The following is a 144179-nucleotide window of genomic DNA, read 5'->3' as shown; positions in this document are numbered from 1 at the left end:
CAGCCCCCTTTCCTCCTGCCCTGCATGGCTGATGAAACTCTATCTAATCCCTTTACACAGGGCTAATTTATGACTCTGCTGGTTTCTTCTCAATGGCAAATTGCATTGTCTTCATTCAAAATCCTCGGACTACACCCCTCCCACACGCACACAAACAGCTACCCCCTTCTGTTAAAGCCTTAAGTAATTTTTTTAGATGTGCATTTGCCCTCGCTTCATGAGGTCACTGACACCCACAGAGCTTTACTAAAAAGCACCCCCACAGCCTGCTTTGCAATGCAAAGAGACATCACAAGGTGTGAATGTGTGTGAATTTGATATGAGATGATTAGCAGTCGTAAATAATAGACTTTTGTTAGTGCTTCCTTCCCATTTGTCTTAATACTGTTAAATCTGAGTCGTGGATTAGACAATGTGTGAAATTACTAGCCTATATATTTATAGAATCGGTCATTAAAATTCAATATATGCTATATTTATCAGCCATTTTGTCAGAATGAAGTGATGTCATTGGTGGTGAGGTAATGAAGTTAGATAAGCCTGTCAAGGGTTCATTACTTTATAATGATGCCTATTTAGATGCTTATTGGTTTACGTTTTGTATTTCAATAGATGTTAATTGTTGGCCTTTACTTTTCTGTTGTATAGACCTGATCAGAATATTCCATTAACATTTTAAATGTTTTGCATTAAATAAGCCAATTTGAATTGGCCAACTTTTAACTTTGTTTTATTTATTATATTTTTATGTAATAAAGGCAGCATGACAAGAATAGTCTTAGTTTATACTACATTAAAAGCACTTAGACTTGATTGATGTTGGCAAAAACAGACCTTGGAACTTAGTTTGGAATGTTGCTTTTTATTACTGATGGAATTAAAGCCTCACTTTGTCCAGATGTAGAGGGAATGTGTGTGTTGTTACAAGTGCCTGGAGCACAACTGGCATTTATGAATAGAACATAATAAACTGACCCTTTATTTAAAGTCCAGAACTGAAATAATTGGAGCAAGGGTATATATACATATTCTAAATGTATATAGTGTATAAAAATGTTTTTCTCAATAGTGAGGGACAGTTCTTGTGATATTTTACCGCCCTGTTTCTGAGAAGTCTTTGTTTTATTTTAATAGTTTATGTATTTTAAAGCTTTATCGTATATCACGATTTTAATCTTTTATGTATTTCATAAGCTTCTTTTTATACAGTAGTGGCCAAAGGTGATATTTGGGGAATACAATATTTGCTTTCAGTGCTCCCTCAGATTAGATTAAATAATCAAAATATGACATGTATGGTATAAAACATTTAAGGAAAGAATAATTTGGCTTAAGGCAAACAACAGTGTATTTGGGTTTCATTTGAAAAAGCATATTTTTTTGGTCTATAAGCCGCGTTTTTTTTCCATATCTTTGCTGGTGCTGCGTCTTATAGTCAGGTGCGCCTTGTAAGTCAGTATGAATTAATTTTGTCATTTAAGAGGCAAGAGACAACATTACCGTCTACAGCCACAAGAGTCCGTCATGTACTGCTTCTGTATTTATGTAATTCAATGGATTCAGTAATGTGCAATGACGAGTATGCGAACTTCACGCTAGTTGGCTTGTTCGGTTAATTTAGCCTATTCAACCTTCCAGGTAAGTTCTGTATGCTATCGTTTATCGTTTAAATAACTGATAATATTACTTTAACGTAAAGACTATTCAGCCTGCTGTTCTGTCTGCTATTGTTTAGTTGAATAACTTGCCTTTCCAGATTAAATGTCTGTTCTTCAGATCGGATTTTGTGAAATAATTTTCTAAATAAACGCAACGTATACTCCACTGTGACTTATATATGTTATTTCGTCTTAATGGCGCATTTTTGAATTTACACTCCGGTACGGCTTATAGTTCAGAAAGTACAGTATACAAAAATGCATAGACAAATAAAAAGCTCACAGTAGTGCTGGGTGATAGTTCGGTAACAATAATTTTTCCAATATTATTTCCCCTCGATAAAACAATAATGGCAGTTCGATAAGTTATCGATAATGTTTGCATAATGCTGCGCGGGCATTTTGCAGACTGCACTTCTGGATGTTGCATGTGGTCTTTGTTTAAATCACAGTGTTACCCAGTTAGACTTGGGAGTGTGTGGAGTAAGAAAAATGAGCAACAGGAGCTGGGTTTCCATCCGAATGTAAGGTGAATCTTTTCAAAATTTGCAAAAAAAATAAAATAAACGAATGCGAATTAGGTGCGTATTGGTAACCTAGTAACCAACAGTAAACGAAACAAGGCACGCTTGGAAAATAGAGACAGGTCTGCATGTAGTCACAATGGGGCAAGTTATTCATTTATTAGCAGTGTAGCTTGTAATTGCCCAACTAAATGCTGTGCACAGAAGAAGGAATGCAGCATTTTTGATGCAGGCACTAGCAGCAAGGGCATTAAGACGATGTTGTGATATTGATTTTACTAGTAATATTCTAATCTGTATTCTGCCTCAATTGATCACTTGTTTGGAAAGTATTTGTTATCTTCTGAATAAAAAGTATTTTAAAACCATAATTAACGGTCTGGTATTTACAACTTTCATTCAGGAGCAATCATTTTCCTTTAAAGGGGACATATCATGAAAATCTGACTTTTCCTTGTTTAAGTGCTATATTTGGGTCCCCAGTGCTTCTATCAACCTAGAAAATGTGAAAAAGAACAAACCAGTAATTCTCTGCAAACATGTGAAAAATTAAGGCCATTGAAATTTGTCTCCCCTTGTGATGTCAGAAGGGGATTATACCGCCCCTTAATCTGCACTATCCAACCACGACACTGCCATTTAGTGCAGAGATCAACTTTCTTCCATTTAAACTGCACAATTTTGCTTAATTTTAATATGCTATAATTGACTACTGTCGTTAATATTTGTTGATCCTCATTGTGGTAATATTTTGTAGTGATGGTCATGGGCTATGTCTCTATAAATTTGTTGATTGCCTTCTCAAAGTTAAGCTTGAGTTTATACAAACACACCAAACATACAAAATTTGTATTGCATCTTTAATAAAATATTTGAATAGAGGGAAGATGTCAGTTGGACATCACTTTTGGCCACTACTGTAAATCTATACTGTCTCTATTAATATGCATTATCTGTTAAGCTGTGTTGCAATATTGAAAAATTGTATAAAAATATATTTTAGAATTAAGTTTTGTCAACTACAGTCAACTACGCTTATTATGATTCAGTTTACTGTAGTATTGGTTTGCTTTTGGCAGTGTATTTATGCTATCTCTCTCTTTTCTTTTCAGCATCTCTGCAGTGTAAGATCCTCAAATGTAACTCCGAGTTCTGGGCCTCCACCTCCAGTTCTGGCCCAGAAGAGGAGTTCTGCATTGCTCTGCGAGCATATAACAACTGTGTCCGTCGCACTGCCCGTACTTGCCGGGGCGACCTGACCTACCATTCAGCCCAACATGGCATAGAGGATCTAATGAGCCAACACAACTGTTCCAAAGAAGGACCTACTAGCCATCCTCGTACACACCCTCCCCCAGTTCAACCACCACCCCAAAAAGACATCAACGTTCCCTCGGATGGGCCAGAGGTGTGCCACTACGAGCGGAGTCTACCACGGCACTCCCCACCACCTAATTACACTCACTGCGGTTTTTTCGGAGACCCACACCTCCGTACGTTCAACGACGACTTTCAGACCTGTAGAGTTGAGGGAGCCTGGCCATTGATTCACAATAAGTACCTGTCTGTGCAGGTTACGAACACTCCCGTTGTCCCTGGGTCTTCCGCTACAGCTACTAGCAAGCTAACAACTATTTTTGGCTCACATAATATCAATGTATCAACATAACAAGTCTTAACAAGTAATATCAACATAAATGTGTGCAGCTATTCAAGCATAGTTTAAGTCAAGAGTTGTTTTCAGCAAGGAACTAGTTAATAGTGAAAGTGAGGTTTTACCAGTGGGTAGGGAAAGCAGAACTTGCGACTATGTACTCTAGTTAACATTTGGATCAGTTCCACATCAGATAAAGATGATAAGCGGAACAATTGATGAAAATCTGATAAAAAAAAGTTTTTTTAAGGGAATGCCAGAAGTTAAAGAGAGTTAATTACTCCTTCGTTTTTTTCAAGCCAAGACTAATGTTGCTATATCTGTGGCAGTCCTCGCCATTGTTTGCTTGCGATTTAAATGCCTTGTTGTTTTAACTAAGTGCCCGGTCCTTACAGGAAACTGCAGATATTTTCTCTGCATTAGTTGCCCTCATACCTCGTAAATGATCATTGTTTTGCTTTACGGTACATTGGACAAACCAGGGAGCTGCCTAAGAATTAGCCTAAGGTGAAAGCACAGGACTGTGAGTTTATGTTTCTGCTTGTAAAATCCTAATTTTGCTCTTTTGAATTTTACGTCTAACGCCATCTTGGATGCCGTAATTGTGACCGGACTTGACTTTCTTCTTATGGCCGCCCCTGTTGTAAAGCAGTGAGGAAAAACACTGCATGTACTCAGTCACATTAAAAAACAGACCAATTTTCCATCATCAGAAACCATTCACCATTAAGTAGGTTTTTTTCTCGTTGAAGGTAAAGGGATAATTATATTTTTCTTAAGTTGGCTAGTTTTAAATAAATGATAGTGGCTCAGAGGTTACTCGGCTCGGACAAAAGCGAAAACAAGTCTGCAAGCAGATGGCACCTGTGCAAACAAGACGTCTCTTGTTTATTGATAGGCCCTTCGCTTTAGACAAGCTCTCCCTGTACTGTGAAGAACTAGCCTTGGGTGGGTGGGGGCAGATCACGGCACCATTAGTGATTATAGGGTGGTTTGGTTTAAATGACTCTCCGCTCGAATCGGACACAGACACACAAACACTGAGATCAGAGCAGCCTGGACATCCCGAGGTCACATATGTGTCAGCAGTCCATTGGCCTCCTAATGGCAGCTTGCTGGAAGAGTCGGAGGTACGAGCAGCTTCTCTAATGAGCCCATGTGCAGGCTGTGCTCTCTAGCTGGCATGAGTCCACTCCCTGGAGCTGAATCCGTGGTTCACAGGCCGGCTCTGAGCAGCATGAATGGATTGTCTTTGTGTCTGCATACTGAGGCCTGCTGTAACATAGACTGGACCTGTGTTTCTCCTGAGTGCGTTTACATTGGCCCCCTGTATCTTGAGCTGCTGTTGAAATGTGACATTACGAAAGCTGCTGGGTTTGGAGGGTCTCCGCTACACAGTCCTCTGGTTTTAAAAAGACAAGGCTCAGTTATGTTGTATGTGGTACTTAGCCACCGTCTTTTGGCAGATGCAGTGGTGCACAAAAAACTTTGTGTCTTTGGCTTGGGTTTTGTGGGCTTGTTTGCTTTAACAAATGTGGCATATTGCACAAGTTGAAAACATTGTACGCTGTATTTGTTACGTAGCTTAGAAAGCCTGATGTTAACTAGGAAAGATGAAATTTCACATTTTTGTTGTCATATTTTAACGTATTATGTCTAAAATCCCGCCTGTTTAAAATATTGTATTTAAATATTCACAACAATACTGACTTGTTTTCAACCCATGGTTGGATCAAATTTAAACAAATCCAACTGTTGGGTTTAAATAAACCTATGCGGGGTTGTTTTAATCACTTAAACTCTGTGAACTGCCGGCAGGTCCAAAACTGCATCATCAATTTATTTATTAAAACATAAGTTAAGGGACACACAGACCAGTGATGCGCGGGTTAATGTATAAACAACCCGCACCCGACCGACGTTTTCAACTAACCCGCCCACAACTCGGACCACAAAAAAATTAATTGTACCCGAAACGGTTCCTGGCCTGCATTTTTTAAAAGTAGTTATTGTTTAAAATAGTTAATTGGCACCTTTTTTTTAAACGAGCCGACCGACCGGGACCCGAATATCATTAAAAATATTTTTGAATGACTCGTAATCGCAGGTAACCGTGGGTGACACAGACCAAAGTGTTTACGCTGGCTGATGGCGTAGTAGGTGTTCTATTGTTTCCAATAAAAGTGTCGCGCTTTTCAAAAAAAAATATTTTTACAGCAGAGATTAAGTAGTTTTTAACTCATAGTTGAGTAAAATGTTTTTTTTTGTTTAATTTAAATCAAAGCTTGGATTTGTCTATATTTTACCCAAGCATGGGTTAAAAAAACCTGCCATTTTTTTGGGATATTGTAAAAGTTTTGTTCTGACTTCTTTTTTTCTCTTTATCACAGCTAACCATCATCTTCAAGAACTTTCAGGAATGTGTTGACCAGAAGATGTACCATGCAGAGACCGATGAGCTTCCAGCTGCTTTCGCTGATGGTTCAAAGAACGGCGGTGACCGGCATGGGGCCAACACTCTTCGTGTTGTAGAAAAGGTGCCTGGACAACACGTGGAGATTCAAGCCCGCTACATCGGCACCACTATCGTAGTTCGGCAGGTTGGCCGCTACCTCACCTTTGCGGTGCGTATGCCGGAAGAGGTAGTAAATTCGGTGGAGGACCAGGACAACCAGGACCTTTATCTCTGCCTGCATGGTTGCCCTGCCAATCAACGAATTGACTTTAGGAACTTTAAAGCACGGGCTTCGGAAAGCCACGGCTTAGGCCGGGGGCGACCGGGAACTCCCACTCATGGCTTCACATACCAGTCAGCCATGGCCAAATGCAAAGAACGTCTACCTGTTGAGGATTTATACTTCCAGTCCTGTGTTTTCGATCTGCTCTCTTCTGGGGACATCAACTTCACCCTGGCTGCCTACTATGCCTTTGAGGATGTTAAAATGCTCCACTCCAACAAAGAAAAGTACCACATCTTTGAAAAGGACGCGATGTTTAACTCCGCCTCCAGACAATTAGGTTTTAGCTTCTTTGCCCTTTTCAGCCTAGTTACTGCATGTTTGTGGACTGACTTGTGTTCAAGTTGTCTGTAGTCTCCTCGTTGTTGAAGATGATTGTAAGAAGCTGTATGCATGTGAAATGCTGCTCTCGCCATGTTGCATCCCATTTACCAGAGGCTGGGCTTCTCAGTTGAGATTTCACTCTGGTGTGTCTTGTGTCACCCCCATCTCAGCCATGGACTCATCTCTCACATGTCATCATGTATGTTCGTTCATCAAAACCAGAGTAGGAGCGTTCCTGCAGATCCACCGGTCTCTACGGTCATGCTGCTGATCCTATAACTGCTCCGTGATGGAGAATGCAGTGATGAGAGGCTCAGATTGTTCCCATCGGGGTGACACGCCACCGACAGGAGTGAAAGGGGGTGATCCTTTGCAGAAAGAGAAGTTTGGAGATCTTCAGCGAGACGGGAAGTATGTCTCCCGGAGTAGGGCTGGAGGACACGTCGGGAGCTTTTATTCATGTCTCCTAAGTATTGAGGGCCGCCAGGAGTTTTCTCTTTGAAGAAGCTCCAGCTCTGGAAAAGCACTAGCTTTCTAGAGAAATCCTCCTGGCCAAGGCCATGTCAAACTAGTAAGTCATGTTGTCTGCTGTGGAGATTAATAGGCTATAACATCAGGCCTTTTGTATAGTTTGTCTGTGTGTGTGTGTGTGTGTGTGTGTGTGTGAGTAAATGAGAAAGGCAGTGTGTAAGTACGCAAATCATGTGTAATTGTGTGTATGCGTGATCATATGAATGCTGGTTTGTGTCTGTGTGAAGTGTTTTCGTAATAGCTGTATATTGCACCCAGGGTCCTAATGTAGCTCTGGTGTGGTGGTTTATTGGTCAGTAAGAAATTGTACTGCCTGCCAAGAGCTCTTCTTTACACTTTTTAAAGTGTTCAGTGTGTCACATACAGTGTAAAATAGATTTTAAAATACACCCCAACTGCTTAGGTGTATAATATTGAAAATATTTATTGTTGAGTGTTTGAATTCAGTCCAAACTAATTTTCAGGCACACAGTCCAATTCACTTTGTTCAAGCAATGCCATAGCTGAATCACAAAACAGATAATCCAAGCCATACAATGGTATGGTCCGACCCTGAGACTTGACACCATGCTTGCTTTAGAAAAATAATCCTGTCAGATTGCAGTAAATAAACCTTACAATTAGCCTACATCAAAGAGAGCCACGTTTCTCATTCAACTTAAGCAGTTTGAGATGAGACCCACATGCCCTATAGGCAGATGCATCATTCATCCTTAAGACTTCTTAAATAGTAACGCCTTTTCAAAAGGGTGTCGACGTGGCTGTGCTGTAGGCCTTGTTTGACTCGCAACTCTGTAGATCTGTGAATTTATGGCAAAGGCTTTTTGCCAAAGCACAAACCCTGGTGCCAACAATTTCCCAAACAGCTGAATTTTCTCTCTCTTTCTCGCTATCCCATGGGGCCTTTGTGGTTTACTTTAAAGTATTTGGGCTCAAACCAGATGTCCTGATTGTGTATAATATTGGAAGGTGCTGCTAACTACATCGTGGTGCATGGACTTCAATGCAGGGAGTTATTGAGGACATCTGCCATGCGTTGATAAATTAAAATAGGGCATTTTCTTTTCAGCCATTAGCCGGCTCAAGAGTATCGGCACTCAGTATTGTCCACGGCAGTAGCAGTATTGTGACTAAAAACACACACAGAGATAGATAGTGCCATTATTTTTAAGGGTGGGAGACGTTAAATAGTGATATTGGATTGGTTTAGGTGGAAGCTCCTACCTTAACCCAACATCACACTTGGAAGTATCATAATTTTATAGGCTTTATCTAGTCTTTGGCAGACGAAGCTCCATGTGACCATCATGTCAAATTTCTTTATGTGTCACACTTGTCACACAGTGTTTGTTTTCGATTAGTAGGCTAAGTTTTAACTATGAAATTCTGGTTTAGATGTAATTATACACGAGACAGAATTGCTTCATGGTAATTTATTGTTACACTGTAAAGTTTTGCAAGCCTTACTACTGCTAAAAAGTGTGTTGGTTCAGTTCATAGCTTCAAAGAGAAATTTGAAAGTATACAAAATGATTGTAATGTTTTAAGTGTGCTTGTGTTGTCAGTGCTTTTCGGATTTAAATGTGTAATGTGACAAGTATCATGTGCAAATTGGCAAAATATATTTTGTGTTAATTTTTTTAGAGGGTGAATATTACCTTTGAATTTAAATGTTCACAAACACCACAATAACAATAAGATTAAGGACCTAATTTGGTACAAGAATATAAAGGCATTATCATGTCCTCAAGTAAATAATAACCTATGTTTGTAGGAAATGTGTGACTTGCGGAGTTTATGTGTTGTTTATTACAAAAGCACTTTATGTTTCTAAACTCTTTAACTTAGCTCTTACTTGCTTTTAACGTGATGGTGAAAGAGATTATGAGATTTGTAACTAAAGAAAGAGTTAAGTGATAACATTTTCAAATGTATTACCGCTGAATGGGAGATGCCAGACAGCTTAGTCTGTTTTTGTATGTAGGACTTAAGCGGTGCCACACACACCACCTGTATATACTGTAAATTATTTATTTGAAGATGAATAAAGTGTCACGTTAAATTGTCTTTGATGTGTTTATTTTTGTATATTCAACTACCTTTTGTTTGGTTTTATATTTTACAATGACGGTGGTCCAATGGCTTCAATGTGAAATTTAGTCTTTCAATGCAAATGCTGTTGGTTTGGTTAAGACTGCCATCTGATGGTACAATCGCTAAACTCTACCAATGCTGATGGGATGATGAAGATGAAATTATGATAGAAGTCGCCCTAGGAAAACAAAAAGGGTTTTATTCGTGAAAGTGTGCCAACCATGTTTTTATTTGCAGAAAAACTTTGTTTTATTTTTGTAACTGGATGGGATGTGCGATAACAGCCGACTATGTACATAGACTACTACTCATTACATGACTATTTACCACATGAGTAAATAATTGGACAGAAAATAATCACGTAAAGTAATTTATTAGCTCATTTTTAACATTAAATCCTGAAACGAGAAAAGACATCAGAGTAATATAATGTTAAGTACAGGTCAGTTTGAGTTCCAGGACCCGGATAAGCGGTGTGTTATCAGTTTTAGTGGTTGCCATGGAGATAATAGCCTTTGGACGTCACCTTCGGCGAAAGTGACTGGGGTTACGCCCACTGAGTGGCAAAAGACAGAGCGGCATAATTTGTGTACATTGTGAAATCAGCGAAAACACGACGAAAACGCCTCTAAATGTGGAAAGTATGATAGACTGTAACAGATTTAACAAGACCTCGGAGCTATCGTTTTACAGACTGCCAAGAAACACCGAAAGGAGAAGTGAATTGATCGTTCATGCCAACGTCCACAGACCACAGGTGGGTTGACAAGTTGCTAGGGTCACTATTAAGCAGGTGGACACTACTTTATATTTTACTTTCTACTTAAAACATACACTCCAAAGCATATTGTCATAAGTTTTACTCTACATTTCATAAATACAAGTTTTTGTTTTACATTTAATATTTAAGTACATTAACGTAGCCTACTTACTGAGGTAAAAGTACACAATTGAAATGTAATTAGGTATTAATAAATACATTTTAATATGAATTACAAAGGAATATACACTATGATTCTATGCTTTAGAATGTAGTGAAGTCAAATTTTCCCCAAGACAAACACCCTAATAAAGCACAGATGCTTGGAAAATGTAACTAATGTATGTAACTAAGTATTGTCCACCTCTGCTATCAAGTCCAACTAAATGCAATTTAAGCTGATAATAGTCAGTTTTAGTGCCATTTTTGCAGCAGCCGCTATGAATTTTTTCATTTTGTCACTGAATGTGTATTGTAACTGTTAGTTGTGTATAAGTTAATTGATGGCTGCCCTCAATTTAGGAAAATATAAATATCAACATCATACAGTCACTGGGGAACATGGTTTAAATATGCTGAATATGCCAACAAGTGATTTTCTGAAGACCAGTAAACAGTTTAACGATTCAAGAAACCTTTAAACAACCATCACAAAAACAAAGAAACTGTCATTGATTGTCCAGGTAACACAATGCAGTATAGCCATTAAGAATTAGGTATACGTTTCTGTAACATTTCTCATTTGAAATAACTTGTTCAGGGCAGGACTAAAAACAAACCATAATATTAAAAAGTTATCTTTTTCCAAAATTGTAAGCATTTTTTTAGATTAAGCAAGAGGTGTATTTCGCGCCGTCCCTGCAGTTGAGAGCACGCGCCGGAATCAAGCGCGCGGCACTTAAAACGTGAAAGCGTTAACGTTACACAATACATAAAAACAAAATGATTTATTCTGGATACATTCTCTAAGTAACTGTGGTTTTTAGATGACCAGTTTGCATTACTGAATAACAAAGAGACACACATTGTCCATGATGTAGGAAAGTTTAATACACATAGGTCTATAAACATTATGTACAGTACAGTTAATCTGAACAGTGGCTTTTCACAAATATAAATTACTTTAAATTGGCTTATCTCAAAGCTTACACGTGTGGAGTGTGAGTAGGACCTTGAGTGGGAAGTATTACAGAGCAGAAGTGCCCACATTTCACCAAATTGTTCCACACCCACCAGAGCTGACTCAACATGCATTTAGTTACTCCATCCTGGCAAGTGTTTGAAATTGTACACAACAACAACAATACTGCATCATCTCAGACCCCTAAACGTTCTTATACCAAACCGGTGTTTGAATCTACACAAGAATAAGGCACAGATGGAGAAACACAACGAATAAACAATCAATAAATGGTATTTATCAACATGCCAGTCAGAGAATGTTTTGGCACAAAATCTGGTTCACTGAAAATAGCTTGTGACTCGCTCACACATCTGTCCATTCATACATTTCCACACGAAGGTCAACTGTATCAGCATTTTGAACTGGGAAAATTAACTTAACAGAACAGCAAAAATTAAATTCAGGTAATGTTTATCATTACTACATTGAAAGTAAGTTGTGAGTACTGTCCTTTTAGTGCAATAAAAAGATGCAACAGTACAGATCATACAAGCACTGACCATAAAGTCGACATACACTGTGCCACGTGTTACCACTTGTAAGAAAATAAGACGAAGAAGATAGCTTACATGTAATGATTATCTAGTGTTCTGACAAACAGGTCTTCGTAGACCCTGAATACTGTTCAGCCTTTTCACTTAAATAAGGTTATTGTCCTCTGAAAGGGTGTTTGTGCATTACAACAATTACAAACAGAGGATCTGCGATAGCAAAGTTACATATTAATTCAATAATTTGAGCAAAATCTGATGCAGGATTTCGGGATTATCACAAATAATTGTGACCCCAACATAACAGATAACATTGAACACATTGATTTTCCTCAAAATGATGCAAGACTACAAAGATTTGAGTATTTGTAAAAAACAAAACCTGCATCAGTTTCAGATAGCTCGACAGAAGAATGAATTAACATTTGAAGGTGCAATTAAAATAATTTTTTTCCTACAAAAGACCTCTTTCATGAAATTATCTTTTTTTTGCACAAATCAACACAAAAGACACGAAAATCAAAGTAAAGCTTGATTTCTGGGATACACCCTTTCTGCTAATGACTCTCAAAAAAGATCAAATACATGAGGCACTTTCCAACTTAGGCATACTTCAATACTTTAAGTTCAATTTCATCATAGTCCATAGGACTAACCATACTGTTCATTATTCACAGACCTAACCTGGTCGCTGAAACTTAGAAGAAAGTGAAGAGAGTGGAGGACACAGTAGAGCTCCAGATTTTGGACCTTCACTTGTGGTGACGAGGAGTTTGTAGGTGGCCGGTTACGTCTCCTCTATTCGCTGCCTGTGTGGCACAGACAGTGGCCTTTCTGCCAAGTCTTATGGCAGTACGGGCGGTTTCTGCTCTGACTTCATGTTTACTTCACGTTTTCCTGCTGTTCCAATTGAAGTCTGTCCCAGGTTTCTGCTCTGCAGTTCTTTCTGCAGGTGAGATCGCCTCCAGAGGGGATTTCTGGGCTTGAGGGGAACGGGGATCAATGAGGGGTGGGGGTTTGTCTGGGTGGAAGGGGCGGTAGTGATCGGGCCCTGCGGGGCCATGATTTCCAAGCGGTCCCCTGTGATCAGGCATCCTTCGGAAGTCCTGTGGATGCCCTCCTCCACCCTGATGGTAATTCGGAGAACGGTATTCATCCGAACGCCTTCTCTTGGGGTCTGGATGTCTGGAAGCAAGCATGCTACATCTTAGTACTGATGTTGTTTCAGCGATTTACAGGACAATGAAATGAAAATGGTCTAAAGGACATTACCTGTCATAATAGTCTCTATGGCCTCGATGATCTCTATCATTACCGTACTGGTCATAGGGACGCTTGCGAGGTGAGCCGCTGTTACGGTATCCTCCTGAGCCACGGTAGTCATTGTGAGGCCGGCGATCGTTATAGTGATGGTCCTTGTACCTGTGACCTTCATATGGGTGATGCCGTTCCCCCTGCCAGGGTTGATTGCTGTTACCTGGGTAGCTATATTTACGGTCCCTTTGCCAATCTCCCCTATCTGAAAAAAAGATGATCGTATGAGACACAGAACTGTAATATGAAACTGCAAGTATGGTTGTTAAAAAGCAAAAGAATTTAAAGGTGCAGTGTGCAAATTTTAGCACCATCCAGTGGTGAGGTTGTGAATTGCAACCAATGGCTCAGTCCACTGCTCACCCCAGGCTTTTGAAACGCATAGAGAAGCTATGGTAGCCGCCACCGGATAAACATGTAATTGACGGAGACAACTTAGTAGCAAAAATGTGTCCGTTAAGGGCTTCTGTAGAAACATGGCGGCACAAAAGGCCGACTTCCACGTAAGGGGACCCTCTGTGTATGTAGATAAAAATGTCTCATTCTAAGGTAATAAAAACATAACAGTTCATTATAAAAAGGTCTTTATACACCCCTGATAATATAGCTTTATTATTTTGCATTTCTGTCAAGAGATCCTTCTAAAAAATTAAACATTGCACCTTTAAAATAATTAAAGTCGAATAGTCTCACCCTCATTGGGGAAGTGCCTTTTATTAGATTGGTTGTATTGGTCTCTGTGATGAATATGAGGGGGATGCCCAGGTGGGTGGGGCTTGGTCAAGGACTGGGTGCTTGTTGAATCCCGACTTGACCCTGACGGCTCGGGTCTGAATGGCTTCTTCCTGGGTGGATCGTCCTTTTTCTTTTGATCTTTCTGCAGGAAACATGAGGAGTAAGCTGAGTAAATAGTACATGAGAAGAATTGTATCTTCAAGCTCAGCAGCATTAAGCTAAGCTTACCTCTTCCTCCTGCGAGCGTTTCTTTTGAGCCATCTTATACAGCTTATGTAGCTTCCTAGCCCCAAACTCGGTAAATTTGGACACGAATATCCAAAGGTTTCTGAAAGGTAAAACAAAAATGTTGTTTGATTATAACATTATTCTCTTTAGTGTTATTAACAGCAGCATAAATAACAGATAATATCATCAATATGAAGCAAGTTAATACTTGTGAACAGAGGATAAAGTTAGATGTTTAGTGTGCATGTACGATACCTGCGCCAGGTCTTGACATGCTCAGGGTCACTGTAGGATTTAAGGCATTCGGTGATGCGGTCTCCGATTTTCAGCAGGCAGGTACGAGTGTGCTGCAGCTGTTCCTGTACTGACAGACCTTCATCTGGCTTGTCTAACTGCTTTAGAGCCTTCTTTACCGGCCTCATCCTCTCCTTACACTGAACCATACAAAAATATTTTTTACATTATTGAACATAGCGCATAAGTATACGCATTATATAGAATAAAAATATGGGACAAAAATGAAAAATAAAATAAAATCACTCACAATGCTGAATGTTTCCTGATCCAGCTCGTCGTCTTCTTCACCGATTGGTATCGGCTCACTTCCAGCAGTGATGTGCACCGGGCCCTGGGCCTTCTTCCCTTTGCCTGCTGGTTTAGCCTGAAAATTTAAGAAGTTGAGCTGATGAGGAACAGCCCTAATTTTACATTATATTGTGATATTCTGCCCTTTTATTCTAGCATTGCAGTTTACCCAAATTGGATTTAAATAATCCTAAGGCTATTATGTACTTTATGTTTTTTCTGTCTGCCATTGTGTCTCAGTCTAGCATTTTATCCTTTCCAAGTACAGTAGTGTGCAAAAGTAGTGTGTACTTCATTTAGCATAAGTTTGGATGGACACTTTGATGCATGCACACTGCAACCTAGTGGTCCCCTCTATAAATGCATTTGATCATATAAATATTTAATGTCCAAAAAAGAAGTCGAATAAGATAACAAACTATACCTAAAGATTTGATATTTGAATATCTGAATGAGGAAACAAACAGAAGCTATTATATTCTTAATGTAAGGCATTTAAATCTAATACTAGTATAATTTGTTAGTTTCTCAAATCACGACCAATAAGGAATATGATGTAGTGAAACACAACCCTAAAGTCCAGGTTTCTAAAGGAAACACTTTCATAGTGAAACGTAATACTGAAGACTCAGATGGCAGCATCTGTAATACCTTCTCTTTTTTGGACTTTGAGCGCTTTTTGTCTTTGTCCCCCTCCTTTTCTTTTTTAGGAGTTCCTGTTTTTTCTTTGTTCTCTTTGTTATCCTTTTTCTGTTTCTTCTTTGTGGGTGATTTTTCGGCTCCATCGTCCTGGAAAAAATGAGAGAATTGTAAAAATGCAGCCTAGCTGGTTGGTGCTGTGTATTTATATCTCCATATAAGAAAAGGTGCATCAAAAGTAGCACACCTTCACTTCCCCCTCCTCTGACGGATTGTCGGAGAGACGAGGAGAGGAAATCTCATTGGTCAGCTCGTTGTTAGGTGCCTTGTTTTTTATTCTAGGTTTCCTCTTTTTGGTTTTGGTCTGGGAGATAAGACGACACAGAAGCTGAAAGTTAGTCATTTACAAAAATGAAGCAGAATAAATTAGGTTTATGCATTTATCTTATAAGCCTTGATTTAACACGAGTTTAATCTTAAATTCAAAATATGAGTCTGAAAGGCAAACAAAGCATTGCAATTTCAGGCCAGAAACATGTGAAGAGTTCAGATGCAAAAGCTGCTAAATGCCACCTTTGTCAAAACTGAGATAATGATATTAACCTAATGCTCCGAATGTATTATACGTAAAAAAATTCAGCTTCAAATTAGGGATGGGCACGAATATTCGAACAGCAATAATAATTCGAATTTAAAAAATGCTATTCGAATGTTTGTTTTTAATGTGCCACCGAAGGGTTACGACTTATTTAATGCTTTTTCACTTCATCTATACTGTCTTTTACAGACTTTAATGTAAAATATACATGTACATTTATTTGTATGTATTTCTGATTGTTTGGCAATTCAGATTGCAGACGAATTTAAGTATTTAGTTTTAACTCCGGGTTGTCCGTTTTGGCCACCGGCTCACGTGTTATTTAGACGTGCTTCTCCGCCGCCCGCATCAGGGCATCATGAGAGGTTTGTAAGCTTCCTGCTATAAAGTCTACTTTATTTTGTAAATAACGAGACAGACACAGAGAACGAAATGAAACGGAGAACATTTTTATATGTGGTGCTCTTTCGAAAATGAAACGGATAACTGCACATGGCTGTTTAAAAGCAGACAATAATAGCCCGTCGTTGTTAAAGTAAGCTCGTAACTTTGCACAGTCAGCAATAAGGTATCGAGCTAGCTTACGTTATTTGTAAAATAATGTTAAATTCAGATATTCTTGTTAGATCCGTCTGTTGTTTTTACCGGATAACCATCTTGGAGCAGAGTTTTGCTACCCGCGGGTTTTAACACCATTTTTCTGTGAGCTATTATTTTAAGAAGAACTATAAAAATATATTTTTTAACAATGTTTTCAACTTAAAAATACATATACATATATACAGAATATAAGCTTAGCTTGTTGTGGATATTTCCTAATTATAAGCCTTCTGTAAAATTGTGACAAAATGAAAAATACAAAACACGTATGTCTAAATGAACGTAATTTAAATAAACAAATATTCGAATATTTGTTCTTTATGAGCTTAAATATTCAAATATTAAATTACTGTTAAATGCCCATCCCTACTTCAAATCCACCTAATCCTGGCCTCAGGTCATTTTAAAATACATAGATTTTTCACTTGTGAGTACTTGGAACTGAATATAACCTGAATGTGGCAGCCACATGCATCACAGCACTCCCTAATGTGTGGTTCAGTTTCTTAATTTTTAGCTTTTAAATTCTTACTTTCATTATTTGCAACATTTTTAGTTGCATCTTGAGTGGGTTTTGCAATGAAATAGTCAAATACTACAGTATGGTTCTGAATACAAATAATATTGATGAAAAGTAGTAGTTCATGGATGGTTTATGATCACCTCAGCTCCTGCTTTAGATCCATCTTGTTTTTCGTGTTCTTTCTTCAGCATCTTCAGCAAGTAGTCTGTTCGCATCTGCAACTGCTTTCCCTGAGGTTTCTTGTTAGGGTCATCTGGTAGAATCTACAAATACAGACAACAACAAAGCACTTGACGTCAATTACAAAGCAAACTTGCACATTGCTGACCTCTCTTTTAACTCTCAAGAATTCTGGATTCATTCATTGCCGATTCTGTACCTTCTCAGAGAGTTTGAGATCAGGATCGGCCTTAATCAGATCCCAGTTGCTGTAGCCGTGCTCATAGACGCCCAGTAACAGCTGAGTGTCATCACTGATATCCCAGTCCACGTCAAAGTGGGGAGTTTTCACTCGACAGGTCAGCTGGAATCTGGCCATTAAAAATGAAAAAGTCATTAATACTTTCAGTCTCATTACACATCTTTGATGAACTCAGAAATTGGATAAAAGTTAACCCATCCAATCAAATTCAAGAGGGTTGAAACTCTACCCAGAGATGACAATGAGCATTGCAGTGCAAACAAAGTGTGTTTATATCATGTGTGCAGAGTCAAGTACTGCAATACATAAACATCAAAATACATTTTTTTTGATTTGGACTTACTTGTTCCTTTCCGCAGGATTTGAAGGCACAGCTTTATGTAGCGGTTCAAACTCTTCCTCATGCTGAATAATGGACTTAGCATTGACCTGAACCCCTGAGATCTTGATGTTGATGCCTCGTCTTTTCCCAGGGCCTTTAGCTTCAATACAGGTAGTACACACATTATGAAACTGATAAAACAATATATTCCGCCATTTTACTCTACATCGCTGTGGTAGCTTTCACAGACCTTCAACAGGGTTCTCCTTCATATGTTCCTCGTGCTCTTGTACTGCAGTCACACAGCTGTTGTGTAGCAGTTCTCCTAGTCGCTTTAGATCTGCAACCGATTTATCTACCAGCTCAGAGTCACGGGCAATCGCCTCCAACCTGCAGAAAACCAGCCACGACTGGTTTAGTATGACTTTAAATGGACAACATAAAGTGAAAATAAGGATACATCGTAAAGCGAATGGGTCAAACACAAGCGAATTAATTAAATGAATAAGACCACGTTGCAAGTTTTATAAAGTAATAAAATAGCTATGTGTGACTTACAGCCCTATAATGCAAGTTCTTATTCCCTGTAAATCCTGGTAAATAAGTATAAAACAGAAGAGCAAGAAGAAAAACCTTTTAAAATAAAACAAAAATGGGTCTGAGGGGGTATTGGGGCCCTGGAGAAGTCTTTTTCAGTTGCTTAAAACATATTAATGACTAATATCACATGTACACTGTATTCAGCACAAACTGTGCTACAATAATATGCGAGTAACATGTATGTATTTTTAAATAAATTATGCTTATGCATGGTTAGTAAAAAAATATATATTTTAGAAGTTCCTGATAGATCACCAAAAAGTGGTGCATTTCTTACCTCTCAAGCGGAGCTCCAAATTTCTTGTATGCCTTTATGAACCTGATGTAAACAGACAATTCGGTGATTAAATGCAATAAATCATAAACAACAGTGTCCTCATTTAGTGACTGGACATTCTGTTTTATTACCTGCGAATCTCAGCGTCATTAAATCCCTCTACGTTGTTTTTGCGAGCTCTCGGCCTGCCTCTCCGCTTGGGTCGCTTGTCATCCTCGCTGTCGTCCGTTTCGCTGTCAGAGCCAGAGGTTCTTTGCTTTAGTTTCGATCCCACATCACTGTCGCTGTCATTGGCTTGTGGCTAAAAATATCATAATAACTGTTTTTACAAACATATATTCATCAACATTTTAATGTAGCCTAGCATACTGCAGTGTACTTATATATGAAGAGTTTGGTTCCAAAACGCGATAAACGCCATTTTTGAAAAAAATTAGTTACTGCCAAAATCAGTATTAAATCAGGTCAGTAGTTAAAAGTAAATTCTTAATTTTAAGCAAAATCCAATATCCACATTGTTATTCTGTCATCTTTTGGGAAAAAATGGAGAAAATGCGACAAACGCCACTCCTCCTTTTTTACAGAACGCAATAAATCCATTCCTGAAATTACAGCCCACCATTCATGCAATGTAAACAAACATGGCAGCGCGCTGAGTACACAGAGTCCTAGTTTTCCTCATCTACTTTGTACTGCGTGATCAACAAACAAAACAAAATAATACTTTAATTGCTTTGCTAAACCTGTGATGGTTTTCTGTGACGGGAAAGAAACGTAAGCCATCAACATCTAATATTTTCGCGAGAGGCACTCGGTTGCTTGTTCTCCCGACAGCATCAAGCTTCTCATGCTAAAACATTGACCCCAGAGGATCTTATGAAAACTTTACATTATTTTACTCAAAGTCAACGAAAATCGAGCGGGACCAAAAACATTTTAGAGCTGATCGCTGTGAAAATGTAAAGAGACGACGTCAAGTATAACCGCAGCAATGACAGTGATCTTAATATGACAAAGTAAGTGTTTTGGTTAATGCCATTCATGTTTATTTTTTAATCATTGTATACCACTAGTCAACTAAATAAATATAAAATGGTAAAGATGAATGCACATTTATACATTGATTTAATAGATTTATAGCATTTTGAAATAAAAAACTGTCATGGATTTATTGCATTTTGTGAAAAAAATAATTCGTTGTTATAATAAATCTTTGAAAATCAAGTTATGGATTTAAATTTTTATGTTTTTATAACCTAAAGATGCTATGTGAAACTTTGTAACAGAAAATAGTGGTTTTCATCTTGTCACTTTCTTGGTATAGAAAACACATTTTTACCGAAATTTGTCAAAATGGATTTATTGCGTTTTGGAACCAAACTCTTCATATGTATCCGTTGGTTTCATGCCTGTGTTTACAAAAGCAGTTTTACGGATATCAAAATGGCGTTTTTTACTGTTCTGCTCTGGAGTAAATCATCTCAATAAAGCAAAAGTAATGAGCATGTGGCTACAAATACACACAAGGTCTTATCGCCAAGGAGTCCACCGCGCTGTAAAAGTTAATGACTCGTTTTCGAAAGCTACAATGCCGCATATTTGCACATGTGCTGCTATCAAGGGGGAAACGCAGCGTGTGGCCATAAAATCTAATGAGTTATTGCAGTCCGTGTAACGTATCACAGATCAAGCTTGTGAGAGAAGATGAAAGTGTTGAAATGACCTCACAATGCGGTCTTATGTCCATATATGCACAGTATTTATGGTGATGCTGATCATCCTAGAAACACATTCGCACCTTCTTGTTGGAGCTTCTGCTTCTAGGTAGCATATAGATGTCCTCCATCTCCTTCTGTTTCTGCTCCTCCTCCACCTTCTTCCGCTGCTCCTCTGGAATGATCTCCTCCCAGTCTCTCACATGCTTTTCCTCAAGATCTGGTGTGCTTTCATCCATAGTGAAGTTAGCCACCTGACAAAAAACACATATAGCTTACATTTAAGAGAATTTGAATGTTTGATGGCACACATGAAATAAAACCATCTAATAGAAACAATTCTGGACTGAGACCAGTTTTCAATATTTTAAGTAGAGCAGTCAAAATTTTGTTAATCTTAAATGATCTTAACCCTTTCACTGAAAGACTCAAACCTACTTTTACAGTCTCTGTACCATTGTTTTTTGTTACATTTAAAGGGATACTCCACTTTTTTGAAAATATGCTCATTTTCCAGCTCCCCTAGAGTTAAACATTAGATTTTTACAGATTTGGAATCCATTCAAACTGATCTCCGGGTCTGGCGCTAGCACTCCCAGCATAGCTTTTGAATTTGATTAGACCATTAGCAACGCGCTAAAAATAACCAAAGAGTTTTGATATCTTTCCTATTTAAAACTTGACTCTTCTGTAGTTTCATAATGTACTAAGACTGACAGAAAATTAAAAGTTGTGATTTTCTAGGCAGATATGGTTAGTAACTATACTCTCATTCTGGCGTAATAATCAAGGACTTTGCTGCCGTAACATGGCTGCAGGAGGCTCAATGATATTACACAGTGCCCGAAAATAGTCCCCTGTTATTGAAAGTTATCAAGGGGACTATTTTCAGGCGCTGCGCAATATCATAGCGAGTCCTTGATTATTACGCCAGAATGAGAACACAGTCCCCATCCATATCTGCCTAGAAAAACGCAACTTTCAATTTTCTGTCGGTCTTAGTACACAATGTAACTACAGAAGAGTCATGTTTTAAATAGGAAAAATATCCAAACTCTTTGTTTATTTTTTTGCGCGATGCTAATGGTCTAATCAGATTCAATGGATTGTGCTAAGCTATACTAAAAGTGGTACCACCAGACCCGGAGATCAGCTGAATGAATTCCAAAAATTGTAAAAATCAAATGTTTGACTCTAGTGGAGCTGGAAAATTAGTGTCCCTTTAAGTTAGACCAAATAGTAACGAAAATACAGCAAACTTGACTTTTCTGAAGTTAAACCGTCCTGCGTTTAAGCATTTGCTATACACAGACTCATGACTACCTTAAACTGTGACAGAAGCTCATCGGTGGCACTCGACCCCTGATCACTCTCTCTCGTTTCAGCAAGCCGCAAGATCTCGTCGATGTCCATTTCCTAAAAAAAAAAGAACGAGAGAGCAACCTCTGTCTTAATATACAACATACAAAATTCCCCTATAATACTGTCTGTGATAAATGTGAAATTCAACCGCCATGTTTTAATAGCAATAAATACCTGTGGTTCTGATTCCTCTCCCTCAGGTTCCTTGAACAGTTCCTCTGCTCCAAACTTTAAGATAGCTGTCAGTTCTTCTTTATTAAAAGGGTTTGAACTGAAAAAGGCCAACATGAAAGTATGCATGTTATTTTTCCCTAATCTAAGTACAAATGCAAATAATATTTGGCAGTCAAAAGTTTCCTAATTTAATTTCTCACTTTGAATTTGCAGAGTTGTTATCAAGTACGGTTCGCCCAGTGGTGTCCATTCTCTGAATGACAAGATGGTCTAGAACCATCTTCTTTTTCGCCCGTTCAATAATGTCCTCCTCCACTGTGCCTTTGGTGACCAGACGATAGATATTCACCTACGCAAGAAACCAAATAGACTTTTATTTATATTCTTTCTATGCAAGCGTGCCATACTGCTACTTGACTCTACAAGTAAGGCTCACCCAGCAGAAAGCTAGTTTAAGCTGTACGTACTTGCTTTTTCTGGCCAATCCTGTGAGCTCTAGCCTGGGCCTGAAGATCATTTTGTGGGTTCCAGTCCGAGTCAAAGATGACCACTGTGTCGGCAGAGGCCAGGTTAATTCCAAGCCCTCCGGCACGTGTGGACAACAGAAAACAAAAGTCCTGAGGAAAACAAAGAATGACAGTGAGAACAAGTTCGATCTTTAATCACCCTTATCAACTGTTCTAGGTTCCCAAGTCGCCAATATTTTACATGCATGTATTTTTCTTATTTCTTTTCTTTTAAACACCCTGCCAGCTTTTTAAGGCTATATTCATGGCAAAATACAGACTAATTGTATAAAGTAAGACTAGAAAATATGTTTAAAAGTAATTCCATCTAAAAACATAGATAAATGTTTGGATTAACGTAATTAAAAACTTTTTCGAAAGTATCAACAGGGACAAAGGTAATACAATCTAGTAGAATATGTTTAATGGACAATGAATTCTGACAAGATGGACATTTTGGAGGATTTTCTCCTGAGAACTTGTGTGATTTTTTAAAATGTGCTATTCTGCATCTTGCATAGATGACTTGATTGATTACAACGAGTTTCAGAGTATTTTTATGAGTTTACATTCATGTAGCAATGCAAAAAACATCATTTTGATTCCCTATGTATGACAAAATCCCCTCCTGTAATTGCTCCAGGCCTGCATTTCCCATGGATCACACACTCCCGGCAATATGCTTTGTTGCAGACTGTTGACGTTATATCACAACCATAACAAACATCTCAGGACAGTGAAGTTCTGCCCAGAAAAACAAAGAGTCATGACACACTTTGGTTCTTACCTCAGAGCCTTCAGCATTAAAGTGGTCCAATGCTTGTTTTCGGAGCTCTCCCTTGATGGAGCCGTCTAAACGCTAAACGTTAGAAAACAAACACGGATACGGTTAGTGCATATCAAGCCCAGCACCACGACCAAACTAGGGCACCTCAAGCTACGTAGAAAAGCTTTCTCAAAATCCCAAAACCGTCTTGAAACCTTAGTAAGGCTTTCCTGTATCGAGACTGAAAATATTTAGCCCAAGCAAAACAACATTGAGAAGCTCGCTGTGCTGATGCTCAAAGCAGCAGCGAAAAATAACTGATGGATAAAAATAGGCTTGGGATACATGATTCCCTAAATCATATGAGCAAAATGCCAGCCGGCTCCACACATGCTACACCTCAGAAAGTCTCCACAGATTAAGGCCTATGAATCTTTCTAAATCATTTGTATGTATTTGACTTGATGGACTACTACTACTACTTATTCCATACCTGGAATTGGTATCGTTTAAAAGACAGGTAATCGGCAAGAATGTCCAACATGCGGACCATCTGGGAGAAGATGAGAACCCGGTTGCCTCTCTCCTTCAGTCGTGTGAGGAGCTTATCTAGGAGAACCAGTTTCCCACTGCCACGTACCAGTGCCTAAAAAAACACCAACATCCTTAAAAACGTTTTGAAGTGAACAATCTCCGATTATACCAATTATCTCGTACTGTTATACCTGTAGATGCTCTAGTGAGTTTTCATTCTCATTATCCTCTGGCTGTTTGATGAGGAAACCATGGTTGCAGCACTTCTTCAGCTCCATGACGATATTAAGAAAGCCGGAGGAGCTCCCTCTGTTGCCTTTGGACAAGGCTTTGTAGTTTCTTGTTAGTATCCACCTTAACAATGTCAAATGAGCTATGATGAGATTGCATGCGGCCTCAGAATACGAAATCTAGATTTGGCTCATTCAAGAGTTAGCCCAACATTTAAAAGAGCTACGTCAACAGATAAAACTACACTTACTTGTAAAACTGTTTTTGCTGGGCAGACATGTCGACTCTGAGGATTTGCTCTACTTTAGCAGGCAGGGATTTCTCCACGTCTTTCTTGACACGACGCAGCAGGAACGGCTCCAGAACTTTGTGTAGGCTCTGATAGCCATTATCACTGCCTTTACCATGCACATCCTCAAAATCCTCCCAGGACTCAAACCTGATGGGAAAGAGAATCAAAAGCATCAATGCCCGTTCTTTAAAGGGACACTCCACTTTTTTTTGAAAATATGCTAATTTTCCAGCTCCCCTAGAGTGAAACATTCGATTTTTAACAGGCATGCATTCAGCTGATCTCCCGGTCTGACAGTACCGCTTTTAGCATAGCTTAGCATAATCCATTGAATCTGATTAGACCATTAGCATTGCGCTAAAAAAATAAAACGAGTTTCGATATTTTTCCTATTTAAAACTTGACTCTTGTGTAGTTACATCGTGTAATAAGACCGAACATGGCTGCAGAAGACGCAATGATATTGCGCAGCGCATGAAAATAGTCCCCATGGTAACTTTCAATAGCAGAGGACTATTTTCGGGCACTGTGTAATATCATTGTGCCTCCTGCAGCCATGTTACGGCAGCAAAGTCCTTGATTATTACACCAGAATGAGAGTATAGTTCATAGCCATATCGGCCTAGAAAATCGCAACTTTTGGTTTTCCGTCGGTCTTAGTGCACGATGTGACAACAGAGGAGTCAAGTTTTAAATAGGAAAATATCAAAGCTCTTATTTTTTGGCGCAATGCAAATGGTCTAATCAGATTCAATGGATTATGCTAAGCTATGCTAAAAGTGGTACCGCCAGACCTGGAGATCAGCTGAATGGATTCCAAAACTGTAAAAATCAAATGTTTAACTCTAGGGGAGCTGGAAAATTATCATATTTTCAAAAAAAGTGGAGTGTCCCTTTAATGGCAACATAGTCATGATCTTGTTCCACTAGTTACTGATACATAACCATTGACTGTGTCCACCTACTTGTCAGGCATTAGAAAGTGCAAAAGGGACCACAGCTCCTTCAGTGAGTTTTGCAACGGGGTCCCTGTGATGAGCAGCCTGTGATTGGATCTAAAGTCCATCAGAGATTTGTACAGCAGCGAGTCATCATTCTTAAGCCGATGAGCTTCATCAACGCCCAGAAAGGCCCAGTTTATATTGCCCAACACTCCCTTCACACACAACAAGCTTTGCTTTAGTAAGTGAGCCTTTATTTTTACCAAAAGGGTAAAAATCCCTCATACCTTATCTTTTAGCAGAATTTCATATGTGGTCAAAAGTGCATTGAACTTGATTCTTTTTGTCTGCTGGTGGATCCATTCATAGTCACGGATCTAATCAAAAACAAAACAATCCGATCAAAACAATCTTCAAACGACACACTAAACTTATTGTTTTTGAGGTCGGATTATCTCAGCTTACTGTCTTTCTACTTATGAGATCTCCCAGGTAGACCACTACATTCATATCAGGGGCCCAGGTATCAAACTCCCTCTGCCAGGACGTAAGGGTTGACAGGGGTACCACAAGCAGGAAGGGCCCATAAAGCTGGTGCTGATGGAAAAGGTATGACAAGAAGGAGATCGTCTGAATGGTTTTCCCCAGACCCATTTCATCAGCCAAGATAACACTGTTACACCTACAAAACAAAGAACAAAAAGCATTGACATGGTTAATTCGCTGTCCATGCATCAAATGAAAATGTAGGTCGAGGACCATTCTTGTGACAGCATTATATTTACATATATTACATGTGAACATACCTGCACCAGGAGTGAGCTAGCCAGTTCAGTCCATCTAACTGGTAATCTCGGAGCTCCAGGTTCTCATTTCCGATGTACGAAGGCTGTTTCTTCAGAGGTACAAATCTTGGCCTCTGTTTTAACACCTTACATTGGAAAGAAAAAGACAACAGGGTTCATATAAAATGATATAGTGCCGCCACTGGAACTGCTGTTATTATTGAAAAAAAGTCTGTAGATTCCCTCTATGCTCCTATCTCCAAAACATAACACAACTAATAAATCACATTACCATCAGTAAATACATTTTAAGGCTCAAACTATAAGTCTCTCTTGCTCACCTTACAGTCTTTGGAAGGGACCGTCTTGCAAGCATTCCTGATTTGGAAACTTTCAACGCAGGACAGGAATTTCTTTTTAATTAAACCTCCCTCCTCCCAGGTGCACTCAGCATAGGGCAGCCCCATCCACTTACACAAGTACTCAGGCTCACTGGAAGTGTTTTTTTCGGCTGTTGTGACACATTAGACAATTATTAGTCAATGTACTTAACATGCACTAGACTGGGTACTTAAAAAATGTCAAAAGCATAAACTTACAGGGAGAATCTGAAGGTGCTTGTGATTTTCCTGCTCTTGTTGCTGATAAATGAGAGACAAATCAATATCATAACCTTATAAGGAAAAACTGTATGCTTAACATCTAATGACATGCCTGTGGTATGTATTAAAGCTAAGGCTAATTCATTAAAGGAGTAATTCACCCAAATATTAAAATTTACTCACTCATATGCCATCACAGAATAATGTATATTAAAATGACAAAATGTTATCTTCTTACATGTCAAAGCTCCGAAAAGCATATACACCCATCATGAAAGTAATCTAACACATACAATTTTGCCTTTGAAGATGTCTAATAGGCGTCCAAACACAACCAAGAACTAGGCTAGGCTTAAACAAGGTAAAATTTTGGCAGAAATAAGCCCCAACAGTTTGATCAGGTCTTGTATTACATTGAAGGGGCTTAATTCACGATAACAAGCCTATTACATGTCTATTTACCCTAATAAGTAAGATAAGAAACATTAAACATTGATTTAAATATTTTATGAGCTAATTTTCAATGAATGCAGACCTTTCTGCAAGAAAAAACAGTTTATTTTCTGTTTTAAGATGAGAAAGACGTTCAAATACACACTATTTGGTTTAATCATTTGTAAACATAATGTCATATATGTTATTAATTCTTCCCCCACTATTGACGAGTTAACTTAAAAGCAACACTAAAGAGTTTTTGCTCTTTGCTCCCCCTACAGGTTGGAAGTGGAATTGTCCATTACCACTGTCATAAATAATTTAGCCTACCGCAGCAAAGCTGGCTCTGATTGGATTGTAGGTCTGCCGTAAAGCAGGTTTTTGTAGTTTTACTCGAACTACAGGACTGCGACCCGACGGTTGGAAACTTCTTTAGTGCGGTTTTGGCCTATAGAGGGCTGCAAAGCGAATGTGAAAGTGCCGTTCACCCTGTTTCTAGTGGATAAACGACTGAAACTTTTTTGGAAACGTTATTTTAAGGTAAAAAAACTCTTTGGTGTTGCTTTAAGAAGAAACGCCTCCCTGCCAATGACAAGTTTTTCCGGCAATACGTATTTCCGCTTTTGCCCAACTTATAAAACCCGGAAGCAACCCCTTAGGGCAAACAGTAAGAACTCAGTGTATGTTTTGATCATCGCTCTGAATCTGATCTCATTCAAAAGTCCTTCACAAAATGACAAAAAGTCACATGGATTATGTGTAATGATGGATGGATGGATGGATGTGCTTTTTGGAGCATTACCAAGTGTTCAGCTGCAGAAAGGAAGTCATATACATCTGAGATAGCATGAGGGTGAATAAATATTTTTTTGCTTTAAATAATGTTTACACTCACCAATCACTCTTTCTAGGATCTGGAATTGCTTGCTCAGGTCATTGGTTAATTCTTGCTGGCAGTTATAATACTCTAGATCCTCAGGTGATGCTCTCTTCAACCTGTCAAACAAACAGTGTAATTTGCATACGCTTACTGACACTTTCTCATGTGCAAAGTTGCCTGAACACTTCTAGAGGTCATATAGAAATCCATGTAGTGACCCCTCACCAAGCATTGAGCTCATCATTTTTCTTCTTGAAGTTATCCAGCTTCTTTATCCCTTTGACTTTCTGCTGAGTGAGGGAGTCCAAACTCTCCCAGGTGTTGTGGATGTAGGACCAGCCTTTCCACTTGATAAGGAACTGAGTTTCCCCCTCCTCTTTCTCAGGGTCAAAGTCTGCCCCAGGGTCTCCGTTTTCCTCAATAGCATAGAGGGTTGTGGACGGCCCAGTGGCTGTTAATAAAAAGAAACACTCTTAATTAAATAAATCATTTTTGATATGAAAAGATAAAAAAGTTAAGCTTGAGAGAAATTCTCACAACGTTATTAACTATCGAGGTCTTACCTCCTTTCTTCCCAATCCTGGTCTCAAGAACCCTCTCAATGGTCTCGCTGTCATCATCCTGTTGCTCCTCAGCACCTTCCATTTCGATAAGGTCATCAGAGTCCGTCTCAAAATCATTCTGGTCCTCCTTGTAACTGCAGACAAAAGCTTCATGATTTCTATTTCACATATAAATATAGACTCACAATCACAGGTTGAGCGAGAACAATCCCTACCTAACTTTAGTCGCTGCTCTGCGCCTCGTTTGTCTTTTTGGGGTATCCTCATCATCATCGTCATCATCGTCGTCGTCATCATCATCTTCGTCAGAAGACTCTTGTTTCCTCTGTTTCCTTCCCTTTTGGGACTGCTGCTTGCCTGCAGATGATTTGGTCTGTGGTCTGGGAAGAAAGCGCACACACTCAAGCATTATACACTCATTCAACATGCACGGCTACTTGCCTTTTAGTCCCGCATCCCTGATCTATTTGCTAGCGTAGCGATTCATTTTCACGCCTATCAGCCTGACTCATGAGCCAGTGGCCTTGAGACAGCTTTCAGACATACAAAGCGGTTCAAGTCATGTCCATTAATGAAAATATAAATAATATTGATATGTGTTAAGAAAATACGATACATGCTTTATAAATTTATGATAGAGCAAAATCACACCACCAATTTCATTGCAAGCATAGCATTGAAAAATATCATTGCATGTTATGGCTCCATCATCACTTAAATTTCTGAATACAGCAGTTAAAACATTAATTCATGATGTGCTGTCTTAAGGCCAGGCTTCGCTACACTCTTACCTTCTAGCAGGAAGTCGTCTGGATCTAACTTTTTTCTCTTCCTGCTCACTCTCTGAACTGCTGGCCTCTTCCTCATCATCTTCATCGTCATTTGAGTCATCATCTTTCCAGGTATTTTCTTTTAACACAGAAATACCAAAGATTCACCTATGGGGCCTCTGATAGCTTTAAACTGCTAACCCGTTGTAATGCTGCGATCTAGTCAGATTCCATTACCCATAACACTAAAATGAGACTAAAAGTAAATGTATTGTAGGCACTGTGTTCAACACACAGCTTGTGCAACTGGCTGTATTGACCTAACCTTATCTAGTTTTTAAAAGGGACATTTCACAAGATTTTTTTAAGATGTCGAATAAATCTTTGATGTCCCCAAAATATGTATGTAAAGTTTTAGTTCAAAATACCATATAGATAATTTATTATAGCATGTTAAAATTGCCACTTTGTAGGTGCGAGCAAAAATGTGCCGTTTTGGGTGTGTCCTTTAAAATGCAAATGAGCTTACGAAATGCAAACACACAATGATCACAATGATGGTTGTTTGTTGAAATTTAAACTAAATTGTACTGTCAATTATTTTTTCTCTCGCTCTTTAACTGCACTAAATGGCAGTGCTATGGTTAGATAGAGGAGATTAAGGGGTGGTATTATCCCCTTCTGACATCACAGGGGGAGCCAAATTTCAATGATCTACTTTTTTACGTGCTTGCAGAGAATGGTTTACCAAAGTTGCTGGGTTGATCTTTTTCACATTTTCTAGGTTGATAGAAGCACTGCGGACCCAATTATAGCACTTAAACATGATTTTCATGGTATGTCCCCTTTAAATAAAGCGGCAAGAGCAAATTAACTTCAATAAACTGTTAGCATTTGAAACAAAACATTATTTCTATGCTTCACATTTTACAATACAACATTTAAAAAAAACATTAGAATTATGAAAAACTTAAAGGTGCAGTGTGTACATTTTAGTGGCATCTAGTGGTGAGGTTGCGAATTGCAACCAATGGCTCAGTGCACTGCTCACCCATCGCTTTTGAAACGCATAGAGAAGCTACGATAGCCACCACTGGAAAACTGTCATCATCGTAGACAACTCAGTAAAAAAAGTTTGTCCGTTAAGGGCTTCTGTAGAAACATGGCGGAACAAAATGGCGACTTCCACGTAAGGGGACCCTCACTGTATGTAGATAAAAACATCTCATTCTAAGGTAATAAAAACATAACGGTTCATTATAAATAGGTCTTTATACACCCCTAAAAATATTGTTTTGTATATTATTTTGCATTTCTGTCAAGAGATCATTTTAAAAATGACACACTGCACCTTTAAATGGAAGTATAGGAATTGAAAATTTATATAAGAAATATATACATTTATATTTTTTAATTTATTTAAGAAATATACTAGCAGGTCAGATTCATCTACAAACTAATTTAAATGTTTTTAAAACATTGGTGACAACTTGTACTAATTTTATCAAGTCAAACCAAACAAACTTTTTTGCATATGAAAATGTAACTGACACTTAGCTTGACATTTTTCGTAATGTAACTGGCTCAAGTGTACATATATATTTAGGGCTAGTACATATGTATAAGTGTGCAGTTTGTGTAAAAAAATGTATGTTACATAAACAATGAGGGTGTACAAAGCAAACATAAATCATGCATAACATTTCACATGCAGAGACATATATGGAAAAACAAATCATATTTTAAAGTAAATGATGAAAACAGCTATTTTAATAATTTTGGTACACTTACTCTTTCTTTTTCTGCCGTGAACTTTTTCTTTTGGGACTTTCACTCTCTGAATCACTGCTGCCCTAAAAATCCACGAAAACCCATATTAAAACTTAATGTGTGCGAAAATGTCATGTTTCACATTCATCAATGCGAGAAAGATTTAACCACAGGGGAATGTTTGCACCACTTTGGCTTCCAAGCCCTTGATTTCCGTGTCTAAGGCAGTAGTTCTCAAACGTATAGTTCTCAAAACCCAGTGGTTCTCTCAAACTGGGGTCTGTGGCCATCCAGAGGCCCCAGTTTTATGACATTTTATAAAATACATTAATTCATGTAAAGATGCACCAGACACAGAAAAAGATTGAGAACCACTGGTTTAGCTGAGAATGCAAACATCCACTAGAGGTCAGTGTTGTCAAAGAAACGTCTGGACAGCCATCTTACCTCAGCTCCAATGTTTAGTCGGGCAGGCTCTTGTCTGCTGCGACTGGATCTTCTAACACCATAAATGTCTGGATGTTCTTCCCACATCTATGATCATTAGGGGTAAAATTAATTTATTGTAATTACCAGCTGAATTGCAGATCCAGGTTTAATCCAATGGTAAAATTTCAGGACCTGAACAATTTCAATAGATTCTTTAACAATTCAACCTAATGTTGAATGAGCACCCTGGCCTATTTCTGAGCCATTACCTTCTTCACATCTGCCAGGTTGTCTTTTTTCTTGACGGGTTTGTCTTTGGCCTGCGCTGAGGTCTGACGAGACTTGGACCCAGTGGATTCACTCCCAGACTCAGAGTGGCTCTCAGAATCAGAGGTGCTGTTGTCAGAATGTCGGGAACGAGCCCGATCGCTTCCTTGCTCACTCTCCGACTGACTCCCAGACTCTGACCCAGACCGGTTAGACTCTTCTGATGCAGAGTTGCTACAAGATTAAAATGTGAATGTTCATAAAGAGTAAAAATATCTGTGGTTTGTGTTCCTACAGAATGTGATTGATGTCCATTAATAAATGATTAAGAATTTTCTGTGGATTCAAATGCCACTTAAACACGTGTTTGTCTTATATGATTATCGTTGTATAATATAATGCTAACGATTCAGGTTTCAGCATGACTGTTATACGTCCACCAACAAGGCTTAAGTCTAATCCAAGACTAAAATGCATGTTGAGCTTTGTTAAATGAAAACAATTTGCCCTGACACATCAGGCCTAATTATGGCTTATGCTTAGATTTGTCTGTGAAACCATGCATGAAAATGCATTGTCTTCTTATAAATAGAAGGGATGCAGGAGCATGACAATCATCACTATTAATCTATAGCAGAATAAAAAAAATGATTACATATATGTGTGTGAACTGTGTATAATATGTATATATATGTGTATATGTATATATATATATATATATATATATATATATATATATATATATATATATATATATATATATATATATATATATATATATATGTATGTGTGTGTATATGTATATATGTGTATATATGTATATATATGTATGTGTATATATGTATATGTATGTATATGTGTGTATATGTGTGTATGTATGTATGTATGTGTGTATGTATGTATGTGTGTGTGTGTGTGTGTGTATGTATGTATGTATGTATGAATATGTGTATATATTATTAATATAAATTATACATAAATAAACAAATGTATATACACATGTAAACATTTCTTAAATATATACATGCATCTGTGTGCATTTATCTATACAAGGTTATTGTACACAGTTCACACACATATGATGTAAACAAAAACTTAGATTCTGCTATAGATTAATCACGGTTAATTGTTATGCATCCCTTAAATAGATGATCATTTGATAACTGATATCAATCAGATAAGATTACTCTTATTTGTAATGCAGTAACATGCATTTTCTGGAAAGCCATTTTAAATTATGTGAAAACTGCTATATATAAATTGAACATCACTAATGCAAAAATTATGCAAATGCAAACAAATTTGATGACAAATGATCTGTGTGATTTATAATTGACAGTCTTTTATACAATTAAGAAAAGGCATTTAAATACAATCAAGCTTATTCATTTCTTGTCAGACAACTTTGTTGCCTCTTCCATTCAAAAGAGGTACATTTCAAATACGCTAATCCAAATAATTTGAAAACTATTAACAAACTGCGAATTTCTTTGTGTGTGTGTTAAAGTTGACCTTCCCAGAAACATCTAGGCTAAAGCTAAAGTTCAGCTCATCTTGAGCCTGACCCTATCATTTGCTCTTCTTTGCCCTTTGAGTCTAAAATAGATTCTGCCTAAAACAAGGCACCCCTTCCCCCTGACTATAAATGAATCTGACTTTTAAAATAGAAAATGCATGTCCTCCTTACATGGTTAAAAACTGAGCAAAGCAACTACCGTATGAAACATTACTCTAAACTATCATATGATTAATGGCTTAAAAATGATATAGCAAAAAATGCTTCCTTGCCCCTTGAAGAATGTTTTTTCCTTAAGAATTTGGTTTTTTTTTCTAAAATGCTTATGAAATGATCAAATAAATCATTTAATTTGATAAAACACTGAATAGTTTAGCATCATATCTGGCACATGGTGGTGTGATGAAACACAGACACAACCGCCTCTATCATTTGCTAAGGGAAGCGTAAGGCCTGCTGACAAAGCAGTCGCATGAGCCAGACTGTCCTTATATGGTTGATGATGTCAGTTGTGGGTGGGCCTAACCTCTGAACTGAATTCTTATTGGCTGTTTGTTGCTAGGCACAGAAATGCCCAATCAAACTGCAGTATGAAGTCATATGACCTCCAACTTACTTCCTGCTCTGCTTCCTGTAGTTCCTAGAGGCTTTTATATAATGCAGCAACTAATACAAGCTATGCAGCACAAAGCAAGAGCCATTTTGTGACTTTGAGGACTTTCAGCCATTTAATGAAAGCAGTCTCATACAGTGAAGACACAGAGCAGTGCCTTTTGTGTGACATTTAAGCCATGTAAACACAATCAAAGAGAGTTTGTCGGCTTTAGCATAAACATATGATGATACTAAACATCTTTATCAGCCATAGGGCTATCAGTAATGTTTAGAAAATGGCTGCCTGGGCAGCTGAACTGATTTTGTCGTCTTACAAACATCCTCAGGTTGAAGGAATCATTTGTATTCATCCTGTGAAGCTTAGGCAGTATGACAATTTTAGAAAATCGAAACACTGTGACACAAGTGCCATTACTATTTGAAAAAATACATTAACATGATACATAAATTACAGATTTTAACAAAGTTTATAAATAAAGAAAACAACTTTAAAGCTGTGTCATAATTCACAATTAAAAGTCATGACAAAAAAATAAAATCAGCACTACACAGACTAGTAACTTTTAAACATTTGTCCACTTTGGAGATATATTGAACAATGTTATAACATTTAAAAGTCCCATGTTTTTGCTACCGTAACATAAAAAATATTGAAGTTGTGTTAAGGTGCATAAAAGAAGTCTAGTAATGGCAGTCAATTATTTTCAGGATCTTATTCTTAAAACAAATCTTGTTTTTGTTTTTTGTGAGAAACTTTGCAGAAAACCAACCGAAATCAATGTAATTTATTTAGTTAACCTCTTCAAACTATTGTGCAGTTGTATATTAACTAAGATTAATGCATTAATTGCATTACCCTTATTTTGTAATTTTTAAAAGATTTACTAGACTACTAAACTAACAATGAATATGTAAGGAATATCTATTAGTGATACTATATGATTAGTTAGTCCTACTGCTATAATGAACCAAATGGCAACACTAAAACAGTCCAGTTCTTATATGGAAATGAGAAGAGACCATAATATTTTGCTTCACCGCATACTCCACCATGGTTGTGACATCCTTGTATGTTTTATTTAGTTTGGAAGCAAAGGGAGATAACAGTTATACACAATAGATAACTTACAGGTACATATAAAAACTACTAGACTTTTAAAAGTTTTACACCAAAAATTGTGAAAAGTATCATTAGGACTGCTAAAATAAACCATTGTCCACAAAAAGCTTTACTTCTATGGTAAATTATGTTTTAGATTTTATAGGGTGTAAGGGTTTGAAATACAAGATAAACTGCTTGAGCATTTAATGCATTAATATATGGATGTGAGGTAACATAAGACATCCCACTTGGGAATTCTTCATAAACTTGTTATACCTTAAAACCTAAAGATATTTTATATGCAGCATGTTTTGGAAAAAAAAAAAGTGACACCAAATTCGTTTTTTTTTTTTTTAAATATAATGTTAAACACAAAATGAATTACCATTTGCTGTAAATGTAAAAAAAAGTTTAATTCCAATTAGTAGAGTTAACTGTACAGTAAACAATAAAATTGTGTCATTTGCTTAGTAACAAAAAAATTAAAAGCTAATAAAAAGGATAGGAATAATAAATGTGTGCATAATAAATTGATTTTAATAAAATGCAATATTTAAAACATTTTGTATATTAGATTTCATTACAAATTTAATAAAACCACAAATCCATTGACACTGTGCTTGAGAATAAACCAACAGCATGTAAAAAGGACTGCACTGATATATACAGCTATCAGATACTAAACTGTCTTTCAAAACCTGTAATGTTAAAGTAAAACTGTTTAAAATACCATTATCCTCACATAGTGGTGCAATGCAGCACAAACAAATTTAGACAAGGTCAATTCACAGTCACATTTAAACCGTAAATATTATAAATATCACCAACACAGAGATGCCTATAAAATAATCAGCATCATATGTATACATTAGTGTAAAGTCGATCAGTAAGGCCCATGGGCCTTGTATTTAGTTTTGGAAATGCTAACAAAATCAGGGTGTGGCTATACATATATCCCAAGGTCAATGATATGAAACCCATATATTTCACAAACACTGTGGTTTTAAACTTCTTCACAGGTGATCGACCAAGCTTGTAAAGGTAAACAATCAAGACAGATGTTAAAAAGACAGAAATATTGAAAGTCGTACCTGGAAGCATTGCTTTGAGTCGAGCCTTCGTCTTCCTGCTTTTTATTCTTATTCTTCATCATGATTTTGTCTTGAGGTTTTTGTTAATGATGGTCGTTTGTCCAGGTATTAACTGTCAAAAGTTTAAAGTGGGGTGAGTCGGTCCGCTTTAGGAGAGCAAAAGTCTTGCCGTTGCGACATAATGAAAAAACAACTTAAGACTCGGAAAACTGAAAATAATTACGTGTTTACAGTATTTTAAAAGTTATAAAGCATCGGAATTAAAATGACACCTGCTCGACTCTATTCGATGTCAAATAAGCCATGTGTCGATAGCATTTGATTCACATAGCCACATGCATAAATTCCTACTGCGTCATCAGACAAAGGACGATTAAAACAGCACGATGAAACGAAATAATATCGATAATAGAAATGAATCCATGTAAACATACCTATTGCATTGACAGGAGGAGGATTGAAGCACTACATTCACATCTGACAAAAAAACTCGATTTGTTACTTTGGCCCATACAACAAAAAACAAAAATAGTCCATGATTCAGATGAAAATGAGAATCGGAAAAATATTCGAAAATAAAAATAATAGCTGTAATCCAAGGATGGCTATTTGAATAGAGAGAGTGAGTGTGTGTGTGAGAAGAGCCCAGCAGAGCGCACTAAAAATGGAGGACAGCCATGGCTGCCAGTACACGGCAGGGAAAACAACGACTGGCCACTCTACGCACACAGCACAACGTTTTCGACGCAACAAAGTCACAAAATCTACGCATTAACGTCTCTATATACCGAAACCGGAAAAAAGAAACGATTTCGCGCGATTATTGTGTCCCAAGCTGGACTCAAAGTTCACTAAAGTTGAGATACAAGTGCTATCGAGAGCCCTGCGAGGCTCAACGCTCTCCCCTTCCCAAGGTTCATCCGCCATCTAAAGCTCCTTCCCAGCTCTGAGAGCTTAGCCTTTGATTGACGTTCTCTCCATTTACCCAGGACTCAGGTGATGCACCAAAGACCCTCCCCTTTTGTTTTAAATTAAAACTAGTTGTTTTAGGTTTACATTAGTTGGTCAAGTTATTACAACCATACGTTTATAGTATTGGAACGAATTATTAGTTGGTATCAAGAGAGGACTTTTTGTTTTTTTTGGCTCTATGATAAAATTATTTCTGTGAGCCTTCACTTCCTGCACAGACAGGAAATGAGACAACAGAAGCCATTTTGCAGTTTTGGACTACACTGGACACCATTTTAAACCATTTAGTTTTAACCCTATACAACTGCTCTGTATATGAAAATGAATTTTATGTTAACAGGATTTTTTTTTAAAGGGCAGCTGGATGAACCAAAGATTTTCAAGTTTTCTTCTCATCCCCAAACGCATATTTTTATTAAAAAAAATAATAATAATTTAGGTTGTATCCATGATAAGAAGAGATTCCGCACCATCTAGACAAAATTTGCAAAACCTTGAATTATTGTAGGGATATAACACAACGTTGTTAATTTGGATAACAATAAATAAAATATACACCACCTAGCCCTCTTTAAATTTCAATATATTGGCTAGCTATGGCTAGCTTTCTTAAATATTAACAATTCGAAATACCAAAACAAAGCAACTTTGCATAGTAGAAGTAAAACAAAACTTGGAAAGTTCTTTTAGTTTTGCTGCATTTATCTAAAGATGTAAATATCGTGAAAAACGTTACGTCTTTTCCCATCCAATAAGAGCGAGTCGAAAATGTTCAATCACAAAATTTTTATTTTTCTCTTAAAATGACAAAATAGCACACTTAAATTCTGAAATACATGCATCATTGCAATAAAACAAAAACAAGGTAGTAAAATATGATGGTGAGGTACATGAAAAAGAAAAAAATACAAAGGTTGAGCACATGAGCGAATTCGTTCGCAAGTCACATCTGATCACAAAATAAAACTTTTCACAAATTTCTTTTCAAATCCCAAAGCAAAATCTGAGCGGCCATCTTCCTCATTAAGCAGTAGTCTCCACTTGACTGTCCAGAATTGGTTCTTTATGAAATCAAAAAAAGAAGGGAAAGCATGTAAACCCCACATGTTTTCAAGATGCGATAGCTTTTTTTTTTTAACTAACGCATAGCTATGGCACAGCTAGGTACGAAACAATTCCAAGAAAAAACAACTAAAAATAAATCGGAGCTACTGTACGATCCCTTTTTTATACAGTACTCCAGCTAGTGCTTTAAATTCGGGGAAGTTTAAGACAATGCCTAATCTCCCAAAGTAGCTTCATGTGGTCAACTCTGATTGGCAATGTCAACATTAAATAACATGCACAACTCCACAATGTAATGGCATTATAATCGACAATTTCAGCTTAATGCGTAATTATCCATATATGCATGCTGAAAACTGCTAGCAGCGGCATGCTATCCGCAGATTACCGCAGATGCTTTTACGCAATTGTTACATTCACCTATAAAATTTAATACAATTCACACGCATTATCATAACACACTAAAAAAACCTTTAAACTAAGAAAACTTCCAGAAAATCTCTAATACTTGGATTTGAAGCAAATTTCAGACGATTCCATCATGTATTGCAAGAACAACATAAGCATCATCAACTTTTTTATGCTACCACATATGTCTGTCATTGGCTAAAATGTTCTGTAGAAATTATTCTCACATTGTATAGGTTTTTGTTGTGGTCATTATTGTTGATGGTACAAGAACAAAGTTGGATTTAAGTTGTCAAGATAGGTCTACGAAGTTGAAAAGCTTTGAATGACAAGTGTATAAAGTGTTTAAAACAGCTGTCACTGGAACAAATATGAAAAAGCTGAATAAATGACGCGAGAATTCAATTATAAAAAATAAAAAATCTTTACTATGTAATTACACCCTTATTACACAAGGTGTAACAAGATAGAATTTTCAAGAATTGTATGAAAGGAAATTGTCAACAAATTTGGTCATTTGGTCTTCTGAAAGTCCTTATATCTGAAAGTCTTCATATATCTAAAAGTTTCCACAAATCGGTTGCATGTCCAGGTCACCAATTGGGGACATTTAACAAGAAAGAGACTTGAGTTTATGTGTGGTGTTTTAAAAGCCAGATCTCTGAAAAGCTTCAGTCTCAGTGACCGTGTCTTTTGCTCACTGTATGGAAAAGTCAGATGCCTATTTCTCACAATTTAATAATAGCTGAAAGATAAACCGGATTCAAGATTAGTTGCCTTTAAAATTGTCAAGATGTCATGGCTTTTAATCTCTTTTCGTGATAAAATCTCACTAAAACAATTAGGCGGAAGCTCAAATTAGAAAGCCCCAATATGAACAACATGGGCTCTTGCACTGGTAAGGCACACTATTTACTGTACGATAGTAATAAATGTATCCGTTTCTGTACTTATTTGATCCTACAGTATAAAATTCTTAGTCCACACACCCATCCAAAAAATCAAAAGCAAAAAGTTGATAAATCATCAATGGGGTGCATAGAATACAAAGAAAATGTACCTGTGTACTCATGTAAATGTGGCAAAAGTGGAAGTGAAAGAAAAACATCAAATGCATAAAGTATGGACATATGCCGAAGAGGAGGCCAACTGTGGCACACAATCCAGGAAGATGTGTAAAACAAGTTACACAAAAGCAGAAGTGGCTCCATGGGAAAAGATGATGTTGTCGTATTTCAATGGAAAACAAAAGGATCCAGGCCTACTCAAGAACAAGTAAAGCAAATGTGTGGACAATCCGAAGTGAAACATAAATCCTTTCAGAGCTGGAACAGGAAGCCTTTTCCGAATGAACATCAGCACTGTTTGAAATTCATTTCAAATATCATTTTGCAAATATCAGAGAGGACTGCAAGCGAATGTTTTCACAAAATGTCCATTCAAGTTGTTTAAAATGCTTAGAACTACTCCAGGTCAAATGAATAATTTCTGGGGGTAGATACTTTATCAAAGAAGTATAAAGAAGCTACATTGACAGACATATGAGGTAGCACCTTTATAATACAAACATCACTGTGAGGACTTACAGAGCAGTCTTCTCTTGCCCGGACCTTTGCTGAGGTGTCTCCCCAGGCAAACTTGCCCTGCAGGGAAAAATACAATAATTAAAATCAGAGGTATAAAACACAACAGACAGAGATGACAGGTGTGAGAATATCTATATTATATTTTAATTAAAAAAATGAAATACAGATGAATTTCAGATTGTGTCACTGCAAAGATGTTCTGTGAGGTCTTGTGTCTGCATTTTGGGGGGGTGGTCCTGGGCACTGTCAAGTTTTTGTAATATATCTGTATTTATCCCAGCGAGATGCAGGTAAAGACAACCTCGTCTATATCAGTATCTCTGCCAGTAATACAAAATGAGGTTAAACACAAACTTTCAAATCAGGTCACATGTTGTCTAGCTGTCTTTACATTTTTTGTTGTTTTAATAAAGGTGATTGTAACATCTCACATGAGGCTTTAACTTGCATGCAAATATTCATTCCATTTTGAGTTTATCATCGTATATCGACATTCATCCCGAAATTCAAGAGATATGAATTTTGTTCAGTATCGCCTAGCCCTATGCATATATATGTCTAGATGTATAGCGCTTATACTACACATGTGTTTTTGACTCCATATTTGGGTTTTGTAATCTGAACAGTTAGCAATTTTAAAACTTGACTACTTAATAATTGAATCACTTGAAACCATTGATAGACCGATCTCTCGCCATGGCTGTTAGATCGAAGATATCTATAATTTTTTATTATCGGTTCAAGCTGATCAATCTTTCCGCATGTAATGACGCTTTTCCATTGCAAAGTACCCCACGGTTTGGTTTAGTTTGGGTCAGCTTACTTTTGGGAGCTTTTCCATTGGGTGCAGTACCCGATACTTTTTTCGTACCACCTCGGTTGGGGTTCCAAGCGACCCGAGCTGATACCAAATGTGACGCGAAAACACTGTAGATCACTGATTGGTCTGAGAGAATCGTCATCAGCGTCATCGGTATAATGTAAAAGATTAGCTTTAGCTTACTGCTAGCTTGCGCTGTCTCGAACAAACATGTTGTTATCTGTGCTCTGCTATAAGTTTCCAAACACCCTTTTAGCGATGAAAAACATCCACAGGTTGAGAATCCGGGACACCATAACAGTTTTTTCCAGACTTGCAGTTTGTGGCGGCACATTCGCGACGTGCACGTCCGCATTATATATGCTTAAATGCAACTTCAATGAGGCTCAGCGGAGCGCTGTCGACTGACGCCACGGGTCGGGTGTTTGAACAAAAACTGTCATGTGAGACAGAGGTAGTTATAAACGCGATGTGCAAACATCTATTTGTTGTGGCCAGTTTTAATTTTGTGGCAGACTGAGAAATAAATAACTGTATGGGAATGAACAACAACGCTCTCACTTGTATGATGTCACAGCAGTAGGCAGCGCAAATCGACACGCCTATAATCCCTCCCACTGCGAAGTGATACTAAACTCGATGGAAAAGCTAACCACGCCAAAGTGAGGTGAGCTGACCCGACCCAAACTAAACCAAACCGTGGGGTACTATGCAATGGAAAAGCGCCATAAAACTCCACACCAGTTGACCACTACTGGAAACGTATTATTCCAGGTGTAAACAAGATTCACAGTCTCTTGTATTAGGTTGTGTTGGTTAAAGGGTTTCGAAGGGTGCACACATTATCCCAACCAAACCCTGGTCAAGGGTGTCTGACCCCAAAGCCTGGTTAGTTCAACTAGCACCATGGCTGGATGTGGTTCACTTGGGCGGGGAATGCACACTGTGAGCGCGAATGACGCCAAAGTGCGGATCAAAATTGGGAAACGTCAGTTGCGCGACAGTCATTTAATATTATCTGCCTATGTTAAAATCTTATGATGTGCATAGTTTCATGTAAATGTCTAAGTGGCTTAAGGGATAGATCAAGTAATCACCGTGTTGTGAGGCATGTGAGAGGGCTGTGTGTCACAGACTCTAATAATAAAAAAAATGACTCAACATTATGATGGGCTCCATTGTTATAAGAGAGCGCTTCTTGTTTTCTACAAAACAATCGCATCCTCATGACAAAAGCGTGCTTGGATCACACAAAATACAGTGTGAGTGTAAGCTTGTGGGGGAGGGGACAATCCCACTCAGGCATGGTTCAAGGCAACCATGCCAAATGATTCCAGCTAAGGCTCCAGCTTCTCAATGGTTTGCTCCTCCCATTTACTGTTGCTGCCATTTTATTGGTTAATTTTATTGTGGCCTTCTTGCTTTTCAGAATGATGCACACTTGATGAATGATTGGTCAACCATCAAACAGATTTAAATTGGTCATGAAACACTATGACCACTAGGGGGAGCTTCATTGACATGCTACAATGTCAACTTTACGCAAACAAGTTGCTAACTTAAAATATTAACGTGATATTAAAGCTTGAACCGTAGTCTGAACTTAATCTGAGAAACACAATTTCTAATACAAATCTAGATTAAGTCGCAAACAGACAAACTAACAAATTTTTTGTAAGTAGCTGAATGTAGTTGAAGTTTAAATTGCATTGTTACTATTGGCACTGAGGAGGCTGACATGTTAACGTAAACTAAGTAAAATATTTTTTATTAATTATTTTTCGAATCGTCAAGTTCAATGTTTGACTAATAGTAGATACGCAAAACAATTTAAACTATTTTGCTTTTAGATACATACTATATGTGATAACGATTCATCTTTTCATTAAATCTAATTTATAAAGACGTAAAGAATATAAATCGAAACTATAAACTGTGTGTGATCATTAATATGCGTAGTGTGAAAAAATTCAAGTTTTTCTTGCCTAACAAACAAAACCGTAGAAAAGTTTTGACTTGAATGTTTAGATTTCACCAAAATGAATAAATGTAATTCTTCTTAATTTCATAATTATACAATTTAAGATTTACTCAATTCCACGTGGAGCGAAGTTTGTAACATGCTAAACATTATCGTTACCTAAAAAAAATCATTAAAGCACATTAAGAGATTCCCTTTGAATGGTTATCATAGTCTTATTATAAGTACAAAATTTTGCACCAAATTAAATATAGCTTTAGCTACTTGTGTGGTATATATTAACTAAAACAAAAAACTAAAAGGTTTTTTTTCACAACGCTGTAAAAAAACTTTAAATAACACTTTTTAAGTGCAATACTTACGGTGGAAAACCTCTTCTTCATCTTTCCTTGACATTATCAAGATCAACATTTAAGGCAAAAGAATTTTACATTAGATTTAACATTTAACCTACGATTACATTTAGAGCACAACCTAGTGGTAGCCTATGTTAACAAGGTAGCTAAAGAGCTCAGGACTGCGACAAAATCGAAAAAGCTCAGTACGCAAATGTTAAAAGTGCGTTTATAATACTTACATTTACATGGCATGCCACTGCAAGAAACTCCCATCATCTTTTGTCTAGTTGATCTGATGCCTGTACATAAAACATTTTCGAGAATTAATTTTGTTTTAGCTACTTCAATCATTCACACTTAAAGAAACATATTTTATTCTAGCAATTTCTATGTGTGACGTACAAATATCTTCAACTTTTATTAAAATAAATTGATAGTACGGTTCTTGATTTTTTCCAGAATACTTAAAAATGTGGGAGTGCTTCAATACACTCACAAATGTGCGCAAGTCAGAAATATTATAAATGTAGAATCATAAGTGAAAAAGGTATTTTCATCAGTTCATACATGTAACAATACTAAAATCTGGTTGAATGGTTTCTAAACAATACTATACAGTTGATTTTATACACATTTATTGTCTTCATTATTTGAGGTTAAGATTTTACATTTTTAAGAAAGACAAACTAAAACTATATTACTTGTTAGTTAATACAACATGTATACTACATAGATTTTGATAACATAAATTTGGTTGAAAAATATCCACATTTAGTATGATTTTTTTGTGACATTTATCCATATTTTTTGCAAATTTTAGGACATTTAGTACCTAAAGCAGTATTAATAAGGTAGAAATTTATTTAACATGAATCTGTGACCAAAATGTGTAAACATAAAGAAAGACACAGGTTTCTGAATTTTTGTGAAAAATACAAAGTACAATTGGATGGCAAAGGGTTAAAAGCCAACACCCTATTATTTTACATCGAAAAACAGAGCATAAAATGTTCTTCAAAACAATAAATACAAGTGCATAAATATATCCAAGTTCATTGTCTAGAGGAAAAGAAACATTAAATCAATAAACCTTTATACAATAAATTTAATACAAATGGCAATGAAATCTTAAAATAAAGTAAAACATCAAAAATATGTACAAAATCCTATGTGGAGTTGACATATTCACAATGTTCTTTGTATAACTTCCAAAATAAAGGACATCCGAAGAAAAATAAAGTTTTTATAGTTATTAACACACAATAAATGCATTAAAATATTCAATAAAATTGTTTATTCAAATAGAGCATTTAAAATCAACATGAAGATGCTGTAAATGTTAGGACTGGACATAGCACTTTAAAAGTAGCATTTTTACAATCACATTTCTATTAAATATATTTTTTCCGCTTTCTGATGTTACAAGGACATTTTGTCCTCTCAAGGACAAAGCGAATTTTAAATGCGTAGACACTTAAATCCTCGTTTCCCTTCGTTGTTGTCATCTGAAATGTTCGCAGTTTTCCAGTAACACAACCTTGCATTGTTTTTCAAAGAAAATTACAACGTTTTGACATGAAAATCGTCGATTAAATCGACGAAATGCCTTTTTCCAGTACTTGGCAATGGCCCCATCATGGCCATTTTACACCACCTCGTCGAGTCCTCTCCTTTTCCACCATATTGGTGCGTCAGTTCCACTAACTCCAACACGTTTACAAGTTACAATTTTTAACAAAATCTTACCCTGATCCAATGGTTGCAATCTGCTCTTTCGTCTGAACACGTCGACGCCATTCTTTTCGCTGGTAATCTTCGTTTTAATGAAGTTTTCTCGTTCAGATGTCGCCACATCACTGCTTTCGACCGCCGCTGCTGTGTCTTCTCTCCAGTGAGCTCGTCGTCCTCCCCGCCTGTTCTGTTATACTGATCGAGTGAGCGAATGGACAGCCCTGCGTTTTTGCGTAAGCGCACACAACTTCCTCTCACTGCGGCATTATGGGTAGAAGAAACAAACAGCCTCCATTACTGTATCATTAAATCGAGCTTTTACTGCACAGACCGTAATTTAATCCCAAAGACTTAAACTATGATTCATTTTTTATTTTAATAAAAGAAAAACAGTAAAGCTTATAATAAAGCCATCTATATTTTGGAAAATGTTAAGTTAAGTTATCTGAATGCTGTGCATTGCTGAATATTCACATACTGTACAAGCTATATTAGACTGGTTTTTAGCTGATTTGCTTGTTTTAGCTGGTCCTCCCAGCTGGTTTAACTCTTAACCCCCTCATTCATTTTTTTACAGTAAGATATCCAACTTCTTAGTCTTATCATCAATTTAACAAGAGAAAAAATATATAAATGTAAAATAGTATCTGTTTTATATTTAATAATTTTTATATAATTATAATTTTATATTTTTTATAATTAGGGTCACTACAGACCTAAGGTATGTAATAGTGTGCAGGGAGAATTTCTAAATATTGTTTGAATGTTGTCCCTGTGTTCCCGGAGTGACCCGGAGTCACTTAAAGGTATTTGTTCCAAAAACATTTTTAATTATGCTGGTTAAAAGTATCCTCACATCCTGATAGCAATCACTATGTTAAGTTGTTTAAATGTATTTGTAGAAATTTATGAAATCTGTGAAAGGCGTAGGACCAGAAAATGTTCAACCAATCATAGATCTCAGTCTGAACGGACGTTGCCTTTTTTGTCCCTCGTCCATAAGCGTAATTTGAATGCCACCGAGCAGCCTGTTCACGCAGACACCATACGTCATCGGCGCATTCACGTGCCTTCACCTCCCGTCTGTAAACAGAGAGAGAATGGCAAACTTTCCTGCTGAATTGACAACCTGCACAGGAGCCACAAAACGAAAGACATCTTTTATAACAACAATAGCAAAAACTGCCTGGATCAGCAAAGAGCAAAAACCCAAATTAACATCGGTAACTTTACTGCTTTACCACCATGAGATGCAAACAGCTGCAGGAGGCAAAGGGTCTGAAAGAGTCGTTGCACTGTTTATTTTGGTAAGATAGGTACGCGATATGTTTGTATTGAGATGGATTCAGAAATTCTACTTTGATAAAACATTGTGTTGCTTATGAAATTTGTGTTAGTTTACGAATTAGCATAACGATATAGTTACTACATCTACACAACTGAAAGTGTGCTTTAACTAATTCTGATGTAAACCAGTTGTTTATGTTGGTTATTTTGGTAATGTTATTCACTTTGTACTGCAAAGCTTTCTCACTGGTGAATGAGACATGAGATGTGGACGTCTGATCTGTGCATGTTCATGTGTTTTGAAAGAGGCGTGACTTTGGATAGGGATTTGAATGGAGGGTGGGATCGTGATTTCATTGCTAGTCGGCTACCGTTAGCATTTTTCAAAATGTGATACCCTACCTTTAATTTTGTGTATCTATGAATGTGTGTGTTTCTGTAAGTGCCCTGCAATGGACTGACCATCTACACAGAGTGTACCTTGCCTGTGGCCCAAGATGCTGGGATTGGCAAAATCTCTCCCCTGACCTTGTATAAGATTGGAAAATTGCATGAAGACTGACATGATTTGATACAAATGTTGAATCTGTTTGATGACAACTAAAATTATAAAAAGTAAACACAAACATGCTTTCAGTTATCCTTCTGTAATTATTAATGAAATATAAGGACAGTTTTGTATTATTTGGAAAGTTTAGAGATACAACCGTGTGAGATAAACATCCCGAGTCGGAGTCGCCCTGAATATGTAATAATGTTTGGGGAAACACTCATGCATTTAAGGGTTAAGGTGGTAGGTCAGCTCAGTCCAGTCTGTCCAGCTAAGACCAGATAAGTAAGGTCTGCTAAGCCGGCTTAAACTAAAACCAGACTGGTTTTAGCTATTCCTTACACAAAGTTTATTGAATTATATCAGCAGTATATATATTGACCATAACAAAGTGAAAACAACTTTTAAATCTGCAAACATTAAAAGCACTGGATCTTATTTTGTGCTTTTTTGAAACCACTTTTACCGCAATATTAGTATTATTTGTGAATAATTATTATAAACTTTAGGCATACACTTTTGAAAAATGTATATTCTGTGCAAATGGCATAAATATGTTCAGTTAAAAAATTATCCAAGATAACAAAGTGGGTCACTGTATATGTCTGAAATGAACCATGGTATCAGCCCCGATGTTATACAGTAATCAACCTTCATGCCATTTTCTTTCTATAATGGCTGAATCTAGTGTAATAAAGCAATAATGTATTTGTGCAATACAATAATCATTAACAGCTATCCAAAACACTCAGCTAATGACATTTAAAATGAACAACAAAACCTAGAACTCATCTGGTAGTCAACAAACTCAAACGCATACGGGCACTAGGGATCTTTTCCAGGGCAAATTTTCATCTCCAAAAGCTAGTCTACATACCACATTTGGTTACTTAGCAACTGTAACTGGATCAGCCCTGAGCTCCCTCCTACTTTTTAAAAACCCTGCCACGTAGGCACTGGTGAATGGACCAGGTGTCTTTTTTTATTGAAGGTAAGGCTTTCATACCACTACAGTGTTTTTGGTACAAAACAAGATGCATTTTTAAAGAGCTACCTATTATTATTAAAAACAGTGGTGTCCAAGACCAGATGCATTGTGTTTGTATTGTTTTCTGTCTTCTAGTATAAACGAAACCACATAAAAATTACACATGTTGTATATCGTTCAAAACATATGTAAATATTCACAGAATATATTTATTCTGTACAATTGTCTCCTATATTTTTGTATTTTATTCCATTTTAATGAGTCTTGTTGTTGTATTGTAGCTTTCAGGTACCAAATAAAATGCCTTGTATTGCAAGCAGCCAAGCACACTTTGCAATAAAGCTCCTTACTTATTCTAAACATTGGAAAGATTTAGGTTGACGTGAAAATATCCTACTATTAAATCTAGGAGCCCTCTTGTGGCCGTTTCTATAAAATGTTTTTGTATAATTATTTGTGTTTTGGATATAATCCGTTTGCAGTTGTTTTACCCCAATTGAATCTTGTTTACTTATGTTACTTCTTATCCTTATTAAAATGTTATCATAGAAATGAGGGAATAGCTCATCGAGCTAGTTATATTAATATAGGCTACAGTTGAATTAGTCAAATAAATAAATAAAACATAGTATATGATCACCAATTCACAACAAGAATATTTAAAAAAAAAAATGTTTTTCGTTGATAGCATATTTGAATTTCTACTATTTAAATTGCAGTAGGCTGTTTTATATAAGTAGGAATGTCTTATCTGTGTAAACTGCGCCATCATGTGGCAAAACAATATACCACTATAATTACGCATCTAACATTTTGACCCATTTGTACCAAGAACCCAGGACATAACCAAGAAAGCATATTCAACAATCGCCCAGTTTTGTTGTTGTTCAGTTTGGGTTCATACTTATATCCATAAATGACAGATGATCAGTGTATTATTTTACGTATTTTTGCCATATCTCAAACCATTACAGGCTATAAACAGACTTATAATAGATTTTATTCTTATTCTTACATACCTTTATTTTTTAACATACTTATTTGTAAAATATACTGTATATTTAATGTTTTTTTTGTGCTTTGGAAATCGACCATTTATAGTGCCAGTAAAGTATTATGAATCTTAAATCTCATTTCATTTAACATATGCAATGCATATACTAGGCCTACAACACAATGAATGCACTATACAGTATGCGCATCACATTGTAACATAATTCATCCTCAAATATGTGGAATTTACAATAATCCCCCCACATCTAACATTAGCACACGTTGGTTTCTCATGTGGTTCACCCTGAGCTCTTCCGGATGTGGATAACCCACATTTCCTCCTGCCGACAAGCATTCCTGAGAAAACATCCTGGATAACGCGCTGAGCTGCGTATTAGCGGAAAACTACGAGCGAGAAAAGACCACACTAAACCCCGCGCTAAAACCGAGCAGATACTGGCAACATACAGGAGATTGTTCATGAGCGACTGTGGGAACGGTTGGATATGTGAGATGTCAGGGAAAATGCATATGCCTGTGATTTTCCAGCATCATCATTCGTTAGCCAGCTGTTACTCACAATTCGAGTTATAGAGCACGAATATTCCTATATTGACTCTTTCGATCACAAGACAACGAAAACCTGTCGCATTTTAAACAGTATGTGGTCGTATTGTTTTGCCATAGCTCTTATTGTTATTTCACAGGAGGTTAGCGGAGAGCCACATACGCTTCCATCCCCAGCAACACCATCGCGACTGAATTCAACATCATCGCCTCCAGAGGACTTTTCATCATATAACGCTACAGATACAACTATTGGATCTCGCATTTCTACAATTTTAAGGGATCTTCCTACCATCAAAGCAGTATCGATTTTCATCTGCGTATCAACAGTATTGCTTATCACGTGCCTTGTCGTGAAAATATGCAGGTAACCTATTATTTGACATAGCGTAATGTTTAGTCTCTGTTGTGGAGTTTGTTTTTGATTATAATAATCGTAAAATGCTTAATTATTGCTTATTGTAAATTAGTGGGATTTGTTTAGCTAGAATGTTCACATTGTCACTGTGTTTAATGGAAACATCCAGGATTTACAGTAAACTTTACGTCGTTATTCCCCGTTTAATCCTCTTAACAGTTGAGGAAGGCAGAGCATAAATGCTCTTCAACTCTATAAACATACAGATCATTATATAATTTCACTCATCTGTTGTCTTCTCTCTGTGGCCGCTTTTATTTAGATCTGGAAAGAAGATGAGAAAAACGCGAAAATATGACATCATCACAACGCCTGCCGAGCGCGTGGAAATGGCGCCTTTAAATGAAGAAAACGATGAGGATGACGACTCAACCCTGTTTGACGTCAAATACAGGTGATTGATTTGCATTCAGTTAATTTCTCTTTTTTTAATTAACAGTTTAAATCGGATTGAAATTAAAATATAAGTGTTTCTTCTTTGACAAACTAATATGCTACATTGTCCTATCTTTAAATAAGGCCAATAACGTTTATCAGATGCTTAACTGAATGCACTTGTGGGTGACCTCATAGGTCACAATGGAAATGGTTGTGTGTTATTTTGGAGGGGTTCCTGAGCCTCGAGAGCCGACTTCTCCCTTCCGTCCTTTCAATTGTTCTTTGACTGAAAACCTGCTTCCTTTTCACATAGCTCCTTGTTTTTCAGCTTTTTATTGGCAATGAGACTTGATAGTGATGCAAACCAGTTTTGGCCAGCTATTCAACCTTTTTGGAAATTGATATGTAGCCTATTGTTCTTCAGTTAATCCACTTAGTTAATGCCTTTGCTTCCTTGTAGGTGAATTGCATTGCGTTTTCAGAGGCATTGTTGAAGAACACCCACTGGATACCCCTGCATGAGCACATCTATGCTGAAAATGTGTTCCCTGCGCCCTTAATTTGATAATTTTCCCAGTGCCTATAACCAACTAGTTGTTAAATGACATCAAACATCTTTTTTGGCACATTAATTGGTCCTGAGATTTCAAACCTTCATTTGAGTGTGAAATCTATTGTTTATTTCTTTCCTTTAAATTATTCCTATATACAATTAAAGCACAGTTTTTCTTTACCCCCCCCCCCAAAAAAAAAAAAAACATTCCAGTGTTTTGTAGTCCTTTTTATTATTGCCCTTGATTGATGCATTTTAAACACTTTACATATTCACATCTGTGTTGTGTTGTATAGAAGCCGTAGAATAGCAGTCAAAATATGTTGGACTTGGACGTTTGACAAAACGTCAATCTCAAATGTAAGGTTTATTGCATTTTTATTTAACGTGATTTAGCTGTGCTTAAATCAACTCAAAGTTTAAAATCAACAAAGATCATACACGTATATTGAAGTCTCTGTGATAGAATAGATAGGATCTGATTACTGATGTTGTTAAGCAGATATGTTTGTTCCAATACTGAAACTTTTTTTTTCAGTGTGTTCTATTATCTGTATATATTGTATGCAAATTATTCCTCTGAAATAGTTTATTTTTAGAAGAAAAAACATATATTGATCTAATAAGAGTGATTCAAACCTATATTTTAAGAATATTATGTATCTACTAACCACTAATTGTGCATATTTACTGTATAAGGGTTGAATGTAGGACTGAGAGAAGAAGTGTGTGAGGTTGGGAGAATATTGTTGCCGTATTGCTGCTGTATGCACACCCCCTTTTTACAGTGGAAAACTGTAGTACCACATCAGATGAAGGGTTTAAAGGGTTAAACGTGTATTCTGCTGTTATCATATGAAATTAAATATGTTAGATTTCTGCTTAGAACCATAGCTTTAAAATGTTTTGAAGCTACAATGGTATATTTATAATAATATTATATAACTTTCCTATAACCCCACTGTGACTTTATTAATATGTTCCTATATAAAGTGTAAGTGACTGATGTCCGAGATTAAGGGCCAATAAGAATGTTTAATGAATTTTAATTTATTTGTCATAATTGTTCTTGTCTGCAAGCTATAATGAAGTATCTGATTGGAAAAAGACATTTTCTTTCTGTTCTTTGTCAGCATGTTTTCAATTGTTGAATACATTTCATACCCATAAGAAATAATGTAGTGTAATTTAACACTATTCAGCAGTAAAGAAATAAGTATTGAAAATAAGCTTTGCCCATTATTAAGTATTAAAGGCATGGTTCTCCCAAAAATGAAAATTCTGTAACTCACCCTTATGTTGTGCTAAACCTGTTTCTTTACTCTGTTGAAAAAAGACATTTTGATAAATGATGGTAAGCACATTTTTGACGGTAGCCATTGACTTCCATAATAGAAGAAACAAATAACTGTGTGATTACCATCATTTATGAGAATATATTTTGTTCTCATCAGAAAAAATAAATTGATACAGGTTCAGGACAACATGAGGGTGAGTTACAGAATTACTATTTTCGGGTAAACTATTCCTTTAAATGCTAAAGATTGTGTTTTGTAAAGCTGCACTTTTAGGAAGTTATTTCTGTACTTTAAGTTGTTTCTTTTTTACACTTGCAATAATGAAACATTTCAAAATATATTGCTAAAACATCTATTTGTGTCTGACATGCTTATTAAACACTGGACAAAAAACAACATTTTCCGATTTCTTGCACAGAAAACTGCATTTGTCTTTAGTAAACAATTTTCACTGAAGAGTACAAAATCTTAAAGGGATAGTTTACCCAAAAATAAAAATAATTTTGTCATCCTAATGTTGTTCTAAACCTGTATGAGTTTTATTTCGATGAGCACAAAAGAAGATATTTTGATAAATGATGGTAAGCACACAATTCAATTGCATTTGTTTTTCCTACTATGGAAGGCGTTAGAAAGACTTCTTTTGTGTTTATCAAAAAATAAAAGAAATTCATACAGATTTAACACGAGAATAAGAAAATTATGGCAAAATTTGGATTTTTGGGTGAACTATCCCTTTAATGTACTATTATGGCTCATGCTTAACAAAAATAAATAAATTAAAACAATAAATAAAAAAGATGCAACAAGAATTTAACAAGATTTGTTGAACTGTGTTACCTGACCATAAACGTCCAATAAGTTAATACATCTAAGAGCTGCCACATAGCTGTTAACCAGTAACCTATTTAGCAAGTAAAAAGACTATTTCCCCATTAAGGGTTTTGCTTACTCATTTCAAGTCAGTTCTTTGGTTCATGTTTACAGCGCTACTAATTTTATTTATTGGTTTGTAATATAACGTAGCATCACATTATTTGGTGATATATTAGGCTATTACTATATCTAGTCAACTGCAGCCCTGGATTGTATTGCTGGCCTTTAAAATTAGATTAAGTATGTCATTATGTGACTTCAATACAAGCAGGAGGCAGACACATTTTGTTCCACAACACATTTGAATGCAGAGGTTTATGTGAAACTTTAGTGTTAAATGAACCTTACATCCTGTGCGGCTATTTGCCTTCGTAAAAAAACTAACTTGTAAAGCACCACAAAGAATGTTGTAAATTCCTTTCTGCCAACTTAAAGGATTTTTTTGTTGTTGTTAAAACTTTTTCGGTACAAAATGTATAAAGCTGAAATCATGCTGTGGGTTGAGCTACTTGCTACACTCGCTAGTAGTTACTACAAGATCTTAAAGGAGACTGCAAAATGACACGGCAAGCCCAAAAAAGCAACATAATTTATTTTCTGTGAGCCACAAATAATTATATAGCCAGAGATTTTTTTTAATAGTGATGTGGTTGGGTGTATTGTAAAGTTAATTTCTGGAAATGTGGTAGGTTTTAAAGAAAAAGTCCACTTTAAAGATGGGGCCCATTGACTTTAGTAGGAAATAAAAATTCTATAGTAAGTCAATGGGCCCCATCTTTAAAGTGGACTTCTCCTTTAAAACCTACCACATTTCCAGAAATTAACTTTACAATACACCCAACCACATCATTCTTAAAATCTCTGGCTAAATAATTATCTGTGGCTCACAGAAAATAAATGATGTTGCTTTTTTGGGCTTGCCTGGTCATTTTGCAGTCTCCTGTGTCTTTGTTTTTTGTTTGAGCATATGTCGTTCTCTAACCATAACACTTTCTTGTAAGTTGCTTAAGCTCAGAGGGTTTCTGAATAACAGATCCAGTGTCAAACCTAAAATATGCACTATAGGACAAACCTAGGACTAAAGATTTCAGTCTACGAATAGGACAAAGAAGCTCCGATTCACCAATACGAGGTATTTTGGGTGCAACGTTATTTGGGCCACAAACACACTGGTCATTTATTTAAAAACCAGAAACAAAAGGATCTCCACTTATTACACAGAAAAGAAACACTGATCATCATTAACATATCTTTAAACTTGGACAGCTTCTTTCCTAAAAGCTGTGACCAAAAACGGTTGCACCCAAATTAAGTTTAGTAATATTGGTTACAGACCGTTTCTTTTTTTTCCCAAAACACAGGGGTGCTTTTACAGATAAATGCATTCATTATGGTGATGGCCCTGCTGACGTCTGTTGCGAGACAATTATCTATTTTTAACTTAAGTGGAGACATAATAAGAGCAACATGTAGCGCAAAAGCAGCTTTATGTTTTCATGACAGGGTCACATGGTTGAAAGCACATGAGTAGATCCTCACTGGGCTGTTGCATGCGGGGAAAAAAATACTTAAAATACTTGAAATTCATTTTGATGAACTAAAAGACTTATTTTCTCCCTCCAGAGGAAAAAAACATGTCCGACTTCTAAGAAAACTCTCTCAGACCTCGAAGCAAATGTAATGAAGTTTTCAAAGAGGGATATTTTTGAAAGAAATCTTGTGGGCACACAGGGCAGATGAATAATACAGCAGTATGTTCTTTACTTATAATAACTTATCACAAATACATTCACTTAAACATTTCACATACAAAGGATATCCCCAAAAAGCACCCCCAAAAACTTTTGGTAATCCAAAAAAAGTCTCTTTAACAAATACTAACGTTTACATAGTCAACGTTCCTAGTTTATAGCTGACTATCCTTGGGTACACACTAGTGTGTGAACAGCTGGGTGCGTCCTGGATTTGGCTACATTATCTCCACAGTTAGCATTCAGTATGCGTCTCTATTCACTGTGACTATGCAAACACCTCAAGTGTTGTTCCTCTTGTAATACAAGCACTGCCGCACATTTCAGAGCTTCAGCAAATAAGACGACTTGGAAACGGAGTACATTTTACAGCTGCTTATTGTCACTACTTAACATTACTTACTACAACTCTTTCTAAGGCAACTTTATCAAGTGAGTACTGATGCAGCATAACATTTATTTTCCTACTTGAGGCACTACATTATTGTCATAAAAGAAATGCAGTTTAAAGAAGTAAAATACATAAAACGGCTTAAAAAAATGACATGACTGTCATACATTCAGTCATGGTGTCTATAGGCTTAACAGACACGTAGACTGTAAAGGCAACAAAAATGACATTCAACGCAGACTTTTTATACACAAAATTACCACAAACGTCTAAGGCTCCAGTATGCTTCCATCTTGTGGCCAAAACAGATCCATGAGACATTTAATGTATCATGATAAGAAGTTAAAGAAGCTGAAAAAGTTTATAGGCGATGAAAAATAAGAGCAGATAGAGGAAAGCAATAAAACTTTGGAGACAAAAATGGCTCACCAAGGTTAAACACTTAAAAAAACATATGAAAAATTCCCCTTTCTGCCCATATATTGCAAAGTCACATTTGGTCATAAGAATTCAGAGATTCACCTGAAATATTCAGGTAATCACAAAAATTTCACAGCTCTTTTTGTCACAATGTAAAAGATCCACCGGTTCTCTGCTTTATCCACTGTGTGACATTATAAGTTTACCACAACACCAAGACAGGAGTACCATCTAATGTTGTAAAAGCAAAGCTCACGTTGGAGGTTTGCATGGTCCGGTGTGCAGTCGCAGCGCCCCCTGTCTGTGAAGAGCACTTAAAGTCCTGAATTCCAGAGGCATCGTATGGGGACTGGCACTTGAAGTGTACCTGTAAGTTAAAGTGTCGTAGTAGTGATACTTAACTGGTTTCCCATCAGGATCATTAGCAAAGGGCCAGAAGCCATATAGGTGGATCTCATCACAAAAACGTGTAGCCATGGTGTACATGAGTAGTCCGGTGGTTGGTCTCTTGATCTGGACATGATTGGTCAACCAGTACCTGCAGAAAAACAATTTGATTACAAACCTGAGAGAACAAAAGTAGGCTGCATTTGAAGATAGAAAAAAATATAGCAGTTTTCTTTTCATACCCAGCACAAGGATTTTAACATTGATTCACCATTGAATCAATGTCAAGGTTTGAATAAACGTTGAATTACATTTTGATTTTGCGAATTGAATCAACGTTGAACAAACAACTGACATTATTAAACCTCCAAAGACCTGGATGTCTACATACATGGACATCAAATGTTTTTGTTGTTTGCACCATAATACTTAATTCTGTGTATGTTGAACCTGTTGTACACAAACGTGGACAATTACACTGCTTCATGTTTAATGAAAAATATTTGGTTATTATATTTATTGGTTCTTACTAACCCTAAAATAGCAAGAAATCTGAAAAAAAAAACAAGCTCGGGTTTTAGGAGGTTAAAGGTGCAGTGTGTACATTTTAGCGGCATCTAGTGGTGAGGTTGCGAATTGCAACCATTGGCTTGGTCCACTGCTCACCCTTCGCTTTTGAAACACATAGAGAAGCTATGGTAGCCGCCACCGGACAAACATGTCATCGTCGGAGACAACTTAAAAAAATTGTCCTTTAAGGGCTTCTAAAATGGCAGCACAAAATGGTGACTTCCATGTAAGGGGACCCTCAATGTATGTAGATAAAAAGGTCTCGTTCTAAGGTAATAAACACATAACGGTTCATTATAAAAGGTCTTTATACACCCCTGATGATATAGTTTTATATAGTTTATACCCCATATAGTTTTGTATATTATTTTGCATTTCTGTCAAAAGATCCTTTTAAAAATTACACACTGCACTTTTAAACCAAATTTCAATGTTGATTTTAAGGGTTTTATTAACTTTTTGCATTTGCATTAACTGTTGTATCAACTTTAAAACAAGAACTGACATTATTTCAACCATATTTCAACGTTGAAGGTCGGCCAGATGCCTGCTGGGTAGCTTTGATGAGTTTACTTCTATCTTAAATATGAAAAACATAAATTAGTGTCCTTAAACTTTTGATCAGTAGTTTATATAAAAACGTATTGAAAACGTGGGACTACAAAATTGATTGACACTTTTGATTAAATCACTTGTGGTGGAGTTCGGTGTCTGGTGCTATTCTTGTTTCTATGGTAACATCACCTGCTCTGATTGGTGGGTCTCAAACAGCCGGGGTCAGGAAAGGGGTTCTCGGTTCAAAAAGGTTTAAGAAACTATGCACACTTATGAATATTAATAGTATTATGATCTATAATGTCTCCAATTCGCAGATCCAGAATTTTTCCAAAATCAGAAAAAGTTGAGAGTTATAGCTATATTTTTTTCTATATAACACCTAGACATAAGGTTTTAAAAGAGTTTAAATCCAAAATCACACTTTCAACAGGAAATTATAAAAAGCTTATGTGTGTATAAAGAGCTAATGTTGCTTAAAAAGGAAGTTCAGCTGCTTAGGCTAAATCCTTTTCAAAATATGCTGATGCAAAACTCGCCCACATACAAACCTGATGGCACAGCTCTTCCACGTTTAAAAAGAGAAAATCAGACAATTGAACAATGTCCATTAAGATGCACTGAACCCTCTCCAGACTTAGCAATCCACTCACCCCTGAAAAACCTTCACAATAGGGCTTCTCTGTGTAAACGTGAGGTGTCATTCATTCAGACCTGCTGAGACCAAGAAAGGGGGGCTGGAATAAAAGAGCTTCAGATGACAGGGGGTCTCGGATCTTGTATCTTAAAGCTACATCTGGACTTTTCATTCACTCCATTTGTACTTTCAGGACAATGGCAGCTTTGGCAAGGGTGCTCAATTTTAAATAAAAAATGCAGAAATTGACATAAAAGTAAATTTTATGCATAAAACATAAAAGTTTAGCCATGAAAAAAAGATGATTATTTACTTCCCTTTGGGGCGGTTTCCCGGACAGGGATTAGACTAGTCCTAGACTAAAATAAATTTAAGAGCTGTCCAAACTGAAAACAACTTGCACTGACATATCTTAAAATTAGGGCTGTCAAAAGATTAATCACACCTAATTACATACAAAACAAAACTTTGTGTTTGCATAATATATGTGTGCACTGTGTGTAATTATTTTGTATATACAAATACACACATGGGTGCATGTATTTATTACATGTAAATATATTTATTTAGATTTTGAAATAATTAATATTATATATAAAAAAAGACATGATTAAATGTATACGTGTGTGTGTGCATTCATATATACATAATAATTACACACAACACACACAAATATATTATGAAAACACAAACTTTTATTTTGTATGCGATTAATCGTGATTAATCTTTTGGCAGCCCTACTTAAAATATATCAGTGCCCTTTGTTTTGCCTTAAATGCACACAAGTAATGTTTTTAGTAAGTCATGTTTGTTAAAACTAGTTATATTTCCTAATTAAACTAAGGTCTAGTCCTGGCTTAAGCTAATCCCTGTCCGGGAAACCACCCCTATATGTTACACTGCATCATATAAAGCTATTATATGTGACCCTGGACCACAGTCATAAGGGTCAATTATTTATACATCAATTGAGATTTAAACATCATCTAAAGGTGAATAAACAAGCTTTTCCTTGATGTATGGTTTGTTAGGATAGGACAATAATTGGCCGAGATACAAAAATTTGAAATTGGAATCTAAATATTGTGAAAATCGCATTTAAAGTTGTCGATAGCAATACACATTACTTTTTACATACACTCTTAAAAATGCGGGATTATTTTCAAACCAGCATTTGGCCAAAAAGGGACGAGCCCAGCAGCTGGGTTAGTTAACTTTAAATATGTTTATATTTAAACCAAACAATGGGTTAAAAATAACCAAGCATTTTGGGTTAAAAAACCCCAGCATGGGTTACATTAAAACCCAGTGTGCTGGTCTCATCTTTTTTTTGACCCAATGCCAGGTTAAAAATTACCCAGCATTTTTATAGAATGCATTTACCATAGTAAATTTACAAAATACCTTCATAGTAATCATCTTTTTTTAGTATCCTAATGATTTTTGGCATAAAAATATCATTATTTTGACCCATACTATGTTTTTTTTGGCTATTGCTTCAAATATACCTGTGCTATCTATTACTGGTTTTGTGGTCCAGGGTCACATACTATTGTTGTCAAAACTATTGTGTTTTGTGTTGGCCATAATGAAATGTAATTCAATATAAAATGTGTGTCATTTCTTTCCTTTACCTTCTATAGAAGAAATAATAGCATATAGTTTGCACACGATCAACATACATTTATATATTGTCTTTTTTAACTATTTAAACATATTATTGCAGAATTCATAATGTAGTTTGTATTATATAAAAAGCTGCCACATTATAAAATGGTGAATTGCTCTTCTTAGACTATACAGTGGACAGCTCTTTATTGCTTGACCTTCAATCTTGCAAACATTATATAGATCTATGGAAAACCCTCCTGCTAGGTGTATTGTAAGGATAGTGAATTCCAAGCACTCTTCTTTGAGGGAGGCCCGAATAGCCCTCTTGAAATATTCAGAGATCAATTGAAGAGGCAAAGGTTGTGTTATTTAAAGAGAAGCACACAGTGGGTCAACTACAATTGAGCCCACGAGGAGCCTGGATTTGTTGAGCAAATTTACAAAGACCTTCAATAAAAATGCGGATTTATGGATGATGGCGTGCACTTGAGAGCAAAGCTCAATAAATTTATAGGAACAGCCGCTTGCTGTGAAGTGGTCATGGTGTAGGGTTTGAATTGTATCGATGACTTAACTATAAAGACCAAGAGGTCTTCTACACCTGCTTCAGTGGACACAACTGAGAGGTGTTAAACTTACGGACACATACCCTCGGACGGCATGCAGCAGACGCAGGGAAGGAAAGGCGGTGCGGACGTTCACAGTATGTAGAAGAATGAGACGAATGGCCCACTCCACTCTCTCCTCTCCACCTTTGGCCATGAAGGCAGGGATCCACAGGACACTTCCACTGAGGCTCTGGAGTCTGTGGACGAAACGCTCGACCCACTCCTCGCTGTTCAGGTCCTGGAAGGCACGCTGCACCACAGAGGGATTCATAGTCACAAGACTGGTCCGCAGGCCCACGTCCGCTGCATACTCCTCCACTGGAGCCAGGTTACACCTGACAAATATACACATATTAACATACATTATACAAATACATATGTTTATGACTTATCTTATTTAGTCTATACAGCACAAAAAAGTGTGGGAATTTTGCGTTCAGACCATCCGCGATAGAGGCGTCAAGCGTGAGTGATTTCAATGTTACTTTGGGTTCAAATGCAAGTTCAACGATTTGCGCAAGTAGATTACGTACAAAGTCAATTCAAAAACACAATCAGACGCGTCCTCGCGTGGGGCGATGCGAATGATGCGATATGGGCAGCGCGTTTGCTGCGAAAACACGCGCTATTCGCCTCAAACGCGTCTTCGCCCAAGTTGAAAATATTCAACTCAAGCGAAAAATGTGCATAACACAAAGTTAAATCCCGCGAGTAATCTAGAGCGAGTAATGCTACGTACACACCAATCACGGGGCTTCGCATTGCTCGCTCTAGATTACTCGCGGGATTTACCTTCGTGTCATGCAAATATTTTCAACTTGGGCGAAGACGCGTTTGAGGTGAATAGCGCATGCTTTCGCGGCAAATGCGCCACCCATATCGCGTCATTCGCATCGCCCCGCACGAGGACGCGTCTGATCGTGTCTTTGCATTGACTTTGTATGTAATCTACTCGCGCAAATTGTTGAACCCGCGTCTGGTGTAAACCCACAGTAAAGCTGCATTCAGACAGCCAGCGATGTTATCGCTGTGTGTCGCCCGTTTTTTTTAATGAGGCGTTTCTAAATCTGCTTGTCATAAACAAATGAGTACCATCCACGCTAGTAACTGACGAGAAAAGGATGACGTGAACTCCACTGCTTCATTCTCATTGGTAGTCGCTCCCGAAATTCGCTCGACATTTGCATAAAGTTAAAATTTTCGTAACTTTCTTGCGTCGCTGGACACACCCATACAGTCGCCAACGGTCACTTTCTCACGTACCAGCGGAAGTTGCCCGGTTTCCATTGAAATTAATGAGATTGCATCGCTCTGCTACTGCTGGTCACTGGCTGTCTGAATAAGGCGTAACGCGATGCTCCGCGTTTGATGTGTACGTAGCATTAAGTCAATGTAAAGACGCGTTGACGAGCGTCTGGAGGTCTCGCGGCGCGAATTGGGCGAATTGAGCGTTGCCGCCAGAAAAGCGCGAGTTGAAAATTTTGAACTGTGGCGGAAAAACACGTTAACCAGTCAGGAGCTTCCTCTAGTAGTGACGTGATTACAGGAAGCGAGCAGAGTCGCAGAAGCCCCTCCCATGACACAAATTTCTACGTGAATACCTCGATGACTAGAATTTCACGCCCGCTTTCACGTGCGAATGAAACGAGTATACTCAAAATGTTCAAGCGGCAAACTAGACGCAGTAGACGCAAATTTGATACCTCAAACGCGGCTGGTGTGGACCCGCGGAGGTCAGTTTTTTTTAATAGGTGACACCGCTTGTGAAAACCCAGCTAAAGGTTTTTTTTTGTGATTTACAAAGAGTAAGGACATCAATGTGAAACCATAGCCTAAGGAAAAATCAAACTTTGATAATTCTTATCTCATTATTAGATAGCCTGGATTTTAGACAGGAAGGGTGTGACAACACAAAAGCTACTGATAATAAACATCAATGCCACAACTGAGCTTGTTTCACCCTGCATGGTTGCATTGTAGTATTCACATTCAACTGGTCTGATCCACATTGAACTGGTCTGACTTTCAGTAACTGTAACATTCCCTTCATTCCCAACATTCACAACTACCTCTATTTTAAAACAACTCATATATCAAAGTAACAACATAAAAACACTGTCTGCATTAACTTTGATCTCCTAACAGATTATCCCCATACAGAAGACACCAGCAGAATATTTTCAGCTATCATCCATCATTTCATTTCAGAATCCATAAAACCAGACTGAGGTGACATTAAAGCTAAAGACAAAGAACAGGGTACTGACATTATCATCTTCCCAGAATACCTGGAAAAACCATTCCACTCAACAATGGCACCGTGCCTGCTACCGAGGCTCAGCTATCACGGTCCCACACCCACATACGGCTGCTGAACAACCATGCCAACCACACAGGAGGGGTTTATTTTCCTCCATTACCTAATCTAAGAGGCTCTATGTGTCTCTGGGCCAGGGCTGAATGACATCAATACCCTCAGAGTCACGGCTGGCAACAACAGCATCCTGCACTTTTCGATGGCAAAAGCTTGGGATGTATGGGTTTGCATTATACCATTAATGTTGAACAATGAATTAATTCAGTTTATTACGTGAGAGTGAGGTAACCTGTGTCACAAAGATGCAGGGTTTATATGCGTTTCCTATATACTTTTATGAACCAAAAATCTATCCTACATTTTTAATAAATGATAATTCATGTTAGTATCCAATTTATATTTCAAATGACAACATGAAATGTTCGATAGGAAAAAAATCATATTTTTTAAATCAATACGCATTTTTTGACCTGGATAAGTTTGCTCAGAGATACATTTCATTTACCAATCAAATTGACTCCACACATCTTAGCCCACACTTCCCCGTGGATCATTATAAATCTCGGATAGAGATTCATCAAGTATTGCACAAAGTGCTGTAAACAGTGAAACTAGCGTTTATAGAAACCACTGTGGTCTGCAGGAAGTTGGCAGAACATTCAGATGATAAATGAGCCTTAGTCATTTTCAGGAGACAATGTAATTACGTTTCCAGAGCAATGACTTAATATGACTTTTACAAATGTCAAATTTGCTCAGCTGGTACCTACTTGCATTAAGTTTCACCCTTTGGTTCTGAAAGCCTACGGACAATCAGCAAATGGAAGTAAGCCAAAGATTTCAAAAGAGCACTCTGTCACAGTCTTGATATTTGAGGTTTGAAGTCCAACCTATGTTTCTTAGGATTAAATGTGAGTATAACCTGCTATAATAATAGAAATTTTAAGATTTATAAAAAGTGTTACATTAACTCTTTCCCCGCCATTGACGAGATATCAAGTCAATCAAGAGAAAACGCTTCCCCGCCAATGACGAGTATTTCTGTCTTTCCCCAATACCGCTATTATCCACTAGGTGGCACAACTTTTTAAAACGAAAGTATTGCCCTATGGCAAGCTGCTGCATGTCCGTGTCTGTTTTAAAGTTCGCTCTGAATGGGATCTCTATGAAAAGTCAGTCACAAAAATGGAATTATCTCTGATTTTTGCTCAAAATGTGGTGTTTTTGCAGAAATCTACTCATATTCAAAAGCTGATTACAAAAGAACTACTGAAGGTAGGATGAAACATTTTTGTTTGAAAGCAGAGGGTCTGTTCTTTCATTTGGTATATTGTATGTTTATATATTTGAAGAAGAACATTTTCTGGAAGGCATTAAACTTTTGTGAAAATCATGAAAAACGCTGGTGGTGAAAGAGTTAAACTGAGTAAAAAGATGAAAAGGGCATGACTGGTGATGACATTTTTGTGTAATTTTAAAATAATATTTATACAGCACTAAGATTATTAAACTAATCCTGTATTTAGAACAAAAGTTTGTCAGATATAAAAAGTATTAAAGTGATGATGACACATTTAAAGGGATAGTTCACCCAAAAATGAAAATTCTGTCATCAATTACTCACCTTCGGGTTTTTGCAGACCTGCATAGATTTTTGCATCTGTTGAACACAAAAAAGATATTTTGATAAATGATGGTAAGCACACAGTTGATGGTACCCATTGACTGTCATAGTAGTAATACTATACAATAATACATACTATGGAGGTCAATGGGTACTGTAAACTGTGTGCTTACCATCATGTATCAAAATTTCTTATTTTGTGTTCAACAGAATAGAAAATCATACATTTTTTGTAGAACTTGAGGGTGAGTAAATAATGACACAATTTAAATTTTTGGTTCAATTTCGATAATTTATTGCCGAAAATATTTTATAAACAGCTTTGCACTGTTTGTTTGAAGACACTTTTTTATAATTATTATTTACAGTTTGTTTAGCTTTTTGGTGTTTGATTTAATCCAAATACAGAATTATTGCCCAGTATTCATCTCAATATGAGCACATTGGCTTTCTGATAAAAAGAGATGTTTACCTAATGACAAAGTCATGTGAATCAATCTCTGGGCCACAGCTGCTGTTTAGTAATATCCCAGAATTCCCCACGATGGCACATTGTTTGTGATGCTGGTTCTTCATGGGGGATGTTGTCGGCAAGAGATGGTACAGGTTCTCAGATATGTTTGTGGTGCTTTGGCGGTCAAAAATATAATGAATGACATCCCCGGGTTTAAAGGTGCTCTTTAGAATTGAGATGTCCCTCTCGGCATCCAAGAACCTCAAGATGTTTTTCCTGGATAACGGAAATGAAAAAATCAAAACATAAATCATTTCTGAAGGGAAAAACAATGTCAGCGTTAACGGGGAACAACATTTTACATTTTTCAAAGCTGTCACTGTTGCGCGAGTTGTACCTGATGAGGTTGGACAAGGTTCTGTTGAAAGTCCATTCGGATGACGACAGGTTGTTGGTTTTGCCTTTTATATGCGGCAGTGAAACTGCGTCTTTTCTGTCGCTGACTAGTGAAGTAGGGGCAGCATTTAGACCTGAAGTTCTGGAGGGACGAAACACAAGAAAATAATGTGTGCTGTCATGTTGCAGAAAATAATATGCAATCAATTCTAAACAAACAAAAAAAAAAGATTCTACCTGATCTTATTAAATATTACGCTTATATAATATAAACATGTTTTATCATCGTGGGTCAATTTCTCTCAATCTTAATATTAAGCATTCTTGTAAAGAAGCAGGACGCAGCATAAATTTACATTTCAGATTTATAACTTCAACCTAAAGGGCTAAACCACATCTAAAAAAACAGGGAGTTTTTGCATATCTGCATGTATCTTAATAACGTTTTCTTTAAAAAGATCATAAATCATAAACGAAATTACAAACCTGTTAGGCTGAAGGACAAAACTTTTAAAGTGGATTTTTTGTGAATCCTCAATGCTCCTATAAGCAAGGGGCATAAAATATTCATAATCATTATCCAGTAATATCACCATTAATAATCTTCCGAATTCACATCAGTGAATAAATAATAGCTTAATTGGTGTACAGGCAATTACGCTTAAAAATGTAAAATATTAAATTGAATTGCAATAATACGGCTATAAAACTTTAATGTGGGCCATTTAAGTTCTCTATTTGAAATCGCCTAAAACAAAACTTCACTTTCATAAGCCAATGTGATTTAAAACTGTCTTTTTTATAATGTACAAGACTATGTTGAATTATATGCAGATAATACTTTGAAAAATTATTCAGGACACCCTTGTAAAAGAGATTTGTATATCTCAATGGGACATCACCTGGTAAAATAAAGGGTAAATAAAATAAAATAAATAAATAGTCATCCAAGGTGCACCTGGGGGAGTAGGGAGGGGTGACAATCATGCTGGGGCATGGTTTGGTTTGGTTTGGATAATGTAAGTGCGCCCTTAAAGGCGGGGTGCATGATCTCTGAAAGCCAATGTTGATATTTGAAATCACTTAAACAAACACACCCCTAACCCAATAGAATCTAGACCTTCTTTTGATAGACCCGCCCCACACATATGCAACCCAGACAATAATGTCGTTTAGTAGACACGCCCCTTACTGCTGATTGGCTACAAGTGTGTTTTGTTACTCGGCCTGACTCCCTTTTCCATAGTGTTTTTAAAAAATCATGCACCCTGCCTTTATACAAACCGATTAATGGATTTTCAAAATAAAAGCATAAAAACAAGCTATTATCGATTTAATTTTATGACAACAATTATTCTAGCTGCATTGTAAACATGTATGTTGATGCGATCGCATATACATGGTTTTGATGCTCAGCGACATAGATGAGTGTTAGTCTACATGCACTAAAAGTCTTTATATATTTTAATAGATGTCTGACTGTATCTTTTGTTAAACAGCTAAAACGACTGACATCATGCCATTCATACCATCTCTAGCTCGTTTATCATGTGCACAAACGTTTTCATGACTGGTTACAATGTGTCATTGAGCAAATCAGTCCAATTTGTCTACCGGTACCAATAATGCATCACCCCAAAATCATGGCTATGTGCTTTATTAAGCAGACACAGGACAAATCTCCTCTTTGGATTCAAAAGCAGATTCAATTTTGTTGTTGCCTCAAGGCTTTTAAACTGCTTTCATACTGTATGCACCTCAGATACATTACAGTTTATCAGAGTATAATCATTTCCTAAGAAATCTCCCCAATAATCTGAGCACAAATGATATTATAGGCTGCCTCTGATGTCTCTGTCAAGTAGTAAATGAGGTTTAAAAACCCCATTTGGGAAGTATTTATACTTTGTCTACGGGATATATTTTGGGTTTGCATGAGGAAACAATTATTCCTTGGTTAATGGAAACATGGCAAAACAAAGCATGGTTTGAAAATTGTTAAGATGAACTACTTTATGCACATCTTGGCATCATCATTTGTGCCTGTAAGAGAGTTTATGTTGCTTTCCTCGCGTATTTATTCTTGCATTTAATCTGTCCATGCCCAAACATTCTGCTAACTCAAGAGTATTAAAGTGTATGTCCCAGGGCAGTAAGATTTGCAATTATGTAAGCCTGAGGATTTCAGCTACGGGGTTTATAAGAAAGGCAAACTGTTTATTTTTTGTCTCCGAGCTATAGCTTTAAAGTAACAAATCTCACCGTAATCATGTGGATGCCGCAGACCACAGATGTGACAGTCTTTCACGTGTCGAATGCACTCGAGAACAAAACAAAACCACAGACCTACATCCATTTATCACAGATCACCATGGTCAGCTGCAATTGTCTAATCCCTCGTCTTCCCAGGAGACTTACTCAAGTCTGAAGGACTCGTTTTGAAAGTCTGGAGTCTGATTACAATGATATTCTATCAAATGTGTTTTATAATCCATAGCTAGTAAATAAATTGAATAAAATGGATGGATATGAAATCATAAGACATCCCAGAGGAAAATGTTATTGCTCAGTGGTTGCTATTTCATAGCTCAGGAGATAAAGTATCAACTTAGTCTCAGAAGTTTCTCCTAAAATTGCTTAGGAGAAATACAAATATAAAAAATACCAATTTTAAAATACAGGGAGTTGTGAAATGAAGGCATATTGTATTAATGAAAAAATCTGGATTTGGGTCAATTTAATAGGATAAAGATCCCATCTGTGATTTATCTGTCTTATGGGTTTAGATATCACACTTCGACCAGAAAATAACTACTTTTAATTAAAACAAAACTGATATCATCCAATAAACGGATATTTGATGTTTACCCTCAAATGTAAGGACCCAATGCACCGGCTGTTGCTTTGCAAACAATGGACAGGACCCAGCACATTGTCTCCAACATCCCCAAGTCTTTCCCATCCCTTCACTTAGACGATGTAATAAAATCTCAACAATGTTTGAAGTCAAACCAAGCAAAAATAAATATATATAGTTTAATTGTATACTCGCACATATGTTCCCGACAATGATGATGTGATATGGCATGCAGTTAGATGGACTGTCCATTGTTTGAAGTAAAACGGTTGCATGGGCTTCTACAAAGTCTTTTTAGTGAAAGCAAAAGGGTTAAAACACACAAACACAGGGCGCACAAACGTATCGAAACAAAGAGGACACGACTATAAATCTGCACTATTTATTGCGGGTCAGCAGCTACAGTCGCGTAACCCGAGATACTTACGCGATTTCTTCTTCCACTTCCGATATATCAGCTATGATAACAAATATAACCAGGGCAGTCCCGATCCCGAACATCAATATCCGAAATTCAATGGACATGACTTGGCCGATGAAAGCGTCTCCAAACACGCTGAAGTGTAACGCGCAATACAAATCTGTTGTCTCACACAGGATCCTTACGCAGGGAAACACGTGTGATTTTCTCTCTATTATCTGTGAAGCTCGACCATTCTGACTGTCCGTGCAGGGTAACCAGCTGTTTGTTACATTTCACGTCCATCAGTTTCTTTCATCCACCTTTTGAAAGTAGCTCAGAGATCCAGGCGTCCTTTCCTCGCGTGCTCTCCAGCTGATACCGCTGAGAAAACTGAAGCCTTTGAAACTTTGACCAGCATCAACTCAGATATATGGTCGTTGTTCAGCTGAGCAATTGGTATATGGAGGCAGACAGCACTGAATATGGATTTTTCTTGTCTCTGTTTCTATTACACAGACACGGAGAGAGAGAAAGATAGAGTCTTGGCTTATTTATGAGCACTTTCTATTAGTGGAGCCACCCACAATATCCCCAATTTATTATGTGATTCATATTTGTATAGCATTAGTCTTTGGTTTTAATTGACATACATTTACATTTATGCATTTGAAAGACACAATATAAAGATATTTACAGGGCCCTTACATTGAATGCTACAATTGCAGAAACTTTGGTAACACTTAAAAATAAGGTTGCAGATTTGTTACCATTAGTTAATGCATAGCTATCATGGAGCAAAAATGAACACTTTTACAGCATTTATTAATCTTAACTTTAGCATTTATTCATATATCATATAGCTAACATTTTAATAAATGAATTAGATTAATACATACTAAAAAAACTCGTTACTTTTTGTAAAATGTTACCCTAACTTGGTGAGCTGCCGTTTCAGTGATCTACAACCACGACAAACAGCAAGGCAGTATAATTGTTTTGTATGCAAGATCGACCGCTAATGATCACTCATATAGTGTTTGAACACCAAATGTTATGAGAGGTACTAAAAAAGCTTTTAAAAGAGCTTTGAAATGATTGCAGCCAGCAGACATATGCAGAGAAAAGAGCTGACACAATTTTACTCGGTGAGAAGATAGTTGGCAGTTTCTCTGTATCCAGCTCCGTGAATACACTGGGAACAATGCTCACACATCATTTCTAAACATACAAATGAAGGAGCCTGCTTTCCTACTGTGAAAGGTGCAGTGTTTATATCACAGTTTTCTGTCAGTACCGGCACCTTCGCAGCCTATAAAAATATACAAGTGCTTGTGCAGGCAAACGCAAGTTTGTGTTTGGAGATACCGAATTATTTAAAGACGGAATTTATTAATATAATAATATTTATTAAAAGACTGGTTTATTATGGGTCATCAAGGGTCATTACAGATGGGTCACAAGCGTCATTAGTATATTCCCCAAAGCACTGAAAAAATTATTCAAGAAACAAGTCTAGTTCAAATCATTTCACATTCAAAAACTACATTATTTCCCACATACCATACATTTTTTCACTCTCTTCCTGAAACGCTTTGAAAAGCTCTGTGTCTCTGATTGGCCACATAATCTGTACATTGTGATTGGCCTGAATACCTCTGACATCAGCTGGAAATGTGACGCTCCTTACCATGTTTGAAAGATTCGCTCATAATGCAATGCTGACAGACTGTGAGTCCAAAGTGGGAGGAATTATGATAATGTCGGTCTTGTCTACATCACCAATCCCAGGAAGTAAACTGTTGCCTACAATCCGTGTGTTTGTGTAGTCCAAGAACAGAGATTTACGCTGGAGACGATAACTCGCATTATCGTTTACTTTGGGGTTTGTACCTTTTGCATATTGTTAACATATACTAATACACACTTACACACGAAAGGAAATGTAAAAACCTGAATCGGACCATTGGTGCTCTTTAAAGGGACACTCCACTTTTTCAGAAAATATGCTAATTATCCAGCTCCCCTAGAGTTAAAGCAACACCAAAGAGTTTTTTTTACTGTAAAATAACGCTTCCAAAAAAGTTTCATCCGTCGTTCATACACTCGAAACAGCGTGAACGGCACTTTCACATTCGCTTTGTAGCCCTCTATTGGCCAAAACCGCACTAAAGAAGTTTCCAACCGTCGTGTCGCGGTCCTGTAGTTCGATGTATAACTACAAAAACTTGCTTTACGGCAGACCTACAATCCAATCAGAGCCAGCAATGCAGTATTTACGACAGTGGTAATGGACAATTACGCTTCTAACCTGTAGGGGGAGCAAAGAGCAAAAACTCTTTAGTGTTGCTTTAAACATTTGATTCTTATCGTTTTGGAATCCATTCAGCTGATCTCCCGGTCTGGCGCTAACACTTTTAGCATAGCTTAGCATAATCCGTTGAATCTGATTAGACCATTAGCATCGCGCAAAAAAAAAATCCAAGAGTTTCAATATTTTCCTTAATTAAAACTTGACTCTTCTGTAGCCACATCGTGCACCAAGACCGATAGAAAAATAAAAGCTGTGATTTTCTAGGCAGATAATATAACCTTGATATTTTTTAAAAACTTTAAAGGCGGAGTCCACGATGTTTGAAAAACGCGTTGGAAAAGGAGACGGGCCGACTACCAAAACACACTTATAGCCAATCAAATCAAATCAAATGCCGGGTTGCGTATGTGTGGGGCGGGTCTATCAACAGAAGGTCCAGATTCTATTGGGGTAGGGGCGTGTTTGTTTAGGTGATTTCAAATATCAACATTGGCTTTCAAACATCATGGACTCCGCCTTTAATGCTCCTATGAGACTGGATTTTACATATACAGTCCCAAATCAAGCGCTGGTTAAGATGTGCAAGAAGCAGAGGAAATCTTAATGGGATTATCGTGATCATCGCTGTGCAGTGTGCTGCCAGAAATGGCCTAGAAATTGCGGTGTCCATAGAGAACAGTGTAAGGAAAGGAAAAGGGGTCAACTTTTTCCATATTTGAATTTGTCCTCACCATTTCTTTACATGGAGTCATTATTAATGATTGTTTTTTAGCTCGTTCGAGCCAAAAACCTGCTGTCGATTAATATTGTTTATCGTGTGTACGTTTAATATTTACTATCCGTCTGTGAAAATGCCAGTGAAGAATTCCCTTGGTTCTCCTCAAAGAGGTTTATTTATAGTCAAACGCATGAGAAAGTTCTTGAAAGATAACTTTTAATTTCTTTCCCATTTCATCGAATTGGACTGGGGTACTGAAGCCTGTCTGTAGACCACCTGACTACAAATAAACGAGCAACATTTCATGTCAGTGACTCACAGTAGTTGTTGAATGCCTTGAGCCCACGTAATTCATCTGAAACATTAGGGCAGAAAAATGTCCTGTATGTGCAATGCGTAAAACAGGTTATCCAATGGAAAATGATACCACGCTCTATCCAGTCTGCTTCTAAGAATTTCAAAGCAAGCAATGCTGTTTTGTAGTGCATTTAAATAATCTCCCTGTGCCTCTACACACCAAATGTCCTCAACCAGAGGGAATGAAAACACCTTTGTTATTGAAATTTTAATGTAAAATGGTGCAACTACATCAAGGAACAAAATATCAAGTTGGGCCTCTCTGTAAAATAACTGCATTAAAAGGTATATTCAAACGATACATTATAGAGTTGATATGATTGCAGCTATCAAAAAAGGATAGAGAGAGAGAGAGAGAGAGAGAGAGAGAGAGAGAGAGAGAGAGAGAGAGACATTATTCAACAATGGCTTGATGTAATCCTACATCAAGGTCACTTTATCTTGGTTTATAATAACCAGAATGCATCAATCTCATTTTTGTTCACAAACTCAGATGATCTATATTTAAGTGGAGCTACTGCTCTCAACATCTGCTTTGAACGAAACATCAAAAATGCAAACATAAAGAGCCTATAGTGACAATCCAAGCTTCCTTCTTCTCTCAAAGATTATAATGAGTGCCGTGCATTAGCTCAGCTTTAGGGTTATTCTTCTTGATTTTGTTACACAACATCAGCCAAAACAGCTCGAGGTTTTTCCTACTTAAGATGACAAGCTATTCGATTATCATGGCCAATTGTCATTGAGGACTGGTTGTGAAGAATGATTTTCTAAATCGTAAATTCAACATCTGGACTTTGTGGCTACAGTCTAATGATAAAACACTGCCGCAGAATATTGACTCCATTTCAAATGAGTTATTTACATAAAAACATTCTTTGCATCCCCACAATCACATCGGTCTCCTGAGAAATTAGAGCGGCTAAATTAATTATGCACAGTTTGATGGGATAGCAGAAGCAGTTATGAATTATTATGTGAAATAAAGTGAAACAGATGCAGCGTGAATATAAACATACGCACAACAACTGCCCAACCTAACTCTATTTTTCAGACTGATCTCACAGAAAGTCGTGTTATAGTCATGCAAAATTTGATTCATTTATTTGTGTCCATGGCACGAAATTTAGCTTTTTTGTGCCTTGAGAATGAATGTCTTTTTCATGTCACTAGGATGAATTTCTATAAATAGTTTTTCATGTCCGTGGCACGACTTTTTTTGTGGCATTTTATGTATTGCTTTCTCATTGTTTTTTCTTACCATGTCACTTGGGTTTGGGGTTATAATCACTTTATGTTACATTTTTAGACATCTTAACCCAAACCCCAACTTTAACACAAACTCCAGCCGAGAATAGTTTTAAAAGTGGAAGAAAAACATGTAGAAACCAATACATAAAAGTACATCTTAACCCAAACTCCAAATCTAACCCCAAACCCAAGCGACAATGATTTAAAAATAGAAAAAAAAGACGAAACAATACATAAAATGACATGAAAAGAAAGTCGAGCAATGGACACGAAAAACTAATTATCAAAATTTGTGCGAATGACATGAACAAAAAAATATTCGTGCTCAAGGCACGAAAAAATATAAATTTTGTGCCATGGACACGAATAAATGAATCAATTTTTTTTGCAAACATTTTTATGCTTAGGGTGTATTTCTATATAGGGAAACATTGCTGATAATCCTTTATGCTACCCAGTCTCACAAAATTATGTACCTAGTCGCGTAATTTTTTGATTTTTTTGTAATACTGTGACAAATTTTTCGTTTTTTTTCGTGATCGTATCACGAATTTCTGTTTATGTGTCATTGTCACATTTTGGTTACTCAACTGGTTTTTCCTATTTTCACACCATTTTCGCATCGGTTTAGGGTTAGATTTGGTGTTTGCATTAGGATTTCACTTTAAGTGTTGGTTTTTTATACTATTTTTTTCTGATTTATTTTTTTAAATTTTCTAAATTTTAAAACATTGTCGCCTGGCGTTAGCGTTAGCGTTGGGTTTGGGAAAGAAAGTCATTTTATGTAAATTGGAAGCGACAATGGTAAGAAAATAGGACAAAACCAATATGTGACAATGACACATAAAAAGAAATTTGTGATACGATCACGAAAAAATGGGGAAATTTGTGACAGTATCACAAAAAAGAATAAAAAATTACTATAGGTAATGTGACTAGTGCCTATAGGTACATCATTTCGTGTGACTGGGCTGCCTTTATCAAGCATGATTTACATTCTCAATCTTGAAAGACAAAGACATTTCATTTTCAGGACGTCTTTTCAGTGTTACCCTGAATGCACAACATTTATTTTCCAAAGAAACATTAAATTTATTGATGCCATTGCTGTATAAGCAAGTAAGGGAATTAGATTTGGGGAATTGGATAATTTAATTAGCCCTCTTAGCTGTGTTATTGGTTTAAATAGCTCTATTTGCTGACAATATTTACCCACATAACAATACACTGCAGTAAATAAATGCATTGCTTTGAGCTTTCAAAGTTCAAATCCTTGATGTTTTGAAAGATAGACGAGTCAGAACAGAGCAATATCTATCACCAAACACCTTTCTGAGATGCATTATCAGGAGTGCATGCGGAGGGAGGAGATGACAGACTCAAAGAAATTATCAAAAACTTTAATAATAATAACAACATAAAATGAGACAGGCATGGAAACATATAAATCAGACTGACACCAAACAACGAGAAAAACAGAGTGAGCTTATATGAAGTGGAGATGATGATGGAGACACGAGACAGGTGAAGAGAGCACGGAGGAGAATGATGGGAAATGGAATCCGGAGGGAGATAAACTATGAAAACGGGAAACAGGCAGGAAAACAGACTGGGAGCGTGACACTCATGTTGACAGTGCATTGAATGATGAATATTTCTAACTAGAATAAACCGATTGAAGCCTTGACAGATGTGTGTTTTTCTGCTATAAATAAATCTTCACTCACATTCAGTACATTATTCAGTGAACATTGCATCTTTATGTTGTTTATACCTCAATTAATTTTTTAAGTCAATCTAGCTTTCTATACTTATACTCAAACCTTCCTCTTCTCAAAAATTGACATAAATGTGCAGACTGAGATCCCAGAAACAGCAGTTTTAACATACGCTCTTCATCGCAATTAGTTAATGGCTACGCTCTCAGTTCTTAGTTTATCTGTCAAGGCTATACAAGGAGATCCGAGCCACATCAATAAAGACTGTAATCTTCTTACACACCAGAGCAGATTAACCCACAGTAGATGTGTCATCACCACACCGTTTAAAATTGATAAAAGATTAACATTTCTATAAATCAAAGAGGTTGATGGATTACAGTTCAATTGCCCGAGTTACTTGATTGACATTTGGCACTCATCCACTTATATAAATAAATAACTTCAAGGTTTTTGTGTTTGTATTTGACCTTACGTGTAAATAGACTGTGACTATAAAATATAAGAAAGTATATCAAATAGATTGGATGGATTTTGAAGTTGGGAATGGTCCAGAGTTAAATTCTGAAGGTATTGTGCTTTTCACCTTTACAAATTCGGCAGCCTCTTTATGAGGGACAGCCCAAGGTTATTTGAAATAAGTATGTGTCTTTTTTCATATCTTTGATAATTCTGTGGTTGAGGTGCACGGCTCTAAGGCAGAGAGAAAAAAAATACAATTACCATTATAGTGGAAACATAAACAACATGGACACGCTGAATTAAACCTTTCATCCCTGTAGAGTACAAACCAAGTCAATGTCTTATAATCATTTCACCTCACGCATTTTGCCCTAGATTTTATAAATAACCAAGTTGGGTTTCTTTTACATCTAAAATTTTGTATTTTCCCCTCATTTATATTACAATACGGATCAAATTTTAGATTTTTAGACTGTAGATATGTTTTTTTGTCTGTATATTAAGAAACACTACTTTAGTTTGTGGCCATGTATAGACGCTTTCATCGGGCGCACGTGCGGTGCCGCGATAAGCGTCTGGTCCGAACTTTACTTCCGACTAGTTGCTGAAATTGAACTCTTAAACAAATACCTAGTCGAAAATAACAAATGTTTTGGGTTCCTATGTAATCTACGTGTTGTTTATTTAGCTTGTTATATAAATAAACTCCTTTAAAATGACTTTGTTGTTATTTATTCTTCGCAGAGTTTACCGGAAGTTACGTGATGACCACGAAAGCCGCATGTTTATGTTGTTACTGCTGAAACCGTCTGTCTAGGTGCTTCAGATAAACTGTAATAATTTAGCCAAAGGTTAGCCAAGCTATTACGAACGCTCTGGAAAAAAAGGCAGGAACCTAAGCTCTGGACACTCGCTGAGGGCTGCTTCGTGCCTAAAGGACAGAACTCTACAGGACTCGAAGAATTTAGAGAGATCTCCCTATTGGACGTAGAGGGGAAAATATTCTGGTCCATTGTTGCTAAAAGGCTTACATCGTATCTGCTCAACAACGAGTACATCGACCCTAGTGTCCAAAAAGGAGGAGTTTCAGGATACTCTGGATGCCTGGAACATACAGCAGTGATCAGCCAGATCATCAAAGAAGCAAAGAGAAATAAAAACACACTTGCTGTTGTCTGGCTAGATCTGGCTAAAGCCTACCCAAGCGTACCTCATCAGCTGATACAAAGGGCTTTGGAACACTACCAAGTACCAACAGAGGTTGTTAAGCTGGTGATGTCACACATGGGCTCACTAAAAATGAGGTTTACAGTGGGAGACTTTACCACCAAATGGCAAAGGCTGGAGAAGGGAATCATGGCAGGATGCACTATCTCAGTGGTCCTGTTCGTGGCTGCTATGAATCTTCTTCTGAATGCAGGAGAAACGCAGTGCAGAGGCCCTAGAGCAGAAGACGGCACAAGACATCCTGCCTGTCGGGCTTTTATGGACGATGTGACTGTGATGACCCCGGCAGTTCAGGGAACACAGTGGATCCTGAGTGCACTGGAGAAGATGGCGACATGGGCACGGATGCAATTTAAACCAGAGAAATCCAGGAGCCTTAGTATCCACAAAGGAAAGTTGACCAGAAACACCTTTAGAATCCAAGGCTCAGAGATCCCAGCAATCCAAGACCAAGGAATTCGATGCCTTGGGAAAAACTATGACTACTCCCTGAAGGATACCAGCAACCTCAAAGACACCAAAGTCCAACTAAACATCTGGCTTAAGGCAATTGACACCAGCCAGTTGTTGGGGAGGTTCAAGGTATGGTGCTTTCAGTACGGGATTATACCCAGACTGCAGTGGCCCTTCCTGCTTTATGACTTTCCTATGACACAAGTGGAAGCAATGGAGAGGATGTGCAGCAAGTTTGTGCGGAAATGGCTGGGGGTTCCCCCTTCCTTCAGCTCAGTAAACCTATACAGCAAGACCTCCAAACTCTGTTTGCCTGTTTCATCAGTAGCTGAAGAATATAAGGTCACCAAGGCAAGAGCAGTCAGCACTCTACTTTTGTCCAAGGATAGGAAAGTCCAGCACGCTAGCAAGTTCATCAAGTGCGGCAGGAAATGGAAGCCCCAAGAAGCGGTGTCAGAAGCTAAAGCACACTGGAGACATCAGGAGATTGTCGGAGTGGTCTGCCAGGGCCGCATGGGACTTGGACACTACAGTACCAAGAGGTGGAGCAAGGCCAACACCAAAGGCAAGAGAGAGCTTGTGGCGCAGAGGGTCCGAGAAGCAGAAGAAGAACACCGCCGTGTGAAAGCGGTAGGGCTGGCCTCGCAAGGGCAGTGGATGCAGTGGGATCAGGCTCTTGAGCGATCACTGTCCTGGAAAGAGCTCTGGGAAATCGACCAAGGCAAGTTGGCTTTCTTGCTACGTGCTGTAGCCGACCTCTTGCCAACCCCAAGTAATTTAAAGATCTGGGGCAAGGAAGAAGATCCATCGTGCAAGAACTGTGGAGCAGGGCTTTGCACGCTGAATCATATCTTGACGGCATGCCCCAAATCATTGGGAGACGGCCGATACAGGTGGAGACATGACAAGGTCCTGACAGAAGTCGCCAAATGGGTGGATCTGCAAAGGGTCAAAGCCAACAGCAACCTGGCATCACAGTCTCCAGAATTTATTGATTTCCAGCGTGAAGGCAACCATACTCCCACGGTAAAGGCAACTGCCAAACACCCGCCATCCATTCTACAGCGTGCTTCTGACTGGGAGATGCAAGTGGACCTGGGGAGCAGGTTGGTCTTTCCACAAGACATTGCAGTGACCTCACTCCGTCCGGATCTGGTCCTGATTTCCAGGAATATCAAGACCATCTTCGTAGCGGAACTCACGGTGCCGTGGGAGGACAGGCTAGCTATCTCACATCAACTTAAGAAGGACAAGTACCAGGACTTGATTGATGAGGCTTTTACAAAAGGTTGGCACGCTAACATGTTTCCCATCGAAGTCGGCTGTCGCGGTTTCCCAACAACATCTTTGCGCTATTTCCTGCAGAAAGTTGGCCTGGATCCAAGACACCTGAAAAAAGCCACTAGGGAGATAGCCTTAGCAGCCGAGACAAGCTCAAGATGGCTGTGGCTGAAGAGAGCCCAGAGTTGGAACCCCTCTGCAGGCAAAGGCTAAAAGCTCTTTGCTGCCCCACTCAGGTGAAGCGTACAGGCTAAGGGGCGAAACGCTAGTGAACCTGAGACACCTGCTGACGATGCAGAGGGTTTCCAACAATGTGGACGCTCCACTTCTCATCGTGGAACGATATTCCATATCCAAGTAGCTCTTGCAATTCCTGCTTGTAGCAAAGCATCATTGATGTTTATCTCACCTTTAATAGAATTATATTAATAATTAAACAACTTAAAGGCGGGGTGCATGATTTCTGAAAAACACTTTGGAAGAGGGGTGTCGGGCTGAGTACCAAAACACCTTTGTAGCCAATCAGCAGTAAGGGGCGTGTCTACTAACCTACATTGTTCACTGGGTGGCGTATGGGTGGGTCTATCAAAAGAAGGTCCAGATTCTATGGTTTGGCATGTTTGTTTTGGTGATTTTAAATGTCAACATTGGCTTTCAGAGATCATGCACCCCGCCTTTAAAGTGGAAAATCTATTTAAAACAGTCCCTTTCAGAAAAACGTGATTATGCATATTTATTTTTTCAAATACTCATAAATACTCATACAGCATAAATTGCAGATTTCTGTGTGCAAAATATGCGGGGCTTGCATGATTTCATAAACCCCGAATTTTCGTAGCAAAAATCACATATCTTAGCAGAAAGTTGAAAAATTTTGGATTTACTTCACACAAGTGCAGCCATGTCTCCTGTTGCCATGGTAACGTTATAAAGTGAAGTGATTATGTGACGTGAAAATCATTAAAAAGCTGCAAAAGCTGCAAAAAGTTTTTGCAAGTTCCCGCAATTTCATTGCATAAAATTGTATAAATATCCCGCATATTCCATCGCATTTTTCAAGAAAACGTTCCGCAAGATCAAGGATTTTTGCCTGCAACAATCACAAAAAAACTCCATGTTTTTCTGGAAGGACTGTTAAAATGTTAAAGTTGCATTGTGTAACTTTTAGAGGATCTTTTGACAGAAATGCAATATACACAACTATATTATCAGTGGTGTGTAAAGACCTTACAACATAACTGTATTGTTTTTATTACTGTAGAATGAGCCTCTTTATACATACACAGCATGAAAGTCACCATTTCACATCGCCACGTTTTTAAAGTAGCCCTAAATGGACAAACTGCTCTATAGAATGCGTTTGGTTAAAACGTTGTCACTACATTGACATGTTTGTCCTCTGGCAGCTACCGTAGCTTCTTTATGCGTTTTGAAAGGGAGGGTTGAGTTGCAATTCACAATCTCACCACTATAGATGCAACTAAATTTTAGACACTTTTAAGTTCATATTAATCATTATTATTAATCAAATAAAAAACATCACATCTGAGATATTCTGAAAATAATTTATTTGCAAAATAAAATAAAAATTATTTTGCCATTAAAAAATAATATGAAAAGCACACTGCTTTAACCACAGTGACATCTTTGCCTGTAAAACAAGACTGTTGTGATATTAAATTTTAGAGGAAATTAATTTAAAGTTGAAATTATGAATTCATCATGAACAATTTTGATCCCGAATTGATTTACAACACTATTTCTAAAATGCTAAAGGACCCACAGTGCCATATATTATTGCAGTAAGTGAAATAAAGTCTTTTAATCTCAATCCAAGCAATTATACTCTTAAATTTATACACACTTTTTTTTTTACATGTACAGTAACATTACAACGGTATAAAATTAAATGTTCATTTTTTTCAACCATGTAAAATACCAAAAAAGGGGCCCAAACTGATCTTAAGAACATATTATTATTAGTTAACCTAAAGCAAGGACCCAAAAGTGACAATATTACTCATCATGAATGGCAATGTAGCACTTAATAAAACAGCCATTTTAACTTACTGTAGTTTCAGTCATGTCATATTGCTACAGTCTACTCCATTACGGTTTAATATTGTCATCTGGATACAAAAGCATTCTTATATTCATTAAAGTACTACAATTATGCATAAACTTTCTACAATCTCTATACCTAAATAGTCTTCATCATCCACAAAATCTAAAGGCAAATCTTACAAAGTATATATAACCTCTCAGGTGTTTCTTCAAAACACACTCACCCAATATTGCACAGATATATAAAGATAGTAACAATAAACAGTATCTATCTCAAGAACAAATTAAGACATTTAGGGCTTTATAAACAATATAAATAAACAAGAACAATGCACTTAAAACAAGAAGCACATGACAAAGAAACTCTTGAATGCAGTTCAAATGAATAGTTTGAAAAATAACTGATATTGTTTTCATATACAGTATAAAATTGCATTATATAGTATATCATTTAAGATATTGTTATTATCAATAAACTGCTTGGAGATGGTGTGATGTAACGACATCCCCCATTGCCTCCAATAATAAACTTGGGCTTGTTTTATTATCTTAGCATATCATAAAAATGTTCAGTGTGTCATTTTACAATTGCATTTGAGTTTGACAACAGCTAACGGACAGGTGGGTGAAACTAAGTAAACCAGCTGACTACAGATCAGTATCTCTGACAGCAATGTAAATGCTTTAAACTTCTACGACATAAAACTGGCACTCAACACATACCTTCCTTAAAGGTACTTACAGTATAAAAACAAGATGGACCCAGTATACGTAAATTGAGAGTCTGAAGAGCCGCGGCAGTCCTGCACGATCCTTCAGTAGAGTTGTAGGCACATGGGTAGTTTAACCCACTATAAAACGGACTCTATGTTTTCGCACCACTCGTGATCCTCCAGGTTATATATAAATTTAGTCCTGCTGACATGGTTCTGACTGTCTTTTCCCAGACTGTCCAGATTCATGCTGGACGAGAACATTTCAGTGGGCGTAACATATGCCTGAAGGTTTTTAATATATTTCTGTTTGTTTCTGCGCAAGCATTGGCAGGTGGTTGTGTAGAGGAGGAACGCCACTATCTTGAGGACTATGGCCATGCCTACGTACAGGTGTCGGTAGGTCACGTTGTCGTACAGCAGACAGGCACCTTTCTCCCCGCACTCTCTGCTCCAGAAAAGACACGTGGAGTCGATCCCCGCACCAAATATCAAAGGCGGGGGAATGAATCCTGCAAGGTTTATATTACTGTGTTATTCATCTAGTAATCGCATGAGAGTTACATAATAATGTTGAAGAAAAACTAAACTGATATAAAATTAAATTATAAAGGCATACGCATCTCCTTTTTTTTACATTTACATGACTTTCCCCTGGTTTCACTAACAATGTTTAAGGCTAGCCCTAGACTAAAACACATGTTTGAGCTTTTTTTAGGCCTAGTACTGGCTTTAGCTAAGCCTTGTCTGTGAAACCAGGCATTTAAAGGGACACTTCACTTTTATTGAAAATATTTCCATTTTCCAGCTCCCCTAGAGTTAAATATTTGATTTTTACCATTTTGGAATCCATTAAGCCGATCTCCTGGTCTGGCTGTACCACTTTTAGCATAGCTTAGCACAATCCATTGAATCTGATTAGACCATTAGCATCGCGCTCAAAAATAGTCCCCTGCTATTGAAAGTTACCAAGGGGGCTATTTTCGGGTGCTGCGTAGAATCATTGTGCCTGCTGCACCCATGTTATGGCAGCAAAGTCCACGCCCAAATAAGAGTATAGTTCCTAACCATATCTGCCTAGAAAATCGCAATTCTTAATTTTCTGTCGGTCTTAGTACACGATGTAACTACAGAAGAGTCAAGTTTTAAAAGAGGAAAAATATTGAAACTCTTTGGTTATTTTTTAGCACGATGCTAATGGTCTAATCACATTCAATGGATTATGCTAAGCCATGCCAAAAGTGGCACCGCCAGACCCGGAGATTGGCTGAATGGATTCCAAAACGGTAAATATCAAATGTTTAACTCTAGGGGAGCCGGAAAATGAGCACACTTTTAAAAAAGTGGAGTGTCCCTTTAAGTATTACATTAAGCATTTGCCTCTATACAGTTTTAAAAATGCGTCAAAATATGTACCCTAGTTGTCACTGGGGCAGTACCCTCTCAAAAGGTCTGTACTTATTTTATGTACCATTAAAAATAGGTACAGAACTTGAACTGAAATGTTGTACATTTTCGGACCTATTGTGTATCTTAAGGAACAATTTTGTACCAAAAAGGTACAACATTGTATTATGTTTTGAATAACTGTAAAGGCAACATTGGTACCACCCCAGCAACAGAAAAGCTACAGTTTTGTACCCATTTCTGACAGTTTGCATATATGTATACATTTGGAACAATATGTCCATTTAAGATAGTAAAATGTACATTTAAGGAGCTAATAAGCTCTCTTTGGTATCAATAAGTAACTCTGACGTACTAATATGAACTCTTTAGGTACCTTTTAAAAGGTTACAGCCCCAGTGACTGCTACATATTTTGACCATTGTTCTGACAGTGTATAACTGTTTCCTAAAGAATTTGTAAATTTTCTAAAAAAAAAAAAATCCAGATAATTTATTCACCACGTCATCCAAACTGTTGATGTCTTTTTTTGAGAAAAACATTCCAGGATTTTTCTAATTTTAATGGACTTTAACGGACCCCAACACTTAAAGGATCAGTATGTAAGAAATGTATATAAATTAATCATAAAATGGCCCTGATATGTCACTAGACATTAAGAAATAATTTTCATTTCAAATACTTATATCATCACAACAGTAGTCTGGCCAGGATATTGTCATTTAAAAAGTGGAGTTGCAGCCCTCAACTGATATTTATGTCATGTTGTGTATTGGCCACCAGTTGTGTGATTGCAGTACCAGTTTTAGCCACAAGTTTTGTTATTGCAATACCGGTTTTGGCCACAATCCTACATACTGTTCCTTTAACAGTTTTAATGCAGTTTAAAATTGCAGTTTGCAAAGGACTCCAAACAATCCCAAACGAGGCACAAGGGTCCCATCCAGCGAAACGACTGTCATCTTTGGCAATAAAAATAAAAATTATGCCTTTTAAACCACGTAATTGCGTAATGCTGTGGAAAGGTCACGTGTTAGATATTTGAAACGCACATTTGCGGACCATTTTAAACAATAAACTGACACAAAGATATTAATTAGGATCATTCCACATACAACAACGTCAGAACGGTCCTCTTTCTCCACACTTGTAAACACTGGAGCGTAGTTTAGATACGTCATCCATGACCTCTTGACGTGATGACGTATTACGTGAGGTCGCGCTGGTACGTCACAAGACCAGAGGAAGACGAGAAGTTGTGGTTTAAAAGTGCTTTTTTTCTTGCCAAAAATGATCGTTTCACTAGATAAGACCCTTATGCCTCGTTTGGGATCGTTTAGAGTCCTTTGAAACTCCAATTTTAAACTGCATTAAAACTGTTAAGTGTTGGGGTCCATTAAAGTTCACCAAAATGAAAAAAATCCTGGAATGCTTTCCTCAAAAAACACAATCTCCTATCGACCGAACAAAGAAAGACATCAACACTCTGGACGACATGGTGGTAAGTAATTTATCTAGATTTGAAGATTTTCGTTGCAAAACGAGATAAATCCGTTTTTTTAAATTGTTCAGAAATCTTGTTTTTTGGTTGTGCATTCCAATTAATATCAATTCAACTGCATTTGTTTTTTTTTTTTTATTTAAACCTTCATAACTTAAAAAATTCAGCTAAGTAGCACCATAAAACAAAATAATAACATGATAACATAATAATAAACATGTTTTGACAAAAATGTAAAAAAATGGATTCCTCTCGTTTTGCAACAAACCATTTTTATTTTTAAGAAAATTGACTAATCCTTTAAATTTATGCATTTCTTAATGTGTTCAATAGAAGTGACAATACAGTGACAATTGTAAGATTTATAGACTGGCCCCATTTACTTTCATTGTAGGTGCATCACTTTATCACCCGATAACCATTTTTGGTTATCAATGTTATGTCACAAATTCTGTCAATACAGTATTGAACCAAAATCTGAATGATAAAGCTTTCAGATTAAAAAACTTTAATTTTAATAATTACAAATGGTTTGTAATTGACTGACAGAAAACAATTATTTCTTAAAAAAGAAGCAATTTTAGCTTTTACTGGACTGATGAAAACAATCGTTTTCAGCTTTAGGGGAAAACAAAAGATGTGGCAAATGGACCTCAACTTGTCCTCCTTTCACCACACTTTAGATTAGCAGCGAAGCAAAGAAATTCAATTTAGTAGAAATGCATTTTTAGCCCACTTTTAGTTCCGGTGAAGTAAATAGATTACCCTAGACAATGTATTGTTGAAGCATGAAAAATGAAGTGTAGCTTCATGTGTAAATGTAATTGTGTTGTTTAAGACCTCTCACCTATCAGCCGGAGCAACAGAAAGAGAACTCCGAGGGCATAAGACTTCAGCTGAGGGCTCACGGATCTAAGAGAGCAAGACATTATTCAGGTCAATACATGGAGCACAGCAAACTGCACATATGAACATCTCATAAAACATCTTGTACTTTCATCAAGAACTATGTAACTTCTTTTACTGAGGTCCTCTATCGCTCACGGCACCAAGCGAAGCAGAACCGCTTCTGCTGCCCACTCAAAAGCATAAATAAATCAAATAAACACTGAATACTAAACCAAACACACTAGAAATTAGAGAATGTAACCGTATAAAACTGTCTTGATAATAAATACTGGGTTAACAGTGCTCACATAAAAAATGCAAAAAACAGGTAAATTATAAATACATAGAAAATAGACTACATAGTATTATTGCAAATGTTATTGCTTATAAAAAGATTGTAATCTACAAAACAGTATATATATATTTTACTAAGACTATAGCACATTAAAGGGCAGTTTCCCGGACAGGATTTAGATTAAGACAGGACTAGGCATTAGTTATATTAGGACATAAATAGTTTTTACAAACATACCCTACAAAAAACATTACTGGTTTACAGTGGCGGCTGGTGACTTCTTTTTTTTAAAGGATCTCAAAGCGAAGTTCGTCACAACATGTATGTAGCCCATCATGTGTGTGGTTTTTCATTTTCAAATTATGTGTTCTGCGCGGTGAGAGATCACGTGTCTTGTCAAAATAAGTGCCCGCTGCAGACGCATCTAAAGGGTTTATGGTTAAAGAGACGCTCGCGTTTGTCAGATACTCACATAATCTCATGCGTAATCAGAGTTTAGTGTTAAGGGAGTGTTAGTGTTAACAGTTTTGACGCGTGTGCAGCAGGCACTTATTTTGACAAAACACGTGATGCACATGGTTCACATGACGCAACAAACACATATTTTGAAAACACCACCAACACACATGACACTCCGAACACACGGAAAAGCAGGCACGAGCCGCCACTGCTGGTTTAAATCTTGAGTCTCTCAAATAAGCATTTTTGTCTGGGACAATCTTAACTCATTCCCCGCCAGCCTTTTTTTGAAAAGTTGCACGGCAGCATTTTTTGTGATTTTCTAAAAATATATAAACATACAAATATATCAAATGAAAGACCAGATCCTTTGCTTTCAAACAAACAATAAAGAAACGTTTCATCCTATCAATATTTTTTATCTGCTTATAAACTCTTAAATATTTTCTTCAAAAAAATATTTTTTTTAGCAAAAAGCTGAAATAATTGCATTTTTGTGAAGGAATTTTGTTAGAGATCAGATTCAGAACGAATATCAAAATATACACGGAGTGTAAAATTAGTAAACAATTTTTTGCTTCAGTTGTTTTATAAATTGGGTAAGTTCGCCATCTAGTGGAAAATCACGATATTACAGATTAACACAAAAACTCATCAGCGCTGGGTTTCCTGATAACGATTGAACTTAGCACTTAAGAGCGCTTTGTACAATCTACTTAAAGGTGCTGTGTGTACATCTAGTGGTAAGGTTGCGAATTGCAACCAATGACTCAGTCCACTGCCCTTCCCTCGCCTTTGAAACGCATAGAGAAGCTACGGTAGCCACCACCAAAAAAAATGTTATAGACGGAGACAAATTAGTAAAAAAGTTTGTCCGTTAAGGGCTTTTGTAGAAACACGGTGGCACAAAATGGCGACTTCCACGTAAGGGGACCCTCGGTGTATGTAGATAAAAATGTCTCATTCTAAGGTAATCAAACCATAACGGTTCATCATAAAAAGGTCTTTATACACCCCTGATAATATAGTTTTGTATATTATTCTGCATTTCTGTCAAAAGATCCTTTTAAAAATTACACACTGCATCTTTAATGAACATTCGTTGTTCATTCACATGCGTTTCCCAAAGATGCACGTAAAACGATCGCTTGAAGTATGGTTTTAAGTGCTACTTACGAGTTTCTATGCGTTTGTCAAGTGCTGAAATGAAAATTGACTCGAATTTGTAGCAGAAGCTTGTTTAGGTTAACTCTTTCTCCGCCATTGACGAGTTATCTCGTAAATCTGCAATACCGCTATTATCCACCAGGTGGGGCTTTTCCGCAACTTATAAAACCCGGAAGTATTGCCCTAGGGCAAACAGCTGTATATCCGTGTATGTTTTAAAGATCGCTCTGCATCTAATCTCCATCAAAAGTCCTTCAAAAAAATGGAATTATCTCAGCTTTTTGCTCAAAATTTTGTGTTTTTGATGAAACAGAGATGATAAAAACAGAACACATGAAGGAAGGATGAAACAGATTTTTTTGAGAGGGTCTGTTCTTTTATTTCTTATATTGTATGTTTATAAAAAGGAGCATTTTCTGGAAGGCATTAAAATTTGGTAAAAATCATAAAAAATGCTGGCGGGGAAAGAGTTAATGACCTTCAGCTAATGTGCACTAATACGTTTTATAATATTTTTCATTATTGTTCAACGACTATTTAAATATTTTAATAATTTGTGCATAATGAAATATTCTTTTCCGTATTTAGTTAGGACTCGTTCCACTCCAAAATGCCTTCTGCATTTTATATTACAGTTTAGATTATTATTATTATTTGTTGTTTATTATATATGTTTATTTATTATCATGGATTATTGCATTGTACCGTAAATATTTATTTGGTTTCTTTAATCAGATGCCATTTCCCTTCAAAAAATTTTTTTACTGTACATGAATAATAGCAGCAATTGGTAGGAACCATTTATCAATTTGCTAGTACCAACTTTTACCAAAATTGTACCAAATACGTTTTCCTTCTTTATTAATTTATGTTTAGTCATTTAAATTTGATTTGTCATTTGGATTTTAAATAAATTAAATTATATTAAAGTAATTTAAACAAATAAACGAAGAAGAACCCCATAAATAAATATAAATTTAAAACATTATCGTCATTACAGGAGTGCAATTTGCTGGTTGTCCTGGGTGACCTTGTAACTCTGTTGTCTTACGATGCAATTTACGATTACTCCAGAGCACTCGTAGATCTATGATGATTTTCAAGTGCACGAAGCTTTTGGGAAACGGCATGTAATTCTAATTGCATGTAATTGTAATTTGGGAAACCCGGCCCAGGAACATGTTTTTTTACATGCAATGTTTTCTCTTAATTGACGAAATATCTTGTCAATGGCGGGGAAAGAGTTAAGCCCTGTCCGGAAAACTGCCCCATTGTCAATTAACCAGACAAGCCTAACCAGCCTACAAGGAAATTGTCCTTAAAAAGAACAGGAGAGTAAGATACATAAATGAATGAATGAAATGCACCTAAGCATTACATGCTGAATAAAGCAGTCTCCCAGAAAGCAACCCAACGCGAAAGCGGCAAGAATAGAAACTGCACTGATGTACAAAATGGAGAAAACAAACATCTGTTGGCTGCTTTTGTTTGGCTGGGTTACCTGATGAGGATGATGACAGAGGGTGTCTGGGCCATGGCTCCAATCATACTGCAGGCGCAGATCACACACAGAAAGGTGAGGAAGGCCTCCTGGCAGCCGGGCCGTGGACATTTGCCAGGCACAGCTGTGGCAGAGTCACTGTGTCCAGAGACGCACATACACCCTGTCAGGTTCTATAAATGTGAAAGCAAACATATGCATATTCACAATCACCACACAGCCAGCAAATTACAGCAATTGAAAACATGGTTTAGTGGACTGGCATAAAGTAAAAGAGTCCAAATTGCGTATTAAGAGGTTATAAAATGAGTAATTTCTGTTCAATTTTGTTCTTTTTTGCAATTCAATTACTTGTGGGGTGTAGATTTTAATCAACCCTCATCTACACATTGTACATAAAATGCCTGCACCACAAAAACAGACCCCCAGTAGGACCATTGCTCATTAAACCTGCTTGGTATATTCATATTTGGAGACTGGGTTCATTAAAATAATGCTTGTGACTGTTGTCTTGGATTCATCTATTCCAGTTTCAACCATTTGCTATGTATGGTAATGAGTGCAGGGACCCATATTGCGGTGCCTATTAAGATGCCTGGCAGGCAGAACGCGGTGTCCTTTCCAACATACTGTATGTCTGTGGGTGATGTGGGCTTCATTCTAATGACCCACGCTGGACATGAGCTGTCCAGGAAATGAGAGGACGCAACAGATATCCAATAGAAAAACCAGATAAAGAAAGAAACAGAGGGAGACATACAAACAATTCGGCGTGTAAATGAGATGGCTAATGACCTGCGAGAGCGGAGGCGGCAGTCCGGTGCTGATGGCTCGGGTGCAGCCGGCGAAACAGGAAGACAAGTAGGTCACACCATTGGAACCACAAACGGGGCTAACAGATGAAGTGTAGCAGTTACAATGACTCATGCAGGGTACTTCCGGCCTCTGGCCTACTTGCAGTGTCCTATATTCACACAAACATATACACCTGTTTGAATCGGAGTTTACATTTGATGTATTTACTGTGACATAGCACTGGTTTAACACAGAAAAAATTTACACCCCTGGTTGGTTGACAGCTTATATCTGTGGATAGATTATTAGTTTAATAAAGCTGAATGTACCATTAATAGCGGGAAGCATTGCTAACTGTGACCTTGTCTGTTAAATCCTAGTCTCATAATCGAATGATCTAGTTTCATTTTAATTATTGGTTTGTCAATCAACTAATAACCATCTAGTACAGCTACTGTGCATTCAGAAAGTATTCAGAGCCCCTTCACTTTGATCAATTTTGTTATATCGCAGCCTGAAACCACATTAGTTAAAATTTTTTTTTTTTTTCAAATTAATCTACTCTCAGTACCCCACAATGACAAAGTGAATCCACAATTAAATTAAGTCTGTAAATATATTAAAAACAAAAAATCTGAAATATCAAATGAACATCAGTATTCAGACCCTTTGCAACACTTGACCTTTACAAAACCTTGATTGGAGTCCACCTATGGCAAATAAAAATAACTGGATTTGACTTGAAAAGACACACAACTCTCTACAAAAAGGCATATCAGATCAAAAACCAAGCCATGAGGTCAAAAGAACTGCTTGGTATTATGAGGTACTGAGTGTAGATAAATAAGACGATTGTGGAATCAGGCTGCAAAATAAAGAAATTGAAAAGTGAAGGGGTCTAAATACTTTCTGAATGCAGATTTGCAGACATCTTAGGATGTGGAGTTGTCATTGTCTCAAGCCTCACTGCAAAGATTAAATAAATGTCAAAAAACAACAAGGCAGCAAGGAGAAAAAGCAGCTTAGCCCCTCGTACTCGTTGCCATAGGCGACGGTCACCCCAGCGACAGGTCCTGTGTCACAGCCCAGGAAGAGAAAGGACACATAACAGGCAGTGGAGATGAGATTGACCAGCATGGCCATATAAACAGCTCCAAGAGCCGTCAGGTTCAGCTTCTTCACCAGTAATCCTCCCAAGAATATTCCCAGACAGGCACATGGGATCGCTGTCATACCTGTTTACAGAAAGAACAGTGAAAAAATAAAATGTTATGTGTTAAAGTAAAGCTTTGCAACTGCATGTATTTATAAAAATATTTCTGGGCAATTGTAAAACATTTTTGATAAATACATATATCAATAAATTAAATTAATCTAAAATATAATACTAAATAAATACTATTGTATTATTTTTTATGTTTAGTGTGCATCGGTCAAAGACAAATGTTTGTATGTTTAATTTAAAAATGGTCTGAGACCACAGTCGAAATCTGTCATTCAACATCTACTTTAACTTGAAAAGAATAAAAACATTGAATAAAATTATTAATATTAACAATTTTGCACTTTTTTATTCATTTTATTTTATATAGCGCTTTTTACAATTGTTTAATTGTTTCAAAGCTGCTGTACATTAATAGCTGCAGGAGAAGACACAGAAAAATCGTAAACATAAGCAGCAATATACAGCGGTTAAGATTAATTGTACTAGCGAGCGCAGTAATAATGTAACGTATAGAAGAGGGTGCTAAGTTAAGCCAATGTCAGCTGACTCCATAGGGGTTGAAAAAAAAACCTAGGAGAAAAAACCTCCAAGCCTTTTTTTAGTCAGGAGGGAAAAGTCCCAGGAGGGAAAACCTAGTTAAAGAGTATCTAAACCCTAAACCAACTTTTTTATAGTTAATGATCTTTAAGAATGGGGCTTTGTTAGTGCTGTTCATTGATTTGAGTAACTTTTTTGACATTTGGGTATAAAGTGTTTCAATGCTACAATATATGGTGTAAAAACGTCTAAGTGCTGCCCTCTTCAGGTTGAACGGTGGCTACTGCAGTTGAATTTTCTTACTGAATGTTGCGGTACCGCGTTACGTAAGTGGTACGACCCTACGTAAGCAATTTGAAGCTCACCACGCCCTTGGTACGAGCTCAGTTTGTCCCCTCTATCTCCGTTGCGGTCTGCCCACTTTTCTTGCATTTTTCAAATATTGCCAGTGGGTGGAGTCAGGCTCGAAACAGGGGTTTAGTTACGCTTTAACTACCCAAACAATTATTTTTATGAAATGGACCAAGTTAACTTTTATGAACAAAAGGTCAGATTTTCTTTCTTTGAATTAAAAGACTTTTAAGTAAGGAATAATAGACAACGGGCCGTTGAATTGTAAGAAAATAGTGCACACCCAATACGGCACGACGTGAAGCGGGCATTATTTTAAAATAATTCAAAGGATCGAAGTCAATTGTTCCGCTTATACCCCGGTTGCCACAAAAATTTGCCCATTTTTAAGACATTTGACAGGTCAGGTTTGCGTTTTATTGAAAATTAATCAACACCCATGGAATATTCCTCAGCCAATCAGAATAAAGCATTCAACAGGCCCGTGGTATAAAGCATTTTAAACCATGCAGGGATGACATGAAAACCATACAAGCACACATGCATCATGAAATCAAAGGGGTTCTACCAAATACTAAGAAATGTTGATATTAATGATATTTCATTTGTCACTCAAATTGGCAAGCCGTTATTATACTTTGAAGGCTGAAATTGCTACACTTAAAAATTTTTACTAGTGGTCCCATATTTATAAGTCCTAACTGTAACTGTTTGTGTACGTGAGTTGCATATGTGTGCAATACACACCCAATAGCTGGTTAGCAGAGGTGGTAGTCAAGTTAAACTGCTGCTCCAGATATTTTCCGAGGAAGGCAGCAAATCCAGCGACAACCGCAATCTCCATACAGGCAGCTAACACGATGCATGTGAACACCGGGTTTGACAGCAGGTGCTTAGTCACCTTGGGAATAACTGGAGGAACACATGGAAAAGGCAGAACAGAGAGATTGAACAAATGAGACAGGACAAATTCAGAGAAGACTACTGATATACAAGACACAGTTGTCACTTACTAACCCACCCTAAAGAGCTGTATAAAATTAAAGGTGCTATATCACGATGCCATAGAAAATCATTCTTCCTTATGGTTCTCATGAAGAACCTTTAACATCCAAAAAAACCCTTTCTGTTTCACAAAGGGACTTGCGCAGTGAAAAAGGTTCACAGAGCATAAAAAATTAAGAAAGAAATGTTCCTCTATGGCATCTTTTGAATGTATTCATATTCACTTTAACTTTCTGTTCCCTTTTATAATTGCGTAAAGCTGTAGTTACATCCTGGTGAGCCGTTATTTTGATAGATAAGTCTGACGGCTATGTCTGAAACATCATGAAGGAGACTGCATTCATACCAGATGGCAAAATCTTGCAAAATGCATCTCTCATGTTCAACAGCTGCCTAAATTCCTGTAGTTCGGATTTCTGTAATTGCCTGGCCCACCGTCCCATCTGATTTGCAAGGTCTTTAGTAACACGTTAGATGATATGCAATCAGATGTCACATGATTGATAGCTGCTGTTTAACAAAATGAGATCCTGACAAAGAAGAACTGGCCCTAATTGACAACAAATGTGATTTTTATTTTTTAGTGTACTTTACTATATTTTGCAAGTTATTTTAAAGGCAAAATGGTCTGCCTTTCTCATGTTAAAGGATTAGTCCATTTTCTTAAAAAAATAATTTATTCACCACCATATCATCCAAAATGTCGATGTCTCTCTTTGTTCAGTCGAGAAGAAATTATGTTTTTTGAGGAAAACATTCCAGGATTTTTCTCATTTTAATGGACTTTAATGGACCACAACACTTAGTAGTTTTAATGCAGTTTAAAATTGCAGTTTCAAAGGACTCTAAATGATCTCAAACGAGGCATAAGGGTCTTATCTAGTGAAACGATTGTCATTTTTGGCAAGAAAAAAAACTTGCACTTTCAAAACCACAACTGTGATGCACCAGTGCGACCTCAGGTAATACGTCCTCACGTCAAGAGGTCACGGATGATTTATAGAAACTACGCCCCAGTGTTTACAAGTGTGGAGAAAGAGGACCGTTCCGACGTTGTTGTATGTGGAATGATACTAATTAATATCTTTGTGTCAATAAATTGTCAAATATTTGCCAAAAATGACAATCGTTTCGCTAGATAAGACCCTTATGCATCGTTTGAGTCCTTTGAAACTGCAATTTTAAACTGCATTAAAACTAACAAGTGTTGGGGTCCATTAAAGTCCATTAAAATCTGAAAAATCCTGGAATGTTATCCTCAAAAAACACAACTTCCTCTCGACCGAACAAATAAAGACATCAACAGTCTGGATGACGTGGTGGTGAGTAAATTTTTATTTTTTTTCTCGACTGAACAAAGAAAGACATCAACAGTTTGGATGACATGGATTTTTTTTAAAGAAAATGGACTAATCCTTTAAATTAAAATTTAACTTGCTCCATCTTTGAAACGGCTTTCAATTTAATATGATCACAAAGCTCTGTTACAGTTACATCCATCCCAAACCACATTAACATTTTACTTTATTTCCTGCTTCTATTGAATATAAAATAGGTTGCAAACTACCTTTTCTTGTGACTTGAAACTAAGCTGAAACTAGCTGAATGTATGATCAAATTATCCAATAATAAAAATGAAAAAGAGATGTGCTGAATTTTTACTATTTCAATACAGTCGAGTGTTCTGTTGAGTTCTGTGGGTGCAAAGTCTACGTGTGCTATTAAGTAAGAGTTAACTCTACTTATCTAATAGGTCTCTTGAGTATTGCATTTAATCTAATTGGACTTGAGTATGTGTTAAGAGGAGCATGCCTTGTACACTTCTAACAAAACAGATTCAAGTGCAGCAGTCACTTTTCTTGGAGACAGTTATTGCGGTCTATTAATCAAGCAATATAAGATTTATACCCATGCGACCTCCTGTTTGCATCTGGCATATGAAGTGCAACCTTATTAAACTAAAGCAGATTTATTTCAATAGGAGTGCATCTAACATTAGTAGATAAATTTGGAGCACTTAAGATTCAGTTAATGAGAGTTAATCATCATCATCATCTGTTGTGTATAGTAACTGGAAATGGCAATGAAACCTCGGAGCTGTTGGCAGCAGGATAGGCTGTTGTTGTTAGGTTGGCTGTTCTGCGGGACTCCATTGCTGGGTTTGGATATCTCATAATCTTGGGCTAAAGAGGGGGGCAGCATTGTCTGTTCACTCTCAACTCCTCCCACGACCTCCTTGCCTGGCAGCGATTGGGGGAAACCGAACATGAAGAGGGAGGAGAAGAAAAGCAAGACACCGCAGAGGAGAAAGCCGCCCCACCATGCGCCGATCCAGCGAGGGTCGTCGGGAGTGATGTTCAACTTGGCTGAGGAAAGTCATGTGCATATAAATAATTAAAGTGTCAACAGCCTAAAAGCCAAAATATAATTGACAGATATCAATGACATTTGTGACCTCTAATGCAATGCTCTACTGATTAAAAAAGCAAATACATTGTGGCACTACACTGACTGCTTGTGTCGTATTTGAAAATAATCAGATGATTAATAATGAATAATGATGAATAAAACTTACTTGTATCAATGAACAAAGCATCCACATAAATGTTGGTACAGACAGAACCCAGGATAAACCCACAAGCAGGTCCAAATACCAGTGTGGAAAAGAGTATACCTGAAATGCAACAATTAAATAATTAGAAATAAAATTCATTACAAATATTAAAAAACGCCACAAAATATAAAGTGATAAAACCATAAAACAACATTTACAGTAAAGCATTAAAGAGTTAATGGCTAAAAATGTATCATTTGCAGCCACAAGGTGGCACACTTTCATCTCAATGCCTACTTAAAGCTCATTGCTTCCCCTACAGAAATACAAGAATGACAATTTTATGTAGTAATTTGTCCTCACTTTGTTTTATGTGCACAATATATTTTTTAAACAAGCACAATCTTTTAAACCATGATTAAAAAAGTGCCACTAATAAAAGATTATAATATAGCAGAGCATCTACACACAAACCATGCCAAATTACAAACAAAGACCTGCTTGATCGATATATAAAACTGTATTCTCTACAGCCATTGTAATTCACCAGCCCTCAACAGCAAAGATTTGCATACAAAGTAAAGCAACAAAAACAAAAAAAGATTTGCTTTTGACAGGAATGGAGTGGCAGAGCTAAGAGCCGACAATGCTGTGCTGGCACCTAACAGAAGCGGCAGACATCTGGGGCACAAATTCCTATTAATATGCTGTCAAAAAGTGTGACAGCGACCCAGCTATAGCCCTGTGGGTCACATGCTGCTTCTGAGATTACCAAGCCTTTATCCAGACACTCTCACCATCAGCTTTGCCCTATCCCCTGCCATTTTCTTATTAAAACACACACGCACGCACGCACGCACACACACACACACACACACACTGGTTTGCATGTTTCGTGGGGACATTCCATAGGCGTAATAGTTTTTATACCGTACAAACTGTATATTCAATTCCCATCCCCTAACCCTAACCCTTCCCCTAACCCCATCCCCAACCCCAACCATCACAGAAAACTTTCTGCTACTTCACATTTTCAATAAACATTATTCTGTATGATTTTTAAGCTTGTTTCAAAATGTCCCCACAAGGTCACAAATTTAATGGTATTCCTATCTTTGTGGGGACAATTGGTCCCCACAACGTGATAATTACCAGGTACACACGCGCACGCACACACGCGCACAATAATGCTTCATTAAGCAGTGTGTGTCTGCGTTATCACAAAAACTGGAGTAGCCCTCTATAATTATTCAGAACAAAAACAATTAAGGACAAAAATATGCAAAACTAAGCTGCTAGGGTGTTATGGATAAGCAGTAAGGAATCAGGAACAAAACGCAGATTAAATTGTTACAGTAGGCATAAAAGACAACAGTAATTATATATTGAGACAATGACAGAAAGCTTGAAACCACTGATTGGCAGAGCCAGTCTTTTACGGAGCTCAGACTGATATGAGAATGAGATCATCTAAAGCTTTTGGTATGCTCAATAGTACAAAAGCAACATAAAACATTTCTGATAAGAATTTTATTTCAACACGCTACTCTAATATTTGTTTCATTATTTATAGTATTGGTTGTACGCTGTTTTTATAGTACAGAGTTGACAAATTATAAATACAAAATTGTTTAACTTAATTTGTTAAACTAGGACTGTAACTAACCATTATTTAACCATAATCGATTAATCTGATAATTTTTTCCCAATTAATCGAAAAAATTATCTGCTTAATCGATTAAAAACCTAAAGATCTATTCAATTAGTTTTTCCCCCTTATTATAGACGGTTTCATCGGACGCACGTGATACACGTCTGGATCCGAACTTTACTTCCGGTTTCGTTTTTTAATGGTTTGACTAGTTGCTAAACTGATCTCTTGAACAAATGCCTCGTCGAAAATTACAAATGTTTTGGTTTCCTATGTAATCTATGTGTTGTTGTCTTTTGCTTGTTATATAAATAAACAACGTTTAAAGTACTTTGTGGTCATTTATTTTTAGCGAATTTTACCGGAAGTTACGTGCGGACCGCGACAGCCGCTTGTTTATGTTGTTACTGCTGAAACCGTCTATAGCTAAATAAATCCCTAAATTAGAGTATTCCAGTCAAATACTCAGTTTTCCAGAGATTAATAAACTAATATTGATCTTCAACTTTACACCTTCATGAGTTTTGATGAGTTAAAGGACAAGTGTGGTATTTTACACTTAAAGCCCTTTTTTCAGACTGTTTATGATGAAACAGAACCGCTCCGACTGAAATTTGGACATATGCTGCTGGCCCGAGAATTTTCGGTTTCTGTGGTATCACCCCCCACCCCCACAATGGCTGCATAGGTGCACTGGAACAATCCTTTCTAAAATGCATTAAACTTCCGTTTACAAAGAGAAGTGGTCAGGGGTGTTCACTGACATGCTCACACAAAAATCGCTGCCAAAGATGCTTTCCAACAGGTTTTATCGTAGTTTTTGTCCAACTCCATTGACTTGTATTAGATGTGCTGTGAGGTACGGTATTACTCCGCTGCCGGAAACGGAAATGGAGTTGTTTGTATTCTTGCCATTGGCAAAGGTGGATTATCGCCGACCAACTGGGCTGGAGTGTCTATTATTCAAGCTCTCAGCGGAAGAATATACGGTGTGAGGCGTTTGGAAAAATAGGTCCACACGTTTACAACGAATGCTGAAACACCTGTTGAAAAGCATCTAGTTATTTTACATGATTGCAGCTGATATGTTTTTACATGTAAATATTTGGATGCATTACCACAATTTAAATGCCATCCCATGGATTTTGCGTGGAAATTTACATGGGATTCACATGAAAACGTTCCGGAATGTTTCTGTGCAAAACTGTGTAAACATTGAATGAATAGGAAAATGAATGTATACAGCACATAGTCTAAAATCTCAGAGATGTCACCACATTACTAAAACACATGCATTGACTTCATTTTGATGTCTTTATTAACACTGCAATGACATTTAATAGACCATGTGATCTTCAGTAAATGATCTGCGATTTTACAAGACCTGTGCATGATTTAAAGACATTAGCGTGTCTACTGACACATTACACACTCAATCACACATTTTCATACGAACGGATATGTAGGCATCGTACAGTATGCAAACACAAACATACACATGCATTTCAGCATCAGGAGCTAAATGGATAGAGATGGGGCTTCTTAAGGTCAACAGAAGAACAGCTATCACACCACCTAAACTACTTGCAGAGATAAAAGCACAACAGATGTGGCTCCTCATCCTCCAGCAAACAATTAATGAGCAAGTCTGGAAAAAATGAGTCACTTTTAGCAGGTTCTGAATTACAATGCCTTAGATCAAAGCGGGAATTTATAAGCATGTCTTCACAACAGAGGTCTGTTTCCGGCCACCTAAGGGGACGTACTCACGCATGCACACGTACACACTTCACACTTTAAACCACGAAACCACAACCACAAGGTTAGTTCTCAGTTTGAAGAAAGTTTCCCATGAATCAGTTAGGAACAGGTTGTTGCGAAAAGAAGTTTCCCCTCAGTTTCAGTAAAAACTGATTCTCACTATTTACTACCGATTAGGCCCACTCATTTGTAAAGCATTTTGAATAAAAGCAGGCTGTAAATGTAGGCCGTGAGTAACCCAAAAGCCCTGAGTATTTAAGTATCCAAAAGTGAGATCAATGACTGCACACAAACTCAATTTACACGGGAACAGCTGGGCTGGTTAAGTCGAAACATATTTTTCTGCATGCAAAAATGTCTAATTTACCAATCCCTCAAGATGTTAAAATTCATAAAAGCAAAAGAAGCATGCAGGTTTCTGAGCGATTAGTGTAATTGAAAAATTGGTAAGTATACAAACACCAGTAAACGCAGTACGGCATTGGGTTTGTAAACAGCTGCACAATTTCGATCCCAACAGTTGTGTCTCCCAGTAAAAGGCTGTGCGGTTTATGTGCATGTTGCCAAAGTGATTGTGTACGTGTGTTTGTACGTATGTATACCGTTTGCTCATAGCAACGCTACAACACTGACAAACCATACAGGAAACCTCAAGAAGGCAGCTGAGATCTTGCAATTGTACATTAAAGAGTTGTGAGATTGGTCTGTGGAGCCCACCACAGAAGAAAACTTTCCATCAGTAATTTCCAGGACTGGTTTCTTGGTGACCTTTTCCACACAGATAACAGCCAAATGTGATTCTCATGCATTATTTCCTGTACAACACAAAGGGGTTTCAAAAGAAAAGTGGAGGATTTTGTCTCAATTGCTTACAGGCTCTCTCCTTCTGTGTGCTACACCTCATTAGCTGCCTGCAATGAAGGATCACAAGAGACTTGCAAGTCAATTGCTTTCTTTGTAGTTTTTGTGCCAAAATAATGTTTTTATTTTTTCAAAACTTTCTCAAAGCTTAATCATCAGCTAATCTGATGATGTACATCGCATTCAGTTTTCTGAGCAGAGAACCTTATATTTTCCTGTTAGCTCCTTTAGCTAGACTGGGAGCAGCCTTACTTCACTTCTCATTTTTTGCCAATCCTTTTTTTCCTCTCTGCCATCTCCCCAAATCTGTGTCTGTCCATCACATTCCACATTCACACAAGGAAATGTACAGTGCCAACGCCAGCCGAGCGCTGATGAGGGGGCGTCTGAAATACCGAGAGGGGGAGATCACATGAATGCATATAATTCTCCCAGCTAGAAAATACATATAGCTTTGGTACGTTCCTTAAGTATTAACGCGTTAAAAACAAACTTCTCGGTAATACAAACACTGCAGCTATAATGAGCAACGTACAGAGCTCTGAACAATCTTGCCATATACAAAAAAAAAAAATGCATACCTACATATTTACACAACACTGCTTATTTGGAGCTCAGACCCAGAGGTGCGTGCTTCCCTCCTACGTGCTTCCGCTTAATTTTCATTTCGCTTCAGTACTACGTCTGGGACTGCTATGTAGAGCTTCGTTTTCTCCTGCAAAAATCTGCAGGTCCAATCAGCGAACAGAGGGGGGTGGCTAAGAACGATGATGTTGAGGTCGTGCATCAGTTTGAGTTGTAGTTCAGTAATGGCAGCGGAGAAAGACGTGAGAAAAGCTATTTGGTCCGTTGTTGCAAAACTGCAGAATATACAGAAGTTAAAGCCGGAGCAAGAACCAGGTTTGCTAATTTTTGTTGGTCTGTTTATTCGGACTTGTTGTTTCCGCCCGGTTTCGTCGCATGATATACGTCACGACCACACGTTAGCGATCGCCTATGGCAGATCCTGAGTGACTCTGGGCAGATCCAATAGTTTTAAACTTCAACAGAGGACCCTCCTTAATGGAAGTAACGCTTTGCAATGAGCGTGGCCAGACTCTCTGTACAAATGAAATGAATGTACGAGAGTCTGGTTGGACCAGGCTACAGAGGTAGTGGCAGTTGATATCAGATCACCGCAATGATTGCACATCTCTCTAAAAAACACAAGGGGGAGCTGCAGCGCCTGTATTAACGAGACCGTATCAGATGGCGCTCCTTACTGACAGTGTGTCAATGTCAAAGCCATTCAATACAGTGAAAAAACAGCATTTAAAGAAATGCTGCAAAACTTTGATAAGCAGTATGAGCTGTCAGGTCAAACATATATTGGCAAAAAAGTGAAGGATGCTATTCTTAAGGATGTGTACGGAATTTATTTTTTGCAGCCACTACAGACATGTGGTCCAGAATTAATATGACCTTAGTAGGATTGGCTACTATTTAAGGCCTGTTCTTGTATAGTCAGTTTATTTTTTATTGTGTTTATTTCTTATTAAGAATTTTCAGTTTTTGAAAGATATATTCATTTAATACTTACTTTTAAATATGTGTTATGTGTACTGCCAGGTAAACCTTGCAAAAGATTTAATTGAAGTAATCACAATGTGAAAAAAATTAATGAAAAAAATTATGCGAATTAAATATCAAAACACTAAAACAGACAATTAATCGTCATAATCATCAAAGCCCTAAACAGGCAATTAAAGGCGGAGTCCATGATGTTTGAAAGCCAATGTTGATATTTGAAATCACCTAAACAAACACGCCTCTACCCCAATAGAATCTGGACCTTCTGTTGATAGACCCGCCCCACACATACGCAACCCGGCATTTGATTTGATTTGACTGGCTATAAGTGTGTTTTGGTAGTCGGCCCGTCTCCTTTTCCAAAGCGTTTTTCAAACATTGTGGACTCCGCCTTTAATCGTCACAATTTATTAGACAATTAACTTTCAACCATGCTTACTCAAGTGACCAATCAAAATTCAACCTTGCCTCACAGACTGTCCTTAACTGGCCCTGGAAATGTAACATACAGTGTTAATGAAAACCTGTCTTTTCAGGAATACAAAACTGGGCCTGTAGTCACTGGAGAAATAGGTTGCATTTTACATCCCTCTTCTAATTATGTGCAGGTAATTAATGTCAAATTTTAAAAATAAATCAAATTTACAACACAGTGCAAATTCTGTGGTTTGCATTTTTGCCTTTATGACTTAAATCTTCATTAAAGCAAAGAGCAGTCCTGGGTAAGGTTCACAATTCACAAAATTTCTTTGGAAATTGGTCTTTCTGAAAGTCTTGTTTGGTTTCCAACGAAAAACAGATCTATTCATGGCTGCTCTATTCTACTGGGAAATAATTTATCTTGCAATGTACACAATCACATTCAGACTAAAGACAATGATATAAATCTGCAGCATTTGTTTCCCTGGAAAATTTTTATGGACAAAAAATGTCTTTCAGAATAAAAAGATCAGATAAGCATATGTACAGTACTTCATGATCTGTGAACCCTTACAATCCCAAATCTCCTAATCACTTCACAGGAAAGGTTCTTTACAAAAAAATGTGTCCACTATGAGGCAATATATTCCGAGTAAATTGTTTCTACTTTATACTTTAAAAAGAATTCAGTCCTCGAGAATGATCAAAAAGTACAATTATTATATAAATGCTTGCATTGCTAATCAAATACAAGTCCAGCTGTATGTTAGGTTAAGAAATTTATAAATTTATTTTTAAGACAGATTTAATTAAAAAAAGATTTAAATAATGTATTTTACTCCTAAAAATAAAGGTCTGTTTTTTTTGGTGAGCTATATGGTCTATAACCGCTGTGAAAAACCTTTAACATCCACACAACATCCTTTAACATATTTTATGTCGCACAAAAGTTTTTTACAGTGGAAAAACATTCTTCAGACTAGGGACATAGACGAAAATATGCAATATCCATATTGCAACAGTTCAACAATTGTTTCAGCACCGACATCGCAAAGTGCACCTCGCAATAGTTACATTGCAGAACATCCGGAACATTTATTTCAAAAAGAAAACTAATTTGGAAGCCTTTGCTAATATTGCACAACATGAAAACAGTTTTAAACGTCATGGAGAAATTACAAAATTCTCTTTAAAAACAAAATCTGTGAGCTTTACAAGAAATGCAAGTCAGAAGGTAAATCCTCTCAAACAGAGCTTTTTATGTCAACTGGTGAAGTCATCCTGCATTTATCATATCTCAATTTGCATCGCAGAGAAACAAAACACCACAATGTCAGCCCCCCCTAATATCACGCAGGCCTAGTTTGCAATAACTAAATAATTTTAATATATCCAAAGGTTATGTCTAGTCAAAATTTTAAGAGACTAGAACATAAATGAGTGCTTGAGTGTGCTGTCAAGTGTGGAATATAATCATTAATCAGAAAGAATGTGAAACGTATGTTTACTGTATGTAATTTTTAGTTTAAACATTTTAAGTTGCAAACTTAAAGCGTTATCGTATTGCATGTTTATCACATCATTTAACAAGTTCACGGGTTTCTTTAATGTCGTGCCGTTCTACTTCAGGCTAGGCCTCAATTACAGCTGTCCATTTGTGCTCATTTCTGTGCAGGCCAGTATGTTGGGGCACCAAAGACAGTGGTGAATCAGAGAAATTTAAAATCAATAAGTTTATGTGTCCTTTAGCCATTCATTTCAATTTCTTACCAAAAACATAACTCCAATAATTATTGAGGGTGTCAAGATTTCGATTTTAAATCAAAATCGATCAAAATTAAGTCACAAACTTGAACTTCGAATTAAACAATGGATCAGAACAGAGCACAGAACAGAATCAGAACAGAGCACAGCAGAACGGCGTCTGTGACAGGACCAGTCATTTCTCTGAACTGAGATCTGTTTAAGTTTCACAACAACTTATATCAGTTGCTTAAGAGTTATGAAAACAGCATTTAAACATGACTTATTCCTGTAGTCTCACAATCTCGTCTAACAGTAATAAAAGCGCATTTTTAAGGTGCAAAGTACTGTTAGGAATGTTCATCTGACAGGAAGTTTCGTTTTATCTGGTATGTGCGTGTATCATATATTTCCACTGGCAGCACGACTAACATGGCAGGGCATCTCCGGGTTCAAGGTCAGATATTATATTTCATAAAAGTCTATAAAGCATTTTTTTTGTGCTTTAAAAACAAAAAGTAAAAATCGAGAATCGAGAATCGAATCGTGACCGTAGAATCGAAATGTAACCGAAATCAAGGGTATGGAGAATCGTGACACCCCTATAAATTATTTATACTCATCTAAAGGATTATTAGGAACACCATACTAATACTGTCTTTGACCCCCTTTCGCTTTCAGAACTGCCTTAATTATACTGTACGTGGCATTGATTCAACAAGGTGCTGAAAGCATTCTTTAGAAATGTTGGCCCATATTGATAGTATAGCATCTTGCAGTTGATGGAGATTTGTGGGATGCACATCCAGGGCACGAAGCTACCGTTCCACCACATCCCAAAGATGCTCTATTGAGTTGAGATCTGGTGACTGTGAGGGCCATTTTAGTACAGTGAACTCATTGTCATGTTCAAGAAACCAATTTGAAATGATTTGAGCTTTGTGACATAGTGCATTGTCCTGCTGGAAGTAGCCATCAGAGGATGGGTACATGGTGGTCATAAAGGGATGGACATGGTCAAAAACAATGCTTAGGTAGGCCGTGGCATTTAAACAATGCCCAATTGGCAACGATGCCCAATTGTGGCAAGAAAACATCCCCCACAATTGCATTAATGAAAAATTGAACAGGTGCTCCTAATAATCCTTTAGGTGAGTGTACATTCTATTATTTACTTTGGGATGTTTAGAATTTACCATGCAGCTGCTTGAAATAAAAAATAATAATAATCGCAATTACAATATCAAGGTGAATGCTTGTCATACGATTTTTGTCAGAATTGTGCAGGCCTACTTCAAACTATTGAAAGGAACAGTAAGATAAAATGGTTAATTTGAGAACTTGTACCTAAAGGGTTTAGGGAACCGAAACCGGTTACTCTGTGGCATACCCACAAACTTCCCCACAGATAGCACACAGTTCTATATAGTGTTTTTAAATAAAGCCCATTTTCCGAATAAAAAAGATAACTATGTTAGGTGCATGCAAGGAAACCAAAAAGATAAAGATCTCAGATAAAAAGAGTGAAGTGTGTTTTTCACATCTCAAATTACTAATCCTGTTTATATATACTTATATACTCATACTTAAGCTTGTCTTAGTTACTTCACTGTAAATGTTTGGCACCACAAATTTGTGGTTCTGATTCATATACCAGGGTGTTATAACCAGTCCTAGCGTCTTATCTTTTTTTTAATTACAAGTGTGAAGTGCTGCTACTCCAGGGTGAAACGCTTAGTGGTTCCTTAAAGATAAAGCGAAAAAAATCAAATAAGTTACAACCACCTATTATTTAACTCATGCAATCGGTTTTCATTTCAGCTTTACTGCATTTTGGCATGCTCATTATAACCTGCTGCAACAGACATTTACCTACTGTAATCCTGAGCAGGCTTACAAAGCAACTCCACCTGCATACTTAATTCCACTTGAGCTTACATGCACATGCACCCACAGATTCCCACAACATCACAATCATGCATAGACAAGCATGCACTCATATAAAACAGGTAACAGTCATTTCCAGGATGTGTTTGCGTGCTAAATGAAAGCTCTTTTGTTTAATTAATAATTGTTTACATATAGACATGTAAGTTCATGCCCTACTGTATGAATCACAAATTGAAAACGGATGTAAATAATAGTGTATTTCGCAACTCATTCAGACTGCTGTCCTTAAATACCTTCCTTGGGTGTGTCCTTAAATAGCAAAGACAACACTGATTTCAGTCAGAAATCAGGAACAAGAGAGAGATTCTGGCATATTGGTCAACTTTCTAATATGTTTCGTGTGACCTTTAGAGGTCACTGACAGACTGACAGAGAAAAATATTTACGGTGACACACGTTGAAGGTACTAAGAATCCAAGCAGAGGAGGAATGCAAGAATTACGCAAACATTAAACATAAACCAAAGGATTTATTCAGTTGTCAGACTACATTTAAAACGAATGCTTTTAAAAGACACAGACAGGAATGGGCAGATTTTTTCCACACAATGCAACACTTTCATTTTTAGTGTGTGAATCTGACAAAGGTGGTTTTGGAAAAATCCTGATGTTTCATAAGCTTACATGCTAAGGACAACTGAGTCATTATTATATCTTATGGCTAATAAAATGTCACTTGTTAAAAGAAGGAAAGTCTGAGTCTTCAAACAGAGAAACCGACTGTAAGAAACATCTTGTGTCAAACAGTTTTAAAAACAAGCAGCAGGATGCCAACAGATGGCCAAAATTAATAAGAGCTTTTCACTAAAGACATTATTTTATTTAAAGGGGCCATGGCACAATAATTTTTTAAGATGACAAATAAATCTTTGGTGTCCCCAGAGCACATATGTGAAGTTTTAGCTCAAAATACCAATAATTTATTATAGCATGTTAAAATTGCCACTTTGTAGGTGTGTGCAAAAATGTGCCGTTTTGGGTGTGTCCTTTAAAATGCAAATGAGCTGATGAAATACAAAAACAGATCACAATGATGGTGGTTTGTTGCAATTAAAACTCAATTGTGCTATGAATTATTTTCTCTATCTCTTTTTCTCTGCACTAAATTACAGCGATGTGGTTGGATAGTGCAGATTAAGGGGTATTATTATAATAAGAGCCCCTAATGACATCATAAGGAGAGCCAAATTTCAACTACCTATTTTTTCATGTGCTTGTAGAGAATGGTTTACCAAAACTAATTTACTGGGTTGATCTTTCTCACATTTTCTGGGTTGATAGATGCACTGGGGACCACATCATAACACTTAAACATGGAAAAAGTCTTTAAGAAACGTGATGGGTTAAAGTTTGATCAATAATATATGCTTGTGTTGTTAGTAAATATGCTGCACAAAGTTGTGTACATGTATGTGTACAGTAAGGGCTTTGCCAGATATTTCAGATCAATGGACGAAATAAACACATGCAACTTGACCTTCTTGCAAAATGAGAAATGAAAGAGGTGAAAAGGAGCCGTTTTAGTTTTAGAAAAGGCAGCGGAGAACACTGTGGGTTTACACTAGGGCTGTAAGATAATGAGGAGAAACTGACATTGCAATGTTTTGTTTTCCTGTGATGTAGATTGCGATGTGATAAATACTGGTTGACTTTACCAGATTACTTAAAAAGCTGTCTGAGAATTAGAATATCAGAATTAACTTCTGCCTAGCATTTCTTGTATAGCTTACAGATTTTTAACAGAGAAATTATTGATTTGTATCTTAAAACCGCTCTGATGTAGTGCAAAACTGGCAAAGGCATCAAAAAATGTACTTTTGAAATGACTTTTGCGATGTGACTATTGCAGATATGCACATTGCGATGTCAATGCAAAAACGATGCTTTGTGCAGCCCTAGTTTGCACTAAAAATCAGTATCAATGTAAAAACACTTTTATTACACATATGGCCAGTATGGAACCATATGAGCATCTACACCAAAAAAAAAAATAATAATAATAATAATCAACTACCTCTAAATGTGGTCAAAAGCAGGCAAGCTCAAACTCGTTTAGACGCTGTTACACCTGTATTTAGAGTCATCTACTTGTGATACGATCGGCCAAAATGTATCTTAATACCAGGTGTAAACAGGGCCTATGTTACTTAATAGTCTTGGGAAGTTAGTTTACTGGGGTTTGATGATGTAAACTCCTGGCTAAAGTAATGCATCTGTCCCTTCATTTCTTTTCCCTGCTGTTCAAACGCATAACACTGTCTGTCACTCAGAGACTAATGTTACAAGCCACTGACCAGAGGGCTGTCAGTTCAAATCTGAGCTGGGATGCCAATGATGTGTTTTGACAAAATCATTTCAGTAAAGGAAATACTTGAACCCTTTACTAATGATGATTTCAAGAAAAGATAATCAAGAAATAATTATTTTGTATAATAAAGCTTATTTCATGTTACCACAAAACTATTCAAATGTCAACCCAGCTCCAACAACACACGTGATTCAAAAGTTAAACAAATGCAAATAGGTGTTTTCCCTATGGCACATTAAACACATAGGGACATGCAGTAACCAGAAGGCTTCTGCTATTGGTCATTTAAATCTGTTTGTTTTCCCAGACTTTGTGAGGATTTTTTTTAACTCGACTTTGTCTGGGATTCGGCACAAGAAGCAAAAAAATGCAAATGCTTTCATCCAGCTCTTAAAGTGCTTAAAACACACATTTTTACTGGTAATGGATTTCTGTTTTAGACAGCACAGCTGTGTGGTACTGAAAGATTAATGAGTCAATTATACATAAACAAAAAACAGGGATGCACATCCTGTGATGATAATTATGATGGTATCATTATGCAACTACAGTTAAGTTTATAGTGTGAATTAAGTTCATTAAATGGATTTGAAACACAACGCATGTTGCATTTAGTTCACAAGTGTAATTCAAGTCAGTGTACTGCCTGTCTGTACTGACACGACTCAAATGTAATGAAGGTGACAGTGAGGAACAAAAACCAATGTTAGCATTTAAAACTGAAGAGAAAGGAAATCACTGTAGGGGAATCAAAGGTTATGCTCCATCAGAAACTTTTAAGTCCCAAAAAAGCTCAGAAGAAGTCATTGAATATCCAGTCATGGGCAGATCCACTCCAGAACAGTAAAGGGTAAGTCAGGGCCCCAGACTGCCATCAAATGGTGGCATTTTGCCACCAAAATTTAAGAGTGTGCCACTGAATTTTACATCCAGCCGCACATGTGTGACCAGTAAATTTGATCTTTTTTGTGATGTGACACTGAATTTGAAAACAGCACATTATAGTTTCTGCATCTATCATTAAAGTATTTATTAGTAATACAGTGGAAATAAATGTGAATATTTGGTTAGCATGTTGATTTACGGTGTGTGCCCCTAAATTTTCTGGTTGCGCCCCTAAAATTTTCAGTTGGGGGTCACTGTGCTCCTAGTGAAAAAAGTTAGTCTGGAGCTCTGTAAGTTTAAACAGCAAGTAAGCGGGCCAGCATTTATGTGGTCCTTGGTGATTTCCCAAAAACTCAAGTACACATAGTAACAAACTGGAAAGAAATACACACACAGAGTTACATATTCAATTATACTCAAGATTTGATAAAAGTGCCATAAAGACAAGAAGTAATAAAACAGACTGTCTGCCAACAACATCTTTGAAGAATATTATTTTATAATCTGTACCAGTCAGTTTAACACAACAAACTGTTATGACTCCAGTCTGAATATAAATCTGCCAGAGAAGATAAAAACACTGCAAATATGGCAATAAATGTTAAGGTTCCCATATTATGAAAAATTAACGGTAGCACTTTATTTTACAGTACGTGTACTTACCTTGTACATATATGGTAAATAAGTTGTACTTACCGACAAATGTGTGGTACTTACTTTTAGGTATCTACATGGTAATTAACTGGTATCATTACTTTACTTACCAGTGGTACATACTTGGTAGTTATTATGTAACTCTAGATAAGTACTGGGTAATAACAAATACATACTTATAGTGTAGGTATACTGTAACTAACAAGAAACATTACTGTACTTACAAATAAATGTACAATTTAAGTATTTAGTATTTACAGGCAAGTTAGGGTTAATGACAGGTATTTATAGTGTACATATATGATAACTAATATCAAACACTTCTGTACTTACAAATTGTATATACACAATAAGTGTGTACTAGTGAATGTACCCAGGAGTTAATGCGTATGATAGTCAATGGTTGGGTTTGCCTCACAGTGACATGTATATGATGCTATATCTTAGGTGTTAGGTCCTATGTAATAACTGTGTAAAAAGCAACACTTTATTTTACAGTCCTGTTTCCATGCAGTTACCATAGACTTACTAGTGAATGTACCCAGTAGTTAATGGGTATGACAGTCAATGGTTGGGTTTGCCTCACAGTGACATGTATATAATGCTATATCTTAGGTGGTACGTCCTATGTAATAACTGTGTAAAAAGCAACACTTTATTTTACTGTCCTGTTTCCATGCAGTAACCATAGACGTACTAGTGAATGTACCCAGTAGTTAATGCGTATGATAGTCAATGGTTGGGTTTGCCTCACAGTGACATGTATATGATGCTATATCTTAGGTGGTAGGTCCTATGTAATAACTGTGTAAAAAGCAACACTTTATTTTACAGTCCTGTTTTCATGCAGTTACCATAGATGTACTAGTGAATGTACCCAGTAGTTAATCCATACGGTTATTTAATGCTTGGTTTAAAGGACAAAGATACTGAGTCTGAGTACCAAAATTGCACATCAGTAATGTTTGTTCTTAGTTATCATATACGTATGGTATAAGTATAACTTACATTTGCCTGCAGGTACCACACACTTATGTTGTGTATATACAATTTGTAAGTACACTAGTGTTTCTCGTTAGTTACAGTATACATACACCATATGTGCCGTCTAGGCATGGGCCGATTACCGGCTTCTAGGTATACCGAGGTTTTAAACAGTCAAGGTTTCAAAACCACTGAAATATTCTGTGATACCGTCTCCAAGGTATGAGCTGTGTTTATACAAAATTCATTAAATCATTAAGTCATGTGATTGATTTGATGTTTACATTTAATATTAATATACATTACAAAAATATTATATATTTTTTGAAAGCATATTATAATTTAAAGGCTTTATTTTTACCTGGCATTTAAAAAATAACACATTTTAGTGTTGCAATGGCAAAACCGTAACACCGTGAAACCGTGGTATTTTTGCTAAAGGTTATCATACCGCCAGAATCTTATACCGGCCCATGCCTAGTGCCGTCCTTAACTTACACTGGCCTACAGGTACCACACACTTATCATGTATATACCATTTGTAAGTACAGTATTGTTTGATATTAGTTATCATATATGTACACTATAAATACCTGTCATTTACCCTAACTTGTCTGTAAATACTAAATACTTATATTGTACATTTATTTGTAAGTACAGTACTGTTTCTCGTTAGTTACAGTATACCTACACTACAAGTATGTATATGTTATTACCCAGTACTTACCTAGAGTTACACAATAACTACCAAGTATTTACTACTGGTAAGTACAGTAATGATACCAATTAATTACCATGTAGATACCTAAAAGTAAGTACCACACATTTGTTGGTAAGTACAACTTATTTACCATATATGTACAAGGTAAGTACACGTACTGTAAAATAAAGTGCAACCAAACTTTTTCTGGAATTTGGGGTGTTCTTTTGTGTCTCTGGTGCTTCAACACGCATATAAACTTGGAAAAAATTCCATCCATACTGTTTTAAGTGAGATACAGGTTTCTGAATGTCCTCTGCCTTGAGTCTCATTCCGTTTGAAATTTCCCACCCACCACCCGATACGCAGGTCTCAACCCAGTAGCTAGAGAGCAGTCACTTTGCTGATATCCTCTACTGTTATCATGTCTCACGGAAATAACAGCGTTATTTGGATATTATGGATTATACTCCCGCCTACTAAAACAAAGTTTTAACGCGTGTTTATGTGTTTACTGGAACCTAAAGTGTAATCTCATATACAGTGTGTTACGACGTAAATAGTCCTCAGATTGTAGGCGATATTATATTCTATTGCAAGACGTTCATGTAAAATCTGATGTAAACAACAGACTATATATCCATATTTCACGGAAAATACGCATTAGTGGACAAAAATGGTCATTGGATGTATTTTATTAGACTTTCATGGATTATTCACACCTCTGTGAGAACGACGATGTGGCTAAACGCTATGTTAGTTAGTTTACAGTGTGGTTTCTCCTGCAAAGCCAGTGAGCAGCTACCGTACTTTTCGAAAGTTAAAAGAAATGTTTAACTGCTTTATTTTACAATTCTACATGAACTTACTAAGTAATAGTGTTTTGCCAAACTAACCAAGACCGGGCCTGACTGACCCGTCTTTTCCGATGAGCCTAACGTACCCCCGAGTCTCTATCACTTTCCCAAGATACGGTGGACCTCCCGCTAGCTTCTAGCAATTAACATGGTGTCCACAAACTGTATACATCCCCCACCGGGTCTAAATTTCTGTAAATTTGCAAAAATAATGCGTTTGAAAATGTTTTATAACAGGAATATGTTAACGTTGTCCATGGCAAAAAGAGTGTATTGTTGAGACTGCTACATCACAATTTACTCTCGAATCATTATGTGTCATGAGTTTCTTCTCATGGAGTGTACATATTAGTGACACTTTTTTGCTTGATTTGTCTGTTGGCAACTCAATACAATACATATGATATATAAAAATAATAATACAGTTTGTACTGCTCCCGATACCATTGCGCATGCGCACATGACGTTAGCAGTGGGGCGTGGTTAAAGGAGCAGCAGCTCATAAATATGTAATGACCACCTCAAAACGGCACAATCTGAAATACACTGAAACAGAGGCTACTAGAGATGGGTAACAATCTTTTCCTACAAGCTATTTCGAGCAAACAACTTTTGAAACATGTTTTATGGAACTCATACATCTATTTAACTTGTGGAAAAGTAGTAATAAGATGGGCACTTTAAATAATAAACATAAGTAGAACACAAAAAAAGCTTTGACAAATAAAACTCTGATTTCATCAGGGAAAATAGGAGAAGATTATACAATATAATACACCTTTATATGATTAAGGTATATTTTCAACCCAACGTTTGGTCAAAAAGGGACAAACCCCACCTTTTGGGTTACAATTTAACCAACTCTGGGTTGTTTCAATCCAAAATGCTGGGTTGTTTTAAACCATTGTTGGGTCAAATATGTACGTTTTCTCGGTTACCATAATTTAATTTATACCCAGCAGTTGGGTTTGTCCATATTTCACCCAACCATGTGTTGAATTAACCCAATGTTTTTTAGTCTGATCCAACAACACAAATCTGATTTTATACTTAACGCAAGACAAAGTCTTGGAGTATTTGTGGGGGTTATCAGAGATCACATCAATTAATTTCCTTTCTGCATCTCTGTACCATACTGACCTAAATAACGGAGTTAAAGCAGAAACCGAAAACTTCATACCGATAAATGCTATTACAGCAAGATCACCCCCAGCACCTATCAACCTTCAGGCCAAGTGGCTATCGCTAACAATGCCTGTTTCCTGATCCAATTATGGGGCACAAAGCCAAGCACGTTCTGTACACACTGCAACTACTAATACTTAGAAAATGAACATTAGATATAAAAATCATATTGCACTAAATCCTACAAGACTTACATGCCATGCAATGTTATCTGGAAAATTTACTGAGAAAATTCATTTTAATCAGGACAAATATTGACTCAACAACACTAGCATTTTAAGACATAAACCTCAGTGAACTTCAGTATGAAACAGCGCTGATGGCTTTTTAATGCACTTAAGTGTTGAATACTGTAGCCTGAAACCCTACATTAACTAGTATCTCTATACTGCTGCTGGCAAAACAGACTGCAATATAAAAGTATTGTCAATTATACTTGAGGAATGGGTTATTTTAAGGACACCACATATGGTTAGAGCCAAGAATGCTTTGTGAAAAATGAACAACATACATTTTGATACATTTGAACAACATACAGTACAAGCAATGCGATTATACAAAGTTGATCACCTACAACCAAAAGAAATGTTATTAAATAATTTTTTAGCTTTTACTCTATAAATTACAGTGTTTCAAAGAAATTACAAGGGTTAAATTAGCTCTTATTTAGTTAAAAAAAAAACGAATGGGAGTGTGTCTATGCTGGTGTTTCAATATGTTTCAATATGTTCCAATGTATTCATAATAACTTTGCCCAATACACTTCCCAGCAAAAACATGGCCCAGTGTTTACCTTAAAATTGCACTTGCAGGAATAATAAAAGCCAGCCTGCCTGCCTTGTAAAGTCAGAAAGAAATCTGCATATGAAAACTGTGTTCAGTTTATTTAACCCACTTCAAGGGTTCCTAAAATAACCCAGGGTGGTGAAACCAACCAAATTATAGGATACATGTTTTCACACAAACAGATGATACATCAGGCCAAAGTGTGATTAAAATAAACATGTTTTGGTAAATGACATTTCTTGGTGAATTCGTTGAATGATGAAATAACCATTAGTCATGCTATGTCCCTTAAGGAGGTTTATAAGAACCCTATAATAGTTGCAAGATAAACCAATAATAAAGACGTACCGCAATTTCTTGCTGTTTATAAGAATACTTTTTTCGTTTTATTAATATTAATACTTTAAGAATGACCGTCTGTAAATAAGACCCACATTTCCTGAGTTGAGCGAATGTGTAGGTGTGTTCACATGTAGGTGTAGGTGTGTTATTACCGTAATTACAAGATTAAAGAGTGTAAAAAACATTCAAGTCCCGTAGAATTTGTAATTGCAACTTGTGGACAGTTTTCTGAGCGCTACGACTATATAAGTATAATAACAATCGTAGACAACCTTATTTATTACAACTAAAATTAAAATTAAATCAAAATAATTAGCTAATTAAAATTATTTAGCTTAATGTTTTATTTCTTATGGACATTTATAGCAGTTGCACTCTTTGACTTTCTGGTTGAACCACCCGCCTGCGAGACTTCTACTTGGATGTTGGTATAAGCTTTTGCCTGTGTTATTAAAATGCGTGTTTGATAAAATTTACATGGGTTGTACACTCTAAAAATAGCTGGGGTATTTTTTACCCATGTTGAGGTAAATATTGGACAGAACACACCGCTGTGTTAAAACTGACCAAATGCTGGGTTGTTTTAACCCAATTGCTGGGTTATTATAACCCATGGTTGCGTAACAACAACCCAACATTAGGTCATTCTTAACCCAGCATGTGTTTAGTCCAATATTACCCAACATGGCTTAAAAATAACCTAGACATTTTTAGAGTGTACCTGACACAGAAAGTGTACCAGCCTACCCATTTAGTTAAAGTAGCAATTTTTGTATTTAAAGGTAGGGTAACAGATTTGTAGCCTGACTACGTCAGACTTTGTACTTCCGCTAAATTTCATTACGCTTCTGTACTCAGTCTGAGATACCTCCCATTCAAACCGTTTTCCTCCAGTCTTAAAACGGCCGTCCAATCAACAAACAGAGGGCGGGCTGAGAGCCGTGATGTAGACGCTAAGCGCGAATGTACGGTTGTAGTGGACATGGAGGCACAAAAAGCTATTTGCTCTGTTGTGGAGAACCGGCACTTGCCAACTTAAGCCCAAACAAGAAGAGTGTTTGTTAAATGATGTTGTTGCCCTACTACCGACAAGTTTTGGGAAAAGTTTAATTTATCAACTATTACCGATCGTCAGCACAGCTTGACGTGCACAATGATCAAGAAATCATGGATGGGAATTTCATTGTTCACAGTTAATGGTGGAGGGCGAGTGGGCAAACATTCTTTGGTGACATTCCTGATTAACCAGAAAATAAGGTAGGAAGATTTAATTTACATATGGTTATGGCTGTCTGATGGAAGAGTTTGAGAGGAGAGAAGGGCGTTCCTCCACTTAGACGTGAGTGGAAAGACACCGTAAGGATAGTGTTCAACAAGCTCTGGCCCGATTTACTTTACATAATCTGCAAAAGTCGTTCATAGCCATGTTAACTCCGGTATTTCACTTGATGGGTTTGTTTTCACATCATACGTGTGTTTTACAGCAGAAATTCGATGCGGCTGAGCCGGCGCATTACGCACATCATATCCAAACATTATGTGATTGGTTTACGTTTAGACCAATGATTTTAAACTTCAGACAAGCCCCTCCCATGAGAAGGAAAACGATAGTCAATTATGCCCAGCCAGACTCTGTCTATGAAGCGAAGCAAAATAGCAGAGGATGGTATTACCAGGGTAACAGATTTGATCCTGAAACATTTTAGTTATGCTGGTTAAAAGTCAACTCACATCCTGATAGCAATCACTGTGTTAAGTTGTTTAAATGTATTTGTAGAAATTTATGTCATCTGCGTAGGATCAAAAAATGTTCAACCAATCATAGATTTCGGTCGGAACGGATGTTGCCTTGTTTGTCCCTCATACGTAAGTGTAATTTAAATGCCCACCGCACAGCTAGTCCACGCAGACACCATAGGTCATCGGCACATTCACGTGCGCTCACCTCCTGTCTGTAAACAGAGAGAATGGCAAACTTTTCTGCTGAACTGACAACCTGCACAGGAGCCACAAAACGAAAGACATCTTTTATAACAACAACAGCAAAAACTGCTTGAATCATCAAAATTAACATCGGAAACTTTACTGCTTTACCACCCATGTTAAATACCGGAATTATCCTTAAACAACTGAGAAAGATGCTCTACGTCAAAATAGTGTGAAATTGTCTTCGATCACCAAGGGCAAACTGACAAAGTTATGCAGTAAAACTACACCACTAGTTTTAGTTTTGATCAGATAATAGTCAAGCAATTCTTTGTGCCGCCCAGAACAACAAATCCTGTCTACATATTAGTTAAAAAGACCTCCCCTTTGTCTAAAATGCATTAGGTTTAGTACAAAGAGACGGTCATTATTTTTTCTGCATCACTGCTGCATCATTTTCCTTGCGCAGTTCAGAGAGCTGTAATAGCTTGTGGCAGGAAAAAGTCTTTTCACACAATGTAATTGCAAAAAACAAAGCTGGCATGCTTGTAAACACATCTGCTATGTTTGCATGACTACTTAAATGGCACCAAAAGGTCAAAGAGAAATAACAAGACATGGAAATGAAAGAGGAAAAAATATGTCAGAGCAGCTATTGCTCACCTAACTAGCCTGATGCACTTTGGCTGCCGTGTCAGATGTTTCCCTTGGGCAAGAGCCCGGTAACACAAAAAGTCCCCCAAGCAGATAAGCGGGCACCAGCCATGAGGAGGCAGCAGGCCAGAACTCTCCATGGGCATATTGGTGTAAAGCACCAGCTGCAATGGAGGAGGAGGTTGCAGTATTGACTACAGCTGGTAGGTTTCTTCTTCAGCAGGTGCCTCGGCCTAATTATCAGTCTGACGGCGCCAACAGCGGGTCTCCTGTTACTCTTGAGATTCATTCAGAGGAACCAGACCACAGTGTGAAGAAGCCCCGTAGAGCAAAGCATGCATGCTACTTGTAATTAGGTGCTAATTGTACTGCATCCGGAAAAGACGAAATAAATAGAGAAGATCTGGCAAGTATGAGCGATAGGATGGACATGCGCTTCCTGAGAGTTGTTGGTGTGATCTACAGTATTGAAGCAAGACTAAACATGTAGTATAACATGCCATTTGCTAAACAAGTGAGAAGCTTTACACTGCAAATAAATAGCAAGTTGAGATTCGAAACCTGAGCTTGCGATGGCAAGAACAATGCTTGGATTCAGCAACGCATGTTTGAAGTAGACAAAAATGAAGGTTGCTTTCTTACTACAGTATTAAGGATATGAAAGAGTGTTGCATGCAATACACACCCATTTAAACATCTAATCCTACACTGATGCAAAGAACTGCATCTCAGTCTGATAGCACATTCAACATCACTCTTTTTCTAAACCGCTTGTGTGTTGCATTTTACCACCCTACCCTTCCCCCAGTACGACCAGAACTAAAAAAAAAAAAATCCGCTTTGTAATCAGCGCACACATCGAGATTTCAGCAGTGATGGGGATCAGGGTCACAGGGATTGGTAAATGAGTGGAGGATGATGTGACTTGAGGACCAGCGTCACGTTTTGCTTTCAGACCGGTACTCTATAAAGTAGTGGCAGACAACAATGTATTCAATATTTGGGGTTTTGGAGCTCATGATATTCAGAGCTATTCCACTTAACACATAACCAGTTTGGGACTATCCAAAATGCCATGTCCTCATGATGAACCTAAGGCAACAAAACAGAGCTGGCAGAAGTGCACAGCTGTCATTACACACAGCACTCTTATAAATGAATATGCATAGTAGTAATATGTAAAAATGCATGCAATGCATAACTTTAAGTTTAATACTGTACACAACTGCCCTCCACCAAAAAAGTATTTGACTACTTATGCAACATACTTAAATATATAAATGTCACTCCATGACAACAACATTTTAAATTATGACATTTATTTGAAAAATATAGCACAAGCACACTTTTTTAAACAAATAGGTATAATGTTAAATATTAAGATACTTTAATGTGCAGAGAAATAAAAGTAAACCATTTAAGGTTTTGTTTGCCCCCAAGAACGTAAATAATGTGGGGAACTTTCTAAAAAGTTTCTTTAACGAAAAACAGAAACACCAAATCTATGGTGCAAGTCTGTGAATATCCCTGTCTGACATAATGTTTGTCAATATTTTTGAAAACCATGACTTTAAAAATGGCATGGTTCATGAAGTAACACAAATGTGGATTACACAGATACTGCAGGAAGGGAAAGAAACTCTCTTCTATTATGTAACATTTGTTTAGACTGACTGACCAATAATAGGATTAATTAAACCAGTGACGGCAGACATCAAACGATGTTACTCAACTTCATTTAGATGCAATCTTACTGTTAATCTTTAAGTCCGTCTTTATTCCACTGAAACAGATCACAATTTCAAATTCAGTGCTGTCTCGTGCTCCCTTTAAGACTGAATGAGTGTTCTGATCACCAACATAATCATCTTAGTTTCAACTTTCTGTCCATGGGATTAGCGTCTCTTTACTAAGTTGTCTCCATCAATTACATGTTTTTCTTTATGCGTTTCAAAACGAGGGGTGAGCAGTGGACTGAGCCGTTGGTTGCAATTCGAAACCTCACCACTGGATGCCACTAAAATTTACACACTGCACCTTTAAGTACACACATGCCAAGAAATAGTAAATTTTTTGTAAGTGGTATAGTTGACATGCATGTACTGTATATAAATTTCATGCAATTGTCCAGATATCAGCATTACATTACATTAATGCAATGCAAATGCTTTTATCCAAAGCAACTTAAACCTCATTCACACAGCACTTTGGTCCCAGGCAGGAAATACCCGTAAAATTGCCAGACAAGCCTCTGTGTGAATGCAAACACGTCCCGTAAATCTTCTGGGATCGTTGCCGGAAAGAGGACCTAGTAAGATACCCGGAAAACCCTCTGTGTGAACAAGAAGCCAAACAATGCTGTAATGGGCGTGTCGTAGTAGTGAGGTCGTGCGCATCATCACAACATGAAGTTATGTATCAACTCTTTAAAATGAGGGATTTACATGCAATACAACATTCACGATGAGAAATGTCAGCAAACTGGACTGACGCAGATATCAGGTAAGTTAGCTCATCACTTACCGCGCTGAAGCAGAGATCATTCAGCAGCATAAAAGAATATCGCGTCACATGCTCATTTGAGCTTATAATAAACAAAACTGCCCACACGTCATCGCAACAATATCGTTCAGCTCCTCAAAATGGGGTTTTAAATGCACATTAACAATCATGATGAAAAATGTCTGCAAACTGGATTAAAGGAGATCAGGGAGCTTTTTAAATATCCACTCTGAAGTTGAGATCATTCACCGGCAATGAACGGCACATCACAAGGTCCTTTATAGTCTTATCATAAACAACAATGCATGGGAGTGGTTTCTGGAGAGAGAAATAATAAGCAAACTTCAGACACTATGAAAAGTGCAGGTCACGTGTCTTTCCAGGACATTATCTGCGTGAAGGCACACACAGATTCTGGCAAATTATAGGCAGTGTGAATGAACAAAAAAATCTAACGATCCCGGAAAAATCCCGGGAGCATTTTACGTGTATTTTCCGGAATATCTGTGTGAAAAGGGCTTTACTGTGCCTGGGTTCGAACCAATGGCATGACTTTTTGCGCTGCTAACACAATGCTCGACCAATGTGTCGACCAAAGTTAACTTCCGGTCTGTGTTTGTTTAATGGTCTGGCTAGTGGGTAACCTGACCTCTGGGAACAAATACCTTGTTGGAAAATAAAAATGTTTTGTGTGAACTGATGTGAACTGATCTATTATTAACATTGTATACATTAATCTTACACAGTAACTTTAGCTCAGTATAATAGTTAATACGCTTTAGCTATGATTTAAACTAAGGTAATTTACTTGTTTTTTTGTAAAAAAAAAAAATTCAGAAATAATCTGCTTTAGAGGGACTATGCCATGAAAGCCATTTGTTTATGTTGTTGCTGCTGAAACCGTCTCGAGCACAAAGAGCTAAAGCACTTGAAGGGATGCTTGGTTGTATTTGTCTAAGAACATAATGCCAATATAATAAGGAATAAAAGAATTTAAAAAAGTTATGTTTTTCATTTTACCCCTGCAGAGCAAAAGATGACAAAGCAAGGGAGGACAACTCGTTCTTAAATTAAAGGAGTTGGTAAGGCGCAGTCTTGGTCGACAAGATGAAAAAAGCCATTTAGAAAATAATCCTTCAAGATGACATTACATCTCCAGAGTTTAAGTAGCTTATGCGCACGCCTGGCTGTCGGCAGGGGGTGAAGTCTAAACATTTCAGCAGCAATGATGATGTTTTCTATCAAAAAGGCCATATGAGAATCTTTAGATAAACCACACCAGCAGTGTGAAATCCTATAATGCATGCGTGCCAAAGTTTAGTCATTAAAAGATTTGTTGTTATTATTGGCACAAATATCATGGATTCTCATGAAGCACTTTCTAAGATTTGTTGACAGCAGTTTTACGATGGCAGTAAAATTAAAGACTCTTTTCATTAAAATGCCTGAAGAGCATTGAAATTTTGTTCAAATCCATAAGGGAATCAAGCGATTGTACAATGCGATCTTATTGCAATTTGTATATATTTTATAAGGTGGCTAAATCAAAGTAATTCGTACAATGACATTTGTACATTTGTGTACATTGGGGTTGCGGGCAGGGCTTAAGGGTGGGGTTTCCTTTAGTTTTTTTTTATGATAATCGTATTTTATTGTACGATTCACTTCATATAAATTCATACGAATTAGCCAACTCTGAAAATATGTACAAATTCTCATGAGCTCAGGCTGAATTGTCTCTTTTTTTAAAAGCAACAAATTGCCAGTAGTGTATAGTTTACATGAGCAATATGATAGATGCCAGTAGGCGGATGCAGGTGTTGTTAGGGAGAGTGACATTCTCATTACAGAAAATCTGTCTAGTGCAAGATGAGTCATATCTATATATCCGCTAAAGGTTGGTTTTGTCAACTTAGTAGATGACCTAAGTGTGATTTACACGCATGAGCTAAATGCTATAAAAAAAATCTATTTCACATAGGAACTTTAAACAGAGGTTAAGTAAAGTAATGACTCGATGTGTAACAAATAGCACAAATGACATGAAGTCGATGAATGTTCACATCATGAATAGGATAATTATACCATAGTGTTTTTTTCTTAGGGAGCTGGCACTGTACAGCATAACAAAGAGGGAACATTGCCTCTCCGTCTTCCATCAACCACTTATCTGTCATATCTTTTTGGCTTGGGTGGTGTGATGAGACCCAGAGCAGGTCAGGTTAAGACTTCCCAGAACCGCCTAGTCAAGACTGAAAACAAACAGAGCTTTGTTCACAAAGTCTGCCTATAGTCTGTGCCGCTGAAGCATTTTCTTACTTCTTATACATTAAGCAACATGTTTTGTCTTTCTTACTAACCCTAGTAGTATAAGAATGTATGTATTATTTTGGTATCATTCCTATCCAATCAAAGGAGTGTTTGAATCATTGCCCATAGTAATCCTGAAATTTCTATGAGCATATTTATTGATTTAGTCAGTTACTAGCTTGTATTCAAACAAGGGCAGGATAATGTGTTTGAATAAGCTCTCTTTGCAGCTGCTGTCAATTGTCTTTAGGTTACATGAATCCAATCATCTAAGTCAACTAACTGGAATCATGTTATTGACACTGTACAAAGCTTGTACAGAATGGAGAGCCAGTTCGATGGGGTTGCAGCAATCCTGAGTGTCACTAACCTGTTCCCTTCATGTACATGCTGTGTATTTTTGAAGTCAAGGCCCCGTGGGAAGACCCAAAATTAGAAATGGCCTGTTAAAGGTCACATAAGCTCTGGGAACAGTGGATCTTTTGAGTACTGCATCATGACTGTATTTGTTTGTTTTAGCTCATGTGTCTCAAAACAAAAACAAGAAAATTACGGTAAATATATGCTTTGTTTATTTGTAGTAATAAGGGTGTGAATATCACAATACATAACAGTGAAGCAATCAGCCCAAAATGTCACACATACCAGTGTTTCTGTATCAGGTTGGTCATGATGCTCAGAAAAACAAAACAACGTGGCAATATTTACTGTACACTGCATACTGCATTAAGCTGGGATGGGAGAAAGAATTTAAGGTTTAGAAAAACACTAAAAAAATGCTAGACGTGACCTACTGGATACATCTCTTCACATGTTCATCAGCTTAAAAAAAGAGATTTAGGAAAACACTGATTTAATATCTTAAACCTATGTGTTTCCTGTTGAAAATAGCCTGGCACAACAGAGATTGGTGGGATTCTTACTGTAAGCGTTTAGGAAAAGCCACACTCATCCTGTGGGAGTTGTTTTTCATAAGGCTGTGTGGTATGCATGCTCTGCCGGGCCCGATCAGACCCACCTCATGACTGGCTGGCTGGTTGGCATTCCTGCGTTATTCTGCAATTATGTCTCAACTCCTACAGAGATCTTTCAATTCTCTTAAAGGTTTCATTTCAAACTCATATAATTGCAATTGCATGACAAGCAGTGCTGGCTTCTGTTATTACCATCTGCTTTACACACCACTGCAGTTTTTCTTAAAGGGGACATTTCACAAGACTTTTTTAAGATGTCAAATAAGTCTTTGATGTCCCCAGAGTACATATGTGAAATTTTAGCACAAAATACCATATTTATTATAACAAAATTGTATTGTAGCATGTTAAAATTACCACTTTTAGGTGTGAGCAAAAATGTGCCGTTTTGTGTGTGTCCTTTTAAATGCAAATGAGCTGATCTCTGCACTAAATGGCAGTGCCGTGGTTGGATAGTGCAGATTAAAAGGCGGTATTATCCCCTTCTGACATCACAGGGGAGCCAAATTTCAATGACCTATTTTTTCCACATGCTTGCAGAGAATGGTTTACCAAAACTAAGCTACTGGGTTGATATTTTTCACATTTTCTAGGTTGATAGAAGCACTGGGGGCCCAATTAGCACTTAAACATGGAAAAGTCAGATTTTCATTATACGTCCCCTTTAAAACATAATAAAGTACAGGATTCAAACCTTTCTAATCCGTACATGTGTATGCAAAGATATATAAACAGCTCCTAATAAAAACTAATACAAGACAACACCTGCATTCATCTTGTTGCCAGTTTTGTTGATCAAAGCAATCTGCATCACATTGTAATGTTGTGTAATACTCATCTGTTGCTATGACCAACAGGTGGTAATGATCTCATTTGATATTAGCATATTTCTCAAAAGCTTGCAAGTAAATAAAAACTCAAAACTCAAAACACGTACTCTAACAAAGAACAGTCTGGGTGGGAATAGAGATACTATAATGAATTGCTACAATGTTTAGCTCATCAATCATGCACTTTCTTTTCTTTACTGCCTACTTTTAAAGTATTTTACATTAAATGGATAGTTCACCCAAAACTGAAAATTCTGTCATAATTTTCTCACTCTCATGTTGTTACAAACCTGTTTAAATGTCTTTGTTCTGATGAACAACAAAGGAAGATATTTAGAGCAATGTTTGCAACCAAACCAGGAAGATATTTAGAGCAATGTTTGCAACCAAACCGTTCATGAGCCCCATTCACTTCCATAGAAGGAAAAATAATGATATGGAAGTCAGGGCCAGCTGGCCAGTGACATTTTATAGACGGTTTCAGCAGTAAGTAACAACATAAACAAGCAGCTTTCGTGGTCAACACGTAACTTCCGGTAAAATAAACAACACGTAGATTACCTATGAAACCAAAACATTTGTTATTTTTGATGAGGTATTTGTTTAAGAGTTCAGTTTTAGCAACTATTTAGACCATTAAACAAACAGAAACCGGAACTAAAGTTCGGAACAGCCGCTTATCGCATCACCGCACGTCGTGCGTCCGATGAAACGGTCTATAAATGTCAGGTGTTGTCGACTTAATGCAGCACTGCACAGACCAATCTGTGATTATGACATCAAGGTATATAAAAGAGGACTTATAAATTACTCTTGCAGTACTTCAACGTCTTAATGCGCAAACATTACAAACTCACAACAGTGCTTGCCATTTCAATGATTATACATTAGAGAGACTGGCTTGTGTATAAATACACACAAGTGAGAAGGATGGGGTGAAATAGGAATAGGTGTAAAAAAAAATTGAGCGGCTGGATGGCATATATCAACCTACACTCTAAGAAAGGTTGTGTTCATTTTTTTACACATTTTTGTTTTGTTTTACGCTTTTAATTAGTGATGCACCGATGTATCGGCCACCGATATTTATCGGCCGATTTTTGATGAATTTGAAACCATCGGCATATCGGCAATAGCACGAGAAAGGCCGATACCGATTGTTTATTAATTAACTGCACAAAGAAATCCATTATATGTAAAAAATGAGTTAATGATGTTAATAAAATAAATGCTGAATAGCAAAAAACACCTTTGAAGGTTGTCATGCTGTCTTATTATATTTGTTTTAGCTTAATTTGTGCCTCTCTTATTATGTTGGTCAGTTGAATGTTAATTAGATCCAATCCATGTTCAGTAAAAATAATTTGATGCAGAAATAAACTAGCTAATAGACCAACTGTATAGTATTGTATACAAGTGTTTAATATCGGTATCGGCATCGGTATCGGCCAGAAGTTGTCTGTTTCAATCGGAATCGGCCCAAAAAAATCCTATCGGTGCATCCCTACTTTTAATACATTATGTGTCATTAAAATAAAACACAAGCTGTGTTAAAAGTAACACAAAATGTGTTGTTTCAATAGTAACACAGAGATGTGTGGATTCTGGGACAACGTATGTGTTGTCCCTAAACTAACACTACTGGTGTGGTGTTTTTAACACATCCATTCTAAGAGTGTATAGCTAACATTAATTAACAATGAATAATATATTTTTACAACATTTATTAACCTTTGTAATGTTAGTTGACATAAGTGCTAGTTGGTCTTATTCAAGTTACAAATATTTATGGCCGGTAATTTCTCAAGTTACGGCCCAAGGAGTGGCAAAAAGTTAGTTTTAGGCAATATAAAAATATTATTATCAAACACTATGTATAAATCAAATAGCAGTAAACTTCCAAACACATGCCATAAGATAAACCACAAGAGCCAGTATGATACAGCAAAATGCACTGCTTTAAAACCTTTTCATCTTACCACCGACCAAACATATTTACGATCCCTGGAAATGCACTTATATTTAGTGCATTAGGCAATTTAAGCCAGCATTTTGCTTGTCTTTACGTATTGCAAGTGACACCAAACATTTCCTACAACAGGATAAACAATTACGCAAGCTGTTGTGTTGTTATGATCAAACTGAGAATACAGTATATTACCAGCACTTGTTGATGTCTAAATAATCTGTCCTATTCATGTAGCACATGCCATGCCAGGGATTTAGACGATCAGCTGAGTATAGCCTCTACTCAATATGGCATTGTTCTCAAAGAAAAAAAATGTTTGTTTGCCCTCAAACTCTGCCGCACAGCCTATCAGTGCAGCGCAGCTTCAAATCTCCCTCTGGGCCTGCAAACTAAAATCAGTGTGTGTCCATTTTCTACCATACAAAATCTACAAGACCCGAGCTTTCCCAAAAGCTTTTGGAAAACGCTGTCACATTAAAGCTGCATGAACACAAAGACCATGAGTTAAGAAGCACATCAAAACAAGAAAAAAAAAAACAGGATCTGTATCAGTCCAGCTTGAAACAAACCTGATAGATATAAATATTTAAAAAAAGAATGAAAAATATGAAAGCTATACTCATCTACAAAAGAAGACATTTCTAAATGTATTAAAAAAAAAAACAAGATGGACTACAGTTGCAATGTCACATCTCTTATAGTCTTAACCCAGAATCTGAGAAGCATCAAAAATCACTTCCTTTTACACACTTATCTTCCCTCCTTTATCACAGAGATACAGTATACGCATGTAAAATAAACCATGGCCCAGCTTCTTTGAGACTTGGAAATCTAAAGGGCTTTGATAAGACTTGCAGCCTGTGTCTACGAGATATGGTTCTTGTTATCAGTGAATATGAATAGGAAGACTAAGCAAGTCAGAACTGTCCAATTAACCCATAACATGATCTCCTTGTCATCCTGACAACTTCAAAATCATCAAAGTGAGCTGTAGACACACATTTTATACATCCAAAGTCTTTACTTTCTTGTTTTAGATTTGTTTATAAGAATAATTCTTTGTAAAGGTATCAAATGTACTGTAAAGATTAAATGTACTGTAAAGGTGGCTCTAACTCACATTCACCATTACCTAATGGCCATGGTCAACATCTTTTTAATGTCTTTTCCATGCTTTCAGTGATATCAAACACCTATGCTGCTGACCAGTGCACATCTCAAAATCTCCAAGCCAAACACTTTTAACTACAAAGCTCCACCATCTATTGTTCGCACAGATGCCACATTGTGTTATAAACTCTACTTTCATGGCCTGTAAGTGATTATGTTAAACCTATCCGGCACTGCTCACCTCCTGAATACACTGTGAGGATTGTGTTCAGACAGTATGAAACACAACACACATGCACACACTCTTGATTTCCCTTATTGAACTGGTGGTTTAGCACACACGCTGCTTTCCGGCACATACCAGCCCGCCCATTTCTTGTTTGCTGTTCCACTTTAATACATCAGTGGTTTTTGGCTTACCATTGGAAGGCCTGAAACCACAATAAATCACTCTGATAATAATCTACTTTTACCTTATTAGTCCCCAGAGGAGCAGCAATAGAGATACATGTTTTTCCCAGAATAATTCAATGCCAATTTACTCTTTAGAAATGCTTCAGGTATGTAACCAAACAACAAGCAAGATAAACTTTAGCGCGTAGTTAAGCCAAAGGATGTAAAACACACCTACCTATATAGAGAGATGAGTCTTTCTTTTGTACATGATCATCTATGTAAGCCACACCCAAGGGCTGGACAGGCGTGGCGCCGATACCCAGCAGGACCTGTGCTCCGATCAGAAGCAGGTACATCATGTTGGTGTTGGCTTTGTTCCCACACGGTTCATCTACTTTTGAGGTGTTGGAGCACACATCTCGCCCCAGATCTTTGGTCCAGGAGTCTGTGATCTTGTACTGAGTGGCGAGAAACTCGGGTAATGCGGATAGCAGCGCTCCCAGGGCCATGACGATGCCTCCACAGCCAATTAACCGAGGACGGTGGGCTTTGGCACCAAAGTAACTAACGAATAAAATGAGGGCCAGGTTGCCAATCTCAAAGCTGCTGGCAATCACGCCCACATCAGTGCTCTGAAGATTAAAACGCCGCTCCAGCGTGGTCAGCACACTTACCTACAAACAAACAAAGCATAGGAATTAATGACTTTACATGTAGGACAGTGAAGTCCAACAGCATGCAAGCAAAAAGTAAGAAACTTGTCACTAAGCAACCTGATCTCACAAATTTCCATGGAATAGTCACGGAATATATTGCTCATTTATCCGTGTCATTGTCACGGATCTCCGCATTTTTCCGTGTCCATACCATGGACTTTCTTTTCCGTGTCAGTTTCACGATTACTCAATTGTTTTTCCTATTTTTAAACCATTGTCGCTTGGGCTTTGGGTTAGAATTAAGGCCCTGCAAAAATATCGATACAGCTAACTATCGTGATACTTTTTCCCATGATAGTGTATCGATATTTCAATCTCTACTATCGATATTTACAAAATATATATAATCCCTCTGTGTGCGTCAAATGACCTCCTCCGCCGCTGCTGTAGTTGTCGCTGTCCAGTTGTCTGTCATACACGGCCAATGTCTCAGAAGTTAGCGGGAGTGAAAAAATAGCCGAAAATTTAAAAACACCTGCAGCTTTCGTGTGTGGACACACTTTGGCCTTAAAAAAAAATAAATATCAAAAACATTTTTGATAAAAAAAGAAGAAAAAAAGCATTGCAATGCATCACAACATGCAGCGTATCGTACCGTGAGTGATACATTGTACCATTGGCCATTTATCGTGATACGTATCGTGAGGCTCTTGCCAATACCCAGCCCTAGTTAGAATGTCACTTTAACTATTGGTTTATACTATTTTTTCCAGATTTTTAAACAGTTGTCGCCTGACGTTAGGGTTGGAATTGGGTTAAGATGACATTTTATGTAACAGAAAGTCATTCTAACCCAAAACCAAAGTGACAATGGTTTAAAAATAGGAAAAACAATTGAGTAACCAATACGTGAAATTGACACGGAAAAGAAAGTCTGTGGTACAGACACGTAAAAACGCGGAGATCCCTGACAATGACACAGATAAATGAGCAAAATATTCTGTACTATAACACGGAAATTCCTGAGATCAGACTGTGCTAAACAAGATCAGAAAATGCAATACTGAAAGGTACTGAAAAGAATCAGATGAAACAATATACAGCCATTTAAATTTGAAAAGATTAACGTAAAATACATCAAATCCAAGTCAAACTAGAAAACTAATAAACCACAGTAAAAATTATTTTGATAAATCCATTTAATCTCTGAAACACTCAACATACTCCTTAACACAGTCATTATCAGTGCTTACAGCAGAAATAGAAACAGTGCAATTGGGCTCCAGGCAGCCTTATAAGCCTTCAATGGAGAATCTTTAGAAACATTCAAGCACGCGACAGACAAATATGGCATAACTGTGAAAAGAGCATGTTATTGAGGCCATGCTCTCTATTATAATCATATTCCCCTGGAACCGACCTTCTCTTAGATGCTGCAAATCTCTGCACGCCGCAACTGAGTCATTTGACTGAAGAGATCATTTGGATTGGATGGGTAGGATAATATTTGCTTGTATGGTTTCTCTCCATGTGGAAAAAATCTTCTTCTCTGAAGGTGTTTTATTGCAAGTGATTTGATTGATAAAGGAATGAATGACTAATTCCAACATTCGTACCCTGTAGACCTGGGTCTTTCTAAATAAATGTCAAATGACCTTTTGAATAGCATACCACAATTATCACATTAGCCTCATGAATGGATATTATTGCGCACCAAAGAAAGGCACCACTTACTGAATAACAGCAAAATATTTCCAACAGATTAAAAAGGATGATGTAAATATGAATAGCAATGATGTTGCAGAACAGTGAATAACTTAATTAGCTATAACTCAATTTTCCTGTAGTTACTGTAGCCTGGTGCAATCTGCTATATGATCTGTGCCATATTTGCCGTCCACATGAAGTCTGAGTTGAACATAAACATTTCAGTTAATAACATAAACCATGCAAAGCTCATCATACTGGAAAACAATTGGTATACTATACCAAAAGAGTATTTTCAGTCATATGATTTAAAAAATAAATTATTTTTGCTTTTCTCAAATTCTCAATAGAACCAGTGTTTTTATTTGTGCATATAAAAATAATAATGAAAACTAAATGTAAGCCTTGCTAAAAGATAATAACCTACAAAACATTTCCAATGTGCCAATGGTGGACTATTTAATATTTGGCCTAAAACACTAATCCCCTTCCAAACATTAGAGATAATCATAGTAAACTGCTTTTAGCTTTAACACAGATACATCTTAGCTTACATAAAAAAGTGAAAGTAGTTTTAGACTGAACAAATGAAAGAATTGTCTCACATACTGTATGTGGCATGTATGGTAAAAGTCACAGCAGCGTAACTGCACAGCAGGATCTTATTGTTTCTCTCTTTTAGCTGCATAAGAGAGAAAATAAAGTGATTTTTAGCTTGATACATAAAGTATTATCATTAATGATAGTTGTTGGGAGGATTTGTTTAACCAAATGATGGCTAACAAAGGGGATTCTTCTGAATAAGTGTTCATTGAAGCAGTCATCGCCTAGTGGTTAGAGAGTTAGGCTTGTAACCCGAAGGTCGCCGGTTCTTACAGCCTCGAAGACGAGGTGCCCTTGGGCAACATACATTGGTGCTCCTTTATGCCCTCCCTCCCTGAAACGCATTGATTTTGTAAATAACTCATCGTTTTGAAAGGCGCACTATCCTCCGTTTGGTCAGCTAACCTGTAAGTTGTGATTGGCCTGAAAACTTCTGTCTTCAGCCGGAAATGTGATGCTCCTTACCATGTTTGGAAGATCAGGTTCCAATGAAATACTGACAATAGTTAGTATTGTCTTTACTACCTTATCAATACAAGCCGAATCTGATCCAGAAAACGCAGATGACCAAGCTGATTCATCAACTTTGCTTGAGCAGGAGGACATAACAGATTGGTAAAGTAAGGATTACTAAAACATTAAAACCATGTCTGCAACAACAACAAACAAGCGCTACTCTGCACTGCCCAAAAATTGCATTTAAGTCATGGTTTAGTCAGTAGTAAATTCTTTAAATATAAAAACATGTGCAGAATCATGATAATGACCGTCATGTCCATGACTCCATGTCAACAGGCCGAGGAAGTCAACTGGTGCCTACAATCCGTGTGTTTGTTGTATTCCAAGAAAAGATTAAAGTTGGAAACGATAACTTACGTCATCGATTACTTTGGGATTTGTACCTTTGCATATCATTAACATGTACTAATACACACTTAAACACCAAAGGAAATCGTGAATCCGATAATAGGTCCTCTTTAAACGTTTGCTTTTTTTAACGTTTGCTATTTTCAATACTTTTAACAATTTTCCAAAACTCTTAACACACTTAGCACTACATCTCTGGGTGCTGCAGTGATGGCTATCACTGTGTGTGTTCACGACTTGCAGTGCGTATATTCATTACTCACTGGGATGGGTTAAATACACTAATACAGAGGTCATATGGGTTTCATACTTGACACGCGTCAGACTTATTTTAACTAGACTGTCGTGAAAACTAATTTACAAGAAGCACATTTAAAATGTGGTTATAAACTGCCTAATCGTCTGGACTCGGTCAGATTTATTAAACAGAATGTGCCGTTTGTGTTCTTGTCAGTGCCTACTGTATGTAACCAACAGACGTGTTTTTCCACACATCACATCTGTGAGTTGTTTTATATTTATATGTTGCTTCAATAAAGCCTACATTAAATAATGTTTAAAGCATATTTTTTCACAGTAAACTGTTCATTTGGGCAACATGTTATCTGGAAAACAAATCTTCTTCCTGAATTAATTTTTTTGTGATTGTGTGCGTGTGTGTGTGTGTTGGCACTCTATGTAATGTACACTGACTCCAAGAGACCAAGAGATATGTGCCAACCTACCAGTTCTGGAACCATTTCGAAAACACTGGACAGGCCACATCCCCCATCTGCCTCCACTTTCTGCCCTACAGTCTGTGCCAAACACTTGAAACCTGTTGACTGAATTTCCAGACCTCTATGCATATTTCGGTGCCTACACAAGGAATACTACGGAGTGTCAACTAATGCCAAATCTACTTTATAACAACATTGGGTCAAAAGGGGATCAGCCACTGGGCTGTAGTTTAACCTATGCTGGGGTTTTTTAACCCATTGCTGGTCAAATATAAACATTTTCTCTGGGTTATGGCGCTTTTCCATTGCATAGTACTCCACGGTTTGGTTTAGTTTTGGTCGGGTTAGCTTACTTTTTGGAGCTTTTCCACTGGGTGCAGACAGTACGTAGTACCCGATACTTTTTTCGTACCACCTCGGTTGGGTTTCCAAGCGACCCGAGCTGATACCAAACGTGACGCGAAAACACGGTAGGTCACTGATTGGTCTGAGAAAATTGTCACTACAGCGCCATCACTATAATGTAGATTAGCCTTACCTGTGCTAGCTTGTGCTGTCTCGAGCAAACATGTTGTCATCTGTGCTCTGCTAAATGTTCCCAAACTCACAAAAAACATCCACAGGTTGAGAATCAGGGACACCATAACAGTTTTTTCCAAACTTGCAGTTTGTGGTGGAACATTCGCGATGAGCACGTCAGCATTATTTGCTTAAATGCAACTTCAATAAGGCTCAGCGAAGCGCCGTCGACTGACGCCGCGGTGTTTGAACAGAAACTGTCATGTGAGACAGAGGTAGTGATAAACGCAATGTGCAAACATCTATTTGTGGTGGCCAATTTTAATTTAGGGCGGACTGAGAAATAAATAAATGTATGGGAATGTACAACGTTCTCACTTGCATGATGTCACAGGAGTAGGCAGCGCAAATATAACGACACGCCTATAATCCCTCCCACTGTGAAGTGATACTAAACTCGATGGAAAAGCTAACCACGCCAAAGTGAGGTGAGCTGACCCAACCCAAACTAAACTGAACCGTGGGGTACTATGTAATGGGAAAAGCACCATTATTTTACCCAAAACATGGGTTTATCCCTGTTTGACCCAAAGCTGGGTTGAAAATTGCTTAGATTTCACCTTGACTTACTCATCCTGTTGTAATAATTTCAAGTTATTGAAATATTCCATGATGTTGTTATTTTAGTTATGCTTGCATAAAATGCAATGACAAATTCCCGTCTGGAACAACCAGTCTGTGGTATTCAAGCAAGAAGTGGTTTCTTGAAAATGTATGGCTACCAGGCATCTTTCAGCTGTGTCTGATTCATAAAATTGGGACTGGGAGCCATGCATTTGAAAAAATCTAGCACATTCCCTAAACTGTTTAGAATGAGCGGAAACTGACGGCACCCAAATTTAAACGTTCATTTACAATGGATGGAGGTATTCTGTAAACAAATAAAGAGGGTGGACTGGTAGCAAAGGCACAAAAAGTCCCTCTAAAAGTAAACTGAGCAGACATGACGTAAATGAATTTTGAGAGTAAAGGCTTAAGAGTTCTTGTGAGCTGAACACACAGATTTGTTTGGGGATGTCACGTGGCACATCGGCCATGGGACATTTGCAAACACTTTGCAGCCTTTTTGCATCACACCTTAAAAGGAAAAGTAAATGTAAAGTGAGGATCAGTAAACGAATGCTAGCTCGTTCAGTATTTTTAAGGAGCATCCTGTAATTTTAGCTTTCTATACCACATGCCGAAAGTGATCATACTACTATTAGAGTATAGCCCAATAATTTAAAAATATTCATACTGAAACTCAATATGAGGATAAGGTGCACACATCATGGGTGTTTACAGGAGATTAAAAAAAGATATTGGGTCTCTTAGCACGTAGGGGAAGTCCAGACTGGCCAAAGTCAAACTCAGGGCTGGAGCTAAACTTAGGAAACTGACACAATGCCCAGGAATGAACATGATGACATTGAGTCAGTCAACTAAAGAGAATGGAGACTCCATCCCAAACTGGAAATACTGACGGTATTTCATATGATTTTAATATTTTTTATTGATGAATGCTATTTTACACACAAGCCAACTTCTATGAAAATGAAAGCTGATTTTTTTTCTATGGAAAAAACTACTACTGTGCTCCACGCCCTATTAAATTGTCAAAATAAATCTGCACATTTCCCAGTCCAATAACGTTTTGGAATTGGACAACTTGCTTTGGTTCCCAAACATCAACATTTCCATAAGCTGGGAACAAATCCAGTCCAAACAAGGGTACCTCTATGCGACTATTCCCATGATGTATTGTGCCTTTCTGGCATTGGGGCAAATGATTGTTTCCTTTCCAAATATGGTCTTACTGAGCTCTTACTGAGATCAAACATCCCATGGGTATGAAGGACATGGCTGGACAAATCGCTTTCTTATCAAAGATGCTATATAGAGTAGTACCCGTCTCATTTACACCACCAAGCAATGTGAAAATCTTGTTACCTGGCAGCATAAACAAACCAGCGACAACTACAAAGCGGGGCTGTTTTGTTTACAATTTACAAGCAGGGTTGTAAAAATACAAAGTAAACATGCTTTACATGCATTTCTGTCTACATAAGGACACACCTTTCTCACACCCTAACGTACCTTTTCCCCGCCTCCTTATAAGCATCAATCTTACCTACTATTTTATAGTGATGGGAAAGTTTTATACTGAATGACTCACACATGTCTGCATCTCATACTCGCTCAGTGCTTGCCAGGGAACTTATTTCTCAGAGTATGACAGCTATAATCGTTGCTTATGTCTGCTGAGGCAGCTGTGCTTTACATTAGCACTCCGTTTTGCCTTTGCACTATGCTTGAGGGCGCATTCAGACTCCTGTAATGATTTTGTGGACAGCCTTGATCATTATGAGATTACTATGTCACATCCGTGTCACGTTTCGTGACATGCACAAAGTTGCACTACTGTACAAGAAGGTTGTGTTAGAATTAAAGAAACACACTGTGCTAAATCTTAAGTTTTCCTGTTTTAACAAAGCATTCAAAAACACATACAGTACAAAGTCTGAAGCGCAAAACCAAAAGGAAAAGCAGGGCTTTACTTACCAAGTACGCGCCCACCGTGCCTTGTGCCAACATCAGAGCACATTCAGCTACTAAAAATATCTTAATATTTGAAAAGCATGATGCTTTTTTCTTTATATCATCCCGTTGAGGGTCTTCGGAGCTCCTCTTTTTCTTTACTTGCATCCTGAGCAAGTAAGTGTGCTTCAAACTGTCTTTACGTTTACGTGTCTGTAAAACTGCCGCTGCTCTCCTGTTTCAGTCAGACTGAGTGCCGTGTGACAGGCTGTAGACTTTTCAATGAAACTCTGCCGATGAACGAGAACGAACTAAACTCTCCTCCGAGGCTTTCTGTCGCGGAAACGGAGAATAAAGCGACTCCAAACAACATGTTTGTTTCCCTCTGAGACTGTCCGAGCACGCGTCGTGTTGTGTTTGCTGCAGCCGGCTGTAGCGTCACTTCAGTCAGCAGGCTTGATTCCACGCCTCGGCTCAGTCATTGTGATTGTAACGTACTGTATGTCAGAGATTCCAAGCGATTAAATGTCTCGGTAGAGGCGCTGTTTAGCACTTACTATACACTTAATGCTTCATAATTCAAAATAAAGGCACACTGAAGGACAGAAATTAAGGCTTTTAAAGTGTTGTTCTCAAGGTTATGGTGAATGGTACTACGTCTTGAATATATTGTGTGTACGAATTTACTATTTTCTCAACTGCAGTAACAGCCTGGAAAACAGCAATAGTGCACACACACTATCTGTCCATATTAAACATATTAAATGTACTATGTTTACAAGTGCCCTTAAAACATAATTATATATTATCACATAATTATATTTTATTAAGTCACAATTTAGCGCTCTCTCTAGAATACTTGATTCTGATTGGTCAATGGCGAAATTACGATATTAGATATTCCAGCAGTCCACTGCCCACACACATATTGCATAACTTTTAAGTTGAAATATTACCAGACATGATTTGCGTGTAATTAAACATAAAAACAAATGAGTCTGCTTTGTTTTTACCTCTACTTTGGCTATTTAATACTAGGATAACATCACCTGTTCAGTGGCTTTGTTCATTTCTCAACGTCTGGCGTATTGAGAATTACTGACAAATTAATGTGAACATGATATGACATTCATAAAATTTAATTGTCATGACGTTTTGTGCAACTGTGCCAGTCACCACATGGTATAGGCTACTGTATCATATAAGTTATATGTTACACAAAGTCAATGCAAATTACTGCAACATAGTTTACTATTTAACACAATAGTCTACAATAATATAATCTTATAATAGTCTTATTTGTCTATTTAAGATCCTTCTGACAATAAGTGGTTCTGTGACTTTGAGCAGCAGAACGGAAACCACATGGAGTACAAATTCACTATTTTGGGTTTTGTGAAAGAAGTGTGTGTGAAATTGTGGGCTGACTCATGCTAGGTGTGGTGATGGTCCTTCCTCTTCTCATGGTCAAAACGACTAATCATCCCACTGAGCTGCACACCACACTGATGGCACTCCTGTGTTTGGTTACCATGGCAAAAACGTTACAGCAACTTTTAAGCAGTGGAATAAAATGTTTTTCTTAACATTATATAATATTCAACATGCAAAAGGAATGTGTTGTTAAGGTAACTGTGGGTATCAATATTTCTGTACATTTATCTGGCCTAATATTAGCTTCAACTGAGTACTATTTTTTTAACAGGGAGTAGGCAAGTACAACTATAAATTGGTATAGTCATAATGTAAAATAAAAGATGGAAATAGCTTGTCCGTTTATTTGAAATATGTTAATATTATAAGAAAGACACATTGTATTAAAAATCAAAAAGGAAGATCAGAGCAATGTATTGACTGTGCTGATTACATCAATGCACTGTAACAAAAACAGCAATAGCACTGTAAAAAAAATCTTACACAACAAAAAATAAATCTTTATTTAGATTTTTATTGTTTACTGAGTAATTTAAACTTCAGTGCAAAAAAATCAGTTGATCCAACTTAAAATAATCAACAAATTTTGACGTTTACTCAACTAGGGACTTCAGCCCACCTAACTTAAAATATTACATTTTTATTTAAAGCAACACCAAAGAGTTTTTTTACCTTAAAATAACGTTTCCAAAAAAACGTTTCAGTTGTTCATCCACTCAAAACAGGGTGAACGGCACTTTCACATTCGCTTTGCAGCCCTCTATCAGCCTAAACCGCACTAAAGAAGTTTCCAACCGTTGGGTTGCGATCCTGTAGTTCGAGTGAAAACTACAAAAACTTGCTTTACGGCAGACCTACAATCCAATCAGAGCCAGTTATGCTGCAGTATTTGCGACAGAGGTAATGGACAATTACGCTTCTAACCTGTAGGGGGAGCAAAGCGCAAAAACTCTTTAGTGTTGCTTTAAACTAAGGAACCGTATATAGGATTGTGGCCAAAACTGGTACTGCAATCACAAAACTTGTGGCTAATACACAATATGACAACATAAACATCAGTTGAGGGTTGCAACTCCACTTTTTAAATGACAATATCCTGGCCGGACCACGGTTGTCAGTGATAATTGAAATGAAAATGATTTCTTAATGTCTAGTGACATATCAGGGCCATTTTATGATTAATTAAATTTCCTTTAACTTTGTTTATTATTTCAGTTTTATTATATGTAGTGTCCTTAATATTGGTCAAGTAATTGCTTAAGCAGTTTATGTTGAATGCATGTTTATGCACCCAGCGTATCACTTAGACACAAACCTCAATCATGGTGACAATAAGCAACATCATTTACTATAAAACAACTCTAACTAAAACAGATAGAAAACATACAACATCAACAGGATAAAATAAAGCCAGCAAACACTAAAGCAGTCATCTTTTTAATAATTTTAACCACAGAATTGAACATGATGCAATGCATGCTGCGGAACTTATAAATTCTTCTTTATTTAAAAAAAGTAGTTTGTTCAGATTACTCAGTTTGGTAAGTTGAGCAAACATTTTGACACATTTTTGGACAAACACTTAAGTATTTAAGTCAAGTGAACAAATTATCTGTAATCAATAACATATGAAGTCCTATATTATTCAGTATACACAAAATAATGAATATACCTAATAGAAAAATCTTTGTAGAAGATCCTTTATTAGGTTTGTTAGGAGAACATTCCTAAGTTAGATGCTTCCCATGAGGATGATATTTCAGCACTGCTGTGAATGTAGCTATAGCAATGAAACCAAATTTAATTTTAATGACTGACTTTAATGCCGCAGTAACTAAACTAAACATATTCAGCTCTCACTTTACAAATGATTTCCTTTTATCTAATGCCTAATCATGACAGGATCAGGTTAGTCCATAATAAAAAATTTACTTAATGGTATTCTAATATATTTTAAAATTGCGTGGACCTTCCACTTTAAATTCTGTTTTTATATGGCATGCAATATTGATAAGAATACAGATCAGATGTGATTTTTGGGGACCTAACAGGGAGACAAACAGGTCGTCTGTCTGTTTATCAGGCACGATAGACTTTCAATCCTGGTTGGATTAAAAGAGTTTTTGAGTAACAGTCCAACTGAGTATAACACAAACATCCAGCATTCACCTAAATAGCTAAAGTATGTAAAAACAAATATGCACTTAATTTATGCCCATGACTTTGATGCATCACTGGAAATAAAAATCACATTATGTCGCTGTTTCGAACAGGGGCTTGACATGTTCGCATCCTAGTAGATGCAGAACAACTTGCTGGGAGGCAAAGAAACATTTTACAATATAAGCAACCCCTCTGACAATGTTCCATATGGCTCATGCATTTTTCATGTGGGTTCAAGAAACATGCAACAAAAGGTTGAAATATTGCTTTAATTGTTGTCGGGCTTCAAGAACAATGTTGTTCAGTTTTTTTATTTGTTTCTTTCGAAGTTACATTGCTGTCTTATCTGTGATTAACAGGGCATCATATATTGTTATACAGACGAGGCTTTACAAATAACAGCCAGGTGGACTGCAGTAAAACAAAGCATTTAGCTTTATCATGGAAGTGATAAATTGTCATTGTTGTGGATGATGTGTTTTTTTAAGATGCAGAAAATCATGCTGATAAATCTTGCAACAATAAACCACAACGACTAACACACAACACACATTTGCTAGACACAAAGATGGACATCAAACAAAATGATAACAAAAACACATATAAAGCCAGTGCTGAAATAGTTTATTGTTTATATTAAAACAACCAGTTAGATAACATGCTGTGCATACTGTACATATTTCACAACAGTATGCCTTGTTTTGATACCATACATGCTCAGCTCTTTACAGCTAAGGGCCACTAAATAGTGTCCAACCCAACTAAGCACGCCTGCAACCGATTTGAAATCACAGTAAGGATCACTTGAAAGCACGTTTAACACATAAAAAATGATGTAAAAATTGAAACAGGCAAACACGTGTCTAGGATGAGCACCAAGTGACCAAAATAAACAGTGCACACACTCCCTGCTTTTCTGGTATTATTTCCACTCCTCATTCCATGAAAACTCCCTTTAAATAAACAAAGAGACTCAAATTCTTATCATGTTTCTTTTAGTGTGGAGTTTACATGAGTTCAAACAGTGATGTATACAATTTATTTAAGCAATATCACATTAGTGTGTCATCACAGCAACCTTACATTTTTAACACAACTGTTTCTTAAGTGGCAGACGCTGTTTTCTAAATGAGTTAGTATATATCGAGACTCTTCAGTGACAGCACACGTTACGGGAGAGGCAGTCAGTTGGCTCATTCAACTCTAATGACTTCTCCATGCACAATAAAGACTTCCTCATTATACTAATGTGCTTTATAGAGCACAAGCAGCATGATATTATGACAACACCAGTGGCCTTATACATTACTAGTAAGCACAAATGAAACACACGCTCCCACATCTAAAATCAATTCTCTTTTAATTAAATAGTCTGTCTTTTGTCTCATAATGAACAGTGGCCCTAGTTTTATCAAGATGCAGTGCAATAGCAGTAGCAATGCTCTTGTGCATGTCACTATTATTACCAACACTCATTTTAAATAAAATGCCTACACATTTTTTCATTTATGTATGTAATAAAAATAGCCCTAATTATTTCTAATAATATATTAATATAATAGTATTAAATAAGCTCATGTTATTAATGTAAAAATGTTATGCAACCATTATACACATGCTTAGAGACAGATATGGTGAGAAAGACAGAGAGTTTTTTGAGAGACATTGACCTAGATTTCTTTACACCTTCAGAAAAAAGGTACAAAAGCTGTCACTTGGATAGTGCCCATTATAATGTCCCAATATGTACCATTTAGGTACAGATATACGTTTGTTATACATTTGAAGCACTAATATGCAGTTGTTAGGTACAACTTTTTTGAAAGGGTACTAGTCACAGCTTTTGTACCTGTATCAGTCAGGTGAAGAGAAATTGTGACTTTATATTACTATTCGATTACTTTAAGGGCAGTATGCGCCTATGAAGTTGTTTCGCAACCCGCTATTAAACATTGGATGAATAAGAAGATGATGTGAACACGCGTGTTTCATTTTAATATGAACTATCGCTTTAAACAGATCCATTGGCTACCTATATAATAAGCTGTTTTAAATTTCAAATGTTCAATGCCTTATTGCGCCGAGCCCGACCCGAATCCGGACATAATTTCTAAATATCTATCCGAACTTTGCCTGGCCCTTTGGGTACCGTCGGGTTCGGTTCGGGTATCCATCCTCTAGTTCACAGTCGGTCAGGGACTATTTTATTTAGGAAAAGGAAGGCTTTTTTGTGAAAGTCAATTTGCAATGATACATGTTTATTTTCTTTAATGTATTGTGTGGTAAAATACTTTTTTAATCTAAATAATATTAAATAATGTGTTTTCGCATGTAAAAAAGCTGATATATCAAGACGTTGTTCCTTTACAAAGGGTTGTGATGAGAACACGCCTTATTTAATGATATTTAGATCAAAAGAGTCTTGTATAAAAAAGTCTTATTAAAATGATTGTAGTAGGCTATAAAACAAATCATACAGAATACAATAATCAGAAACTTGTTTAGGCTCTTAACTTGACCAAACATGCTCTGCAGCAAGTTAGTTGTGTCTTATAAGTTACCATGGCAATAAATGCAGGCTGCTACAAACAATTCACCATCTTGAGCACATAAAACCAGTGAGGCCTAAGGTGTCTAAAGCAACAAAAACTAACTAAGGCACACATACACACACACAAGCACGCAGGGACACACACAGACATACACAGCTTTTCAGACACATCAGGAATGTACCGACACATCAAATGTACAAAGAGAGGGGGAAAACAGATCTGGTTTACAACCCTAGGGCCGTCCAACCCTGTATTTTCCAACAGCCATGTTAATACTTTTTGCCAAAGCAACAGCTCTCTTTAGCAACACAGTGCTTTTAATGATACCACACCAGCATTTAAAGGCTTAGAAGAGGTTGACTAAGAAAATATTAGGAGATGTGCCTTTTTAGTTGCTGTTCTAATATTGTCAATATCTGTTTTGTGTTTAAACCACCACACACACAGATGTGTTGTGATGACTACCATCTATATTTACTTCTGTATCAGCCAGCAGCATCCACTTTTAAACTTTTGCACTTTAAAAGAGGCACTGCAATCAAATATAGACCCTTTAATCCGAGAAGTGATGGACAACCTCCTTTAGATATATTAAGTTATGCTGTATCATGCTTTACAGAGGAAAGAATGACATTTAGCGTTCACATCCTATAAAGCAGCATTCAGACAGCATGGATACGGACCTATAGGTGTTATGTACTGTAGTATGTTTAATTACCTGGAACAAACTACTTTCTAACTGCTTTCCTGGAATGACCCTCCATGCATACTGAATTGTTGACTGGCTTTCACACCAATCTGAACCTTTAGTTCTAAGAAAAACAAATAAAGCCACACACACTGGTGCAGACAAGCAAAACATGCCGGAATGCGATGGGAAAATCTCCACCATACTGCTTCCCTCAGAAAAACTGTGAAAACAAGCAAAACAAAACAGCAAGGTGATGAAGTGGTGGCAAAGAATCTCTCACAGGTGCAGCTGTATGCCACAAGACAGGCTGGACAAGTTTAACCATTGTTAAGATAGCAATGAAAATATTTAGCCAGACAGGCATGAGAACTTGCCATCCGCAAGAAGACGACAAAGTCAGTGCCATAAATACCAACATTAGTAACTCAAGTTGACGTGTAATGAAGTCCAAAGAGACATGTCAGAGCTATTATTTAATGAACTATTAAAAGTCATATTTCTACAACTGAAGTTATTGGACATTATTATTGGCATTATTTATTAATAACGAATTATTTTCTGATGCAGAAAACTGATTAGGAAATATATATTTTTTCAAGTTTCAAGTAGAATTTCTAGACATCCCCGCTGTTTCCGTATTTAAAAAAACTTAATATTTTTAGCTAATTCGACTAGGTTTTAGCTAAAGATGAAAGGGTAGTGCCATCAGTCCCATATAACACATATGCCATCCTTAAATCTGGTGCAAACCCCCCCTTTAGATTGCATCTGGGCCTGCAGATTACAAATCCCTAACAAACATGTTGTATTCTTGGCATCCTATTACTTCTCAATCTGCGTATCACTTACACTTATATTGTTTTCAAAATTACAGCTTTAAACTTTATAGTTAATTTTAATGCCTTCTCACTTAGCTTTTCTAATTCTGATATTTAATCATTATTATTAGAAGTATCATATTAAGACCACTGAAGTGACGCAGGATTAGGAGTCATTAGCTGGGCAATTGCTCATAAATATGATTCATGCTTTGATTTCAGAGTACTTTGGGAAAACCCTTTCATCTCATATTATATAGTGCTTGATGATTAAAAGGTTAGAGTAAGGAAACTTCAGTTCGATGAAAAGCTGGTAGAAAAAGACAAAAGTTGAGCTGTTAGCATTGGCAATTCTCTAATAATATGCCATAATGTGAATCTTGGATCAAGTCCCAGTTTAAAATTTCAGTGGGTAAATAATCCCTTTAATTAAACTTTCCCACCCAGCCATTGCAAAAGCTGGCAAATACGGAGAAACAGACATCTTATCAAACATACCATGACACAGTCTTGAAATGTTTAAGCATGGAATTGCTTTGCCAGTGGGAGTGATAAATCTTTCGTCATCTGAATAGTGCAATAGTGTAAGCAATAGGATGCTAAATTTGTAAAGGTATTTAGACATAATGGGTCGCAAATAAATGAGTTTTTATCTGTCATTTAAAAAGCCATAGATAGTTTTAGACCAAAGTTTTGTATATAATATAATCTCTATTTACCATAAATGTAATGGGGCATACACAAACGCGAGTTCAACGATTTGCGCGAGTATTACATACTAAGTCAATGCAAAGACGCGATCTGACTCATCCTTGTGGGGGACGATGCGAATGACGTGTATTGGGCCGCCTGATTGCCGCAAAAAAAAACCGCGCTATTCACCTCAAACGCGCCTTGGCGCAAGTTGAAAATATCTGGTGCCCCCGCAGCTTAATTGTTATATCAACTACAATAAGTAGCCTACAATAAAAATAATGAATATCAGCCCAACACAATATGTCATGCACTTGTACACATCTAAGGTAGAAAAGTCCCCAAATTTTATTTTTAAGAGAAGATGCAAACATGTCTTAAAGCGACTTTTTTACTTTATGTAAAATAATAATTTACCTTTAAAACGCACAGAAAAAGTAACAGTTTGGTACAGAACAGTTAAAAAATATACTTTTATGTCTACTGGAAAGTAGGCCTTTCAGATCTACAAATAGTATAACTATCTGATCTCCTGTCATCCCCCTGACTGATATAATTTTATAGGCAAGATAAATTTCATAGCAATAAAGTGACAAATTATCACAACCTCAATAATCACAAGCTCATAAAATGTGTCCTCTGTTTCTCAATATGCGTTTTTGTCTGTACTTGCGCTTTTATGGACTTGTGAAACGTCATCAGCTGCTGCCCAAGTACTGTTCCAATTCCAAATTTACATCAAGCCAAGTTCACATAAATCCCGGATGTGTTTTTGCCAAGTTTCCCACAATGCATTTCGCGTAAACGGAAATTAAGCAGAAAACAGCATATAGTAAATGTTACTGTTTATGTGTCATATAATATAGTTTTAAGAGTCATTGTGAAGAGAATCTATATGTATAAACTTCAAATCTGGGGTTAGTTAGGAAAGATGGCACCTATTTAAAGTTTTTTTCAGATATTTTCTGGGATTTGTGGTCAACACTTGTGTCCCTGCCGAGAGCAACCTCATCTCAGCAAGTCCTTCTGTAATTTGGCGCTGATGTATCGTAGCTGATCGTTAAACATGAGGTATAATTTTGGGTATACAGTATCTAACAAGCAAGTTTGTGTCTATTACTTATATTAAGTCAGTTATTTGTTATTATTGTTCTAGCTGAGGTAAGAGGTTCATTTTTACATTTTTTGGAGAGAAAGCTGGTAAATGTAAACATTTGCTTGTAAACATTTTAATAAAGGAATACACAATGCATGTACTGATGTAATTTACATTCATATATACAGAATTTTCAATGGGAAAATCACAAATAATCTTAAGGCATTTGCACCATTAGGCCTTTATACAGCAGGGAAAATAAGTATTTGACACATCAGCATTTTTATAAAATATTGAATTCATACAAAGAAATCAGAACATTTAAGTATACAAGTTAAGTCATAATAAATAAAGTGAAATGACACAGGGAATAAGTATTAAACACACTTTATTTAGTACTTTGTAGAAAGGCTCTTTTTGGTGATTACAGCTTCTAGACGCCTTTTGTATGGAGAGAGCAGTCGTCTGCATTGCTCAGGAGTGATTCTGACCCATTCTTCCACACAAATGGTCTTTAAATTTTGAAGGTTCCTAAGGCCTCTTTTATGAACATTGATCTTCAGTTCTCTCCATAGATTTTCTGTGGGATTTAGTTCAGGTGATTGACTGACCGACCATTCAAGCAACTTGATTTTCTTTCTTTGAACCACTTCATTGTTTCATGGCCTTGTGTTTGTCCACCCTCTTTTAATTTTCAGATTTCTGGTAGATGGCAGCAGATTTTTATTCAGAATGTCCCAGTACATTTCTCCATTGAAGTCTATTATGTAGTCTGCCAGTACCCCTTGCTGAAAAGAAGCCCCGAACCATGATGCTTCCACCCGGAAACTTAACTGTTGGTATGGTGTTCATGGGGTGGTGGGCAGTGCAATTTCTTCTCCAAACATGGTGTGTATAATGACTGTCAAAAAGTTAAATTTTGCTTTCATCTGACCATACTATAGTTTCCCAAAAATCCACAGGCTTCTCCAAATGCTCTTTCACAAACTTTAACCGAGCCTCAATATGATTTTTGTTCAGCAATGGAGTCTTGCGTGGTGAGCGTGCATGGATGCCATGGTGCTTCAGTGCATTGCTTATAGTTCTTTAAAACAACAGTACCTGCTGATGCAAGGTCTTCATGTAGTTCTGCCCGAGTGGTTCTTTGCTCTTGGAAAACTCTCCTTATTATTCTTAGGACTCCTCGGACAGGGATCTTACGTGGAGCACCTGATCGTGGCCGGTTTATGGTGAAGTGATGCTCTTTCCATTTCCGAATAATGGCCCCCACAGTGCTCACAGGAACATTCAGCATTCTGGAAATGCGCCTATAACCATTCCCCGATTCAATGATAAGCTTACAAAGATCTTAAGAGAGATCTTTGCTTTTACCCATCATGGAGTCTTTCCTGTGTGCCTCCTGGGTAATGAGAAGCATTTATAGGCCATCAATTAGGACTAAAGCAGCTGATATCAATTAGTACTGATAGGGGGCAGGGTTTCTCTCTCACTACTGACAGATGATCTTCTGGCTTTCTATGCCATTTTGCACCTTGTTCTCTTCATGTGTTCAATACTTATTCGCTGTGTCATTTCACTTTATT

The 144179-nt window shown here is 37.1% G+C and overlaps 4 protein-coding genes across 6 annotated transcripts in view; 1 reads left to right on the top strand and 3 right to left on the bottom strand.

Moving 5' to 3' along the window:
• The window catches only part of rgma (repulsive guidance molecule BMP co-receptor a), a 13590-nt gene extending 4094 nt beyond the window's left edge, over positions 1-9496 (top strand). Inside the window, exons 3-4 of the mRNA XM_073853581.1 lie at positions 3295-3839; positions 6245-9496. Of these exons, the coding sequence (XP_073709682.1) occupies positions 3295-3839; positions 6245-6928 (1229 nt within the window). The 3' untranslated portion in view covers positions 6929-9496. The remainder of the gene's footprint in view (positions 1-3294; positions 3840-6244) is intronic.
• A 1812-nt stretch (positions 9497-11308) lies between these two features.
• On the bottom strand, positions 11309-43392 carry chd2 (chromodomain helicase DNA binding protein 2). 2 transcript variants are annotated; one of them, XM_073853580.1, is made up of 41 exons: positions 43340-43392; positions 40177-40233; positions 36580-38178; positions 36146-36257; positions 31824-32055; positions 31573-31659; positions 31152-31208; positions 29377-29498; positions 28801-28965; positions 28586-28719; positions 28248-28473; positions 28038-28138; positions 26705-26746; positions 26447-26616; positions 26127-26251; positions 25786-26002; positions 25608-25697; positions 25345-25535; positions 24338-24526; positions 24048-24210; positions 23816-23968; positions 23344-23415; positions 22518-22667; positions 22251-22399; positions 22051-22147; positions 21838-21930; positions 20598-20768; positions 18931-19100; positions 18800-18841; positions 18173-18312; positions 17944-18082; positions 17559-17709; positions 17320-17442; positions 15706-15822; positions 15471-15608; positions 14779-14895; positions 14490-14668; positions 14235-14334; positions 13965-14148; positions 13230-13476; positions 11309-13142 (listed from the first exon to the last, which is right to left on the bottom strand). In XM_073853580.1, the coding sequence occupies exons 4-41, from the start codon at positions 36205-36207 to the stop codon at positions 12845-12847; spliced, it is 5403 nt and encodes a 1800-aa protein (XP_073709681.1). In that variant the 5' UTR covers positions 36208-36257; positions 36580-38178; positions 40177-40233; positions 43340-43392; the 3' UTR covers positions 11309-12844. The 2 variants fall into 2 exon arrangements, with proteins under 2 accessions (XP_073709681.1, XP_055029653.2); XM_055173678.2 differs by lacking the exon at positions 29377-29498 and having other exon boundaries at positions 31147-31208.
• An 11233-nt stretch (positions 43393-54625) lies between these two features.
• st8sia2 (ST8 alpha-N-acetyl-neuraminide alpha-2,8-sialyltransferase 2) lies at positions 54626-68458 on the bottom strand. Of its 2 annotated transcripts, XM_055173682.2 has the most exons (6): positions 67960-68458; positions 65162-65218; positions 64677-64817; positions 64298-64555; positions 59926-60219; positions 54626-56054 (listed from the first exon to the last, which is right to left on the bottom strand). In XM_055173682.2, exons 1-6 carry the CDS (start codon positions 68055-68057, stop codon positions 55769-55771), a joined length of 1134 nt encoding a protein of 377 aa, XP_055029657.2. In that variant the 5' UTR covers positions 68058-68458; the 3' UTR covers positions 54626-55768. The 2 variants fall into 2 exon arrangements, with proteins under 2 accessions (XP_055029657.2, XP_055029658.2); XM_055173683.2 differs by lacking the exon at positions 65162-65218.
• A 10806-nt stretch (positions 68459-79264) lies between these two features.
• Positions 79265-133673, bottom strand: slco3a1a (solute carrier organic anion transporter family member 3A1a). Its single transcript, XM_055173679.2, has 10 exons — positions 133174-133673; positions 125737-126175; positions 94197-94295; positions 93712-93987; positions 91364-91528; positions 89540-89738; positions 88504-88672; positions 87709-87881; positions 84246-84310; positions 79265-81002 (listed from the first exon to the last, which is right to left on the bottom strand). The coding sequence occupies exons 1-10, from the start codon at positions 133315-133317 to the stop codon at positions 80629-80631; spliced, it is 2103 nt and encodes a 700-aa protein (XP_055029654.1). The 5' UTR covers positions 133318-133673; the 3' UTR covers positions 79265-80628.
• Positions 133674-144179: the final 10506 nt, after the last annotated feature.

This window comes from Misgurnus anguillicaudatus, chromosome 15 (assembly GCF_027580225.2).
Source record: "Misgurnus anguillicaudatus chromosome 15, ASM2758022v2, whole genome shotgun sequence".
Taxonomy (NCBI): Eukaryota; Metazoa; Chordata; class Actinopteri; order Cypriniformes; family Cobitidae; genus Misgurnus; species Misgurnus anguillicaudatus.
The sequence above is the reverse complement of the archived record's forward strand: the minus strand, read 5'-3'. Positions and strand labels throughout refer to the sequence as shown.

What these genes read in the sequence shown, in the direction of transcription:
- st8sia2 (XM_055173682.2), bottom strand. Translation starts at nt 68,057, where the DNA reads ATGTCCATTGAATTTCGGATATTGATGTTCGGGATCGGGACTGCCCTG. An exon ending in GAAGTGGAAGAAGAAATCGC is followed by an intron (nt 65,219 to 67,959) that starts GTAAGTATCTCG and finishes CCTTGCTTATAG; the next exon opens with GAGCATTGAGGATTCACAAA. An exon ending in TTTGTCCTTCAGCCTAACAG is followed by an intron (nt 64,818 to 65,161) that starts GTTTGTAATTTC and finishes TCGTCCCTCCAG; the next exon opens with AACTTCAGGTCTAAATGCTG.
- chd2 (XM_073853580.1), bottom strand. Translation starts at nt 36,207, where the DNA reads ATGATGAAGAATAAGAATAAAAAGCAGGAAGACGAAGGCTCGACTCAA. An exon ending in ACCTGGCAGATGTGAAGAAG is followed by an intron (nt 31,660 to 31,823) that starts GTAATGGCTCAG and finishes TAATGATCATAG; the next exon opens with ATGTGGGAAGAACATCCAGA. An exon ending in CAGAGGAGGGGGAAGTGAAG is followed by an intron (nt 15,609 to 15,705) that starts GTGTGCTACTTT and finishes CATTTTTTCCAG; the next exon opens with GACGATGGAGCCGAAAAATC.
- slco3a1a (XM_055173679.2), bottom strand. Translation starts at nt 133,317, where the DNA reads ATGCAAGTAAAGAAAAAGAGGAGCTCCGAAGACCCTCAACGGGATGAT. An exon ending in GCACGGTGGGCGCGTACTTG is followed by an intron (nt 126,176 to 133,173) that starts GTAAGTAAAGCC and finishes GTTTGTTTGTAG; the next exon opens with GTAAGTGTGCTGACCACGCT. An exon ending in CTCTGCTAACCAGCTATTGG is followed by an intron (nt 89,739 to 91,363) that starts GTGTGTATTGCA and finishes TTCTGTAAACAG; the next exon opens with GTATGACAGCGATCCCATGT.